The sequence below is a fragment of the Rhinopithecus roxellana genome, chromosome 3 (genome assembly GCF_007565055.1).
Source record: "Rhinopithecus roxellana isolate Shanxi Qingling chromosome 3, ASM756505v1, whole genome shotgun sequence".
NCBI lineage: Eukaryota > Metazoa > Chordata > Mammalia > Primates > Cercopithecidae > Rhinopithecus > Rhinopithecus roxellana.
This window is the reverse complement of record NC_044551.1, coordinates 16,707,382-16,840,427: the sequence shown is the minus strand read 5'-3', so window position 1 is coordinate 16,840,427 and position 133,046 is coordinate 16,707,382. Positions and strand designations below refer to the sequence as shown.

The window sequence follows — 133,046 nt, the reverse complement described above, 5'->3', positions numbered from 1 at the left end:
AGATTACACATGAAGTCATTAAAATTTTACAAAACAAAAATCAAACAATGATGAATATGAAATTCAGAATGATGGTTATCTCACATAAGGGAAGCTTGGGGATGTGATGGGATTGAGGAGGAGATCATGGATATCCTACAATGTAGGAGTTGGGCTTATCAGGGCTACTCTATTATTAAAGGTAAATAGCTAATGTGTAAATAAAAGCAGAACATGCATGAACCAATGCTATTAGGAACCAAGTATAATGAGTAATCCAATTCTGGTATCTCCAAGGTTAAAAAAGTATTTTAAAATCCTGGCTGGACGAGGTGGCTCATGCCTGTAATCCCAGCACTTTGGGAGTCTGAGGAAGATCACTTGAGACCAGGAGTTTGAGACCAACCTGAGCAACACAGCAAGACCCTATCTCTACAAAAAATGTAAAAATTATCTGGTCGTGGTTGTGTACATCTGTAGTCCCAGCTGCTCGGGATGGGAGGCTGAGGCAGGACAGCTGCTTTGGCTCAGAAGTTTGAGGTTGTAGTAAGTAACTCTAGCCTAGACTCTTTAAAAAAAAAATCCTCATATGATATTAAAAATTAATATTAGGTAAGAGTTTTATAAAATTGAAGAGTTTTAAAATTTTTATTTATTTTGACCAATTATAATCGTATATAATTATGGGATATTCAGTAATTTTATATGTACGCAGTGTGGAATGATTCACTGATATTAACATATACATCACCTTCAATACTTATAATTTATTCCTTCTGTCTGTGACTTTGTATCCTTTGACCAGCACCCTTCCCTTCCCCGCAACTCCTAGCCTCTCTCTGGTAACCACCATCATATTCTAGGTAAGAGTTCTTAAATATGTATTTCAAAAGTATGGCTTTCAAGTGATGCATCCCACCTCAGGCCCACAATTTGATTGACACTGTCATAAAGATTGCCAGTTTTTTGTTGTTGTTGTTCAACTTGATCAGGAAGGTACTTTAATAACAGGTCTCTCAAACCACCAATCTCCTCTCCAATGCTCCACCTTAAGTATGCTCCTTTCTCACAATAACCTTTCTGAGATTTCAAAGCCAATGGGAAAAAAGTGTTCACTTGAAGTGGAAAACTTAGCATTGAAATTTAAACTTCCTTCTAGAAGTTTTTGTTTTGTTTTGTTTTGAAACAGAGTCTCACTCTGTTGCCCTGACTGGAGTGCAATGGTGCAATCATAGCTCACAGCAGCCTCAAACTCCTGGACTCAAGCAATCCTCCCACCTGTCTCCTGGGTAGCTGGGAATACAGGCCTGTGCCAATCTGTTCAGCTCTTTAAAAAAAAATTTTTTTTGTAGAGACAGGGTTTCACTACATTGTCCAGGCTGGTCTCGAACTCCTGGGTTTAAGCAATCTTCCCATCTTAGCCTCCCAAAGTGCTAGGATTACAGGCATGAACCATATTTTTTTTTTATTATTTGTAGAGATGGGGTCTCCCTAAGTTGCCCAGGCTGTCCTGGGCTCAAGTGATCCTCCCACCTTGGCCTCCAAGAGTGCTGGGATTACAAGTGTGAGCCACCAGTGCCAAGCTGTCTAGTTTAAATTGTTTCCTGATGACCCGGTATGGTGGCTCATGCCTGTAATCCCGGCACTTTGGGAGGCCGAGGCAGGTGGATCACCTGAGGTACGGAGTTCAAGACCAGCCTGACCAACATAGAGAAACTCCATCTCTAATAAAAATACAAAATTAGCCAGGCATTGTGGCACATGCCTGTAATCCCAGCTACTTGGGAGGCTGAGGCAGGAGAATCGCTTGAACCCGGGAGGTGGAGGTTGTAGTGAGCCAAGATCGCACCATTGCACTCCAGCCTGGGCAACAAGAGCAAAAAAAAAATTGTTTCTTGATAACAGAAATGTACATAGTACAGCCTTAGAATGCAAAGGAAGTGAGCTGGGGGAAGGGTGAGTGTAACCAGGATGTTCATTATTATATAAAATATAGCCAGGAAGTACAAAATTGAAAGTATAGACCTCAAATCAGAATGAATAACACAGGACTAGAAGTCTTAAATGTGCTCTATTTTATTATTGTTGTTTTGTTTTTTGTTTTTTTGTTAGGCTAGTCTCGAACTCCCGACTTCAGGTGATCTGCCTGCCTCGGCCTCCCAAAGTGCTGGGATTACAGGCATGAGCCACTGCAACTGGCCTTATTAGTTGCTAATCTTACTGTGCTAATTCATAAATTAAACTTTATCATAGATATGAATGTATAGAAAATTCTCCCTTGAATTGCTGCTAACGAATATATGTGATGTTTTCAAGACAAAAGTCAACAGTAGTTTCGTGTATTGTAGAAATAAAAAGATGCAGGTCTCAGTGCTGAGTCCTGGTGGTCAAGAGACTTGATTGTATCAGAACCATGGATGCAGGACTTAATATAGTTTCTGTCACTGCCAAAAAGCAAAATGTCAGGGGGCGAATGCCTAGGCTAACAGTCTTAGATCAACCATTTCAGACATTGATCTAGTCCTGGCTGGGCGTGGTGGCTCACACCTGTCATCCCAGAACTTTGGAGGCTGAGTGGCGGCTGATCACTGGAGGTCAGGAGTTTGAGACCAGCCTGGCCAACATGGTGAAACCCCGTCTCTACTAAAAATACAAAATATTAGCCCGGTGTGGTGGCATGTGCCTGTAGTCCCAGCTACTTGGGAGGCTGAGGCACAAGAATTGTTTGAACCTGGGAGGGTAGAGGTTGCAGTGAGTCGAGATGGCACCACTGCACTTCAGCCCCAGCCCCAGTGACAGAGTGAGATCCTGTCACAAAAAAATAAAAAATAAAAATAAAAATAAAAATAAAAATGTTGATATAGTCTCTAGTCCTGACCTAAACCTAGCAATTGCATAGAAACTTGGAGGGTCTGACCAGCCTTCATAGACCTCTAGAAAGCCAAGAGTTTGCTTAACCAGGGCAAAATTTACATGGTTTGACATACACCAGAAAGAACCACCTCACACTAGAGAGGAGGAAAAATAATTCTCTCTCCTGTCTTCAATTCTGGGAATGTCTGGAGTAAAGAGACTGACATAATGCCTGTCACACTGCTTGGTTCCTTAATGGTTGACACCTCTCCTACCCTTTCTACACTGACCTCATTTCTCACAGCCCCTGTGGTAGGCAGAAAAATGGCTGCCTCCAAAGATAACAAGGTACTAATCCCCTCAACCTGTGAATAAATTAGATTATGTGGCAAAGGACAATTACAATTGCAGAGGGAATTAAGGTTGCTAATTAGCCAAACTGGAGATAAGGAAGTTATCTGGGTGGAGTCAATGTAATCACAAGGGTCCTTAAAAGTAGGAGAGGGGTGGCAGGGCACCCGAGCCCTTTGGGAGACCAAGACAGGAAGTTTCAGGAGTTCAAGACCAGCCTGGACAACATAGTGAGATCTTGTCTCTACTACAAATAAAAATAAAAGGAAAAGAAAAAGAATAAGAGGGATGCAGAATAAACAGTAATGCAATGTGAGAAAGCCTACAGTAGTCTCCACTTATCCAAGGTTTCCCTTTGCAGGATCTCAGGGTTTGTTACCCCATGGTCAACCATGGCTTAAAAATAGGTGAGTACAGGACAATAAGGTATTTCCAGAAAAAGAGACCGACCACACTCACATAAATACTGTTATGATTGCTCTATTAGTTGTTGTTAAATCTTTTATAGTGCCTAATTCATAAATCTAACTTCATCACAGGTACACATGTACCGAAAAAACAGTATATATAGGGTTTGGTATTGTGGTTTCAGGCATCCACTGAGGGTGGTGGAACTTAAACTCCACAGAAACAGGGGGGAAACTACAGTATCACAGGTTTTGAAGATGCGAGGGAGCAATAAACCAGAGTTTGGGCAGTCTCTAGAAGCTGAGAAAGGAAACAGATTCTCCCTCCTAGAACCTCCAAGAAAGAAAAGTAGCTCCGGCAACATTTTATTTTTAGTTTTCTTTCTTTTTTTTTTTTTTTTTTTGAGACAGTCTCACTCAGTCACCTAAGCTGGAGTGCAATGGCGCCATCTCGGCTCACTGCGACCTCCACCTCCACCCTCTGAGTAGCTGGGATGGCAGGCGCACGCCACCACGCCTGGCTAATTTTTTGTATTTTTTTTTTTTTTTTTTTTTTGTAGAGACAGGGTCTCCCTATGTCGCCCAGGCTGGTCTCCAACGCCTGGGCTCACGAGATCCGCCCGCCTCAGCCTCCCCAAGTGCTGGGACTACAGGCGTTAAGCCACGGGGCCAGGCCCCTGGAAACTATTTAACAAGTTCCATGTGTGATTCCTTGGCACAATGAAATATGGGATCAGATAACTTGCCTCTGATTTACTACAGTAACGACAACAATAACAAAAATAACTATTTGCCTTTCCCTTTACATTCTAAGCTCCAGCTCCAGGTCTCCATACTCCTCAAGACCTCTCACAGGGAGAGTCAGCGTCGGCCAAAAGCTTCCGGGATCGGAATGAGGAGGCGGCTGGAGAAGTTGCTTTCTCCTGAATAGGGATGATCCCAGACGCACACGGTCATTACACGCCGGGGACGCTCAGTCGGTGCGTGTACCCCCAGGCAGGGCCAGCCCCGCATTCCAGGTTCTCCATGTGCCCAGACGACAGTAATCCACGGTATGGCAACAGATCTGCCTGCTAACGCGCGAAACCGATCAGCATTAATAGTAGCACCAGCAACAGCGGCACGAAAAGCAGCTCACGGTCCAAGCGGGTCGGGCGAAGACTCGGCCAGCGGGTCGCCAGCCAACTGAGAGTCCCGCCCACCTTTCCGGCACTGAAGATGCGATTGGCCGCGCCTGGTACCGCATCCTCCTCTTGACCCCACCGACACTACGGCGACGGACGCTTGGGAACGCTGCACAGCGCTCCGCAGGAAGTACTTCCCTGGGCGGAAGCTTCTGAGCGTGATATAGCGGAAGTGCCTTCTCTTCCGGTCTCTCTGGTCTCGGCTGCAGAAGCGAGATGGTGAGTTGTGAGCAGGGTCTGTGTGAATCGCGTTCCATCCTCGTTCTTTGTGCCTCCCTGCCTGCTGTCCTTGGGTGGCTGTCAAGATTCCGGATAAGGGGAACTGGTGGGCAGAAAAGAGGCATGCGGTGGCCCTCAAGAGCCAGAAGAAGGGCTGCTAATTGGTGCTTGGGGGACCGATCCCGCCGTAATTGTGGAGCTAGAGCCGCATTGTGTCCCTTGCTTCGGTACAACCTTTGGAGACCTTTCACAGCTCTAGCCTTGTTTGGGAGCTGAAGGAAGGAGTTTGGGAATGTTTGACTGTGTGTAACAAATAATTCATTGGTGATTCTGTCTGGCCGGAGTCTATAAAGATAAGGTATATTTCAGAACGTTGCAACTCTTGTGGAGGGCTTTGGGTAACGTGAAATGCTGGTATTTGGAGTCTTCTCCCACAGTTCCGACCTTTATGATTGCCTTTAGATTTTATCAGTACTTGGTTTCCCGGAGAACTCGAGTAAATCTAGAAATTGCCACGTTTCATAATTATCTGTTCCTTTAATGTGCAGACGAAGGGAACGTCATCGTTTGGAAAGCGTCGCAATAAGACGCACACATTGTGCCGCCGCTGTGGCTCTAAGGCCTACCACCTTCAGAAGTCGACCTGTGGCAAATGTGGCTACCCTGCCAAGCGCAAGAGAAAGTGTAAGTAACATTTTTCAGACCAACTGTGTTAGCTTTTGTTTGTATTGCACTTAAGTGGGGACATAGATTTGAACTTTATTTGGTGCCTATCTTAAAACTTGTACATCTGTATGCCGATGAGGTGGCATAAAACTCGTGTGTTAACAATACCTACAAGGTGTGTGGGGGAAAATCGTTTGAAATCTTTTCTGAACTTTGTTTTAGATAACTGGAGTGCCAAGGCTAAAAGACGAAATACCACCGGAACTGGTCGAATGAGGCACCTAAAAATTGTATACCGCAGATTCAGGTACAGTTTGTATGTTCGATCATAATTGGTCCTATGGGCTTGAATGAAACCTTCGTGTTTACTTATAAAAAGAACACTATGATGGTTACTGGGGATGAGTTGTTGGAAGCATTTTTATTTTTGGTGGTTCTTGAGACAGGGCTTCACTATGTTGCCCAAGCTTGAGTGCAGTGGCACGATCACGGTTCACTGCAGCCTCAGTCTCCCCAGCCTCAGGTGATCTCACCTCAGCCGCCCAGTACCGGGGACTTCAGGTGTGCGCTGCCACATGCCCAGCTAATTTTTAATTAGTATTTATTGTAGAGAATGGGATTTTGCCATGACCTAGGCTGATCTCAGAACTCCTGGGCTGAAGCCATTGGCCTACCCAAAGTGCTGAGATTACAGGCGTGAGCTACCGCCCCAGGCCAGATGTTGAAAACTTTTATTTTCTGCCACTGTAACCTTGAGGTCAGTTACTTTGGATTTTATTAGTTTTTTCACTAAACAATAGTATAAATTAAATGTCAGGAGCATTGTTTGAGCCAGGGTCCCAAAGAGTTGATATTTATTAGGTTTATCTTTAATTGTTATCAAAATTTGTCGAGACAGGAGTGAATAAGATCTGGGAGTCAGGCTTTGTTCAATCTTCAGTATAGTGGCTGTGGGCAAGAGTGCTATAGAAAACAGCCCTGGTTGCTGCTATTGCCTTAAGCTCTTGTTACCCAAGAGTCCTGGCCTTAGAGTTATAAATGCAGAATCTCAGCTCCGCCCTAGACTTAGCTGAGAGAACCTGCGTTTTAAACAGTAGTTTCTAAGAGATTAACCCATCTAAGATCTCAGCTAAGATTCAGAATGATGCAGATTAACTTTAAAGCTGGTGCTCCTTCCCTTACTATGTTCTATTTCAGCAGTTCTCAGCTGTTGATATTTTGGGCTGGATAATTCTTCGTAGTGGGATTGTCCAGTGCAAAATTGAATATTTTGCAGAATCCCTAGCCTCTACCCACTCAGTTCTCCAGAGTGTCCAGTTTTAAAGATAACAAGGCAGTTCAGGGCTTTGTAGACACCCATAGATGTGTTCATGTGCTGAAGCAACTTTCTTTGCACTCGGTCATACGTTTTTGTGGGCTTAATGTTGAATGGTCTGTTAGTACGATATAGGAGTTAAGAGCTTGAACTGAAGCCAGGCTTTTAAAAGTAGGATAGTTGACCTCTCTAAGAGTAGATATGGATGTTAAGTAAGTTAAAATGCAAAACTCTTGGTTTAGAAAATGTCTGCCATTAAACATGGTCATTGTTTTTTCCTTGCTTAGTCAAAGCAGTTGTGATCTATTCTCAGCATAGGGAACCATTTTCACAAATAATCTTTGATCTCTTGCCAAGTAGGAACAAACATACTGGCCCTTGACTAGTATAGCCAAATAAGTTTTTGAGCCTTAATTGCAATTGCGATTAACTATATCCGAAAATGGGTATCTTTAAGCAAAGTGAAGTAAAGAATTGCAGCTTATCAGTGATGTTGTAAAAATAAATGTCTGAACATATGAATGCAGTACTGATTTTAGCATTTAACTGAGATAAGCGCATTGAAATCTGTTTAACAAAAATTAAAATTGATTCATCGATGTTGCTAAAGTAACTTGTTCTTGTTTTTGACATCGTGCAGGCATGGATTCCGTGAAGGAACAACACCTAAACCCAAGAGGGCAGCTGTTGCAGCATCCAGTTCATCTTAAGAATGTCAGCGATTAGTCATGCAATAAATGTTCTGGTTTTAAAAAATACATATCTGGTGTGTGCTGAGGTATTTTTAATCAGTTAGGCTTGTAGTATCAGTGAAATAATGTAGGTTTAAGGACTGGGCTAGCTTAATATCAGATTTACTTGTTAAGTGACTGTTTTAGAATGTTTCCCTTGGACTGGGGTTATAACGCGGTTTAAGGCAATGACTAACAAGCAGAATTCCAGGAGTCCTTGAAGCAGAGGGCACTGGAAGACAATACAGCAGATTAAAATAGCACAGCTCATGTGGCATAGATGGGCATTTAAGACGTTCGAGTAAATTTGAAAGAGCATGATGTTTAAATTACCTTTAGTAGCATGTTCGTTTGCTATACTGTCATGACTTTAGGAGGATGATTATTAGTCACATAGAGCCTCGGAGTACCACTGGGAACATACGGGTAGAGGTTTAGGTGGCTTCTGTTTTTCAAAAGATGATCTTATCCTAGTATCTGTAATGCTCACTTGGCACACCTGGCTTGTGGGCAGTCTGTAAGGTGACTAGCTAAGTGAAAAAAGCCTGCTAGGTATGACTCAGGAATAAGTAGGTTTGAGAAAAGGTAGGGCTGGGTACAAGTAAAGTTTGAGCAGGAAATAAAGGAAAATCAAGTAAAAACCCTGAGATTTGTAGACTGAAGGCAATGATATGGGACTACTTGGTCGAATTTTTTTAGCCCTCAACTAAATCAACTTGTTGTGTGTTTCTGTGCTGAAGCAAGCACTGAAACTTGCTGTCATGCCTTCCCAGTTTTGGTGGATTATTGACAGGGTTGGGGTTTTTTTAAGAAATGAAGGGACAAAGTCAACCAACTGCTGAGTGAGAGGGCAGGGGCAATTGACGGGAACATGAATGCTAGAACAGCTACATAAAATAGTGATGTAGCCAAGTCATGCTGTTTAAATTACAATTCACTGTGTTCAGAATAACATCTGAGGTTCTTAACCTGGCCTTGGAAGGGTATCCCTTTTACATGTAACCTGGAATGGTTTTATAATGTGCTACCCAATTGCTACTCTCATCCTGTATTTTAACTCCTAATTTACCCTTCAGGTCTCAGCTTCTGAACATTCACTGGTAAAGAAACCCTGCTGATTAAATCTCTCTTGAGCTTCTTCCCGTAATGTGAGACTATACTTTAAAGATGCATGGTCAGGACTGGGCACAGTGGCCCACGCCTGTAATCCCAGCACTTTGGGAGGCCTAGGTGGGTGGATCACGAGGTCAGGAGATCGAGACCATCCTTGCTAACACGGTGAAACCCTGTGTCTACTAAAAATAACAAAAAATTAGCTGGGCGTGGTGGCAGGCGCTTGTAGTCCCAGCTACTCAGGAGGCTGAGGCAGGAGAATGGTGTGAACCCTGGAGGCGGAGCTTGCAGTGAGCCGAGATTCCGAGATTGTGCCACTGCACTCCAGCCTGGGCAACAGACCAAGACTGTCTCGAAAAAAAAAAAAAAAGATGTATGGTTAGAGTCCAGTTGCCATTGCTTTTCTTATTTACAGATAGTGCAATGGCACAATCCCAGCTCACTGCAGCTGCTTAATTCCTGGGCTCAAGTCAAGTGGTTCTCCTGCCTCAGCCTTCTGAGTAGCTGGGACTACAGGTGCACACCACCATACCTGGCTAATTTTTGTGTTTTTTGTAGAGATGGAGTTTCACTCGGCTAATTCTTTTTGTATTCTTAGTTGAGAGTGGGTTTCAACATGTTGACCAGGCTGGTCTCGAACTCGACATCGTGATCCACATGCCTTGGCCTCCCGAAGCCCTGGGATTACAGGCGTGAGCCACTGCGCCTGGCTGTCGTCACCAAACTTGAAAGTGAAGATAGACTAGACTTTCAGTCTAGTGAAAGTACCTTCCCTCTTGTTGCCCAGGCTGTGAAAGTACCCTGGACCTCCATGTAAATGACCCTTGAGGCTGGGTGTGGTGGCTCACAGCTGTAATCCTGGCACTTTGGGAGGCCGAGGTGGGCGGGTCACGAGGTCAAGAGATCAAGACCACCCTGGCCCACATGGTGAGACCCCGTCTCTACTAAAAATACAAAATTTAGCTGGGTGTGGTGGTATGTGCCTTTAGTCTCAGCTACTTGGGAGGCTGAGGCAGGAGAATCGCTTGAACCTGGGAGGCGGAGGTTGTGATGAGCCAAGATTGCACCACTGCACTCCAGCCTGATAACAGAGCCAGACTCTGCCAAATTTTCAAATGAAACTAAGCAGTGGATTTTGCATTGGAGATGGAGTTAAACTGTGTTGCCCAGGCTGATCTTGGACTCCTGGGTTCAAGTGATCCTTTCATCTTGGCCTCCCAAAGTGCTGGGATTACTGGGACGAGCCACCACATCCCACCTGTTGTCACTATTTCTGTCTTTAACAGCACTTAGTCCTGCCTTAAGTTATGTATAAATAACCATTATACTTTAAATTTTTCAGCAGAAATTATGCTTTTTTCTGCAGTGTTACGTTTAGGTGTGCAAAAATTAAATTTAATGTTAAATTTAAATAAATGTTAAATTTATTTTTCCTAAGTACCCCATGTGCTTTTCAACTCTGTCCTCTGCCTGAAAAGCCTCCCTCCAGCCCCTACTTCCTTCCCATCTCTGTTCACAAAGTCAGGTTGATTTGCCCCCAACTGTCAAATAAAGCAGACTACCTGTTTACACATGTAACTGGTTATGTTCTGTAAAGTTACAAAATTAGAAAAGCTAATAGGTTGAATCTGTGGTGGCCGGGTGCGGGGGTTCACGCCTGTAATCCCAGCACTTTGGGAGGCCGAGGTGGGCGGATCACCTGAGGTCAGGAGTTGGAGACCAGCCTGACCAACATGGAGAAACCCGTCTCTACTAAAAATACAAAAAATTAGCTGGGCGTGGTCGTGCATGCCGTAATCCCAGCTGCTCAGGAGGCTGAGGCAGGAGAATGGCTTGAACCTGGGAGGCAGAGTTTGCGGTGAGCGAAGATCACGCCATTGCACTTAAGCCTGGGCAACAAAAGCGAAACTCTGCCTCAAAAAAATAAATAAATAGAAAGGTTGAGTCTATGGCATTGAAAACCTTTGGGAACCATACCTTAATTGTAACTCCCATAGTAACTGCCCTACACTTAATAAAAAGTAGTAACAGGCAGATTCATTCAGTAAACTATTGAGCCAAAGTTGAAAGTACAATTTCTTCAGAGGCCTCACCTCTAATTGAGACACAGATAATTACATATTGTTCATATATATATATATGCACACACACACACACACACACACACTATGATGGATAAATGCACCAGTTGCTGTGAGAGCATTGGAAAGGAGTTTGTCATTTAATAGGTGAAGCCAGGCTAAGATTTAAGCTGAACCAGGGAAGACTTGAAGCAATCATGATGAGAGAGGAGGTAAGTGGCTTTGCCAGCAATGAAACAGCTGACATAAGGGTAACCAGTCAGAGGGGGACATAGCTATGAAACTGCAGACACCCTGCTTGTCAGATTAGAAGAAGGTGGATGTAGGGTTGGTAAGAAAAGAATTGAGGGAAAAGCAGCGATCAGATTATGAAGAATTTGTCTTGACAAATTATGGAGGATTTAAAGCAGAATGTTAGGAATAGTTGTTTAGCAAGATGAATGTGGAAAGTGTTAGTGTGCATGTGATGAGTCTTGAAGCTGCAAACTAGGTAACAGGTTCTTATAGTTCATGTGAAAATCATGACTCAGACCAAGGCAGTGGCTGTGGGGCTGCTGGGGAGTTCTCTCATCTAAAACTTGAATGTGCAAGTGAGTAGCTAACTTCCAAGCTCCTCTTACTGTATGATTTTCTGCATCTCATAAGGTGTGTGGGGATTACATGAGATCATATATGTAACAATAGCATTGTGTCTAATACAGCAAGCCTCAAAAATAACAGGGAGACAGGTGTTTTGGGATGCCTTAGGTTTCTGGACAAAAGCAAGGGAGGAGGTGGTTGCTCCATTGAGATATAGAACGATAAGGAATATAGAAAAGAGGTAATAAGGGGAAAATAGTAAAGTTGGGTTTTATTGACATACCTGTGGGGACACCAGGAGGGAGGGAAGTGTTTAGGAAGCAGTTGAGTTGGAAAGTCAGGACTGGATATCTACATGTGGAAGTAACAATTGTGAATGGAAACTGATTTTAAGAGTTAGAATGGTGAAGATAATATAAGCGTGGAAATGAGGTAATAATGAGATTTGATAGGCATTTAGAAGTCAGTAAGCAAGAGGACTTGAGTTCATCGATGAACTTCAGTAACTATCCTTGATTTAATATTGATGGAAACCATTTGTGAATTTACAGACTCCAAAAACAAAAGATAATTTAGAGGCTCAAAGTAAGATGTGGGGAGTTGTCCACTGGAGACAAGTAGAGAGAGGGAGAAGTTCATTTGTTCACATATGTATGTGTGGTGCACCTACTGTGTGCCAAGCCATGTTAGAGATACAGTGGGAGCAAAACCAGATGTTGTTCCTGCCCTCTTAAAGTTGACAGTTGACTTCAGTGGTTGCAGAATTAGCTCAGGGAACTAGAATTGGACGTAGTCACACAAACCAAGAAAGGGGATTGTTTGAGAGGGGCAATCAGTCACATGTGGCTGAAGCCAAAGAGAATGAAGATATATTTTAAAATTCTGGATTTGGCAAAATTTAGGCTAGTGTTTACTTTTCATAAACCTCTCTCATGTTAGAGCATCAAAGAAAAACCAGTTTGCCAAGAGGTCAGGAGACTGGGCAGTGAGGAATGGGGAGCTTAAAGACAACACTAGACACTTTCGGAAGTTTACCTATTCTGTGGTTTCCTTTTATTTTTACTGACTAAATGGTGCCCTTCATTCACGAAGCAAATACCTATTTAGTGACCACTATGTGTCAAAAGCTATTCTATGCCCAGGAACTTTTAAGTGGAAAACAAGACAAAAGACCCTGCTCTGACATTTCAATCATGTATGCATGTACTGTATGTATGTGTGTGGAAGGTGACATAATAGGCAGTTACAGATAGTGGTAAGTGTGTCAAGACAAGGATAACATGAGCATAATAGACAGTGGGGATGGAGGAAACTTTAGAAAGGTGGTTAAGAAAGCTGAGTGATAAGGAGCCATTCTTTTGTCTTTACCTGATTGACTTATTCAGTCCTTTTTGAGTTTTGGGTTGCTTGCAGAGTTTAACCTTGCCTGTAATTGAAACTTTCCTTTATAATGGCATAACTTCATGTAACAAAAGCAAACTAATATATTATAGAATTATTTTACTGAAGAATTTGTTTTGGAGAAAGAGGCTATTTCACATATGGATTATATTTAGGTGTTTTTCTGTTTTTTTTTTTTTTTTTTTTTTTTTAACGAAGGAGTTGGATCATAATACAAGAGAAGCACAGGGCGAAGACTATGAATAACCTCAGGAACTAAGAATGGAAGGACTGGCCAGGCGTGGTGGTGCATGCCTATAATCCCAGCTACTCAGGAGGCTGAGGCAAGAGAATCGCTTGAGCCTAGAGGGGCAGAGGTTGCAGTGAGCTGAGATAACGCCGTTGCACTCCAGCCTGGGCGACAGAGCGAGACTCCGTCTCAAAAAAAAAAAAAAAAAGAAAGGACTTAAGCAAAATCTTCCTTGTAAGCAGAAGGATGTTTTGACAAGAAAAGTTGCAATGAAAAAATGGTTCTCATGTACATGAGTATATAGAATAAGCATCATGTGTGGATTGGATTGAAATTAAAACATTGCTTTTACTTTTGTGTCTTTATATGGTGGGAGTATACCCTGGTGCCCTAGGATAAAGACTTGACCTGACCCATATATTTTTAGATTACTCATAGATAACAGAAAATATCTTCATCATGATTGGTTGCAAAAACAGTTTTATTTCAATAAATAATATGTGCAGTCCTATGTAATCATCAGAATATAATCTTAACTCACTTATTCCAGCTCAGGCCTGCTTTAAACTGCAAGCTGGCAGTGGAGAGGGCACAATGCCTCTGATTTCAGCTTTCTCTTTATACTTTTCTGGAACTGTGAACTGCAAGTTAACTCCTCAGTGGGATTAAAGTGTAGACTGGAGGTACGAAAGGTGAGGAGTGAGGAGATGGGGTGGTTCTTCCTTGGCTGGCTGGCTTCATAATCCCTGGACCCTGCAGATAATTAAACTGACTTTTTCTCTCTCAGGCATTTATATGACCTCTTTGGAGGTTCTCTGCTGGGTTACCTCTCCTGTAGTTCCCTGGTATCTGATGGATCCATCTCAATTTAAAACAGTCTTCTGCCAGGTTTGGAGGCTCCTACCTGTCATCTCAGCACTTGGGGAGGCTCAGAGGTGCCATTCGCTTGAGCCCAAGAGTTTGAGACCAGCCTGGGCAACCTGGTGAAACCTCTATTAAAAATACAGAAAAGTTAGCCGGGCATGGTGATGTGTGCCTGTAGTCCCAGCTACTCAGGGTGCTGAGGTGGAAGGATCACTTGAGTCTGGGAGGTCCAGGCTACAGTGAGCCTTGATTGTGCCACTACACTCCAGCCTGGGTGACAAAGAGAGTCCCTGTCTCAAAAAAAAAAAAAAAAAAAAAAAAGTCTGTAATTATTTCCTAGCCCCTAGTATCCAGCCTCTGTCCTGAGGTTTTCTTTACTTCTGGAGGCTATTTAATGCTGACTCTGTCCTGAATGTCACACATCTGATCCTCAGGAAACATTCCCACATCCCTGGCCTGAAAAAATAAACAAGTTCAGGGAGATCGCATGGCAGCAGCCCTCTCCGGGCTCCCCAAGTAAATGGTTGTAGAAAACACATTTCAAAGTTCTCTGGGTTTCAAAGTAGAAGGTAGTAACTCCTTTGTCCAAGAAGGCTGAATTGAGCACTTATAATTCTCTTCAAAGAAATTTCTTCATTGGTCTCTATCCTGGACCCCTTCTATATCCTTGATATGGCTGAGGATTCTAAAAACTGACCAGTCTTACATGTGAGGGCTGGGATATAATTTTGTAAAATGATAAAAACTGAAAACTGTGACCACGTTCTTGGATGTATTTTCTTTGGGGTGTATGTGTGTGAGAGTGTATGTGACTATTTTGGTAGTTTCCCAAAGTAGGAAGAATCCCATTCTAACAGTGTTACATTTATGTAGCTCTGCAAATAAACATCTAGCAAATGTAAAAAGTATTTTCTTTGCCTTAAACAATGATTAAAATTATTTGAGCTCCTGAGGAGTGCTATATGAATAAAATTAGTCAGTTATTTGGAGGAAAGTTACTTTTTAAAAAGACAACTGGTAAAACAGGGTACAGGAGAAAGGCCAGCTTCCTCAAGTGAGGACAGTTGTTAGAAGTGACCGAGGAGCGTTCTGGGCACAGTGGCTCACACCTGTAATCCCACACACTGTGGGAGTCTGAGGCGGGTAGATCACCTGAGGTCAGGAGTTTGAGACCAGCCTGGACAACATGCGAAACCCCATCTCTACTAAAAATATAAAAATTAGCTAGGTGCAGTGGCACACATCTGTAATCCCAGCTACTTGGGAGGCTGAGGCAGGAGAATTGCTTGAGTCCAGGAGGCAGAGGTTGCAGTGAGCTGAGATCCTGTCACTGCACTCCAGCCTGGGTGACAGAGCAAGACTCTGTCTCTCAAAAAACAAAACAAAACAAAACAAAACAAAAAAAACCAAAGTGACTGAGGAGGAAGAGGCCAGGTGGCAAATGGAAAAGAATCACCATGGGTGAACAGGGCTAAGGCAATGTAGTATATGGTTCAGCTACCTCAGAGTGGAAAAGGTGTAATTAGGCAGAAACTATGGTCCCTGTGTCACAGGGAAGCAAACTACAGAGAAGCAGCAGTTCCCCAAGGGAGGAGAGATGGGAAGCAAGAAGCCTCAGAGAGAACAATTGTCCTATTAGGGATTGCTCTAGAGAGAAACCTCTGGGAACATACCCCTGTGAGGCAGCACAGCACAATGCTTTTAGAATTGTACGAGAGTTGATATACACCATTTATTTTGGAAAGGAAAAACCTAAGATACAGATTATTTGTTAAAGGGATGTATTTCTTTGGTGATAAAGATGGTGACAGTGTTGCTGGAATGCATTCCTTTAATAAAGATATTGTACAATGAAATATTATTTTGCAGCAAATTTGTCTTAAATAGAATCCATACTAGGATATGGCCTAGATGTGGAATCACAATGCTAATTATAAGCCATAAAGTACAGAGCTCTAAGACACCATTAATACACATAATAATTTTAGCATTGGGCCAGGCGCGGTGGCTCACACCTGTAATCCCAGCACTTTGGGAGGCTGAGGTGGGCAGATCATGAGGTCAGGAGTTCGAGACCACCCTGGTCAATATGTTGAAACCCCGTCTCTACTAAAAAATACAAAAATTAGCTGGGCTTGGTGGCGCGCCCCATAGTCCCAGCTATTCAGGAGGCTGAGGCAGGAGAACTGCTTGAACCTGGGAGGCGGAGGTTGCAGTGAGCCGAGATCTTGCCACTGCACTCCAGCCTGGGCAACAGAGTGAGATTCTGTCTCAATAATAATAATTTTAGCATTGGGTTAGCTCATCTAAAAGGTAATAGCAAGCCATTTTCTAATAACTGTGATTAGATCAAATCTGCCCTTTTCTGATCCCCCCCACTACCACAAGAAAGGTTCTAGAAGAGCACATATTGTGGAGTAAAATCCTCAAGTTTTAAAATTTTTGAACAGTTAAATTTTGAATAGATTTCATATTTGTCAGAGAGACAACTCTTGAGGTCCGAATAGATGAACTACCTGGAGATTTAAGGATAGTATCACATTCTGCCTTCTGGCATTTTTCAATGTCTTGAGTGCAGACAAATGTTGAAAATCTGTAGACAGGCACTAGATGTATGTAGTGAACTACCATGCTTTAGTCCAATAACCAAGATTTTCTTATTTCCTTGCAATAAGTAAACCTTGGGCCAACCATGGTAGCTCACGCCTGTAGTCCCAGCACCTTCAGAGGCCAAGGCAGGCAGATTGCCTGAGCTCAGGAGTTTGAGACCAGCCAGGACAACATGCTGAAACCCTGTCTCTACTAAAAATACAAAAAATTAGCTGGGTGTGGAGGCAAGCAGCTGTAATCCCAGCTACTCGGGAGACTGAGGCATGAGAATTGCTTGAACCCAGGAGGCAGAGGTTGCAGTGAAATGAGATCGCGCCACTGCACTCCAGCCTGCGTGACAGAGCAAAACTCTGTCTCAAAAAACAAACAAACACACAAAAAAAACCAACAACAAAAACACCTTGGTTATTGGACTAAAACACGGTAATTCACTACATACATATAAATAATATGTAGTGTATAAAAATTTAAACATTTCTCTGGTCAGCAGCAGAATGTAAAATAAAAAACATTTAAACATCTAATAAAAACAGCGTATCAGAGTTCAGTGAAGAGAAAAAAACAACACAGTAACTTGAACACGAAAAGTTTAAGGGATTCAGGTAATGAGGGACTGGGTATTAAAAGTTAAAGAGAACTCTACAGAATAAAGAGAAAGCAGAAATGGAGTAGCCACTGCCCCTTGAGCTGAGATAGAGCACCCAAAGAAGAGTCTTCCTCATCCCCAGAGCTGAGATCTAGATGTCAGAAAAAGTGCAACATAGCTCACTAGATGATGTGTCTTGCCCCTGGGACATCCTGGAAAACTACCAGAAGGAGCACCAGTGGCACTAAGGAGCTGCCTTGTCAACAGCATTCTGCTGTGAAGCTGCTCAAAAAGGTTCTTTGGGAAGCTTGTAGTCATGAGGTGCCTCTGGTCAGTGCACATGGCAGGAGCCTAATGCCGGAGAAGCCACCCACATTGTAGAAACCTAGCCCTGGAGGAATGACAGGCCCCTTTCTGACATTTACCAATTATCTTTTTTTTTTTTTTTTGAGATGGAGTTTCGCTCTTGTTGCCCAGGCAAGAGTGCAATGGCGTGATCTCGGCTCACCCTGCAACCTCTGCCTCCCAGGTTCAAGCGATTCTCCTGCCTCAGCCTCCCGAGTAGCTAGAATTACAGGCATACACCATCACGCCCAGCTAATTTTGTATTTTTAGTAGAGATGGGGTTTCTCCATGTTGGTCAGGCTGGTCTCGAACTCCCGACTTCAGGTGATCCACCCGCCTCAGCCTCCCAAAGTGCTGAGATTACAGGTGTGAGTCATTGCGCCCGGTCCCAAATATCATTTTAATACAGCTTAGAACTTGCTATGGTTTGTATGTTTGTGTTCCTTTATCTTAGTCTGTTTTTTGCTGCTATAACACAATACCTGAGACTGGGTACTTTACAAAGAACAGGAATTTATACTGTTACAGTTTTAGAGACTGGAAGTCTAAGATCAAGGTGCAGGCAGCTGGTGTGGACCTTCTTACTGCATCTTCATATGGCAGAAGAAAGAAGGGCAAGAGAGACAAAAAGAGGCTGAATTCACCCTTATTAATTCCACTCATGAGGGCAGGATCACCTCTTCTTTTTTGGTTTGTTTTTGAGACGGAGTCTCACTCTGTCACCGAGGCTGGAGTGCAGTGGTGTCATCTCGGCTCACTGCAATCTCTACCTCCCTAGTTCAAGCAATTCTCCTGGCTCAGCCTCCCAAGTAGCTGGTACTACAGCACATGCCACCACACCCAACTAATTTTTTTTTTTTTTTTTTTTTTTTTTTGCAGAGATGGGGTTTCACCGTGTTGGTCAGGCTAGTCTCGAACTCCTGACCTCAAGTGATCCACCCACCTTAGTCTCCCAAAGTGCTGGGATTCCAAGTGTGAGCCACCTTGCCCAGCCAGGATCACCTCTTAAAGGTCCCACTTAACACCATTATAATGACAATTAAATTTCAACTTACATTTTGATGGGGTTAAATATTCTAACAATAGCTCACTCCAAAATTCAAGTGGAAACTTAATGTCCCATTATTCTAGCATTGAGGGGTGGGGCCTTTAGGAGGTAGTGAGGTCATGAGGGCTGTCCCCATGAATGCAAACAAGGACTTTATAAAACAGGCTTCACACCCAGTGTGGCCCTGTTTGCCCTAAGCTTTCCATCACATAAGGAAATAGCATTTGTCCCCTTTTGTCTTTCTATCGCTTCCACCATGTGAAGACACAGCATTTGTAAGGATGAAGAATTTTTTTTTTTTTTTGAGACGAGTCTCGCTCTGCCGCCCAGGCTGGAGTGCAGTGGCCGGATCTCAGCTCACTGCAAGCTCCGCCTCCTGGGTTTACGCTATTCTCCTGCCTCAGCCTCCCGAGTAGCTGGGACTACAGGCGCTCGCCACCTCGCCCGGCTAGTTTTTTGTATTTTTTAGTAGAGACGGGGTTTCACCGTGTTAGCCAGGATGGTCTCCATCTCCTGACCTCGTGATCCACCCGTCTCGGCCTCCCAAAGTGCTGGGATTACAGGCTTGAGCCACCGCGCCCGGCCAAGGATGAAGAATTGAAGGCACCATCCTAGAAGCAGAAATGGCCCTCACTAGACACGGAATCTGCCTATGCCTTGATCTTGGACTTCCCAGCCTCCAGAACTGTGAGAAATACATTTCTTTTGTATATAATTGAAATAGCTTGAATATATATATGAATATATAGTATCATTTGAATATATGTCTCCACCAAATTTCATGTTGAACAGTAATCCCCAATGGTGGAAGTGGGGCCGGGTGGGAGGTATTTGGGTCATGAGGGGTAGACCCCTCATGGCTTGGTACCATCCTCTATATAGTGAATTCTCATGAGATCTGGTCGTTTGAAAGCGTGTGGCACCTCCACCACTCTCGCGTGCTCCTGTCCTACCATGTAAGATGCCTGCTCCCGCTTTGGTTTCCACCATGAGTAAAAGTTCCTTGAGGCCTCCCCAGAAGCCAAGCAGATGTCATTGCCATGTTTCCTGTACAGCCTGCAGAATTATGAGCTAATGAAGCCTCTTTTCTTTATAAATTACCCAATCTCAGGTATTTATTTATAGAAATGCAAGCATAGCCTAACAGAACAATCTACCCAGTTTACGGTATTTCGTTACAGCAGCCCAAACAGACTGAGAATAGTTTTACAACTTGCCTCAGTGGTTAATCAGCAAAGTGATTAATTCACTCCCAATCAAAACTTATTTGAACATTGGTTTGCTAATGATCAAAAATAATTGTCAAACAGGCAGACTATCCTGATGACGTGACACACACTTTCTCAACTCTAAAAGGGCATCTTATATTTGTTTTGTTAAGGAAGTACCTTTCTATAGCTTGCATGAACTGACCAAAGAGGCAAGAAAGTAGGGAATCTTTAACATAGAGCTAGCAGCTAAGGCATACTGTTTAAGATCAGACATGGTGCCTTAGAACACAGCCACACACAACTTGGTTGATTACATGATACAGGTGATGCAAGTGGGCCTGGACCTAAAACTAGACCTAATAACTAGGAGGAAATTTTGGGAAACATTGGACCAGCATTCCCAACTCTAAACATGTGCACTATCACAAAGACACAATGTTTTACCCATGGAAATGTGTTACTGTATTTATTTATAATACAAGAAAGTAGAGCAACTGTGCTGGGATTACAGGATGTGGTGGCTCATGCCTGTAATCCCAGCACTGTGGGAGGCCAAGGTGGACAGATTGCTTGAACCCAGAAGTTCAAGACCAGCCTGAACAACATGACGAAACCCCATCTCCACAAAAAATACAAAATTTAGTCAGGCATCATAGCACATACCTGCCTATAGTCCCAGCTACTCGGGAAGCTGAGGCATGAGAATCTCTTGAACCTGGGAAGTGGAAGTTGCAGTGAGCCGAGATCATGCCACTGCACTCCAGCCTGACGACAGAGCAAGACTCTGTCTCAAAAAAAAAGAAATATACATTTAATGTAATATTTGACAAAACTACACTATTGTAAGATTCCTTTAAAAAGTATAAACTAGGCCGGGCGCGGTGGCTCACGCCTGTAATCTCTGCACTTTGGGAGGCCGAGATGGGTGGATCACGAGGTCAGGAGATCGAGACCATCCTGGCTAACATGGTGAAATCCTGTCTCTACTAAAAATACAAAAAAAAAAAAAATTAGCCGGGCGCAGTGGCGGGCGCCTATAGTCCCAGCTACTTGGGAGGCTGAGGCAGGAGAATGGCATGAACCCAGGAGGCGGAGCTTGCAGTGAGCCGAGATTGCGCCACTGCACTCCAGCCCGGGTGACAGAGTGAGACTCCGCCTCAAAAAAAAAAAAAAAAAAAAAAAAAAAAAAAAAAAAAAAAGAAGTATAAACTATTTTCAAGTGTTTGAAAAAATATATTCAAGTGGAGACCAATCTTGCTTAAATGTTTTTATATCTTATATTTTGCTTATTGCAAAAGCATCTGAGGCTGTCAGAAAAGATATGGATGATCCTTAAATGCACATTGCTAAGGGAAATAAGCCAGTCTGAAAAGACTATATACTGTATGAGTCCGATTATATGACATTCTGAAAAAGGCAAACTATAGAGATAGTAAAAAGAGGTGAAGGGTTAAATAGGTGAAGCATAGGGGATTATTATTTTAGGGTGATGAAACTATTCTATATGATACTGTAATAGTGGATAGATGACGCTATACAGTTGTCAAAACCTACAGAACTTTATAGCACAAAGTGAACCTTAAAGTATGCAAATCCTTTAAAAAAATCATTTTGGGCTGGGCGTGGTGGCTCATGCCTGTAATCTCAGCACTTTGGGAGACTGAAGTGGGCAAATCACTTGAGCCCAGGAGTTCAAGACCAGCCTGGGCAAAATGGTGAAACCCTGTCTCTACAAAACGTACAACAAACGAGCCGGGCATGGTGGTGTGTTCCTGTAGTACCAGCTACTCAGGAGGCTAAGCTGGGAGGATCAGATGAGCCCGAGAGATTGAGACTGTAGTGAGCCATGATCATGTCACTACACTCTAGTCAGGGCTACACAGTGAGACCCTGTCTCAAAAAACAAAACAAAACACCCCATAAAACATTTTGGAGGTTGTGGTTGTGGTGTAAGGCCTAAAATTAAGGCTCAATATTACGTGTTGTCTTGACATCTGGTAAAACTGGGAGGGCCTTGAATTGCCTAGTGTTAAGTTCTCCTCCCCACACTGCTCCCATGTGTAAGCTCCCCCAGCCAAACAACCCTCTTTGTCAAATGGACCAGGCAAAGTTCCTGCTAATCCCTGAGTAGTGGGTTTCAGTTTCCTGCCAGCTCTTGGAATTACTCAAACAACCAATTACATCTTCCACAGGAACCAGGAGCACCACATCCTCTTGATACCACAGAGCCTGCCTCCCACAGCTTGATTGTTCATTCTGCTACTGAATGCAGAGTGTGGCCCTGAGTGGTATGCAGTGTTCTTTTCCAGGCTGTGAGTATATGTAACTAATAGACTGCTGTTCACATCATCTGTTCTGTGTTGGGTGTTATGTGTTTGGTCATCCCCATTACCCTAGGGCACAAATCTCTCCCTCACCAACAGGGAGAATAGCAAGTGATTAAAACAGAGATTGGGGGAAATCCCAGATGGAATGCAGATTGTGACAACATAACCTATCTGGTATGATACAGGTATGAAACAACCTCACTGAAAAGAGTGGAGGATGGGTCAGGCACAGTGGCTCACACCTGTAATCCCAGCACTTTGAGAGGCCGAGGCAGGCGGATCACCTGAGGTCGGGAGTTCGAGACCAGTCTGACCAACATGGAGAAACCCTGTCTCTACTAAAAATACAGAATTAGCTGGGGGTGATGGTGCATGCCTGTAATCCCAGCTACTCGGGAGGCTGAGGCAGGAGAATTGCTTGAACCCTGGAGGTGGAGTTTGCAGGGTGAGCCGAGATTGTGCCATTGCACTCCTGACTGGGTAACAAGAGCAAAACTCTGTCTCAAAAAAAAAAAAAAAAAAAAAAAAAAAGGTGGAGGATGGCCAGGCATGGTGGCTCACGCCTGAAATCCCAGCACTTTGGGAGGCTGAGGTGGTTGGATCACTTGAACCTAGGAGTTTGAGACCAGCCTGGGGAACACAGTGAAACCTCATCTCTACAAAAAATACAAAAAAATAGCCAGGTGTGGTGGCATGTGCCTGTAGCCCCAGCTACTCTAGAGGCTGAGATGGGAAGGTGGCTTGAACCCAAGAGGTGGAGGTTGCAGTGAGCCAACATTGTGTCACTGCACTCCAGCTGCGGGGACATAGTGAGACCCAGTCTTTCCAAAAAAAAAAAAACAAAACAAACAAAAAACAAAAAGAAAGAAAGAAAAAGAAAACAACGAAAGAACGAAAGAAAGAAAGAGGAAAGAAAGAAAAAGAAAGAAAGAAAAAAGAAAGAAAGAGAGAAAGGAAGAAAAGAAAAGAGTGGAGGAAATACGTGCTTATCTAGGGAAATGGTAGAGTCTAAAATTACCCTTGGAAATGAGTGGAGTTTGTAAGATTAAAGGCAAAAGGAATTGCACAAAAGCACTGGACTTAAGATGATTAAAAAAATTGATATTGACAAGGATAAGGGTTAAAATTTGCATATTTGTATAAATGTACACTTGAACAATTAAGTAAATGGATAGTAGATTATGGAAGTTAGCTTCCTCACTGTTGGAGTGCGAGTTTATAGATAAGCAAAGGTAGGAGGCTAGAACAATCCATGGGGTAGTGGATTAGAATTGCTTGTATGGATCAGTATGAAGTCATGTTTAGCTTAACATATATAAGGATATGCTATGGTCTGAATGTTTGTGTCCCCCCAAACCTTATATGTTGAAACCTAATCACCAATGTGATAGTATTAGGAAGTGGGTCCCTGAGAGGTGATTAGTTTATAAGGTTAAAGCCTTCATGAGTGGGATCAGTGTCCTTATAGCCAGAGAGCTGCCTTACCCCTTCTACCATGTGAGGACAAAGCAAGAATGCACAATCTGTGAACCAGGAAACAGGACCCCACTAGACACCAAATCTGTCAGCACCTTTATCTGGGACTTCCAGCCTTCAGAAATGTGAGAAATAAATTTCTGTTGTTTATAAGCTACCCAGTTTATAGTGTTTTGTTGTAGCAGCTCAATCATATTAAGACAGGATGGTTCCACATGTGGAAATATTTAGAAATATGGATATTTTTATTGGTTAATACACACACATCTATTTCTTTGCTCCATCAGCAGATAGGATCTAGATGCCACAGCACTCCAGAAACAATGAGCAAACCTAGTACTGAATCTTGGTTTCTATTACCATTCTCCAATAAAAGTAATCAGGACTTCTTGGAGAAATGGCTGATTCTAAAACTAGAGCAGGGGATATACAAAAGGGTCTGAAGCATCTTGTAGTGGCAGAAAGTAAGAAAGTGCTAAACAAAGAAACAATACAAACTATGTTGATGGAGGTATATCAAAGGGATACAGGAGCCAACTGAAAGAGCACCCAAGGACTAAAGCTGGAATAACTTGAGCAATAAGATAAATTGACATTAGTTTATAATCCAGTGCATAAAATAAGCCCATGGGTCCACACTGCTATAAATAAATGATTGATTGAATACCTAAATTGAAAAGAAGAGACAAATCTTCCACAAAGAATCCCAGATAATTAATTTGTAAAGCACTCACAGAACCCAGAGAAACAGTTTACTTATGTTTACCGGTATATATATATATACACACACACATATATGTATATATGTATGTATATATACATACATGTGTATATATGTGTATATATGTATGTATATATATGTGTGTGTGTATATATATATTTGGTCTCTACTGCTGGTTCCTAAAGCACTCATAAACAGGGGCACCAGGAAAATCTTTTCTTCTAATATTTGGTCTTTGTCTTCATTTCCTGACACGGAGCTCCTAAATCTCTTGGAATTTCCTGGGTGATAGGAACATTTTTTGTTCTGATAAGGCAACTTGCGATGGGCTCATGGACAGCCTTCAGGATGGAGGCTGGGTACCAAGGGAGCCAACTATGTAATTAGAGGATTGAAACTTTTCTGTCCTACCTCCCAATCTCTGGAGAGGGGAGAGGGGCTAAAGGTTGAGTTTATTACCAATGGCCAATGATGTAATCACTCATGCCTATTTAATGGATCTTCCATAAAAATCCAGAAGGACAGCGTTTGGAGAACTTCTGGATTGCTGGATATGTGGAGGTTCCTGGGGGGTGGTGTGCCTTGAGAAGGCATGGAAATTCCATGCCCCTTCCCAGATGCTTTGCCCTATGAATCGCTTCCATCCAGCTGTTCATCTGTATCCTTTGTAATGATACCCTTTATAATAAACCGGTAAACATAAGTAAACTGTTTCTCTGGGTTCTGTGAGTGCTTTACAAATTAAAAGAACCCGAGGAGGGGGTTGTGGGAACCTCTGATTTATACCCAGTTGGACAGAAACATACACAAGTCACAACCTGGAGTTGTGGGGGTGGAGAGTCCTTCAAGACTGAACCCTTAACCTATGGGATCTGGCATTACCTCTAAGTAGACAGAGATAGAAATAAGTCGAACGGAATTATAGGACATGTAGTTGGTGTCTGCTGGAGAATCTGGTGTCAAAAGTGTTGTATTGAGTGCTGTTTGAAACTATAAAAAAGTGGTTTTTTTGGTCTGTTTTTTGTTTTTTTCCCCTATCTCATTCAGTTGCTGTAACAGAATACCATAGACTGGGTGGCTTTATAAACAACAGGAATTTCTCACAGTAATGGAGGCTGGAAGCTTGAGATCAGGTTGGGTTCTGATGCAGGCCTCCTTTGGGTTTGCAGACTGCTGACTTCTTGTCATACCCTCAGGTGGTGGAAGGAAACAGTCAGAGAGTTCTCTGGAGTCGCTTTCATTAATGAGGGCTCTACCTTCATGACCTAATTACCTCCCAAAGGCATGTCTCCTAATAATATAATCACATGGAGAATTAGAATTTCAATACATGAATTTTGGGAGGGACACAAACATTCAATCCATAACATCTTAATATAAGACAAGGCTCAGAGCAGTGGCTCATGTCTGTAATCCCAGCACTTTGGGAGGCCAAGGCATGTGGATCACAAGGTCAGGAGTTCGAGACTAGCCTGGCCAACATCGCGAAACCCCGTCTCTATTAGAAATATAAAAATTAGCACTGCTACAGGTGGCACATGCCTGTAGTCCCAGCTACTCGGGAGGCTGAGTCACAAGAATCGCTTGAACCCAGGAGGCGGAAGTGGCAGTGAGCCGAGATCCCAGCACTGCACTCCAACCTGGGCAATAGAGCGAGACTCCATTCTAAAAAATAAATAAATAAATACATAAAGTATCCTGGATGGGATCCTAGAACAAAAAAGGGACCTTAGGTAAAAACTAAGGAAGTTGGAATAAAGTGAAGACTTTAGTTACTCATAATATATCAATATTGATTGGTTCATAAATCATAACAAATGTACCACGCAATGTAAGGTGTTGACAATAGGGAAAACTGCGTGTAGGGTATATGATAACTCTGTATTAGTTTAACAATTTTTCTGTAAATCGAAAGCTGTTCTGAAAAATAAAGTCTATTTTAAAAAAGCATTTGGGAATGCCTGGAGCGGTGGCTCACACCTGTAATCCCAGTACTTTGGGTAGCCGAAGCGGACGGATCACCTGAGGTCAGGAGTTCAAGACCAGTCTGGTCAACGGGGTGAAACCCCATCTCTACCAAAGATCATAGCCAGTCATGGTGGCATGGATCTGTGGTCCCAGCTACTTGGGAGGCTGAGGTGGAAGGATCACTCGAGCCTGGGAGGCAGAGATTGGAGTGAGCTGGAATCGTGCCATTGCACTCCAGCCTGGGTGACAGAGTGAGACTCCATCCCCAAAAAACAAAACAAAACAAACCAAAAAGCATTTGGGAAGCTTAGAGAATAATATCCAGCAAAGTAAGTAATAAATAAACAAGGAAATAAGGATCTTAGGAGAAGGAAAGTAAGATAAATCAAGGTATGAGGTTAGAAGACTAAAATGCATGCCTTTAAGCGACTACAACTTTGTTAGAGTTAGCTGTCAATGTGAGTCAGCTGAATTGAAAAAGCTTTGCAGATTTGTTTCTTAGAGCATCCCCCAGGGCCTGAGGCTAGAGGGCAGCAGCTCAAGGTTGGAGGGAGCTGAGCTGGGCCGGCTGCACAGGAGGTAATCTATAAGTGATATTATACACCCCCCCCCGTGCCCCCCAACCCCGAGGGTTGAAAGCATCACTAGAATTTCTATTTACCTGAGCTTCGTAATTACCTGAGCTCTTCCAAGAGGGATGTGGCTAAACAGAACAACTTTGACAATCCACTTGGTCCGGGCGGATAAAACTCCCCGACCCACAAACACTCTTAGATGGCCTGTTAACTGCTGTCTAAGAAGTCAGGGTCTGGTTACCACAAGGTCTTCGTTCGCTGGGGCACTGATCCAGCAGTCCTCTTTCTCTGTCTTTCCACTTAAATAAATGTTGGATAGAATTTTTTTTTTTTTTTGAGACAGAGTCTCACTGTGTAGCCCAGGCTGGAGTGCAATGGCATGATCTCGGCTCACTGCAATCTCTGCCTCCTGGGTTTAAGCGATTCTCCTGCCTCAGCCTCCCGAGTAGCTGGGACTACAGGCGGCCACCACCACGCCTAGCTAATTTTTTGTATTTTTAGTAGAGACGGGGTTTCACCGTGTTAGCCAGGATGGTCTTGATCTCCTGACCTGGTGATCCGCCTGCCTGGGCCTCCCAAAGTGCTGGGATTACAGGTGTGAGCCACCGTGCCCGGTTAATGTTGGATAGATTTTAAATAATTTTGTTTTGAAGGAGAACAAATTCCTGGTTTGAATGGAGAGTCGAATAATTAGCTTACTGAAGGCATCTACATGTTTATCAGCTCTTTGTACTACCAAAGTATAATTCAGTAAAAGCAATTTTAACAATGACCAAAAAACAGGACAAATTACTCTCCCTTGCTGATGGTCTCAAATGATCCAAGGGTACAGTTTAGACTACGAACATATTCTTCAGGTGCCCATCCAAGGATATACCTTCTCTTAGCTGATAAGAATAGGACACCAAGGAATTTAGAGTTACATCTTTTGGCAAATGTATATACTTTGTACTGCTGATTATGTATAGATCCATACATCTGATAATCAGCAGTCAACTGAGGGGTGGACAGGGTTGATATCTTCTTTTTAACACTAAGGAATCCAACTGGGACTAACCAACCACATCCACATGGAGATGGGCCAACAGAGTCCTTGTGAACAGTGCAAAGATTTTCCCTATAAGACAGTTCTGGGAAAACTGTGTGGCTCATGCCTGTAATTCCAGCACTTTGGGAGGCCAAGACAGGTGGATCATGAGGTCAGGAGTTCAAGACCAGCCTGACCAACATAGTGAAACCCCGTCTCTACTAAAAATACAAAAATTAGCCAGGCATGGTGGTGCCCGCCTGTAGTCCCAGCTACTTGGGAGGCTGAGGCAGGAGAATCGCTTGAAACCGGGAGATGGAGGTCACAGCTAGCCAAGATCATGTCACTGCACTCCAGCCTGGGCGACTGAGCAAAACTCCGTCTCAAAAAAAGCACACAAAAAACAAAAAACAGGTCTGGGCCTGTTCTACAAGGGCAACTGAGCTTAAAATTCATCACTATGAAGGGATTGCAAATAGCCTAAAATAATTTCAAGACCCAGTGTGGTGGCTCATACCTGTACCTAGCACTTTAAGAGGCTGAGGCAGAATTCCTTTAGCCCATGAGTTGAAGACCAGCCTGGGAGAACATAGCGAGACCCCATCTCTACAAAAAATTTAAGAAATAAGGTGGGCGTGGTGGCACATGCCTGTGGTCCCAGCTACTCAGAAGGCTGACGTGAGAGGATCCCTTGAGTCCCGAGGCTGAGACCGCAGTGAGCCATGATCACACCACTGCACTGCAGCCTGGGCGACAAAGCAAAACCTGTCTCTTTCTAAACCAGGGTCTAGAAATCATCTATCATAGCTAAGGGGAGACAATTTTCTACAAGCTAATTTTAATCACTGTAACTTCTTGGGGAGCTTCTAATATAAATGGACTGCTGTTCTGTCTCTTCCACAGGTTTGTATTGCTTCTGGATCCTTTAATTATCCATGTTTTCTAAGTAAGTGCTTTGTCCTTGGATCCCTTTATAAACTGGAGAGATTGCATCCATATTCACTGCTCTACTTCATCTCCCATCTGTTCGGTGATGACAAACGATCTATAACACTTGACTGACTTTTAAAAGAAATTAATAAGTATTTTATTGATATATAATATTTCTACATATTTATGGGATACATATGATATTTTGTTGCATGCATAGAATATGTAACGATCAACTCAGGGTATTTAGGATAGCTAGCATTTTGAGTATTTATTATTTCTATGTGTTGTAAACATTTCAGATGATCTCTTTAAGCTATTTTGAAATATATAACACATTGTTAACCATTAGACTGCCTTATCTTTGGACCTGTAGACCTGCATGACCAGTATCATCATGGATATTTTTACCTCTTTACCTGAATGTCTCTTTGATGTCTTTTTTTTTTTTTTTTGGAGATGGAGTGTTGCTCTGTCACCTAGGCTGGAGTGCAGTGGCACGATCTCGGCTCACTGCAACCTCCACTTTCTGGGTTCAAGCAATTCTCCTACCTCAGTCTCCCAAGTAGCTGGGACTACAGGTGTGTGCCATGATGCCTGGATAATTTTTTGTATTTTTTTAGAGACAAGGTTTCACCATGTTAGCCAGGATGGTCTTGATCTCCTGACCTCATGATCCGCCTGCCTTCGCCTCCCAAAGTGCTGGGATTACAGGTGTGAGCCACCAAACCCGGCCTCTCTGATGTCTTAATGTTACAAATATTCATAATTTCAGTTGAACACCCATTCCTCTAAAATCCTACCAGAATCCTGGGAGGTAATTAAGATTCCTTCCTGGATGGGCACAGTGGCTTACGCCTGTAATCCTAGTACTTTGGGAGGCGGAGGCAGGTGGACCACGAGTTCAGTAGTTTGAGACCATCCTGACTAAGATAGTGAAGCCCTGTCTCTACTAAAAATACAAAAAATTAGCCGGGTGTGGTGGCGGGCGCCTGTAATCCCAGCTACTCGGGAGGTTGAGGCAGGAGAATCTCGTGTATCTGGGAGGCGGAGTTTGCAGTGAGCGGAGATCGTGCCACTGCACTCCATCCTGGGCAACAGAGTGAGACTTCGTCTCAAAAAAAAAAAAAAAAAAAAAAAGATTCCTTCCTTTCCCTCTCTCTGCACATCACTCAATTCCTTCCTTTCTAATTCCACTTTATGAAAAGGTCTTGAGTTTTTCCTTTTCATACGTGGTGACTGCCTCATTTCTTCGTTAGATGATTGCATGCAAGTTTCCTGATTTACCACTTTGGTGTTGCCCTTCTTTTTTTTTTTTTTTTTTTTTTTTGAGACGAAGTCTCACTCTGTCGCCCAGGCTGGAGTGCAGTGGCCGGATCTCAGCTCACTGCAAGCTCCGCCTCCTGGGTTTACGCCATTCTCCTGTCTCAGCCTCCCGAGTAGCTGGGACTACAGGCGCCCGCCACCTCGCCCGGCTAGTTTTTTGTATTTTTTTTTAGTAGAGACGGGGTTTCACCATGTTAGCCAGGCTGGTCTCGATCTCCTGACCTCGTGATCCGCCCATCTCGGCCTCCCAAAGTGCTGGGATTACAGGCCTGAGCCACCGCGCCTGGCCGGTGTTGCCCTTCTTTAAATGTATATCCTCCAAAATAAAGTCAGAGTTTTTAGAAATTTTTCTAGAAGTTTTGCTTCTATTATATATGCATAAGGCTCTAAATCAAAATTTACAAAGGCTATATAGAGAAAAGTCTGCCTCTTGCCCCTGACTCTTAGTCACCTCATTTCTCTTCCCAAATGTACCCACAGCTACCAATTTTGGAGAAAATAATTCATTTCTAAACAGCATCTACTTCACATCTTTCCAAAGCTTATCACTCTACAAGATAATGTCCAAACTGAGAAGCACATGAGGCATTTCAGGATTTGGTCTGTTTAACTTTAGTGGGTTTACCTCTCATTTGTTCTAACAAGTCCCTCTGTACATCAGATTCCAGCCCCTGTAACAATTAGCTCTTCCCTAAACAGCCTACTTCCTTCTGTGAATTTTTTTTTCTGTGAATTTTTTTTTTTTTTTTTTTTTTTTTTTTTTTTTAAGATGGAGTCTCACTCTGTCCCCTAGGCTGAAGTGCAGTGGTGCAATCTCGGCTCACTGCAACCTCCGCCTCCCAGGTTCAAGCGATTCTCCTGTCTCTGCCTCCCGAGCAGCTGGTGTTGCAGGCGCTCGCCGCCACGCCCAGCTAATTTTTGTATTTTTAGTAGAGATGAGGTTTCATCATGTTGGCTAGGCCGGTCTCGAACTCCTGACCTTTGGTAATCCGCCCACCCCAGCCTCCCAAAGTGCTGGGATTACAGGCATGAGCCACCGTGCCCAGCCCCCTCTGTGATTTTATATTTGCTCTTTTTCCTACCTGGAATGCCTTCCCCAAGTTCCCTCCATCCCCCATGGCACCTGTTTCTTTCTTTTTTTTTTTTTTTTTTTTTTTTTTTTGAGACGGAGTCTTGCTCTGTCGCCTGGGCTGGAGTGCAGTGGCCGGATCTCAGCTCACTGCAAGCTCCGCCTCCCGGGTTTATGCCATTCTCCTGCCTCAGCCTCCAGAGTAGCTGGGACTACAGGCGCCCGCCACCTCCCCCGGCTATTTTTTTTTTTTGTATTTTTAGTAGAGATGAGGTTTCACAGTGTTAGCCAGGATGGTCTCGATCTCCTGACCTCGTGATCCGCCCATCTCGGCCTCCCAAAGTGCTGGGATTACAGGCTTGAGCCACCGCGCCCGGCTGTTTCTTTCTTTTCTTTACTTTTTTTTTTTTTTTTTTTTGAGATGGAGTCTTGCTCTCTCACCCAGGCTGGAGTGCGGTGGCACGATCTCGGCTCACTGCAACCTTTGCCTCCCAGGTTCAAGCGATTCTCCTGTCTCAGCCTCCCGAGTAGCAGGATTACAGGTGCACACCGCCATGCCTGGCTAATTTTTTGTATTTTAGTAAAGACAGGGTTTTACCATGTTGCCCAGGCTGCTCCAACTCCTGAGCTCAGGCAATCCACCTGCCTCGGCCACCCAAAGTGTTAGGATTACAGGTGTGAGCCACTGCACCTGGCCTTCTTTACTTTTTTATTTTTATATTTTTGAGACAGGGTCTCACTTCGTCACTCAGACTGGAGTGCAGTGGCATAAACACGACACACTGCAGCCTTGACCTCCTGGGCTCAGATGATTTTCTTACCTCAGCCTCCTGAGTAGCTGGGACTACAGGCATGCACCCCCACGCCTGGCTGATTTTTTTTAGAGATGAGGTCTCATAATGTTGCCCAGGCTGGTCTCAAACTCCTGAGCTCAAGTGATCCTCCTGCCTCGGCCTCCCAAAGTGTTGGGATTACAGGGGTGAAACACTGTGCCTGGGTGGCCTCCCTTTTGTGTGTGGAAAACATCATCTCTTAATACTTCTCCATAAACTTATTCAAGTTAAAGCTTTGGCAGACCTCCACAGATAAAGGTTATACTGACCTCTCATGATGGCCTTTAGCACCATATATGTGTTTTATTTTGTTTATTTTTTAAGAGATAGGGTTTTGCTCTGTCACCCAGGCTGGAGTACAGTGGCATAATCATAGCTCACTGCAGCCTGTACCTCCTGAGCTCAATTGATCCTCACACCTCAGCCTCCAAAGGATCTAGGACTATAGGTAAGAACCACCAGATCCAGCTAATTTTGAATTTATTTTTATTTTTTTTGTAAAGGCAGAATCTCACTATATTGCCTAGACTTGTGTTTTTATTATAGCACCTATAACATTGCTTTGTCTCCTATTAGAAGGCAGAACCATGTTCCTTTGTTTTTTTAAGTCCCTAGGATCTAGCAAACAGCCCAGTACATAGTGTTTGTTTAATAAAAAGAAAATATTAGTTACAATGTAGCTACAAGTAAGCTAAGGAAATATTAGCCTGCATTAATAGCAGTGTAGTACTCAGAAGTTTTAGTTCCGGCCACCATATTTAGAGATAGTCCTTGGAGAAGTGTAGTATCTACCTGGCAGTATAGAGTCCAGTAATGCTGTAATAACCTTGAGAAGAAGACTCCGAGGAGGCACCTGCTCCCTTACAATGTCTAAAGGGCTAGAAAGGAAGCAGCTAACTATTAACCACACAGCTCCTCCATCAGGCTGGACATTCTCCACCACAGTGTTGGTATGTCTTCATCAGTGCTGAGATGTACTGTAATTTATTTGTACTAATAAAAGCGACAGTACTTAAGTTTGCAAACAATTTACTTTTTCCCTACCTTTTTTTTTTTTTTGAGACGGAGTTTTACTCTTGCTGCCCAGGCTGGAGTGCAATGGCACAATCTCAGCTCACTGCAACCTCTGCCTCCGGGGTTCAAGTGATTCTCCTGTCTCAGCCTCCTGAGTAGCTGGGAGTACAGGCACACGCCACCATACCCAGCTAATTTTGTATTTTTAGTAGAGATGGGGTTTCTCCATGTTGGTCAGGCTGGTCTTGAACTCCTGACCTCAGGTGGTCCACCTGCCTCGGCCTCCCAAAGTGCTGAGATTACAAGTGTGAGCCACTGCACGTGGTCTGCTTCCCCCCCCCACTTAAATTAGAAAGGAGTCCAGTTACTTCTATAGGCCAGGCGTGGTGGCTTATGCCTGCAGTCCTAGCACTTTGGGAGTCTGAGGTGGGAGGATCGCTTGAGGCCAGGGGTTCTAGACTGGGCTCGTTAATATAGGGAGATCCCCATCTCTACAACAAATGAAATGAAATAAAAATAGTTGGGCGTGGTGGTGCGCACCGTTAGTCCTAGCCAGTCTCGAGGCTAAAGTAGGAGGAACGCTTGAGTCCAACAGTTTGAGGTTACAGTGAGCTGTGATCTAACCACTGCACTCTAGCCTGGGCAACAGAGCAAGTGCCTCTTTAAAAAAAAAAAAAAAAAAAAAAAAGTTACTTCTCTAATGTAACTCCTGCCCACTTATATTCCAATACATTTTACTGAGATGGTGTACAGTTACAACAGATAGGTCAGGAAACTGGGTGTAAGTCACAGTCTACCTTATCTTTGCTTCCCCCTGGTAGAATGTTGAGTATGTAAATATTATCTCTCCTGGATGGGTGGGGGGATGGTGGAATATAGAGGACTGCTACTGTAGACCATGAGCTCTTTCAAGGTAGGGACCATGACTTTTCATTTTTCAGAAAAATGAAATTTTCTATAGTGTCTGGCAGTTACCAAAGTTTGAAGAATGAAGTGAACATTTGGGGATAGATCAATGGGAGAATGAAAGGAAGACAGGATGGAAGAAAATGTGACAAAAATTTAAAAAGGTAATTAAGAGAAAAAGCAAAGGCATACAGGAGGCTTCTTAAGACTGTAGTCTTACAAACAGTGAATTGGATTCAATTTTTAACTCAACATGAATGGAAAAGAAACAAAACCAAAATTAAAAACACTGAGCGATTAAAGCTGCTTTAAACAGAGACTATGGGAAACTGGATAAGATGTTGTCTAAGTTTCTATCCAATTTTTTGATCTATAATTCTAGGTTTTATCTCCCCAAAAATGCTTTTAAGTGTAAATGCCATTTAATGACTATTTATTAAATAGAATTATAATCTACAATAGCACAAAGCAGAAACCAACCCATGTTTCTACTAAAAAAAAGGTTATGTTACTTTCTTGAGTTTTCATAGTTTAATGAAGAGATTGGCAAATGGATTTGCAAAACTCAGCTTCAGTTTGTTCCCTTCCAACATGCTCAGTGAGTGGTACACAGCTGAGGTACTTTGCTATCTTTTCCTTTTGTTTTTTATCCCTAGGGTACTCTCTCTCCCACCCTTGGGCCTGAGGAGAGATGTTGACAGATCTTTTTCTTTCAGGTTAGAAGAAATGGCAGAACTTTCCTGGGTTAAATTCTAGACATAATAAAAACTTAAAGTAATTTAAGATGCTATTTGGGGAGGGGAGAGAGTTTAAGGTTCCATGCCGCACACGGAAATCCAGAGAGCTATTTCTGCTTTACAGAGATCCAAAATCCAAAAATTCTGCTTTACAGAGATGCCTTGTGTAGAAATTCACAAGGTGAACAGATAAAAGTGAAAAAGTGAGACACCAAAAGTTACAACAGTAACCACCACACCACCTGCCCCCCAAATACACCAGTAATCAAAGATTTCTTAACTTTTTGCTCTTCAAACAATGTGCAGTCCTCAATACAGTAGGAACTTGGTTAAGGCTAGCTGAAACTGTTCCCTGCTTATCTGGTGTAATTCTAAGCTCAAAGGCAGAAACTTTTGCTTCCCCTGCAATATCTTCCTTGGAAGAAAACAGTGCCTAATGCATGTTACTTTGATTTCAGAAACAGAGAGGAGAAAATCAGGAGAGTTGGGTAATTGATTTTTGTTGGGATTACAAATTACATTATTATTTTCTTTTTTATACCCTTTTCATGAAGGTGCAATTTTTTGCGGGGGAGGGGCATTGACACTGGCCTAGTGCTATGACATTCCAAAACTGAGAGAATATAAACTTTTTAAAACAGAACACTTGATTTTGACTACTAATTAGAGGAGTGGAATTGAGTAACAAACTCAAACATTTTATTAAAAATAAGCAGACTTTATGCTATGGTATGGTTCCATTTATGTTTATATAATAGATTAAGTATTACTCATTGTAAGTACAATAAATATTTGTTGATCCGGTTGATGTAACCGTAAGCCTTGTTCTCAGTCCAGTGAACGTATACATTTTACTGATAATCTAAAAGTATTAATTCCTATACACCAAAAGATTTGCGTATCATCCCCCTCTTGGAATACACATTCACTTGTACATATCCCCAGCCTGCTCCTCGCAACAGAGTTTGCTTTGGGGAGGAAATTTCAGGATCACCTCCAGAAGAAAACACCGACAGCGCTCCTAGAGCCATCGTGGTGCCCAGTAGCAATTTACGGGCTCCAAGCGAAAAAAGAGCGCGGGTTGGCGGTGGTGGTGGTGCCGGCGCGGGCGGGGAGGGGGGAGCGGGAAACTCCATCATAGACGCAAGTGAAAACTCCTGAGGCTTCTAGATTCTATCCAAGAAGCAAAGATCAGAATCAAGATTAGAAAGCAGTGGCAGGGCGGTGCCCCCTGCCTTGCTTTAATTCACGCGCCCCTTGTAACCAGCCACAGATCTGCATCACTCAAGCGGGCTTCCCAGTCCTCATCTCCCCTCTGGAATCACCCGCAGAAGGGTCTTCTCCGACCCCAGAGTGGTAATTAGGGAAGATCACAGCCGGCAGAAACTCCGCCAGAGGAGAAAGGAGCCGGGGAGGGGGGGGCGACGGTTCGCCTAATAGTTCCAGGAAGCCCCCCCGCGTGCCCGTGGGCTGGCGCCCAGGCCCGAGGATGCGGGGCGAGGAGGCGGGTACCGGTGCTTCTCCCGGCAGCCCCCACCCGGCCCGCCAGGGGGAGCGTCTGCGCTCGACGGCGGCTGCAGGGCCTGGGCTGGCGGCGCAGGGCGGTGGCTCAGCTCGGCGGCTGCCCTCCCGCGTCCCCACCCCCTCCCCGCCCGCCCCCGGCGCGGCCCTGCCCGCCCCCTCCGCCCCCTCCCGCAGCGCCATGCGCAGACTCAGTTCCTGGAGAAAGATGGCGACAGCCGAGAAGCAGAAACACGACGGGCGGGTGAAGATCGGCCACTACATCCTGGGTGACACGCTGGGGGTCGGCACCTTCGGCAAAGTGAAGGGTGAGAACCCCCGGGGCTAGGCTCGGCCCCAGCTGGGGAGCCGCACGACTTCCGCTTTCCGCACCTCTTCATCCTCCCCCGTCCGCTGCGTCCCTTCTTTCCAGGGCTGGGCAGCCCCTGTCCCGGATCCTGCGGGAGCTCTCCCCAGCCACCGCGGGGCTGCGGCGCGGCCAGCACAGCCGGGTGGGGGTGGGGTGGTGACCAGTCGCCATGGCGACGGCGCCGCGGCCGGAGGGGCTGGTAGGTGCGAGGGGCGGGGATGAGGAGGTGCAAACTTTCCCAGGTAGGGCAGGCGGGCGGCGCGGTGCGCTCTGGGTGCTGAGAGGGGGCGCCGGGCGCGATCCCCGGGGAGACGGCCTCTTGTGCGCCCGGGTTGTGCTCCCTTGGCTCAGGGCCAGCCCATCGCTTCCTTGGCGGTCCTCGGCGTCGTCCGTATTTCCGTCCTCTGGAGGAGGCCGTCGATTTACCGGCCCCTGCTGTTTCCAGAGTGCGACATGTGTTTCTGCAGAAGTAAGGTTTCTTTGTGGGTAGCCAACATCATCTTTCTAAAAAGGCCATCTCCTCGGAAAGGATCACTGGTTTCCTTCGGAGCAGTTAATGAATATAAACTGGTTCAGTATTTGCGATGCATGCTTTACGTTCTGAATGAGACTGTGCCTTTAGTGTTTGCGAATTAACAGGAGTTTCTCCGTGCGAAACTTGGTTGTTAGTTCAGATGTTACCTCCAGATAGTATTTATTACTTTATTAATACAGTTCGTTTGCACTTATTTTCAAAGGCTATTTGTATTCTAATAAACGATTTAAGTGCACATCATTTGAACTTTTGTTTTAAGAAAGGCGTATGGGTGCATTGTACACCATTCGAGTGACGGGTACACTAAAATCCCAGACTTCACCACTATGCAGTTCATCTATGTAACCTAAAGCCACTTGTACCCCTAAAGCTATTGAAATTAAAAGAAAGAAAAGTGTGGACTCTTTCAAAACAATATTCTGGAAATAAGCTTGCTCTACAGTCCACCAATTCTGGCAAAAAAACGTTTAATTGCAAGTTTTGTGAGGTGTGATTTTTTTTTTTCTTTAAAATATTTGACTTTGCTATAAGGGATGCAGAGAAAGGAAGTTTGGAACTGATGAAAATAATTCATGCATTGGCTTTGGATAAATAATAGACTGACTTGCATATACTAAGTTCTTGGTAAATATTTGACTTGAAAGAAAAAGTTTGTGAAAGTCTGTACGGTAGCTCAACTGAGCCTTACTCTCCCAGAGCTAAATAAACATTTTCTGATTTTGTCTAGGGTTAGAAGAACCCTTCCTTCTCTTGCCATTTTCTGAGTCATAGAATTGGAAAATTGTTGTATATCCCACAGGGAAGCAACTGCCTGAACCTTCTTATGAAAATCGGCAAGGCTGACAAATGTCAGGAGGAAGTAAGAAGCAAATTAAGAAGCAAATGCAAGAATTGGGCAATAACAGCCATTGGGACAGGTCCATATAAGGCCAATAAGATGTTTCTGTGCCCTGGAAGTTTTAACTTTATCTTTGGCTATGATATTTCTTGTTAGCAATTACAGACTGCTTTTTCGTTTACAAGTGTTTGTAAAAAAAAAAAAAAAAAAAAGTGTTCATTTTTGCCCCCACTCTTTCCCAGAGTTCTGCTTGGATTAGGGTGTTCATCATTCCCCTAATATAGACTTAAATGCTTGAATAAAGTCAGGTCTATTTTTTTTTTTCTTTTTTCTTTTTTTCTTTTTCCCGAGACGGAGTCTTGCTCTGTTGCCCAGACTGGAGTGCCGGGTGCGATCTTGGCTCACTGCAACCTCCGCCTCCTGGGTTCAAGCAATTCTCCTGCCCCAGCCTCCCGAGTAGCTGGGATTACAGGTGCCCACTACCACACCCAGCTAATTTCGTATTTTAGAGATGGGGTTTCACTATGTTGGCCACGAACTCCTGACCTCAGGTGATCTACCCACCTCAGCCTCCTAAAGTGCTGGGATTACAGGCGTGAGCCACTGCGCCTGGCCGATCAGAATCTTTAACCTGTTCATTTCTTAAGTTAACAGTTAGGATGCTTTTTGCCACAAGTAATAGAAAATCCAGCTTCACCTAGTGAAGAACTTGTCTGTGGTTCTCCAGAGCAGGGAAAGCCAGCATACCTCTTACGAGTCTCATTGGCTCATCCAGTCCCTCTGGCTAGGAATGCCATGGGCCAATTGGCTTATGCTTGTATTCCTAAGCAGGCATTAGCAAGGTGTGTGTGCAAAGGAGGTGGGTGGGTGGGAGACATATTCTTTTGTTTAAAAATTTGTTTTATTTTTTAAATTTTTTTTTAAGTTTTTGGAGTACAGATGGTATTTGGTTACATAAGTTCTTTAGTGGTGATTTGTGAGATTTTGCTGCACCTATCACCTGAGTAGTATATACTGCACCATATTTGTAGTCTTTTATCCCTCCCCCCCTCCCCCTCTTCCCCCCAAGTCCCCAAAGTCCACTGTATCATTCTTATGCCTTTGCGTCCTCATAGCTTAGCTCCCACATATCAGTGATGAGAACATACTATGTTGGTTTTCCATTCCTGAGTTACTTCACTTAGAATAATAGTCTCCACTCTTATCCAGGTCACTGCAAATGATGTTAATTCATTCCTTTTTATGGCTGCGTAGTATTCTGTCATGTATATATATACCACAGTTTCTTTATCCATACATTGATTAATGGGCATTTGGATTGGTTCCATGATTTTGCAATTGTGAATTGTGCTGCTGTAAACATGCATATGCAAGTATCTTTTTAGAATAATGACTTCTTTTCAGAAGGGATTGCTGGATCAAATGGTAGTTCTACTTTTAGTTCTTTAAGGAATATCCACACTGTTTTCCATAGCAGCTGTACTAGTTTACATTCCCACCAGCAGTGTAGAAATGTTCCCTGTTTACCCTTTTCAACAAATGGTGCTGGGATAATTGGCCAGCCACATGTAGGAGAATGAAACTGGATTCTCACCTCTCAACCTCATACAAAAATCAACTCAAGATGGATTAAGGACTTAAACCTAAGACCTGAAACTATAAAAATTCTGGAAGATAACATTGGAAAAACCCTTCTAGACATTGGCTTAGGCAAGGATTTAATGACCAAGAACCCAAAAGCAAATGCAATAAAAACAAAGAAAAATAGCTGGGACCTAATAAAACTGAAGAGCTTTTGCACAGGAAAAGGAACAGTCAGCAGAGTAAACAGACAACCCACACAGTGGGAGAAAATCTTCCTAATCAATACATCTGAAAAAGGACTAATATCCAGAATCTACAATGAACTCAAACAAATATGTAAGAAAAAAAACAAACAGTCCCATCAAAAAGTGGGCTAAAGACGTGAGTAGATAATTCTCAAAAGAAGATACACAAATGGCCAAGAAACATGAAAAAATGCTCAACATCACTAATGATCAGGGAAATGCAAATCAAAACCACAGTTGATACCACCTCACTCCTGCAAGAATGGCCATAATAAAAAAATCAAAAAAGCAGTAAATGTTAGTGTGGATGTGGTGAACAGGGAACACTTTTTTTTTTTTTGGAGACAGAGTTTCACTCTTGTCACCCATGCTGGAGTGCATTGGCGTGATCTCAGCTCATTGCAACCTCTGCCTCCTGGGTTCAAGTGATTCTTCTGCCCCAGCCTCCCTAGTAGCTGGGATTACAGATGTGTGCCAACACGTCCTGCTAATTTTTGTATTTTTAGTAGAGATGGAGTTTCACCATGTTGGCCAGACTCTGGAACCTCTGACCTCAGGTGATCCTACCCGCCTCGGCCTCCTGAAGTGCTGGGATTACAGGCCTGAACCACCGTGTTGGGCCAGGAGACATCTTCTAAGTACTTGGATAGTGTAGGGGGACAGGGTAAACACCTACACATAAATGGGTGTTGTTAGGAGAGAGAAAGGGGGACATACTCACTCAGTGAACAGGCAGAAATGGCCACTATCGTGGTGATGTTGGTAATTAACACCAACAGCCTTAATTATGCTAGACTTCTTGCAAATAATAGGGTTAGCCATATATTTAGACAATTTGGAGTAAAGAAAGCTTTAAAAATTAGTTATACATATTGGTAAATTTAACATGAAGAGGGATCTAATAAAATATATGATGTTGATATGCAGAAAAAGTCCCAGTATGATAGTCCATGCTTATAGGAAATTTAATTTTGCGGGGAGAGTAGGCTGGAAGTTCGGAGTGATTGTTTTCTCTTATAGGCCAAAAAATTTGTTTGGTTACTTAGTGGTAGCATTTAGAGAGGAAAGTTTACAGAAAACTAGGGTTATTTTGTGATTATGCTTGAATTGTCTTTATTGTTTCCAGCGCATCTTTTTTTTTAACTTCTAGTTATCAAGGTGTTAGGTTCCATGCCCTTGTGGGCCTTCCCTCTGCCCAAAAAAAGCATGGATGAGCAGAGTCATATCATTAAAATGGCAGTCTTTGTTAATTTTTCTAGAGAAGATGATCTCTTTGGTAGGCTGGGTGTGTCTTCGGCAAATGAGTTATTTATACATATAAACTATTAAGTTGGTAAGTATTTCTCTTTTTTTTTTTGAGATGGAGTTTCACTCTTGTCTCCCAGGCTGGATTGCAATGGTGCAATCTCAGCTCACTGCAACCTCCACCTCCTGGGTTCAAGCGATTCTTCAGCCTCAGCCTCCCAAGTAGTTGGGATTATAGGCACCCACCACTATGCCTGGTTAATTTTTTTTTGTATTTTTAGTAGAGACGGGGTTTCACCACATTGGCCAGGCTAGTCTCGAACTCCTGACCTCAGGTGATCCACCCATCTCGGCCTCCCAAAGTGCTGGGATTACAGGTGTGAGCCACCAAGCTTGGTCTAAGTTCGTATTTCTGTGTGAAACTGCAATTTCAACTGCGTAGGTAACTGTACTCTTTGTGAATGAATCATCAAAGTTATTTAAAAATTCCTATAAGTAAAAAATATAAACATGAACTAGAGGTATATATATCATTGTGAACGAATCTTAAAAGTATAAGGTTAGACCTCAAAGGCAAGTTATATAAGAATATGTATAGTCTGCTGTTATTTATATAAATTTTAAAAACCTACAGAACCACTCATACTATGCTGGTGGAGTATAAATTGGTATCCTACCTCTACATGAGTGTGACAGCATTTATTAAAATTAACCTAACAATTCAACTTCTAGGAATTATTCTATAGATGTACTCATGTGTATGAAATAATGGGTTATTCACTGCCATATTGTTGTAAATATTAATACAAAACTTTGGAAGTAACCTTTCTAATAGTGTAATAGTAATGGTTTATCCATGTAGTGAAATACCTTGCAAACATTAAGGAAGAAAAAGGGAAGAACTTTGTATATTTTAGAGAACAATTTCCAGGGTGTATTTTTAAGAGGAAAAAGTAGAACAATGTGTTTAATATGCCTACCACTTATGTATAAAAGGCAGGGGCAAATCTGTATCTTAAGTGTGACTGCTTTTATATATAGAGTGTGTCTCTTTAAAGATACACACAAGCTTCCTTACGTTAGTTGCTCAATATAGGGGACCAGGTACAGGAGGACACTGTGTTGCACTGTAGATACTTTTGTACTTTTGAATTGTGTGTATAGTGCAGGTATTGTGTTACCAAAATATATACAATTATATTTATAAAAATAAACATGAAAAATAATGTTACTATATTTTTTATGGATTCATAACCATGTAAAAATATATAAACGTGGGAAACACAAACATCAAATTCAGGATAGTGGTTACTTCTGAGGACAGATGAAGGATAAGGGAATCTGGGAGGAGTCATGCAGGGCTTGAGTTGTATCTGTAATGTTTTATTGCTGATGGTGGCTCATGGGTATGTGGAATGCCCTTGGTGTGCTTGAAATGTTTTGTTTGCTTTCTTAAATTACCATCCATAGCTTTTAAAGCCCACCCTTCCCCAGGATTAAGCTATTTCCTTAACACGTTTTTATTCTTTCAATTTTAAAGTGGGAATGAAATGGTTAGGTGTCTAGAATATCTTTAGTAGATATTTCTATCTTTGCTGCTTCTCTGTCCTATTAAAATCCTCTGTTTCAAAGTATGATCTTGTTTCCCTTCAGGATTATATATCCAATTAGAAGAGCATTTGTTACAATGTTATGCAGTTAGACAAAGTTCCCTTAGATAGCACTAGCATGGTTGTTAGCTAATATTTAGTTGACTAATCTGCTATTCTTGTGAGGAGTGCATTGTGAATGCTGGTAACCTTTGCTCTGAGTAACGTGCAAGTCTTCCATGGCCAAAATATTTATCTTCCATTTCATTTAAAAGCAAAACCTTAGCACTATTCTAAAAACTAACAGTCTGAAGAATAAAGTTTGAATTTTGTAAAAGGGGGGAATCCCTTAAGTAATGCATATGCCTGACAGAAGTCCATTTACTACATTCATTGATTGACTATGGAACAGCATTTAGTTTGGCTACAGCTGAGTTTACTCACTGGGGAGAATATTTAGCCTGGTTTTGAGAAAACAGTTTAGTTTCTGATACCATGCCAAGCCTTTTGTCCCTCTCACTGCACAGTGATGATGGGGAGAGTGGATAGGTCGAAAGACTTGGAGTCAGAAGACCTGTCCCAACTTGATCACAATAGCTTTACTTCCACAACTTATAGAATCTCTTAGGACCTCAGTTTCTTTATCTGTAAAGGACAATACCTCCATCATAGGTTTATGCTCAAATGTGATAATGTGAGTGTCTCCTAAGCTGTTAGATGCCATGTTTTAAAAAGTATTATGCTACTGAAGGCCGGGCGCAGTGGCTTATGCCTGTAATCCCAGCACTTTGGGAGGCCGAGGCGGGTGGATCACGAGGTCAAGATATTGAGATCATCGTGGCCAACATGGTGAAACCCAATCTCTACTAAAAATACAAAAATAGCTGGGCGTGGTGGCATGTGCCTGTTGTCCCAGCTACTTGGCAGGATGAGGCAGGAAAATCACTTGAACCTGGGAGGTGGAGGTTGCAGTGAGCCGAGATTGTGCTACTGCGCTCCAGCCTGGCGATAGAGTGAGACTCCATCTCAAAAAAAAAAAAAAAAGTATTATGCTACTTAAATTTTAATATTGAGGTATGTTGGTAACTGGATTCAGGGAAATGTTTCTGTTGCTTCGAGTAAGGGAAATGTAACAGATTATAATATGATGGCCTTCAATTACCAAGATTTTGCTGAGATGAAAGAGGGAGGGGAAGAATGTGTAACGTGGAGGGGATATTGCCCACCCTAAATGAGAACATTTTAGAGTCATCAGTGTTGGGATATTATTTCAGACTCTTAGAGGAAAAAATTTGTATCAAATTAAAATCGGGAATAATCATGTTATACAAAATTTACGAGGTTTCTTTAGGACTTCTCAGAGCTTTAACGTGTTAATAAGCATAGTGAGTCTACGAAAGGGACTCACTGTGCTTATTATTAACACATTAAATAATAAATGTGACTGGGCGTGGTGGGTCATGCCTATAATCCCAGCACTTTGGGAGGCCGAGGCGGGCGGAGAACAAGGTCAGGAGTTCAAGACTAGTCTGGGCAATATGGTGAAACCCTGTCTCTATTAAAAATACAAAAATTAGCCGGGCATGGTGGCGGGCCCCTTTAGCCGTAGCTACTCTGGAGCCTGAGGTAGGAGAATCACTTGAACTTGGGAGGCGGAGGTTGCAGTGAGCCGAGATCGCGCCACTGCACTCCAGCCTGGGCGATAGAGCGAGACTCCATCTTAAAAAAAAAGTTATTTCCTACCAAATGGAAATGTAGGAAATATACATCCTTTCCCAGACATAGTTGATTATGCAATCTTTTTCCCTGGAGAGTCTTCAGTTCTAGTGTTTTGTAGAGCATGCTTTAGAAAATTTATTCTAATAGTTTTCGTTTTATTATTTTTCTAGCCCATAGAAAATTAGAATCCCCACGCAGAACATTGGAGAGGGGATTTAAGAGTAGAATCCTGGGCTGGGCACAGTGGGAGGTGGGTGGATCACGAGGTCAGGAGATGGAGACCTCCCTGGCCCACATGGTGAGAACCCCATCTCTAGTAAAAATACAAAATTAGCTGGGCGTGGCACATTCCCGTAGTCTCAGCTACTCAGGAGGCTGAGGCAGGAGAATCACTTGAACCTGGGAGGTGCAGGTTGCAGTGAGCCGAGATTGCACCACTGCACTCCAGCCTAGTGATAGAGTGAGACTCCATCTCAACAAAAAGAAAAAGAAAAAGAAAAAGAGTTGATTCCTGATAGGCTATAAAGGCTGGGATACAAATTCAAAAAGCAGAAAACTACAGGAGCTGGAACTTTCTAGGCTGGGAGCAAAAAACCCTATCCCACTAAATAACTCCCACTGTTGTCACTGTGTGAGGGTATAAGGAGCAGTTGATACTCATAAGTTAACATTTGCTTGGTTCCCAGTCTTCATGTACAGTGTGTTCTATTTAAGAAGTCGTGACCATGTGTAGTACAATTAGAAAAGCTGTTTTCAAAAAATACTACTTTTGTTAACTTGTTAATTTTAATGGTGAATATCATACTTCAGAAAATCCACCCTCCTTTTCTTGTCAGGGACTGACTGTGTGGTCCTGCTCCCTGTTATGTATGGAAGCAGAGGGAAAGGGGCTCTGACCCCCTCAAATCATGTCTTTGGTACCAGCCAGTTCTGTCCTCAGTTGCCTGGATACTGAACTTCTCTGAGCAGGGCAGAACTGAGATCCAGTGGGCTGCTCCTGAGGATGCTTATGCTTTCTCATTTGATTTCAGGTCTCCTCTTTTGCTTCCCATTGCATCCAATAAAGGCCATTCCTACCATAAAGAAATAAAAAAGAAAATCTATCTTTAATGAATAAATAACAATTGTATATATTTGTGGGGCACAATGTGATGTTTTGATACATGTATACATTCTACACTGATCAAATCAGGCCAAGTAGTATATCTATCTCCTCAAATATTTATCATTACTTTGTGGTGAGAACATTTAAAGTTCCCTTTTTTAACCCTTTTGAAAAATTAATATATTAACTGTAATCATGATGCTATGCAGTACAACACCAGGATCGTGTTCCCTAAATTTTTTGTAGCCATTGACCAATATCTTCCTTTTCCCCTCCAGCCCCACTTACCCGAGCTACTGGTAATCACCATTCTACTCTCTACTTCTGTGAGTTTGCCTTTTTTAGATTCCAAATATAAGTGAGTCTTAGACACCTCTGACATACTGATTTCAATTCCTTTGGATTTATACTCAGTAATGGGATTGCTGGATCATATAGTAATTCTATTTTTAGTTTTGTGAGGAACCTCTATACTGTTTTACAAAATGGCTGTATTTATAGTTCCACCAACGGTGCGTTAAATGTGTTCCATTTCTCTGTGTCCTTGCGAATACTTATCTTTCACCTTTTTGATAATAGCCAGTCTAACAGGTGTGAGGAGATACCTTATTGTGGCTTTAATTTGCATTTCTCTTATGATTAGAGATGTTCAGCATTTTTTTTTTTTTTTTGGGGTTCCCGCCATTCTCCCGCCTCAGCCTCCGAGTAGCTGGGACTACAGGCGCCCGCCACCGCGCCCGGCTAGTGTTTTGTATTTTTAGTAGAGACGGGGTTTCACCGTGTTAGCCAGGAGGGTCTCGATCTCCTGACCTCGTGATCCACCCGCCTTGGCCTCCCAAAGTGCTGGGATTACAGGCTTGAGCCACCGCGCCCAGCCTGTTCAGCATTTTTTAATCTATCTGTTGGCCATTTGTTTGTCTTTTTTATTTTTTATTTTTATTTTTGAGACAGTGTCTCACTCTGTCGCCCAGGCTGGAGTGCAGTTGGCTCACAGCAACCTCTGCCTCCCTGGTTCAAGTGATTCTCCTGCCTCAGCCTCATGAGTAGCTGGGACTATAGGTGTGCACCACTATGCTCAGCTAATTTTGTATTTTTAGTAGAGACAGGGCTTCACCATGTTGGTCAGGCTGCTCTCGAACTCCTGACCTTCTGATCCGCCTGCCGCAGCCTGCCAAAGTGTTGGGATTACAGGCGTAAGCCACTGTGCCCGGCCTGTTTGTTTTTTGCTGTACAGAAGCTTTTTAGTTTGATGTCATCCCATTTGTTTATTATTGCTTTTGTTGCCTGTGCATTCGGGGGTCATATCCAAGAAATAATTGTCCACCCCTGTGTCATGGAGCTTCTCATCTAAGTTTTCTTCTAGTAGATTTATAATTTCAGGTCTTAAATTTAATCCATTTTAAGTTGATGCTTGTTAAGGGGTGAGATAAGGGTCCATTTCCATTCTTCTGTATGTGGCTATCCAGTTTTTCAAATAACATTATTGAAGAGACTGTCCTTTCCCCATTGTGTAGTCTTGGCACCTTTGTCAAAAATCCATTGACTGTAGATATATGCATTTATTCTGGGCTCTTCATCCTATTCCATTGGTTGACATGTCTTTTTATGTCAGTGCCATGATGTTTTAATTACTGTAGGTTTGTAATATATTTTCAAACATGGTAGTGTGATGCCTCCAGCTTTGTTCTCTTTGGACCTAAAGTCTATTTTGTCTGAAATAAGTATAGCTACCTCTCTTCTCTTTCTGTTTGCATTTGTATGGAATATCTTTTTTCAGTCCCTTCATTTTCAGTCTATGAGGTCTGTGAGTGTCCTTTATAGTGAAGTGAGTCTCTGTTATAGGCAGCGTAGAGTTGGGTCTTGTTTTTTATCCATTTAGCCACTCTATGCCTATTGTTTGGATAATTTAATCTATTTAAAATCAAAGTAATTATTGATAGGTAAGGACTTAGTAGTGCCATTTTGTTAATTGTTTTCTAGTTTTTCTGTAGAACCTTTGTTCCTTTCACTATTACTTTTCCCCTTTGTGGCTCAATAGCTTTCTGTAGTGGTTCGCTTTGGAGTTTTTCTTTTTATCTTTTGCAAAAGCAAAGGCTTTTGCTTTGTAGTTACCCTGTGGCTTACATAAAACATCTTATAACTGGTATATAAGCTGGTAACAAGTTAACTTTGATCACATACACAAATTCTATGTTTTTACTCCCCCTCCTCCATGTTTTATGTTCATGATGTCACAATATACATTTTAAAAATAATTTGTATCTTTAACAGATTATTGTAGCTTTATTATTATTATTTTTTTGAGACGGAGTTTCACTCTTGTTGCCTAGGCTGGAGTGCAACAGCGCGATCTTGGCTCACCCCAGCCTCCGCCTCCCAGGGGTTCAAGCTATTCTCCTGCCTCAGCCTTGTGAGTAGCTGGGATTACAGTCATGTGTCACCACCCCCGGCTAATTTTGTATTTTTAGTAGAGATGGGGTTTCTCCATGTTGGTCAGGCTGGTCTCAAACTCCCAGCCTCAGGTGATCCACTTGCTTCGGCCTCTCAAAGTGCTGGGATTATAGGTGTGAGCCACCGTGCCTGGCTAGCTTTAACTATTCTTAGTAGTTTTCTCTTTTAACCTTTATATTAGATATATAATTGATTTACTCACCACCATTACAGTATTAGTGTGTTTTGGGTTTGACAATATACTTACTTTTTCCATTGAGTTTTATACTTTTCATGTGTTTTCTTGTTACTCATTAGTGTCCTCTTTCTTCAGCTTGAAGAACTTCCTTTACCATTTCTTTTTCTGTTTCTTTTTGTTTGTTTGTTTGAGACGAAGTCTCACTTTGTTGCCTAGGCCAGAGTGCAGTGGCAAGATCTCGGCTTACTGCAGCCTCTGCCTGCTCTTTTCAAGCGATCCTCCCACCTCAGCCTCCCAAGTAGCTAGGATTACAGGCGTACACCATGACTCACAACTAATTTTTTTTGTGTGTGTGTTTTTAGTAGAGACAGGGTTTCACTATGTTGGCCAGGCCGGTTTTGAACTCCTAACCTCAAGTGCTCCGCCTGCCTTGGCCTCCCAAGGTGCTGGGATTACAGGCGGGAGCCACCATGCCTGACCACTGTTTTTCATTCTTTATCCTTTTCTTCCTCAAGTCGTGTGATTTCCAGTGGCCTGTCTTCTAATTACTAATCGTTTCTTCTGGTTGATGTAGCCTGCAGTTGAACCCCTTTATTGAATTTTTCAGTTCAGTTACACTATTCCTCAGCTCTGTGATTATGTACTTCTTCAGAAAATCTACTTTTCAACTGATAAACTAACTATATCCATTTCTAGGGTTGCAGTAACAATGCCACAGACTCAATGACTTACAGCAACAGAAAATTATTCTTTGCCAGTGCTGGAGGTCAGAAATTTGAAATCAAATGGCCATCAGGGCCATGTTTCTTCTGAAGGCTCTAGTAGAGAATCTGTTCCTTGCCTCTTCCTGCTGCTGCTGCTTTTTTTTTTTTTTCCTTGAGACAGAGTCTCATTCTGTCACCCAGAATAGAGTGCAGTGGCGTGATCTCATTTCACTGCAACCTCCTCCTCCTGGATTCAACAAGTGATTCTCTTGCCTCAGTCTCCCAAGTAGCTGGGACTACAGGTGCGTTCTGCCACGCCTGGGTAATTTTTGTATTTTTAGTAGAGATGGGGTTTCGCCATGTTGGCCAGGCTGGTCTCGAACTCCTGACCTCAGGTGATCCGCCTGCCTCGGCCTCCCAAAGTGCTGGGATTACAGGCGTGAACCACCGTGCCCGGCCCTCTTCCAGCTTCTTGTGGCTCCTGACGTTCCTTGGTTTGTAATAGCATAACTCCAGTCTCTGCCTCTGTCTTCACATGGCTGCGCTCTCTTGCTTGCTAGCTCTCTGTGTGTGTGTGTTCTCTCCTCTTCTTGTAAGGATACCAGGCATTAGATATAGGGCTCACTCTAAATCCAGTAAGATTTCATCTTCAAATCCTTCACTAACCACATCTGTAAAGATCCTATTTCCAAATAATATAACAATCAGAGATTCTGGGTTGACATGGATTTTGTGGGGACGTTATTCACTTCACTACACTTGTTTTTATATTTTGTATGCTTTTAGTTTTATGCTTTCTTTCTTAGTTTTTGAGTAACTTTTAAATTTGTTTGATAGAATTTATTAATAAAATGTCTGTGGGCTGGGCGCGGTGGCTTATGCCTGTAATCCCAGCACTTTGGGAGGCTGAGGGGGCGCAGATCACCCGAGGTCAGGAGTTCAAGACCAGCCTGACCAACAGGGTGAAACCCCGTCTCTACTAAACATACAAAAATTAGCCAGGCGAGGTGGTAGGTGCCTGTAATCCCAGCTACTTGGGAGGCTGAGGTAGGAGAATCGCTTGAACCCAAGAGGCGGAGGTTGTAGTGAGCCGAGATCACGCCATAGCACTCCAGCCTGGGCAGTAAGAGCTAAACTCCATCTTAAAAAATAAATGAATAAAATAAAATAATAAAATAAAATAAAGAGCTAAACTCCATCTTAAACAATAAATGAATAAAATAAAATAATGAAATGAAATGAAATAAAATAATAAAATAAAATAAAATCTGTGGAATCCTAAGACATTGAAATTGATATGAGACAGGTTTTCAGTACACTGGATTCATGTTCTGATACAGGAAGGAGGTCATAGTAGCAGTGCCTGGAACACAGTGGGAGTACCAACTGGTACTCAAATATTTCTTGAATGAGTGAATTTGTATGATTGAATGCATTTTTGGGTAATTCTTAGTAGTATGGGGAATTCAGTCTGTTCTTTTCAAAACTGTGTATACATTAAGAATTTCTCTGATATGTTTAACTTCCATTTATGTTTTATAAAAAGGATGTGTATGTTTACATGTCTTTCTGAGGATTATCTTTTTAAAAAATTATCAAATTTCACTTACCATGTTTGGAAAAAGCATAACTTTTCAAGTTTGACCTGGGTTGAAGTTTTGGCTTTTCCATTCATTAGCTGTGTAACTTTGGGCAAGTTATTTCATCTTTCTGTGCCTCAGTTTCCTGTAAAATGTTGCTACTGCCAGATCTTCCAGTTTGGTAAGAGTGTGTCAGTATGTTTGGGTACAAAGTGAGTATGCTACAAATATTAACTAGTAAGTTGTATACCTTAATTATGTATTGTAATGGAACTAGATTTATGTTGTAGAAAATTGTTTTTGTTAAAAAAAAAAACAAACCCTTGTTTATTAAAACTCACATCAAATTAAGTTGCTTTTTTCCTCTGTGTTCTTCTGTGACCAAACAAGTGTTCCTGTAGTAGGTGAAATCACTGTCAAGGATTGGTGTTATGTGTATGTCTGATAGTAATCTGTTGAACATTAACCAAAGTCAGGAAATGAGTTGACCTTTGGAAGGCAGAAATCTGAGGATTGATGGTAGTGGTGGTGGGGTAGGAGTGGTGGAACGGGTTGGAGGGATTGAAGTATATGGCAATGGGAGCTAGATACATTAAAATGACAGCTATTATTTATTTAGCACTTATGTACCTGGATAAAGAAATGCTATTGCATCTACATGGATAGGGAGCACCAGTCAGAGCTGAGATAAAACTGGCTATTCAGAGATTAAAACAAATAATTCAGGGCTGATTAGATAAAGATGGGGGAACAGGTCTGGGAGCAGTGGAAAATAAATAACCCTAAATAATAATAGCTACCATTTATCAATCACTTCCTATGTGCCAGGCATTGTGGAAAGTGCTTTACAAACACTATTTCATGTATTTATTATAGTCACCCTTATGGAGTATGCGGTATTCTTATTTTACAGATGAGTAAATAGAAGGTTGACTTTTTTTAACTTGCCCAAGTCAAACATCTAGTAAGTACCTTCAAATAGGAATAAAACCGAGGTCTGTGTGACTATACAATCTATGCTTTGTATACATAATGCTTTCACATTGTGCAACTGGAATTAGGGGTTCAACCCTATTCAACTCTACTCCCAAAAAAGGTGAATCTGCTAATACTACTTGTAATTGTTTTTTCCCCTATTTGGAAAATATTTTTATTTATTTATTTTTTTGAGATGGAATCTTGCTCTTTTGCCCAGGCTGGAGTGCAGTGGCAAGATCTCCGCTCACTGCAACCTCTGCCTCTCGGGTTCAAGTGATTCTCCTGCCTCAGCCTCCTAAGTAGCTGGGATTACAGGTACATGCCAATACACCTGGCTAATTTTTTTTTTATTTTTAGTAGAGATGGGGTTTCACCATGTTGGCCAAACTGGTCTCAAATTCCTGACCTTGTGATCCGCCCACCTCGTCCTCCCAAAGTGCTCAGATTACAGGCTTGAGCCACCGCGCCCAGCCTTGGAAATTTTTTTTCTAACTGGTAAGAATACAAAATCAATCCCTCCCTCCTCCCCCCTCCCCATGATAGGCCCCAGTGTGTGATGTTCCCCTTCCCGGGTCCAAGTGATCTCATTGTTCAGTTCCCACCTATGAGTGAGAACATGCGGTATTTGGTTTTCTGTTCTTGTGATAGTTTGCTAAGAATGATGGTTTCCAGCTGCATCCATGTCCCTACAAAGGGCGCAAACTCATCCTTTTTTATGGCTGCATAGTATTCCATGGTGTATATGTGCCACATTTTCTTAATCCAGTCTGTCACAGATGGACATTTGGGTTGATTCCAAGTCTTTGCTATTGTGAATAGTGCCGCAATAAACATACGTGTGCATGTGTCTTTGTAGTAGAATAATTTATAATCCTTTGGGTATATACCCAGTAGTGGGATGGCTGGGTCATATGGTACATTTAGTTCTAGATCCTTGAGGAATTGCCATACTGTTTTCCATAATGGTTGAACTAGTTTACAATCCCACCAACAGTGTAAAAGTGTTCCTATTTCTCCACATCCTCTCCAACACCTGTTGTTTCCTGACTTCTTAATGATTGCCATTCTAACTGGTGTGAGATGGTATCTCATTGTGGTTTTGATTTGCATTTCTCTGATGGCGAGTGATGATGAGCATTTTTTCATGTGTCTGTTGGCTGTATGAATGTCTTCTTTTGAGAAATGTCTGTTCATATCCTTTCCCCACTTTTTGATGGGGTTGTTTTTTTCTTGTCTATTTGTTTGAGTTCTTTGTAGATTCTGGATATTAGCCCTTTGTCAGATGAGTAGGTTGCAAAAATGTTCTCCCATTCTGTAGGTTGCCTGTTCACTCTGATGGTAGTTTCTTGAATTGATGGGTGCTGACGAGTTGATAGGTGCAGCACACCAACATGGCATAAGTATACATATGTAACAAACCTGCACGTTATGCACATGTACCCTAGAACTTAAAGTATTAAAAAAAAAAAAAAAAGGATCACAGTGGAATAACTATTTTCATTTTAGCGTATTACCATTTTTATATAAATTTTTTTGTGTAGCTAAAAAATGTAAAGTGCATATATAACTTGTTTTTCATGTTTATAAGAACATTTTCTATTGTTTTCCTAGGAGAGTCTGTTAGGTTGGAATAACCATGTATTAAACTGTTCTCTGAAATTGGTCAGCCATTTTTTCTTACATAATACACTGTAATGAACATATTTATGCACATTTTTTCATCGACTTTTAAATCAAATTCTTGGAAAACTACAGATTAAAAACAAATATCCTGATCATGTAATTTATGTGTGTTTATGAGTTTGAATGGTCTCTTGACATTGCTGTCAGGGCATTGCCCTTCTTCCTGCCACTGTGATACAATCATACTTTTGTTATTTATTACTTCAAAAGGGAAGAAGTTATACCACCATACTTTAAAACAATTAATTTATAATTTGATGAAATGCTCAAGTATTAGAAAAAAGTTTTATGGTATATCTTGATTGGTTATGGATTTTGTTCTGTTTATTATGCCTTTTGGGTGGTTGGGGGGCTTCTGTTATTCACAGGTGGGTTAATATTCTGCTCCTTATTACTCGTGAGTTAAATTATACTCAATTCCCTATTCCATAGTTACCACATTCCCTCCCATTTTTGCTAATTTCCTCCTCATTTTTTGTTAGGTGTTCTATAAAATTTCCCATCACATTATTATTGCTACAACCTACTGTTTTCTACATGATTTTAATTGTATTGTTGTAAAATTCTTGCTCTGCTCTGATTTCTTACCTCCTCTATTTTCTTATCACTCTGAAAATAGTTAATACATTTTGCTAATACAATCAATGCATTTCATAGGTGAGTTTAATGTCTATTCTTTTTTTGTTTTATTCTTTTGTATTACAAGACTTTTTGCTTTTTCGTACTTTAGTGTTATTTTTGTCATCATTACAGGTTGGGAAGGTCCCATAGCCCAGGTTGCTTTTGGTCAATACTGTTTTCTCCAGCAGCATTAACTGGCATGTAGGAGATGCTCAGTATATAATGCCAAAATAATGAATTTAAGAGAATGCTTTGAATTCTGATTCCAGTTCCTTATTAAATGACAGAATATATGTCCAGAGTTTTGGATAAGCTCCAATTGTTTCTTAAAGTTAATTGAGGTTGAAATTCAGTTGAGCAGGGTATCATAGGAGTTTGGTTGGTTTGTGGTGGTTTGGAAGTTCAGGCCCAAATGGATTCTGTCTTAGTATTCTTTCCAAGTCTGAGTCCACCAGTATTATCCAGTATCCTGGCTGTTTCCCAGTCCTATTTCAGCTGAGCAGCTATCAAGAGAAAGTCTGTGCCAAGCCAGAGCTTGGAGATTCTTGGAGGATGTGTTTAGTACCATGCTTAGGTTTCAGCCTACTTGTTCTAAGAAAGAAGGTACTTCCTGAAGCAAGCTTTAACAGTCAAGTTGGCTGCTTTTAATCACATCTAATTAGTACTGGAGATTGGAGAACGCCTTACTAGAAAGCAAAATGTGCTTCATCTTCACAGTTGATTTCAGCTGTGATTATAGGGTTGCCCTCCTTCTTTCTCTTGTACATTTCATACTAGATCCCCATCCTTCTAATATAGTTATATCATACTTTTAAAAAACCTATATTTGTTTTTTCATAATTGTGGCTGTGTAAATACTATTTGCTAAGTCAGTATCTATGACTATGTTTTATTTCTTACAGAACTTTAAGTTTTACTGGCATTCATGAATTATCTCATGTTTTTTCATTTGTTTAATTTTTTTAACCTAAGGCTTAATTTCTCACATCTTCCAGTGCCTTTGTAAAATTTCTCAATATGATATTCCATATTTCTAAACTTGTTAGATTATCTGTCCTCCTACCCCCAGAATAACTATTTTGCATTCTTTGTCACATTCCTATCTGGATTTGTTGCCTTCTAGGCCTTCTCCATATCTGTTACTGTGACTTTGCTTCACCATTTTGAGATTCTCTTAGTTTTTCTACTGTATTGGATCCCTTCTTTACTGGATTCCATGCCATCTTTCTTGGGTTTCTTCCTGATTTTGATGGAATATATATTCTCCAGTAGGTTCCTGAGAAAGGGTGCACAAAGGTGAAATTTTTGGAGACTTAGCCTCATGACTGTCTAAATTCTACTGATGCTGATCATAACACCAAAAGACACAATCCCTAATGCCATAATCCCAAATGTTGAAATACTGAAAGATCAAAATCTCTAAAAATCAGAATCCCTAAATTCTAAAAATCTCACACATCTAAAATCCTGAAAATCATAATTGTGAAATATTAAAATCCCAAATGTTGAAATGCTGCAAGCCAACACCTGGGGTAGAAATTAGTGCATATTCGGTTGTATGAAAGATGGTTGCATCACTTCACTTGCATCATGTTAGGTGGAACGGATTGCCTTTTTATTATATTTATTTGGAAATTAAGTATGGCTTAAGGAGATGGTTTATGGGTGCCAAATTTAGGGGTGGATTCATGAATTTATTTTTAGGTATCAGCTTGACTGGATTAAGGAATACCTAGAAACCTGTTAAAGCATTACTTTGGGTTTGTCTGTGAGATTAGCATGTGAGTCTGAGTGGACTAGGTGGGGAAGATCTGCCCTCAATGTTGGTAGCCACCATTAAATCTGCTGGAGACCCAGAGAGAACAAATTGTTGCCTTTCTGAGAGCTGGAACAGACTTTTCTTCTGCTGAATTGGACATCAGAACTCCAGGCTTGTTGGTCTTTGGACTCTAGGACATAACAGCAGCAGCCCCTTGGGTCCTGGTCTTTCAGCCTCAGACTGAGACCTGGTTTGGCTTGGTTCTGAGGTCTTTAGACTGAGCCAAGCTACCAGCATGCCAGGGTCTCTCCAGCTTGAAAATGGCCTGTCGTGGAACTTATCAGCCACTATAATCACATGAGCCAATTCCCCTAATAAATCATCTCTCATATATCTATGTATATATACATCTTATTGGTTATGTCTCTCTGGAGAATGCTGACTAATACAGATTTGGTATTGAGAAAGCCAAATATCATTTCTTCTTACTGTATTCCTTACAGCACAATGGAAGAGACCCGTGAAATTGTTCCCTTTCAAAAAGTCTGTGATAAATTAAGTATACTAGGCTACTTAATGGTGAAAGAGAAAAGTTTAAAAGCTAATTATTATTGGTGTTGTGAAAACAGAAAATCACTTAATTGTAATGACCAAGCAATAATTTCTAAATGGTCAGCATATACTTACAAAATATTTAGGCCACAACCGCTCTAGTCTAAACACAAGTGAATGTTTTGAAGATCACAGAAGTGAATATGCAGGTGAAAAATATAAGAAAGCTCCCCTGCCAAATTATTCAATCAGGTATGACTTCTGCCCTTTCACACATAGTGCCAATTTGCTATGCTATGTATTTTATCTTTGCCTCATGTCTAATACTGCAGGTATAAATTTTGTAAAGGCTTTTAGAGAATTCTAACTCATTTTATGCACTTTTTCTTTGCATATTTGACTCCATGAAAGTGCATTATCACGATGTGATTCAATGTGTAAGCATTGTGCATGTATATAAAAATGTTGAAACTTGCTCAGTAAATGATGTCCATTTTGTTCATTTGTATTTGTGAAAGGTAAAATTTCTCAAGATCTTGGCTCTTTGGGTGACTCTATTGCGGTTTTTGTGCAAGTGGTAGTGACCCATTGCAGTTTTTGATTGATCTTGTCAGAAGATTCAGGTTGTCTCGTATTTCAGATGACCGCAGTTATGAATCTGGGTGCACCTGATTACCAACCATAGTGATATGTTTATTCATTTTGCTTTTAATCTGTTTTTTCATGAATACAGTTTATCTGTTCCTATTATTCCCATGCAGTGGTTGTTAGTATACCTGAGTGTTTATGCTTGCAAAAATAGGTTATTAGTGCTTCTTTTATTGTGTAAAGGGGCCTATGAACTATTCCATTGTGTTTTCATGTTTCTCAAATACATCTTTTAAAAATGGAAATAAGTGTCTTTAGATAACTTTCTACAAATTATTTTTCCAGAATTCTGTTTTTAGGATTTTGTTCTTTTGGGATTGTGATTTTTGGAATTTTAGATTTTAGGGATTTTGATCTTTTGGGATTTCAACATTTGGGATTATGGCATTTGGGATTGTGTCTTTTGGGATTATGTCCTAAACCCAAATTCTGTCACCACTGACCGTCTAGTGATAGCATTTAAAATGGAAAGACAAAATGACTTGATTTTTTTTCCCTTGATTTTTAACTGCATTTTAAAAAATAGAGACTGGGCATGGTGGCTCACACGTGTAAACCTAGCACTTTGGGAAGTTGAGGCTGGTGGATTGCTTGAACCCAGGAGTTTGAGACCATCCTGGTCAATATGGTGAAACCTGATTTCTACAGAAAAATACAAAAAAATTAGCTGGGTGTGTGTGGGGTCTGCCTGTAGTCCCAGCTACTTGGGAGGCTGAGATGGGAGGATCACCTGAGCCTGGGGAGGTTAAGGCTGCATTGAGCTGTGATTGTGACACTGCACTCCACCCTGGGTGATAGAGTGATACCCTGTCTCAAAAAAATAAAAAAAAATAAAAAAATAAAAAAAATTAAAAAACAGAAAAAAAATTAAAAATAGAGAAACCAAAAAAACTAGAAACCACATGCACATGAACCAGAATTTCAAAGGTATAAGAGGTTATGGATGGGGAAATGTATCTATGGCATGAGAGTCTTTTGGGATGATGGAACTGTTCTGTATCTGACTATATAATGTTGGTTACACCAATTTCTATGTTTTAATATCCATATAAATGATACTAAAAGAAAAATTTCAGTCTATATGTATGATAGGTTAAAAGGTGAAAAATTAAAAGAATTTAAAAATACAAAAATACAAAAAGGTATACTTCCTCTCGTCCTTTAGTCTTCTAGCTTTATTTTCTGGAAGAAACCACTGTTACCAATTTCTTACGTATTCTCCTACGTAATCACTCTTAAACATCTGAACATTTGGGATGAATCTGGCAAAAGAGAAAAGAACTTACATTTGCTTAGCTATTTTCTGAGAATGCTAGATAACTACTCTTATAATATGTCTAAATATATTATGACTTTTGTTTTGTTGAGGCAGCATCTCAATCATCACCCCAGGCTGGAGTGCAGTGGTGCAATCTGGGCTCACTGCAACCTCTGCCTCCCGGGTTCAAGTGATTCTCCTGTTTCACCTCCCAAGTAGCTGGGATTACAGGCATGCACCACCACACCCAGCTGATTTTTGTTATTTTTTTGTTTGTTTGAGACAGAGTTTTGCTCTTGTTACCCAAGCTGGAGTGCAATGGAATAATCTCGGCTCACTGCAACCTCTGTCTCCCAGGTTCAAGCGATTCTCCTGCCTCAGCCTCCTGAGTAGCTGGGATTACAGCCACGTGCCAGCACGCCCCTCCAAATTTTTGTGGTTTTAGTAGAAACGAGGTTTCACCATGTTAGCCAGGCTGGTCTCGAACTCCTGATCTCAGGTGATCTGCCCGCCTTGGCCTCCCAAAGTGCTGGGATTACAGGCATAAGCCACCATGCCTGGCCATTAATTTTTGTATTTTTTAGTAGAGATGGGGTTTTGCCATGTTGGCCAGACTGGTTTCGAACTCGTGACCTCAAGTCATCTACCTGCCTTGGCCTCCCAAAGTGCTGGGATTACAGGTGTAAACCACCGCACCCGGCCAGAATATGTGTAAATATATTATTAATCATACTTAGTACTAATTTATTAAAACTACTTCTTTTACAGTTGGCAAACATGAATTGACTGGGCATAAAGTTGCTGTGAAGATACTCAATCGACAGAAGATTCGGAGCCTTGATGTGGTAGGAAAAATCCGCAGAGAAATTCAGAACCTCAAGCTTTTCAGGCATCCTCATATAATTAAACTGTAAGCTCTGTTTATATTAAATACAGTCCAGTTATCTTTTCATCTTTTTTGTTAACCTACTTAATGTGACAAGCGAGAAAAATGACTGACACTTCTTTTTGTTTCCTGAGGGTTTTGAAAAGTTTCTCCCTCGGCCGTGTGCAGTGGCTTACACCTGTAATTCCAGCACTTTGGAATTACAAAGTGGAGGCTGAGGCAGGCGGATCACCTGAGGTCAGGAGTACGAGACCAGCCTGGCCAACATGGTGAAACCCTGTCTCCACTAAAAATACAAAAATTAGCTGCTCATGGTGCTGGGTGCCTGTAATCCCAGCTACTCGGGAGGCTGAGGCTGGAGAATGGCTTGAACGTGGGAGGTGGAGGTTGCAGTGAGCTGAGATCATGCCATTGCACTCCAGCTTGGGCAACAAAAGCGAAACTCTGTCTCAAACAAACAAACAAACAAAGTTTCTTCCCGTTCATGTATTTTTCTAACCCCACTGGTGGTCATTTAAGCCTATGTTCATGTTTTGCCCTTGTGCTTATCAGCTGTTACCTTCTCATTCTTTCCTCTCTTCTGGAAAGATGCCCTTCTGATAATGTTTGGTGCCCCACTGCTTGCAGTAAAACCAGCAATGATCTGCTAGTGAAAACTCTTGACCTCCAAATGCCCACATGATGTCAGTTAGCCTCACTAGCGAGAATGCGATAGTAGAAAGGGTTTTTCCCCATCCTGCTTACACCTGACCATACAGATAACAAAATTTCAGGAATCCAGTATTTCAAAAGGGCAGTAATCTTACTGTTGTTTTACAGTTGCCAGTTGTAGAGTCTACAAATAACATATTTCCTGCTCAGCTTCTGCTTTGTTACGCAGGCAATAACTTAAAGCTGCTTAGGTTTTTCTCCTGAACTGGCTGACTCAAATTTGTTTCACTCTCACCTCTTCTCATTTGTTGAGTGCTATGGTTTTAAATACCATCCATATGCTGACCACCCCTAAATGTACATCTCTTGCTTTAAGATCTCTTCTTACACCAGACTCATGCTCACTGCTGACTTTACATTTCCATTTGTATATTCGCAAGGCATTTAAAACTCAACCCGGCCCAAAATGAACTCTTTATTACTCTCCCAAACCTGCTCTTCCCACAGTTTGTACCATCTTGGCTAATAGCCAGTTACCCAGGGCTAAAACTTAGGAACCATTTTTAACTTCCCTGTTTCTTTCACTTTCTACCACCCATTTCATTTCTTCCTTCACAATCAAGCTAGGATGTGACTGCTTCCCAGTTCCTTTATCACTGTCAACCTGGTCTCAGCCACCTTCATCTGTCTCACGAAATCCTGAAGTAACCTCCTGTGTCTACCTTTACTGTTGACAATTAATTCTTCACACTGCTGCCATAGTTTTCCTTTTCATATGCCAGATCACATGACTGGTTAAAACATATAATAGCTTTTCATCTTCCTTGGAGTAAAAGCCAAAGCCTTATCATGGCTTGTAAAATTCTGTGTCCTCTGGCCTGCAGTTAACACCTTTGACTCTACATCCGATTTCTCTCTTAATATTCCTTGAACATGCCAAGCAGGCTTCTACTTGGGGACTTTTGCAGTTGCTATTCCCTCTCCTGGGTTCACTTTCCTCCTAATTACATAATTTGTTCCCATTCTTCTTTTAGGCTCAGCTCAAATGTTACTTTATTAGAGGCCTTCCTTGAACACTCTGTATACAAAGATTCCCCTTAATTTGCTTTATTTTTCTTCATAGCATGTTCCACCGCCTGAGATATTGCTTAATTTATTTAGTGTCTGTTTCCTGGTTCCTGGAACATGAACTCCATGAGAGCAGAGAATTTTTGTTTCCTGCAGTCTTCCCAGCTCCTAGCATAGTACCTGGTATACTATAGGTGCTTAGTAAATATTTATTGAATGAATGAATATACATGTTTTAATATTCGTAGACAATGTTTTCTCTCACCAGGTACCAGGTCATCAGTACACCATCTGATATTTTCATGGTGATGGAATATGTCTCAGGAGGAGAGCTATTTGATTATATCTGTAAGAATGGAAGGGTAAGCTGTTCTGATTTAATTCTTTATGTATTTTGTAACTCTCCTTTATCCTTTACTAGCATCAAAATGTCAGCAAGCAATTTTAAGAGGTCTATTTAATAACCAGTTCCCTTAGTTATATGTTTGTTTAGAATCATAAACTGTTTACAACTAGAAAGGATCCTCAAGATTATCTCCTTAGCCTGTTTATACAGATGTGGATACTGAGCCTCATGGCTTATATGTTTGCTTACAGTAACGTGATTTATTAATAACAGAATTGGCTTGAGCCCCAGAACTCATAATCCTCAGACTTATGCTTCCAGGGTATACAAACACTTTGTATATGTATTTTAATGTAATTAATCCTTACAAAATATATTATTACTTAAAGATCTAGGCCTTGCCAGTCAATTCTAGCCACATTTAAATTGCATTCATGTTATGGTTTCAGAAATCTCATGTACCTGGAGTAGTAAAAACAGGCTCCATGAAGGAGGTAGGAATTAGATACAAAGAATTTAGAGCTGGCAGGAATTTTACAGGACATTTTGAACACTACCTTAAGTTACAGCTACAAAAACTCAACACTGCCCTATGCCCATACTTTTTCTCATACCCAGGTTATGTGGTATGCAAAAGCCCCTTTGTGGGAGAGCTGTATCTAGCCCTGAAAAGAAAGCTTGTCTCACTCCCAATCTTAAGTTATTTACATTACTCATTAATTTGTTCTATATAGCATGTCTGCTTTCAACAAAATCAAACTTATTAACCAAGTTAATTTTGATTTTACTATTTCTTAATATGATTCATTTCTATTTCAGATACTACCCTTCTTTACTCCTGCTTCTCCTTACCAAAACAAACAAACAAAAAAAAGTTCTGCCTGGAGAAATGGGAAACAGGCACAATTGATATATTTTTTTCTTATCTTTTCTGTTGTTTATTTCTTGGTTTTACCTTGTGGGTATTTCTTCAGTTTTACCAGTTGAATATTAAAATTTCAGCACCCATATTTTCTATTTCAAAAGTTTCTTATTTTCTGAAATTTTCATTTATTTAGTCTGCTGTTATTTGCCTCACAGATGTAATAACCTAGTCTGAGGATGGCATTTTAAAACAAGTTTTCCTCCGTTCCATCTTGTTCTGTACCTTCTGTGCTCTCTGCTCCCCATTTTTTTCTGTTCATTTTATTCATTTTTGTCTTTGATGCATGGCCCTTTTTCAGATATTTGGTGATTCTTGGTTGTCCACTAAATATTTAAGAATAAGGTACTAAATGCCAGGCTTATATAGGTGGAACTTATTGATTGCTGGCTTTTCCCATAGCTTGAATACGTAGGGATTTGTCTATTTTATTACTGTACACCAAATGTTAATAATAACAAATACGTTTTCTTGGATCAGATATTTGCTCCAGAAGAAACCTTCCCATTTCCTTAAAGGCCTTAGCTTAACTGCCAGTGCTGCAGGAGCTGAGTGGGGAAAAGAGATGCAAGTCTCACTAGTTAGTATGTTGACTTTCTCTTAGCCCCCATGTTTTCCTTAGGATGCCTTATCCCTGCCTTGGTGTCCTTGAGAACAGAGCTGGTTCAGCCTTATTAGAGTAAATTATACGTCTTATTCCCCAATATGGGTGAGTTTAAAAGCTTCCTAACTTCAAGCTCTTGTCCTGTTTTCAGCTCATCTCTCACTTCTACCTTGAGCAGTTCCCTATGTTTCCAGTTTCTAAGGCTTCCCAGGGCTTTGTGTGCAGACATTTATTTTTTTCTGGTTTCTACCCCTGTAGGCTTAGTCTTTATTACTGTTCATCTATTGTCCTCCTTGGTGACTTGACTCCTCTTGATTACTGCTGTCTCTTTTGTTCTTTTTGTCTTTATATGCCTCTTTTATTGCTGATGTCATTTTAGTGATGTTTCAAGAGTTGGAGACAAAAGATTTAATCTGCTATGTTTAATTGGAAATGTATTTTGACTTTTCTAATCTTTCTTTATAGACATCCCTTTCTCCATCCTTTGTAATTGTACTTGTTATGAATACAGTATAATTTTCATTTTCGTAGCCTGCCTAGTTATTTTACTTTTTATATTTTGTTTAATCAAGTTTTCTCCTACTTTTTCATATTTGAACAGATACTCTTTTTTTTCTCCATGAACCTACAAATCTTCTAGAAATAAAAGTATTAGATTGCTAAAGGATTAATATTTTTCTAGAGGAGCAGTGTCTTATAATACTTTCTTTTTTCAAAATAAATTACTGATTTGTCTTTTCTCCCAGATTATCCATGCCCTTTAAGTTGTAAGTCTGGTTTTAGAATGCTAATTTGTGACCTGTGTTAGCGAATTGCATATTGGAGTCCTTGGCTTAGAGGATTTATAGCTTATTTATTAAATATGACTTCTTGGGAGCAGGCACATCCAAGTAATGGTTGTCACTTATGTTGAAAAAAGTGATAATATATGGATACATAGAGAAGTTTAAAAAAAATAACTTCAGGCTGCATGCAGTGGCACATGCCTGTAATCCTCAGCACTTGGGGATGTTGAGGCGGTAGATGGCCTCAGGAGTTCGAGACCAGCTTGGGCAACGTGGCAAAGTCTTGTCTCTATCAGAAATACAAAAATTAGTGGGCTTGGTGGCATGCATCTGTGGTCCCAACTACTTAGGAGGCTGGGGTGGGAGGATTGCTGGAGCCCAGGGAAGCGGAGGTTGCAGTGAGCCGTGATGGCACTACTGAATTCCAGCCTTGATAACAGAATGAGACTGGGTCTCAAAATATAGATAAATTTAAAAACCAAAAACAAAAAAAAACAAAAACAAAAACAAAAAGGTAGTTGCTACATAAGATTTTTTTTCCAGCAAGCATATTAAAGATAAAATGCTATGATATTTTATTAAATGAATTAAGGTATTTCTTGTTAAAATATCTTATGTTTTGGGACATATAGCAACATAGTTGCTTGCTGGTTTATGAATAGTGCTTAAATATTACTTCCTCATGGTCTAAAATAGTATCTCCCACCCCATTGTCACTCACTGTACCCATATTTTGCTTTGTTTTTCTTCAAAACAGTATCACTCCTTCAGACTATATTTATTAGTCTATTTTCATCAACTAGATTAGGGCCTTTGTTTTATTCATTGCTGTGTAATGAATGTCTAAAACAATGTATAGTACATTGAAGGTATTCAGTAAATATTTGTTACAAGAATGAAAAATTAAACATTTCCAGCTTATAAAAGAAAATATGCCACATTTCAAGTAGATATTGAAATTATTTGAAATAACTCATGAGATACAGAGGAAGGCAAGCTGTTACAATGTAGTCATATGCAAATGATAATATTAGAAACTTGAGTTACTGATTTGGGTTCCAGGACCATCTTAGCATTTCTGTTTTGTGCTACAGGTATCTCCTCCTCATGTCAAAAGTATCTCATAAGTTCATTTGGAAGATTTTTATTTTGACAATTTTATAGGTTGGAGAATTATATATAGGACAATTTACTTTGAAAGACACATCTTTAAAATGCCTCTCTACTTTTCTTAGCTGGATGAAAAAGAAAGTCGACGTCTGTTCCAACAGATCCTTTCTGGTGTGGATTATTGTCACAGGCATATGGTAGTCCATAGAGATTTGAAACCTGAAAATGTCCTGCTTGATGCACACATGAATGCAAAGATAGCCGATTTTGGTAAGGATAATTTTATAGTTTCTTACGTTCATTTCTAATGTTCTTATAGTTTCAATGAACCTATATAGAATTCTTCAGATAATTGTAAAAGATTACATAAAGTAATAGACTGAGTATGTCAAAGTATTCTGTCTATGAACATACAAAAATAAGAAAAGCTAAGAAATCATCTTTTCTTAGGTTTAAATGCCTTTATTACTATTACTATTATTTTATAGAGACAGAGTTTTGCTTTGTTGCTCAGGCCGAAGGGCAGTGATGTGATCATAGCTCAATGCAGCCCCAAACTGCTGGGCCAGGCAGCCCTCCTGCCTCAGCCTCCTGAGTAGCTGGGACTGCAGGTGTGCACTACCATGCCAGGCTAACTTTTGTATTTTTGTAGAGACGGGTTCTCACTATGTTGTCCAGGCTGCTCTCGAACTCCTGGCCTCAAGTGATCCTCCTGCCACAGCTTCCCAAAGTATGGAGATTACAGGCATGCACCACTGCACCTGGCTCTTTAAATATCTTTAAAATTAAATTTTAAACAACTTAAATTGGTAGCATTAGAGAGACTATTTAAAAAGGGAGTATTATTTGTGAAAGAGAAGGTAGCAGCTTTATTTCCAATATGTTCAAAAGAATCAAGTATGGAGAAGAAGGAAAGTGAGTGGGATGAAATTATTTAAAACTTTGAAAGCCAGAAGTGAACTATGTGAATTATAATTATTTAAAATTATTTAAAACAATTTTTTAATTAAAAAAATTTTATTTAAAAATTATTTTAAAATGTTTTAAATGATAATAAATTATAATTTGTTTAAAGAACATTTTGATTGTTAAAAATGAATTATTTTGACTGGGTGTGATGGCTCACGCTTGTAATCCCAGCATTTTGGGAGGCCGAGGCGGGCGGATCATCTGAGGTCAGGAGTTTGAGACCAGCCTGGCCAACATGGTGAAACCCCGTTTCTACTAAAAATACAAAATTACCCAGGCATGGTGGTATGCGCCTATAGTCCCAGCTACCTGGGAGGCTGAGGCAGAAGAACTGCTGGAACCCAGGAGGTGGAAGAGTCGAGATTGTGCCACTGTACTCCAGCCTGGGCAACAGAGTGTGACATGTTCTCAAAAAAAAAAAAAGAATTTGGTTTTTCTGTATTTCCTGTATAAATTGCCATTGACCTTACTAAACCTAAGTGAAAAAGGAATCTCTGCACTTCTTTTCTTTAGGTTGGTTTTAGTTCAAATCAGATAAATTTTTTTTGTTTGTTTTTTGTTTTGAGACAGAGTCTCACTCTGTCACCTAGGCTGGAGTGCAGTGGTGTGATCTCTGCTCACTTCAGCCTCTGCCTTCCAGGCTCAAGTGATTCTCCCACCTTAGCCTCCCAAGTAGCTGGGACCACAGATGCGTGCCACCACACCCAGCTACAATTTTTTTTTTTTTTGTATTTTTGGTAGAGATGGGGCTTCATTATGTTGGCCAGGTGGACTCGAACTCCTGAGCCCAAGTGATCTGCCTGTCTTGGTCTCCCAAAGTGCTGGGATTACAGGTGTGAGCCACCATGTCTGGCCCAGAGAATATTCTTATAAATATTTTCCTTAGTTTTGACTACATCTATATATCGATATTTATAACTATATCTACTTAAATGTTTAGATATTAACTGAAAAATGCCAACCAAACCTGAGCTGGTTGTTTTGGTGTTTCTTTCTTTTTTTTTTTAATAGTAATTGGCTAAATTATTTGAATTTCTTATTCCTCAGTTGATTATTTTTATAGGGTGCATTTTTGAGGGAGCAATGGTTTCTTTTTGGAGTAAAACTATGAGGGAACTTTGAAATTCAAAATTACTAGTTTTTATTTTTTTAAAAAATCAGAACAGGATTAATAGGAACTTTGAATTTTAATCCTTCTATTCATCTGTTATAGATTATTTTCCCTAGTAATTTCTGTATTAATAAAACTTAAACATGCCAAGTTTTTTCTAATAAGCAAAATAACCAACAGCTTAATATTTGCATTAAACTCTAACAGTGCACTAACTTTAAATGTTGAAATAGATTACACATTTTAGGGCATAATGGCAGAATATTTGGCTACAATAGACCATAGGATTTTGTTGAAGCAAATAACAGAATGATGATTTATCATTTTTAAAGCAAACTCAATTTTACTGTTTAATGGGGTTTTAATTTTTGTCTTTGGGAAATCTTTTGAGTAGCTGATTTTGTGCACTTTCAGGTCTTTCAAACATGATGTCAGATGGTGAATTTTTAAGAACAAGTTGTGGCTCACCCAACTATGCTGCACCAGAAGTAATTTCAGGAAGGTAGTATTTGATACCCCACCACCCTCAATACATTTGAAATTGTCTTTTTCTCCTAGATTCTGTCAGTCTATAGTGTCATAATTAATTCTAATGAAAATAAAGAAAAATAAGGCTTATTCTTAACCACATTTATACGTGAATGAGGCTTAAGGACTACAAGTCAACATTATATTAAAGTTGTTAGAAGAGAGTACATTAATTTTTTTCCCAGGTGGAAGAAATGGAAAGTTTAAAACCTAGGGTGTTTAAAAAGTAGGTAAGACACTGGAAACTTGAATAATACAGACATATCTAGTAGTTAGAAAAGGATTACTATTTACTTAGAGGAAAAATTAAACATGTAATGTGTAGCTTTCATTTTTTACATAGATGGCATTTTGTAGTACCTTTATGTTTCATGATAAAATGTCTTGGGGAATTGGGCTGAAGTAATCTTTAAACTTCATTTATGTTGAATCTTTGTTCTTTAAACCTTTTAGAGACTGCAATATTATAAGAATTTTAACCTCTCAATTTACTAATTACCAGCATTGAGAACATGAAGATATTTGTACAGTGTCGCTTGTTGAATAGTTTGGAAAACAGAAGAATTTAATATTTTTAAGAGTAACTCTTTGTCCTTCACTATACTACTGAAATTGAAAACAGAAGCTGAAGTTTGCTAGTTTTTATAATGAACTTTTAATAACTTTTCATCCAATCCATGCTTACTTGTGTGAATGTTTCCCATCTTGATTAACTCAGAATGCAGAAATACTGTAGTATTTTCTTTGTGTTTTCATAAGCTTGTTGGCCTAGACTGCTCAAAGAAATGAGATCTGTGTAAAAACATGGCTATGAGTAAGGCAGGAGTACCTAATTTTAGATTTGTCAAGTTTCATCTTTTTTTAATATTAATGTCAAAAATTCTTTTAAACATTTTTAAAAAATTGTGTTGTCTGTCTTAATTCTTTTAGGAATAAAACAATTCAGGACATGGAGACTGTGAAAAGTGTTATTTAAATAATAAAAAGTGTTATAACTGTGCATATATGCAATGGGCTGTTACTGAAATTTAATTTTTCTAGTTTGGATAAGGTCTTTCTTCAAGCTCTTGGTGTATGAGAACTTTTAATTTCAAAATAATATTTATCGATCAGTTCAGCAATACATAACTTTAAAGAAATCCTTTTCCTGAATCCAGACTTTGAATGGGTGATCTAACTAGTCTGCAGTTAACTATAGTGCACTGCAAATGAGATTTAAAAAATCTGTGAACCAATTTGCCTGGTTTTCTTTCATAGCCTCAGGATCCTTTCACCTTGGTGTAAGAAGTCTTGCGTTATTGGGATTGTGGGTTCAGAGTCCATTACTAAAGAACATTCTCAGTTGATGAAATATCACTTAATCTCTCCTCTGTAACAAAAACCAATGGTTTTAAATTGAATAGTGATATGTTTGTTTGTAAATTGAATAGTGATATGTTTGTTCAAGGTTTGGCCCTATTGTTAGATCCCATCAGGGCCATAGTAAACAGTAGAACAGAATTTTAGCCATGTTGTGTAATTTACAAAACTTCTTGACTTTTGTTTTCAAAGATAATACTAATGGAATTAACTTTATGTGTAACATGTAGTAGTGGCTATAAAAACCATATTCTGCTTATGAATTCTTTATGAAATATCCATATTTGAAATTTTTGATTAACTGATCCTTAGGTTAAAATGATTCCTTAATCCAATTGTTATTTCCTGTTACAGATTGTATGCAGGCCCAGAGGTAGATATATGGAGCAGTGGGGTTATTCTCTATGCTTTATTATGTGGAACCCTTCCATTTGATGATGACCATGTGCCAACTCTTTTTAAGAAGATATGTGATGGGATCTTCTATACCCCTCAATATTTAAATCCTTCTGTGATTAGCCTTTTGAAACATATGCTGCAGGTGGATCCCATGAAGAGGGCCACAATCAAAGATATCAGGTAATAAAGCAATTTGGAAGTTATCAGATCTAATAGTATCCATGATAAAAGTTACGTGAAAAAAAAGTTGCAGAACAGAATATACAGTATAATCCTGTTTTTCTGTGAAAAAATAGAGTGTAGAGACACATTTATTTTATTTTGTTATTAAAAATACATAGTAAACTGATTACCTTAGGGAAGTAAGATTAGTAAGAGGGAGGGCTTTCACTTTTTACTTACACATCTTTGTTTTGAAATATTTACAGTGAACATTATATTACTTTTTAAATTAATAAAAAAGCTAATGAAAGGCTGGTGCGGTGGCTCACACCTGTACTTCCAGCACTTAGGGAGGCTGAGGGAAGATCATGTGAGCTCAAGAGTTTGAGACGAGCCTGGGTGACAGAGAGAGACTCCATATATATGTATATCTTTTATTTTTATTTATTTATTTATTTTTGAGACAAGGTCTTGCTCTGTCACCCAGGCTGGAGTGCAGTGGTATGATCATAGCTCAATGTAGCCTGTAACTCCGGGGTCAAGTGATCCTCCCACTTTAGCCTCTCTAGTAGCTGAGACTATAGGCATCCACCATCATGCCTGGCTGTTTTTTTGTTGTTGTTTTGTTTTGTTTTTTTGTTTTTGTTTTTGTTTGGAGTGACAGGGTCTCGCTATTTTTGCCCAGGCTGGTTTTGAACTCCTGGCCTCAAGTGATCCTTGTGCCTTTCCCTCACAGTGTTGGGATTACAGGTGTGAGCCAGTATGCCTGGCATTAGGATTAATACTTTTCAGTAGTAAATTTGTGGGTTGCTATTTGATTTCTTATCTCATGAATTATTGTATTTTTTTTTAATCCCAAGGAATAAGAAAATTTTAATTTAATTGACTTATTTTTCCTGGTAGTATACATTGAATTACATGCAAAATTCCTGTTTTGTAGGTAAAAGTCAGTATTACCAGTTTCATCTGGTTCAACCTAATAGTTTAAATTAGACAAAAATGATGATGACAAATTTTCTTCTCAAATTTGGGTGAGCCATTTCTGATGAAGACTTAAACAATTTTACTGCAAGCTTTGTTTCTCCTTTTTTTTTTTTTTTTTTTTTTAAACCCCCTATGGAAATTTTGGTCTCTTTTGGTCTTCTAATGGCTAGACTGCACATTTATCTGAGAGGGAAGAAATAAATCAGATGTGGATCTAGGAATAGTGAATACGAAAGCATTAATGTAATGAAGAAGAAGGAAAGATTATATGTGGAACTTGCAGCTTGATTACTTTCCACTTACTACACATGTTTTAGACTAGCTAAAAAAGAGACCATCAATGGCAGGGCATGATTTTATCACCAAAGGGAAGGGACAAATCATTCTCTAAAATTTATATTTTAAGATATCCAGGTAAGAAATGTTTTTGCTTGTGTTTTACCTATTTTTTTCCAATTAAAATGTAATACATGACAATTAAAGACTTAGCAAAACACCAACAAAAATAGAGAAGAGAATAAAAATTATCTTTAATCCCATGACCCAGAAGATAACCATTGTTCTTTTTTTTTTTTTTTTTTTTCCTCTCTGGATTTTAGTTTTAGCAAAGTGTTTGACATAGTTCATGTCAAACATATTCTTAAATATATGAAGTTAGGGAATTAGAATAGGAAATCATTCAGGGTATGGCCTTTCCAGTCACATAGAACTGCGTTGTAATCCTGGTTCTGTCACTTACTATCTTTGTGACCTTGAGCATGTTCATAGATTTTTTTTTTTTAACCTCAGTTCCTTCATTTAAAACAAAGAGATATTATCTTCATATAATTGTTTCGATGATGAGGGGAGATAATGTATATGAAGTGTTTAGCATAAAACTTAACATATAGTAAGTACTCAATAGTTGTCTACTATTTTTGTTGTTATATTATTTTCACTTAACATATCAAAAGAGTATTATAATGAAGCTACCTAATATGTTCCTTTCTAAGCTGGAAATAAGCTGTTCTTTGTCATTGTCATTTGTCCCATGACATTTTCCCCCCATTGCTACATCAGTGCATTCTCTCTCTTAAAACTGGAGGGAGATTGGAGCATTTCCCTCAACATCCACAATGAAGTGCGAGCTAGAAGAGGAAAATTTCAGTGCAAAAAGTGACAATAATATAGTATGAGTATAAATATAAATTAGGTCATATTCTAAATTCCCCAAACTTACTTTCAGTCTCAGCTCTATTCAAAATCCTTCTCCTGATCCTGCCTTTTTCTCTCAGGGAACATGAATGGTTTAAACAGGACCTTCCGAAGTATCTCTTTCCTGAGGATCCATCATATAGTTCAACCATGATTGACGATGAAGCCTTAAAAGAAGTATGTGAAAAGTTTGAGTGTTCAGAAGAGGAAGTTCTCAGCTGTCTTTATAACAGAAATCACCAGGATCCTTTGGCAGTTGCATACCATCTCATAATAGATAACAGGAGAATAATGAATGAAGCCAAAGATTTCTATTTGGCGACAAGCCCACCTGATTCTTTTCTTGATGATCATCACCTGTCTCGGCCCCATCCTGAAAGAGTACCATTCTTGGTTGCTGAAACACCAAGGGCACGCCATACCCTTGATGAATTAAATCCACAGAAATCCAAACACCAAGGTGTAAGGAAAGCAAAATGGCATTTAGGAATTAGAAGTCAAAGTCGACCAAATGATATTATGGCAGAAGTATGTAGAGCAATTAAACAATTGGATTATGAATGGAAGGTAAGAAAGAGATAACATTTTGATTATTAGCATATTTGGCAAACCCACAGTCCATAAAATGTTTTATAGAAGAATTACTTTTGACTTGGTTTTTGTTATACCATGTGCTAGGTTGTAAACCCATATTATTTGCGTGTACGAAGGAAGAATCCTGTGACAAGCACTTACTCCAAAATGAGTCTACAGTTATACCAAGTGGATAGTAGAACTTATCTACTGGATTTCCGTAGTATTGATGGTATGTACGTCACACAAAACAACATAGATTAGACATTGTTACTAACTTGGTATTTTACTCTTTGATTCTTTTGAGGCTTCTTGACTTGTTCCTAGTAATTCAACTGCAAAGGAATAGAAAATGTGACTTCTTGTGCCCTTGCAATGTTAACATTTATGAATCTTATTATTATTGTAATCTTATAGCATATTGTCCTTTTAAGATTATCATCTTGTAAAATCCTTAAAGCCAGGTGTAGTCTGATCCTAAGGTGATAGTTTTCTGCTGCATTTGTTTTCTTGGTGTAGTTCATTTTGGTAAGATAAATGTTTTATTTAGAAATAAATATTGACTCTTTTGTAAGCTTTTATTTATTATTAAATAAATTTTCAGTTAAGAATGAAGTTACGGCAATTCTTCATTGGCCAATTCAGTTGCATTAAGCTACAGTGTTGAGCATAGGTGTGGTGGCTCGTGCCTGTAAACAGCCCAGCACTTTGGGAGGCTGAAGTGGGAGGATCGCTTGAGCCCAGGAATTTGAGACCAGCCTTAGCAACATAGTGACACTCTGTCTTTACAAAATATTAAAAAATATATATATATAGTATCACGTTTGCTTATGGAAGGTTGCATAGAATTATTAGATGAGGTTCACCTATGAATTTTTTTCTTCTTTATATACTAAAAGATAGTACACACATAGTAGCAGAAAGACACAGGTTTGAGGCATGATATGTTGGCCAAACCAGTTTGTCTGGTTATCTTGAGGTCCATATAGTATGTATCTGCTAACATATACTAATGCAGTCTGAAATCTGAAATACGGAATGTGTTTTATTTTTCTTGTATTTGGATCAAATTTGCAACCTTAGTTTTACCTGTACTGGGGTATACCAGTTGAATGCCCATTTTTGTTTTTGTATTGTGTTTCCAACCTTAGTTTTTCTTTGATTTTTATTCATTGGAATTGTTGCTCTTCTATGAAATACTAAATGAAATATGAAGGGAAAGTGGAAAGTAAAAAGCACTGAGCTGAGCACTGGGAGAGTTGGGTTCTAGACTTAACCTTTTTGTTCATTTGTTACCTTGGGCAAGTCACTTCTCTGGTTTTCTTATCAATAAAGTGAGGGGTTGGATGAGATGGTTTCGAGTATACCTTCCAAATTTGAAGTGCATTGATTCTATGATTTTAGTATAGAGCGATTACATTTTATTGCTATAGAATAATATTTATTAATCCCTAGATTGTTGGTTTACTGGGCTCTTAACCTTGGATTGCAGCTGATCAGTAGCTATAGTGTACCCAACTTTGATTAGCCATCTTGAGAATACATACTGTATGTAAAAAAGGTGAATAGTTTAATACAGGCTCATTGACTCTATTTTAGAAGGTATTTAGAATAAACGTGCTCTTGATAGCTGGCCAGCAGCCCCACTTAAAGAAGCAAATTCAATACTGTTACAAAAATTTTGGGGAGAAGGTCATAGACTATAATAAATTGAAATTCTTTTTGCCCAGATGAAATTACAGAAGCCAAATCAGGGACTGCTACTCCACAGAGATCGGGATCAGTTAGCAACTATCGATCTTGCCAAAGGAGTGATTCAGATGCTGAGGCTCAAGGAAAATCCTCAGAAGTTTCTCTTACCTCATCTGTGACCTCACTTGACTCTTCTCCTGTTGACCTAACTCCAAGACCTGGAAGTCACACAATAGAATTTTTTGAGATGTGTGCAAATCTAATTAAAATTCTTGCACAATAAACAGAAAACTTTGCTTATTTCTTTTGTAGCAATAAGCATGCATAGCCAAATGCTTCCATTTGTAATCAAGTTATACATAATTATAACTGAGGGCTGGCGTTTTGGAATGCAATTTGCACAGGGATTGGAACATGATTTATAGTTAAAAGCTAATATGCAGAAATGAATTAAGATCATTTTGTTGCTCGTTGTGCAGTACATACATAGCATAATATACACAGTGAATTATAGGTCTCTCAGGCTCACCTGATTTTTGGCTATTTTATATTTAGTGTACACAGGACTTTGAAAATATTAATTTACATAAAGGCCTTCATATATTATTACATGTTATATATTTGCTTCATAAATTTATTCAATAAATATTTGCCTAGAATTCTCAAGACCTTTATAGGTGATTTTGTTTTCTGGGCTCCTTAACTTCTTAAATAGCTAGTATCTTCCAGCAGTACTAACAGTCTGGATAACTTCTTCCATATCCCTCCCTCTTTGTTTTTTTGAGACAGAGTCTCACTCTGTCACCCAGGCTGGAGTCTCCGCCCCCTGGGTTCAAGTGATTCTCCCGCCTCAGCTTCCTGAGTAGCTGGAACTACAGGCGCATGCCACCACACCCGGCTAATTTTTTGTATTTTCAGTAGAGACGGGGTTTCACTGTGTTGGCCAGGCTGGTCTCGAACTCCTGACCGCGTGATCCACCACCTTGGCCTCCCAAAGAGGTGGGATTACAGGCGTGAGCCATGGTGCCTGGCCTCCATATCCCCCTTTAAAAATTCTGTAGTGTATGGTAAGTCATATCAGATATCAGACCTAATTTAAATTTTATTTTAGCTTTACAAGTCCAAAAACACAGAATTTATATATTCAGATACTCTAGCACTAATTTTAATCTTAAAATATTCCCACTATATTCTGTACACAAAATGTTCTTTTTGTGTACAAGAGCTGAGTTGCATATACTGTAAATCATATTATTTTTGCCAATTTCACAAATTCCTCTGGCTCATCATGTCAGTCATTATTGAGTATATGCAAACATTGCTAGTTATTTGATTATGTATCTTTTAAGTTGATTCAGTGCATAGAAAGACTATCTCTTACAAACTTTAAGTGCTCTGATATGACTTCCCCCCAAATTTTATTATGAACATTTTTAAAAACAGAAAAATCGAAAAACTGTTCAGTAAGCACATGTATATCTACCACTTAGATTCAGCAGTTGTTAATGTTTTGTCATTTGTTTTCTCTATACCTGTGTATAGATACAGCTAGTTATGCATATACATGCATATATGTGTGTGTGTATATGTATATGTGCTTTTTTTCCCTGAACCCCTTGGATGTTACTGACACGATGTTATCACCATGAAAATACTTCAGGTATCTCCTACAGATAATGACATTCTCCTAAAAATCCATAATATCATTGTAAAATTAATAATTCCCCAATATCATCTAATCAAGCCATATTTAAATTTCTGAAGTTACCTCCAAATTTCTTTATAGCTGATTATTTCAAACCAGGATCCAATTAAAGTTTACATATGACACTTGGTGATAACTCTTTAGTTGGATATAACATTATTATTATTTTGATAAAATGTGGAACAAATCAATTCTATTAATAAGTGGTCACATTTGCTATGGGCTTGAAGAACTTTATAAAGATACTGGATTTTCCTAAGATTTCTGATTTACATTGATATTTTCTTTTTCTCATTCTTAATAATGGCATCACACAATAAATGTAAATGAAGATTTAGTCACCTCAGATAAAATTGGTATCATGTGTATGATAATATTGTATCATTTATATTTGCCTTATGTTAACTTTAAGAAATTGATTTTTTTGTATTAATCATTTTCCCATTGCAACAGAGCTATATTTTTTTTATTTTAAGAATCATATTTTAGGATTATTTTTGGCAAATACAGTGAGCACTTATGTAACCAGATGATAATGAACTAAAATGTCATGATAGCTTGCATAAATGGTGACTCTAGTAGATTTGACTTAAGCACTTCTAGAATTATGCACTGAATTCAAAAGAAAAATCTTGCTGCTTTTTGTCCGGGGCTTGTTCTATTCAACTTCTAATTTGAAAGCTGTACAGAGTAATAGAAGTTCCATTTAAATATGAGTTCAAAACTGTATTTATAACTTGTTATGTGGCCCTCTCTGTAGGGGATTCTAATTTTACTTAGGGTCTCTAAATGCAGCATAATGTTCCTGATGTTAACAGAAGACTGTATTTTTAAAGTTACAAATTTGTATATAGAATTAAGTAATGGCGCTATATAAGCTGTTGTGGGGAGGAGGGAAGAAAAGGAGGAACGAATTAAATAGGACCTTCTAAAAATTGTTAATTTTGTAAACTTTGCTTCTTTTATAAGTTATTGTGATTCATTTTAGTTACTGCGTTTTATTTTGAAAATATTTAAATATTGCACTTCTATAAATAGTATGATAAATGCACAGACAATTGCAGTAAATTCTTTTTTAAGCTAGGATATTTGAAATGACCACCTTTGGTTAAGTGTGTCAGGGTTGCACAGAATTTTCACAATTTTTTTGTTGTTTGCAAATTGTTACTAATATTGAAGAGGGAGGTAAGGGAGGCAATGCAAATGATTTTTAATTTTTTTATTATCTTTTCAGCAATTTATATTTTTTGTGACTTTATGCAACCATATTTTTACTTTGTCTTGACAACCGAAAGATGTATAAGGTTTTTTTTTTTTTTGCCAGAAATGTACTGTATACATAGTTTTAAATATAACAGATTTTACTGATGTGTAAAAATTTTGCCATTAAAATAATTGATTTCTCACTGAGAGGAACTTTTCTACCAGGTTGGGGCATATGGGAGCTTAATATATCATATCTAATTTAAAATAATTTCAGTGAAATAAACTCCATTGCTTTTACTTAACTTTTTCTTGAGATGCTTTTGTAGTTTTTCAGAGTTTTAGATGATTTTATACAAAATCCTCTGCCCAACACTGCTCTTTTTGATGTTGTAGTGACACCATTCACATTGAATTACTGCTTGGTAGCCTGTGGCTATATGTGGGAACTCCATGCATCTATGTTCTGACTGGCACCTTTGGAATGAAAGAAAAGTTTGTGCTGTCCAAATCTTTTTTCCCTTAATTCCTTCCCTCATCTTCCTACTCATAATAGAAATTTTATTTCCACTGTGAGTTCTGACAAGAATGAAATTCCACATACAACGTAACTGTAAATTGTTGGTAGGTAGAAGTTAGTATTTGTGGTTCATGTATATTTGACCAGAGTATATTTAAGTATACAATTTCAACTTCCTTGATTTAGAAATATGATATAATAAAGAAAAACTTCATTTATAATCTGTTACAATGTACTTATGTTTTTTAACCTCTGGGAAGACTCAGTGGGGAAAAAAAAGGCTAAGTATCTGTGCACCTTTCTTTTTAACAATGTATCAGCCAGGTGCGGTGGCTCACACTTGTAATCCTAGCCCTCTGGGAGGCCGAGGTGGGTGGATCACCTGAGGTCAGGAGTTCAAGACCAGCCTGGTCAACATGGTGAAACCCTGTCTCTACTAAAAACACAAAAATTAGCCAGTGTGGTGGCGGGCGTCTGTAGTCCCACCTACTTGGGAGGCTGAGGCACGAGAATCACTTGAACCTGGGAGGTAGAGGTTGCAATGAGCTGAGATCGTGCCACTGCACTACCAGTCTTGGCGACAGAGTGAGACTCTGTCTCAAAAAAACCCCACCAAAACAACAACAACAACAAAATGTACCTAGAAATATAAAATATAGTGCCTGACCACATTTAAGTGCTCAAACATTGTGATTTTTGTCTCAACTACATGAGTCTTGATTTCATCTAAAAACCAACCACTTGAACAAAACATTATGATAGATACAATAAAAGCCAAAGCAACTACCATTTACCAGTTGCTAACACTTGATTTGGTTATAGTCCTACTACTGTTAGAATTCAATTAGTATTAAATATTGTATCCACATGGCATTGTTAGGCAGGGGCTTGTGCTAGATTGTTGACACTCTGTTATCTTTAAAACAACAAAAGAAAACTGCTAAAGAGTGTTATGAATGTATATAAGATTTTTTTAGGGAATGTATAAATTGCTATAGGTATTTACCTTGGCTGTACAAGAATTGTCCAAGAAATTCTTGTTTGAAAAATCAGAATTTTTGAACTCTTAATGTAAATAAACTTCAATTTACTGTAAATGCCAATAAATTATGACTAAAGGATTTTGGAAAGTGATCATGTCTTAAAAAGACAGCATAAGACATATATTAAATATGTTAGGTGAATCAAGATCATAGACCAGCCAGAGTTAGTAGAGAAGTGGTGAGTGAAGCATAAAAACTTAGTGGGAGCTACCCTGAAACATAGTAGTGGAGATCAGGGTTAGGTTACTTGAGAAATTTAGCAAAGACCGCTAGGTAGGGCGCACAGCTTCAAGCACCACTTAACTCGCTCTGCAAACTCTATTCCCTCTAATGGTTACTATGAACTAATGACCACTATGAATGTGACCATAAGATAAATCCTCCTCTGGATGTCTTGTTAGAGAGGTACATGTTTTCTTATTTAAGACTTTCATAGACATATATACAGAAAAGTGCACAAATAAGTATTTGGCTTAATGAATTTTCAGTGTTTCAGGTATACAGGAAACATGACCATGTAAACCTCTAGGCAGATTAAGAAACATTGCCACCACCTTAGTGTTTTTCATAATTAATATCAGAAGTAAACCGTCACTTATGCCTTTTGTAAGTAACACAGACCAACCGTGGTATAACATAGGAAGGCAGTGCATAAGGATGTGAATGCCAGGACTGAATGCCATCTTGGAGCCTGGCTACTGCAGTCATGCATTGATCGTTTTCAAATATTACTGGTTCACTTATGCAGCCTGCACAAATATTGACGTATTTAAGCAAACAATGTAAATAAAAGTCACAACTAATAATGACTGATATCACAAAATTCTGGAGATACTGGGAAGCTGCCAAGATCATTATGGTGAATACCGTTTTTCCAAAATCATATTTTTTTGCCTAAAGTCTTGAATTTTGTCATTGGCAACAAACTCAATTTTTTTTCTCTTTCTTCCCTGCCTCCTTCTCTCTCTTTTTTCCTTTCTTCTTCCCCTTTCCCTTTCCTTGTTTTTGAAGTTACGGATTCCCTTCGTTCATTTTTCAAGAAAGGTTTGTCAAATACCCAAGTCTGAATAACCGGTTTGTCACTCATCTTAGTAAAATTTGTGTTCCAGGAAAAAAAAGTAGTTAATAATGCCATCTCACAATAGCTCTTCTTTGATACATCATACTTCAATATGCAGCAGAAGTACTTTATGAGGACTTCCAAGTTTTTACAAAGAATATTAAGTGTCAGGGTGGTTATAATAAAGTTAACTTATTATAAAGTAACAAAGTAACTTTTTATGCTGGAGACAGCGTTCTTTTTTTTTTTTTTTTTTTTTTGCGACTGGGCCTCGCTCTGTCGTCCAGGCTGGAGTGCAGTGGCGTGACCTCGGCTCACTGCAGCCTCGACCTCCAAGGCTCAAGGGATCCTCCCACGCCAGCCTCTGAGTAGTTGGGATTCAGGTGCGCCCCGCCAAGCCTGGCTAATTTTTGTATTTTTGGTAGAGACAGGGTTTCGCCATGTTAGCCAGGCTAGTCTCGAACTCCTGACCTCCCAAAGTGCTAAGATTACAGGTGTGAACCACCGTGCCCGGCCCATTTTTCTTACTGTGAGGGTGTGGTGGTGAAGAAGAGCTCCCAGTACGGTTTGGTGTCATTACTGTAATTCCTGCGGAGGCGCCAGCACCTTGACCTACCATTGCTTTTCCACGTGCAAACGTCAGCATTGTGCAAAGGGCAAATCACGTCTTCATATTAGTATGAAAATAATTTTGGCTTTGAAAGGGTGTCGGTGACCCTCAGGACAATGTTGGTCGACATCAATGGTTCTCAACGGGACAGGGTGGGAGGGGTGGTTTTTCTTCCAGGGGAAATTTCACTGTCTGGGGAAACCATTGGCTGTCACAACTGACTAGTGGTGGCATCCCGTGGACAGAGACCAGAGATGCTGCTAAGTACCCTACAATGCACAGGACATCCCGTCCCCCAACAAAGCATTATCCAGTTTGAAATGTTAATGGCGCTGAGGCTGAGAAAGCATGATTTCCAAAAACGAGTGTTTTGGGCAGGAGAGTTGGATAAATTAACAATCTTGATTACCTTTGTTACATGTGCTCGTTTATTTCCAAGACATGACGCACAGCTACGTTCAGGCCGTAATTCTGCCTTCCGGGTCCAACTCACTTGTAACTTTCACGTGAAGGCTGCAGTTCAGCCTCGAGCCTCCCTGACTAGCTTCCCCGCCCCGCCGCCTCGAGCCCTTTATAACCGAGTTTTGCCTCGCTGTTCTCTGCGTCTGGCCGACCTCATCAGCTAGGCTATAAACCCCTTTGGGGCAGGAGCATATCCTAATCCTTTGAATCCCGTAAAATCGTTTTCCCCTCACCTTGTTCCCCACTGACTGGACGCGACGCCGCGCGGTACCGCGAGGGCGGCTCCTCTTTGTGCGCTCCTCAGCCCGCGCAGCCTTATTTTCCCGCGCTCCTGCGCTGCGGTCACTCAGCGCTGCTGTTAGAGGGCGCGCTCAGCCGCGTGGCCCTGATTACTACAAATCCCAGAAGGTCATGCGGTGGGGGCGGCCGCGGTGACTTCTGGGATTTGTGGTCCCGGAGAAGGGATTGGCGGAGGAGAAAGACAGTCGTCTTTCCTTTGCCTGCTTCTGTGGACTGTTCGAACGCCCCGGGGTGGGCCAAACCCGTTTCTTAGGAAACCAGGGATCCAGGGCAGGCAGGTAGGAATTTGGGCGTGACAATTTCTGCTTCCAGTGGGCAAGAATGTAAACACGGGGCCTTGGGAGGCGTTATCAGGTAACTGGGCTGCCCGGTCGGCGGTGGAAGCTGAGAAAGAGGAGGAAAACGAGGCGAGTGGGTGCTGTGATTAGGGCTGAAAGGACCTTCTGAATAGGAGTAGAAACCCGACGGGATCCGGTAGAGTCTGTTCGCTAAGGTTGGTCTCCAGGGACAAGCGAGTCTGGGGGTCGGGCCCGCAGTGGCACCTTCGCCAGGCTGCGAGGTGGGAGGGGCGGGTCGAGCCGGCCGCTCCCCGCTGGAGAGGTGTCTGCGGCCCGGGGCGGTCCGTGCACGCGCAGGTGACGTCCGGGACAGCCTTTCTGAGCATTTTTATTATTGTTGACCAATGAAGGGAAAGTCGCTAATACTGGTTTTTCTCTTGCGGTGGCATTTTTGGGTAAATCGTTTCTTGGATTCCTCACCTCCGAATACCTCGTTCTACCCAGAAGGATGCTGTTGTGATTTCCTGATCTTGTTCATGTAGTGGTTTTTCCCTTTGGGTACTGCATCCTCAGACACAGTCAAGACAAGCCCTCTCTGGCAGCTGGGTAAATGTCAAGCCGTCAACAGTTATTCAGCGCCTACTATAGGGATCATTGTAACAGTACAGGAATTTAGAATACAGCGTCGTTGTTTAGAATTGTTATGCCATTCCTGAAATATAATCCTGTATAAAAGGTTGAATTTGTCTGGTTTCATGAGTTTAACATGAACATGAAACCGGTGTGATTGTGATTTACCCACATGGTTTCTTATTCTGGTAAAAACATGTTAAGTCTAGGATGTTGGCGCCTCGTGCTTCTAACTAGACTTAGGAAACCCTCCTTCATAAGAAGTTTTAATTTCATGTTCAGATAGTCACAGAGGAACACTAAACTCGTACGGCTTAACATATCTGAAACAACGGGGAGTGTTAAATTTTCCAATGCAGAAAGTGCTTTGCATGTTCTAGGATTCACACACCTTTTTAAGCCTGGCTAAGTTTTCTTCAAAGCTTAAGTCCTCCAGAAAGCCTCAAGTGTCCCTTCTCTGATGTCATGGCATCCTTTGTTTACTCTCTTGTAGCACTTATCGTGTATTGAAATTGACTGTACTCTGTGGTTTCCAGACACTTTTGAAGAAAATATAAAACTTCGCTAATGGCCTTGATAACAGATTCATGCTTTTACACCGTAGTGGGCCCTTGATACTACTGTTTGGTATCTCTATTTATCCTTTGTTGCTTTTCCTTATCTCCACAGTGACTATTTTAGATCTTTTCCGTTTTTCTCAAGAACTCAGATATGTTATTTACCTTTTTCTTTGAGCAGGTGACTAGCCGCTGTTTGCTGGAGAAATGTGAAGCTTAGGGCATGAAATTCCTCATTTTCCTTTCCCTCCATCCCTGAACTTGCCTGTATGTTTCACTCAGTATTAACACTTCTTTTTGTCTGAGAGGGATGTATTTTTGTCTCCCTCTTTCAGGTTAAACTTGTCGATTGCTAGTGGCATCAGGCCTCCCACACCCTCATTACCTCATTCTGTCCTGGCCTCTGCAGCCTCTGATCTCTAGAAGGTCTCAAGGGATCTGTGGAGGAGAGTGACTCAAACACCTGAGGCAACAGTGTGCATGGTTTTTTCACATATGGTTGAGAACCACCACCTTGGGCCTTAACCTGTACTTGTCCCCAGCATTTATAACAGTGGTTTGGGTTGGAAGATGGGGAGGGTAATCGGAGTCTGAATGACCTATGAATTTAAAAAAATCTGTGGGTCTGTTTCTCACTTTTTCCTTTCCTTCCCACCCTATCGCAGCCCCTTATATAATCTACAGATCTGATCAATGATTTTTTTTTATTTTTTTTCCTTTGATCAATGATTTTTATTGTAATTTGCCTCCAGTAAACACACTAGGTTTCCTTTAGTATTAGTAGGGTTCCCACAGTGCCTGGTGCCTCACATTATGAATAAAGAAAGTTTCATTTGGAAACCTGAAACCGGAAAACGTGGTCATCATTCTTGTTACCATTAGGGATAATCATAAATACAAGACTTTTTTAAAAATCTTGTCTTACACTGATATCTTGTGAGTCTTTCCTAATGATCTGTATTTTCTCAGGTTGTCCTCACTGTGTGCCTTTTAACTTCTGTTCCATAATATCCACACTTCCTGTTTTCAGCCATCTTCCCCTATGATACTTATAATCATCTTCAAACATGGGAAACTCATTCTCCTATATTATGATCAGTCTGGGGAGAGAGTTCGCATTGTCCTTATTCCCCAGCATAATTTATAATCCATTAGTCCTCCATGTTTAAAAAAAAAATCTCAGTTCCTGTGGAAAGCTTGTGGTTCACCTATATCAGCCTGTGTATTTCTTTCTTTCTTTTTTTTGAAATGGAGTTTTGCTCGTGTCGCCCAGGCTGGCGTGCAATGGCACAATCTTGGCTCACTGCAACTTCTGCCTCCCAAGTTCAAGTGATTCTCCTGCCTCAGCCTCCCAAGTAGCTGGGATTACAGGCATGCGCCACCATGCCCGGCTACTTTTTGTATTTTTAGTAGAGACGGGGTTTCACCATGTTAGCCAGGCTTGTCTTGAACTCCTCACCTCAGGTGATCCACCTGCCTCTGCCTCCCAAAGTGTTGGAATTACAGGCGTGAGCCACCGTGCCCAGCCCAGCCTGTATATTTCTTGATTGCTGTGATTTATTGGCTCTCTCTCATATTCATTAAGAACTCAGACATATGACTCACAATTTTCCTACCCCTCCAAATTCTGCCATTATCGTAGATCTTTCCATGTGAATGACCTCACAGCCACCCTCACTTTTTTTCCTCACCTTCCTTCTAGTGATTACAGGGATCATTTTATTGTGCTTCACTTGATCACACTTCATAGAGACTGTGTTTTTGCACATAGCAACTGTACGGTAACCCTGTGTCGAGCAAATCTTTTCGTGCTATTTGTCCAATAGCATGTGTGCACTTAGTGTCTCTGTGCTACATTTTGGTAATTCTTGAAATATTTCAGACTTTTAAATTATTACTATATCTGTTATGGTGATCTGTAATCGATGATCTTTGGTGTTAACAGTCGTAATCATTTTGGGCTGCCATGAACCATGCCCATATGAGATGGTGAACTTAATAAATGTGTGTTTTTTTTCTTTTTCTTTTTTTTTTTTTTGAGACGGAGTCTCGCTGTGTCGCCCGGGCTGGAGTGCAGTGGCCGGTTCTCAGCTCACTGCAAGCTCTGCCTCCCGGGTTTATGCCATTCTCCTGCCTCAGCCTCCGAGTAGCTGGGACTACAGGCGCCCGCCACCTCGCCCGGCTAGTTTTTTGTATTTTTTAGTAGAGACGGGGTTTCACCGTGTTAGCCAGGATGGTCTCGATCTCCTGACCTCGTGATCCGCCCGTCTCGGCCTCCCAAAGTGCTGGGATTACAGGCTTGAGCCACCGCGCCCGGCCATAAATGTGTGTTTTAAATGCTGTACCACCAACTGGCTATTCCCATCTCTCTTCTTCTCCTTGCGTCTCCCTGTTTCCTGAGACACAACAATATTGAAATTAGGCCAGTTAATCCTACAATGCCCTCTAAGTGTTCAAGTGAAAGGAAGACATCTCTCATTTTAAATCAAAAGCTAGAAATGATTTTAAGAAGACATGTTGAAAGCCAATGCAGGATGAAAGCTAGGCCTGTTGCACCGAACAGCCAAGTGGTGAATGCAAAGGACAAGTTCTTCAATGAAATTGAAAGTGCTACTTCAGTAAACACACAAATGATAAGAAGCAAAAACAGCTTTATTGCTAATATGGAGAAGCTCTGAGTGGTCTAGATAGATCAAACCAGCCACAGTATTCCCTTAAGCAGGAGCCTAATTTAGAGGAAGTTTCTAACTCTTTTCAATTCTGTGAATGCTGAGGGAGGTGAAGAAGCTGCCAGAGTAAAGTTTGAAACTGTTAGAGGTTCGTTTATGAGGTTTAAGAAGCCATTTTCATAACATGAAAGTGCAAAGTAAAGCAGCACATGCTGATGTCATCCAGAAAAGATCTAGCTAAGATAATTGATGAAGTTGGCTACACTAAATGAGATTTTCTTTTTTCTTTTGAGACGGAGTCTTGCTCTGTTGCCCAGGCTGGAGTGCAATGGCATGATCTTGGCTCACTGCAACCTCCACCTCCTGGGTTCAGGCGATTCTCCTGCCTTAGCCTCCCGAGTAGCTGGGGCTACAGGTGAGCGCCACCCACGCCCAGCTAATTTTTGTATTTTTAGTAGAGACAGGGCTACACCATGTTGGCCAGGATGATCTTGATCTCTTGACCTTGTGATCCTCCCACTTTGGCCCCCCAAGTGCTGAGATTACAGGTGTGAGCCACTGCGCCCGGCCACAAGATTTTCATTGTAGATGACACAGCTTTCTATTGGAAGAAGATACTCTCCAGGGCTTTCATAGCTGCAGAGAAGTCAATGTTTGGCTTTAAAGCATCAGAAGACAGGCTGACTCCTTAAATTGAAGTCAGTGTCTATTAACCATTCTCAAAATCCTATTGTCCTTGAGAATTATGCTAAATGTACTTTGCCTGTGTTCTATAAATGGAACAACAAAGCCTGGATGATGGCACATCTGTTTACAGCATGGTTTACTGAATATTTTAAGCCCACTGTTGAGACCTGCTCGTGAAGAAAAGATTCCTTTCAAAATATTACTCATTGACAGTGCACCCTGTCATCTGAGAGTTCTAATGGAGATGTACAAGATTAATGTTGTTTTCATGCCTGTTAACACAGCATCTTTTCTGCAGCCCATGGATCAAGGACTAATTTTCACTTTCAAGTGTTACTATTTAAGAAATACATTTTGTAAGGCTGTAGCTACCATAGATAGTGATTCTTCTGCTTCATTTGGGCAAAGTCAATTGAAAACTTTCTGGAAAAGATTCTAATTCTAGATAACCATTAATAATATTTGTGATTCATGGGAGGTGGTCAAAATATCAACATTAACAGGAATTTGGAAGAAGTTGATTACAACCTTCATGGATAACTTTGGGGGTTCAAGACTTCAGTGCAGGAAATAACTGCAGATGTGGTGGAAATAGTAAGAGAACTCAAATTGGAAGTGGAGCCTGAAGATGTGACTGAATTCCTGCAATCTCATGATAAAATTTGAAAGGATGAGGAGTTGCTTCTTGGAGGTGAGCAAAAAAAGTGGTTTCTTGAGATGGAATCTACTCCTGGTGAAGATACTGTTAACATTGTTGAAATGACAACAAAGGATTTAGAGTACATTATATAAACTTAGTTGATAAAGCAGTGGCAGGGTTTGACAGTATCAAGTCCAATTTTGAAAGAAGTTCTACTGTGGGTAAAATGCTACCAAATAGGATTGCATGCTACAGAAAAAATTTTTATGAAAGGGAGATTCAGTCAATGCAGCAAACTTCATTGTTGTCTTTTTTTTTTTTTTTTTGAGATAAAGTCTTACCCTTGATTTGCTTTCTAGGAAACTGATTTGCTTTCTAGGAAACTGATTTGCTTTCTAGGAAGCTGATTTGCTTTCTAGGCTCACCAGGGCGAGTATTAAAGGACCAGCGAGTAGGCAAGGCTAGGAGCAAAACTGCAAATTTATTTTTTGGTCAGCCAGCTTTGTGGGGGAGGGGTGAGGTCCGTGGGTCTCCAGCAGGGGAGGCCAAGGGAGTCGCCCGGTAGAGCTCTTGGGCGAGGTTCCTAATGCAGTCCAGATAGACGTGGGGGCTGAGGAAGTTCGCCCTCCATGCCAGCCGGGAGTGGCTTTTATGTCCTGGGCCTGGGAGTGGGCGGGCAGTGGGCGGGACATAGGCGGGTCCGGGCGGGCGGTAGGCGTGGCTAGGCGGGTTCCGGTTTTTTTCCGTCGGAGGTCGGGTTGCGCCTGCGCAGTCGACCTGTGTCTTTCCCGGGCACGGGAAAGTTGATGGTGAAGAACCCGGAACTGTGCCATCTTGCCTCCGTTTGTCCAAACAACCCTGTCGCCCAGTGTGCCAGGGTGGAGTCCAGTGGCATGATCATGGCTCACTGCAGCCTTAACCTCCTGGGTTCAGGTGATCCTCCCGCCTCAATCTCCTGAGTAGGTGGGACTACAGATGTGTACCACCACGCCTGACTAATTTTTACAAATTTTTTGTAGAGATGAGGTTTTGCTGGTCTCAAGCTCCTGGGCTCAAGACCTCTACCTGCCTTAGCCTCCCAGAGTGCGAGGATTACAGGCGTGAGCCAACATGCCTGACCACTGTTGTCTTATTTTAAGAAATTGTCACAGCTACCCCAGCCTTCAGTAGCCACCACCCTGATCAGTTAGCAGCCATCAACATTGAGGAAAAACTCTCCACCAGTAAAAAGATTAGGACTTGCTGAAGGTTCAGATGATCATTGGCATTTCTCAGCAATAAAGTGTTTTTAAATGAAGGCATATACTTTTTTTTTTTTTTTTTGAGACAGAGTTTTGCTCTGTCGCTCAGGCTGGAATGCAGTGGTGTGATCTTGGCTCACTGCAACCTCTGACTCCTGAGTTCAAGTGATTCTCCTGCCTCAGCCTCCTGAGTAGCTGGGATTACAGGCACATGCCACCATGCCCGGATAATTTTTGTATTTTTAGTAGAGACGGGGTTTCACCATGTTGGTCAGGCTGGTCTCGAACTCCTGACCTTGTGATCTGCCCGCCTCAGCCTCCCAAAGTGCTGGGATTGCAGGTGTGAGCCACTGTGCCTAGCAAGACGTACATTTTTAAAGATGATACTATAACACTTAATGGACTATGGTATAGTGTAAATGTAACTTTTATATGCATAGGGAGACCAAAGCATTTGTGTGACCCACTTTTTGATATTATTCACTTTATTGCGGTGGGCTGGAACTGACCGTGCAACAACTCTGAGATAGGCCTGTGCTTATATATCACTTCAGCCATGTGCATCAGTAATGAGGACCTTGAAACCTGCTCGAACTTAATGCACTATTTCAATTCTCTCCCTCCCATACTCCCACAATGCCCATTCTTTGGTAGTTTCATAAAGCCCTCTGATTCGTTGCTTTTCTTTACGTTTTTTGGTTCATTGCTTTTTTTCTTTATTTCTCTAGTTGATCATTTGATCCAAATCTCCTTGTGGTTATAGACTCTTTTAAGAATGGAATGAAACCTTAAACACTATTCTCCAAAATGTACACAGATATAAAGAATTTTATACAATTAATATACAGTTCCCGGTGTTTCTCAGTATCCTGAAGACCATGTATACAACTAGTAAATTTTTGGATCCCTCAGTTAATCTCTTCTCTCAATAAATATTTGTTGAATTATTTCAGGATTTCCATTAATTTTGTTTTATCATTTATCCTGTCTTTATTTCTTACATTTGTATATCGTTGCAGATTTACTGAGAAGTTCAGCATCTGTTATTTATTTATTTATTTTTTTGAGATGCAGTTTTGCTCTGTTGCCCAGGCTCACTGCAACCTCTGCCTCCCGGGTTCAAGCAATTCTCCTGCCTCAGCCTCCCAAGTAGCTGGGATTATAGGCATGTACCACCATGCCTGGCTAATTTTTGTAGTAGAGATGGCGTTTCATCATGTTGTCCAGGCTGGTCTCAAACTCCTGACCTCAAATGATCCATTGGCCTTGGCCTCCCAAAGTGCTGGGATTACAGACGTGAGCCACCATACCCAGTCAGCATCTGTTATTTTAAAATTTACCCAATAATTTTGTGAGTTAAGTCATTTACCAGGTTTGAATCTTTTAAAACCTTTTTATTTTGAAAAGTTTTAACACATATGAAAGGAAAAAGTACAATGACCACTATGTACTCATCACTCAACTTCATTAGTTATCAATTAAAAGCAATCTAACTTCATCTATATTTTCTCTTCTATTGTACTCCCAACCTCCACTGATGACTTTGAAACAATTTCTAGATGTCTTATAATTTCATATGAAATATTTCAGTTTGTATTTCTAAAAGCTAAGGGTTCTTTTTATAAGCATAATTACAATACTATTATCACACCAAAGAAATAATAGCCGTAATTTGCCAGGTGCAGTGGCTCACACCTGTAATCCCAGCAATTTGGGAGGCTGAGGTGGGTGGATCACCTGAGGTCAGGAGTTCAAGACCAGCCTCACCAACATAGTGAAACCCCATCTCTACTAAAAATATAAAATTAGCCGGGCGTGGTGGCGCATGCCTGTAATCTCAGCTGCTCTGGAGGCTGAGGCAGGAGAATCGCTTGAACCTGGAAGGCAGAGGTTGCAATGAGCTGAGGTTGCACCATTGCACTCCAGCTGGGGGAATGAGCGAAACTCCATCTCAAAAACAAACAAACAAAAAAAAGCAGTAATTCCTTAATATCATCAAATATCAAATCAGTGTTCCCATTCCTCCTTTTTCATAAATGTTTCCTTCTGGCTGGGCGTGGTGGCTCACGCCTGTAATCCCAGCACTTTGGGAGGCCGACGCGGGTGGATCTCCTAAGGTCAGGAGTTTGAGACCAGCTTGGCTAACATGGTGAAATCCTGTTTCTACTAAAAATACAAAAAATTACCCGGGCATGGTGGCACGTGCCTATAATCCCAGCTACTTGGGAGGCCGAGGCAGGAGAATTGCTTGAACCTGGGAGGCGGAGGTTGCAGTGAGCAGAGATCATGCCATTGCACTCCAGCTTGGGCAACAAGAGGGAAACTTTGTTTAAAAAAAAAAAAGTTTTCTTCTCATTGGGTTTTTTGAATCAAGAGTGAAACAAGATCCACAGGTTATGTTGGTTAGTATGTCTCTTAAGTCTCTCTTAATCTAGGGGTTACTTCCCTTCTTTCTCTTCTTTCTTTTCTGGCGGTTTATTTCTTGAAGAAACCAGCTTTATTTTCTTTTAGTTTCTGTTTTTTGCTATCTGCATCTCTGATGTGTTATTGAACATGCTTCACTTTATCCCGTATTTCTTATAAAATGGTAGAGGCCTGATCTGACTCAGTGTTAATTTTTGTAGGAGTACTTACTTCATGAGTGGCATGCTGCCTCCATCAGGAGGTGTGTGATGTCCAGTTGTCTTTCTTATTGATGTTAGTGGCCATTGATGATTATTGCCTACAGCCACTAATTAGGGTTGAAAAATGGTGATAGTCTAATCCTGTTATTTCCTCTTTACCTATTGGTTGGAATACTTCCATAAAAGACCAAATTTTGGGCTGGGCGTGGTGGCTCACACTTGTAACCCCAGCACTTTGGGAGGCCGAAGTGGGTAGATTACCCGAGGTCGGGAGTTCAAGACCAGCCTGGTCAACATGGAGAAACCCTGTCTCTAGTAAAAATACAAAAATTAGCCAGCATGGGTGGTGTATGTGTGTAATCCCAGCTACTCGGGAGGCTGAGGCAGAAGAGTTGCTTGAACCCGGGAGGCGGAGGTTGTGGTGAGCTGAGATCGTGCTACTGCACTCCAGCCTGGGCCACAAGAGTGAAACTCCATCTAAAAAAAAAAAAAGAACCAAGTTTGAATTTTAAAGCTGTTTCTTTTTAATTTTCCAGAATGGCTTCCTTTGGGTGGAAGAGGAAAATTGGTGAGAAGGTCTCAAAGGTCACTTCCCAGCAGTTTGAAGCTGAAGCTGCTGATGAGAAGGATGTAGTTGACAACGATGAAGGGAACTGGCTTCATGCCATTAAACGTAGGAAAGAAATTCTTCTTGAAGGCTGTGCTGAGAAAAGTAAACAGCTGAAGGACGAAGGAGCCAGTTTGGCTGAAAATAAAAGGTATGTATGTAAAGTTTTTTTTTTTTTTTTTTTTTTTTAATGGAGAACAGCTTACATTTTCTAGCTCAGTGTCAGTAATGGGATGAAGAGTTATGACTTTGATAAATTCATGTTTTTAAAATCTATTTTAGGTGCTAAATTAATCAAAGAAATAAGGTGTTTCAAAGTCATCTGAAAAATGAGAGTTTGTAAAATAGTTTTCAGGATGCAATGAAAGTTTGTAAAATAGTTTTCAGGATGCTAATTATGTCCCTGCTTTGCTGTCATTTTTGTTGTGCCTAAAGAAGAGTAAATGCTAAGTAAAATGTAATTCAAGTGATTGGTCAGTAAAAGGTGGTCTTATCACTGGAAACTTTCTGCTTATGACATTATGTATCAGGTAAATTAGGCATTTCCTGAATAGCTTTGAGGGCATGTACATTAAAAAAACAGGGATTTAGTTATTCTTTGCCATTTACTTATTATATACTTGAATAAATATGACTTGCTGTACAGGAATTTGATAATAACTTCATTTATTTTTAGCCCTTCCTTACCTAAGTTGTTCCTATATGCACCCATTTCTTTTTTCCTTTCCTCTTTTTCTTAATTTTTTTTTTTTTTTTTTTTTTTTTTTTTTTTGAGACAGAGTCTCGCTCTGTCGCCCGGGCTGGAGTGCAGTGGCCGGATCTCAGCTCACTGCAAGCTCCGCCTCCCGGGTTCACGCCATTCTCCTGCCTCAGCCTCCCGAGTACCTGGGACTACAGGCGCCCGCCACCTCGCCCGGCTAGTTTTTTGTATTTTTTAGTAGAGACGGGGTTTCACCATGTTAGCCAGGATAGTCTCCATCTCCTGACCTCGTGATCCGCCCGTCTCGGCCTCCCAAAGTGCTGGGATTACAGGCTTGAGCCACCGCACCCGGCCTTTTCTTACTTTTTATTCCTTTTCTCCTTTTTCTGCTTAGATTTTTAAGAGGGACCAAAAATCATTTTTCGTTAGTCAGTGCGGAAAAGACAAATATTTTCGTAGATTCTGTTGAGAAAACTGGATTACTACATAGAGGAAAATAAAACTGGATCTGTATCTAATACCATGTACAAAGATGGACCCTGGAGGGATTAAAAATTTGTGAAAGGTAAAAGTATGTAGTTAATAGAAGAAAATATAGAATGGTGTCTCTATAATCTATGGTGGAAAAGGCCTTTTTTATTTTGAAAAAATTTCAAATCTATGTTAAAGAATAGTACAATTGGCTGGGTGTGGTGGCTTATACTAGTAATCCCAGCACTTTGGGAGGCCAAGGTGGGAGATTTGCTTGAGCCCAGGAGTTCGAGGATGTGGTGAGGTATGATCTTGCCACTGCACTCCACCCTGTGCAACAGAGTGAGAGCCTGTCAAATAAATAAATAAATAGTATATCTAGTAAGATTCCAGTTCCAGTTTTAAAAAATTCTGGCTGTGTGTGGTGGCTTGTGTCTGTAATTTTTGTGCTTTGAGAGGCCGAGGCAGGAAGATTGCTTGAGCCCAGGGATTGAGCCTACGGTGAGTTGTGACTCTGCTGTTGTGCTCCAGCTTGGGTGACAGAGTGAGACACTGTCTCCAAAACAAAACAAAAGAATAAGACAATCCTATATTTCTTCTATCTAGACTCAACAATTCTTAATATTTCCTTTATCCTTGTCTTTCTACACATGCATACACACACACACATATACACAGGCATACATAATTGCATATTTACAAGGTTTTTTTTGCTGCTCCATTTGAAAGTAAGTTCCAGACATTATGACACCTACTCCTAATTCCTCACGTTTCTTCTAAGAATAAGGGTGTTATCTTACCTAACATATTTTTACCTAACCTAAGAAAATTAACAATTTTATATCTAATATTAGTTCCTGTTTAGGTTTTTCCAGTTTTCCCCCAAATGTCTTTTACAGTATATGTTTTTAAAATCAGGATCTAAGGAGTTCACACATTATATTTGGTTATTATGTCTCTTTAGTGTCTTTTGGCATCCTTGGGTTTTCTACTTTTATTTCCCATGACACTGACTGATGGAAGAGTCCAGACCAATTTTCTATTTGATTGTTTCTTTGTGTGTATCATTTAATTTGTTCCTCTATCTCATGTGTTTCTTGTAAACGAAAGTTAGGTGTAGAGATTAAATTTAGAGTCTAAATATTTTTGGCAAGTATATGTCATAGGTAACATTTGTGCTTTATACTGCATCATATTGGGAGAAAAATAACATTATATTGCCCTCTCTATTAGTGCAGCCATTGGAAAGACATTGTGCCTATGTCTGTCTCTTTGCTCTGTTTGGTATCTGTTGAGAGCCATATTTTTATAAAAATCTTAAAGCATTGTCCTCTGCGGAGAAAATATATTAGAAAAATTACACTTGACAGTATGAGAATTGTTGATTTGAATAAATACATGATTTTTAGAAGACGTATGTATGACCAGCAGGAATAGTAGCCTAATAGGCCTTTGGTTGGGACAGAATACACTTCAGATCATCCAGAAATCTAAAATCAGGCCTGTGTGCCTTTGACTGGTATCTTCCATGTGGTGTTGAAGAGTTTGAGAATTTAAAAGAAAATGAAGTAATACTAAGCAAGAAGCACTTTTTTCTTTGTTCCTTAAAAACAAAACAAAACTGGTAAGAGTGGTGATAAGATTTCTTGTTAATAATTTTTGTAAAAATGAATCAAAGTTGAGGAACCATCGTATTAGCTTTTAGGTCTGTTTTTATTTTTGATTCTGGTGTAATCTTCTATTATATTTTATTTTATTTTATTTTATTTTATTTTATTTTTTTTTTTGAGACGGAGTCTCGCTCTGTCTCCCAGGGTCGGAGTGCAGTGGCCGGATCTCAGCTCACTGCAAGCTCCGCCTCCCAGGTTCACGCCATTCTCCTGCCTCAGCCTCCCGAGTACCTGGGACTACAGGCACCCGCCACCTCACCCAGCTAGTTTTTTGTATTTTTTAGTAGAGACGGGGGTTTCACCGTGTTAGCCAGGATGGTCTTGATCTCCTGACCTCGTGATCCACCCGTCTCAGCCTCCCAAAGTGCTGGGATTACAGGCTTGAGCCACCGTGCCCGGCCTTTTATTATATTTTAATATAAAACTTAAAATGGTGCTTAAGGTATGAAATACTAGCATCTCAAATTGGGAATAAAGGGTGGAAAATAAATAACAATCAAGATCAATTAACTTAACTACCTAATGTTAGGTTGTGAATTCTCATTTGTGGTATTTTAGGCATAAAGATTTTTATCTTATAGAACTCTGTAAGATTGACTAGTGTGTCTTAGAAGAAAACCAAATGTAATTCCTTAATTATGAATACTTTGAGTACATCCATAAAACATCTTTAGAAACTCCTGTAAATGCCTGTTAAAAGTTCATTAACTTTGCTGTTTTCCTGGACCACACTAATGTGTGGAAGGAAAAGCTGTTCTGTTATTGCCATTGGATTCCCTCTGAATTTCCTGTAACAGAGAAGAGAGATCAGCATCGTAGACAAACACAGTAACTTTTGTTTTCTGCCTGTATGTCGAAAGATTGAGTCATTTCACTAAAACCAGTGGGATTGGATGCTTTGTTTTGGATGGAGAACACTATAACATGATTAAGTTTTTTGCTCTTTAGCATTTATTTTTGAGTAATGTATATACTGCTTTAGAAAATAACTAAAAAGATATATTTTTTTTGAGGTGGAGTCTTGCTCTGTCGCCCAGGCTGGAGTGCAGTGGCGTGATCTTGGCTCATTGCAACCTCCTCCTCCTAGGTTTAAGTAATTCTTCCTGCCTCAGCCTCCCAAGTAGCTGGGATTACAAGTGTGTGCCACCACACCCAGCTAATTTTTGTATTCTTAATACAGATGGGATCTCGCCATGTTGGCCAGGCTGGTCTCGAACTCCTGACTTCAAGTGATCTTCCTGCCTCGGCCTCCCAAAGTGCTGACATTACAGGTGTGAGCCACCATGCCCAGCCAAAAAATATTTAACAGGCCATTAAACTTGATTGAAAGTAATATAAGGAAGAATAATTAAATTAGATTTAAAAAAGATTGAGTCCCTGCCTACCAAATCAACTTCATCTTAAACTGCGCTTGTTTTCACTATATTTTAGCCAGATGGGCCTTCTTCATTTTTTTGAACATAGTTATTGTACAACTTTGTGTTATGACTGTCTGAAAACCTTTTTTCTCTGGTTTTCTGATGCCTGTCTTCCTGTCCTTTGGATTTCTGCTCATTTGTCATTTTCTCAGCAGTTCCCTCTCTGATTACCAAGTCTGAAGTAACATCCCTTACTCACCCTTCTTCTCTTACATCAGCCCATTTTGTTTTTTAGCAGTTCTCCCTTTTTGAAGTTACTGTATACACTTATTTAATGTGTTTAGTGTATTTTGTTTATATGTTATTTTTCTTCTGTAGGAATGTAAGCTCCAGGATAGTAAGGAATTTATCTAACTTGTATAGTGTCTTCAGCTCTTAGAATAATTTGTAGTACTTACTAGGCCCTCAGTAAATATTTATAAAGCTGTGACGTTTTTGGCTATATTATGGCTAAAAAGGTTGGTGTAAGCTAGCTACCATTTACTGCATGATATCTATAGAATATACATTTAAGAACTCCAAATTAGAATATAGTATTCTGAAAATATATTTTATTTCATACCCAAACCACAAAGGGCCTTTGGGAGTAAAATTTTCTCACCCTCCTCCCGAATGAGAATATGGCACTTGATAATAATTGCTCTATTCTGGGTCTTATTCTTTTTCTCTTTTTTTTTAATTTCACAAGGATGGCAGAATTCTTTTTCTCATAACTCTTACTCTTCCCATTCCCCTGTTGTTCTGTGTACAGAAGGCTTTGTTTATACAATAGGAAAATAACAGATTTTACAATGTAGTAATTATGGTCTGGGCATTAGTGCCAGATGGCCTTGTTTCTTATACTAGTTCTGCTGTTGACTAGCTCTGCAATATTAGGCAAGTTATTCAGCCTCTCTGTGTTTAAGTGTCCTTTTCTGCAAAAAATATCTACCTCATAACGCTGTTGTGATGATGACATGAATTTACATATGTAATGTACTTAATATATTGCCTGCCACATAGTAAATACTCAGTAAATATTAGTTATTATTATTATTACTATTATAATGGTCCTAATATTCTGTGTCTTTGATTGGCTATTTATTTCTTCACTTGCAGTTGCCTCATGGGGTTCTTTTTTTTTTTTTTTTTTTTTTTTTTGAGACGGAGTCTCGCTCTGTCGCCCAGGCTGGAGTGCAGTGGCCGGATCTCAGCTCACTGCAAGCTCCGCCTCCTGGGTTTACGCCATTCTCCTGCCTCAGCCTCCGGAGTAGGTGGGACTACAGGCACCCGCCACCTCGCCCGGCTAGTTTTTTGTATTTTTTAGTAGAGACGGGGTTTCACCGTGTTAGCCAGGATGGTCTTGATCTCCTGACCTCGTGATCTGCCCATCTCGGCCTCCCAAAGTGCTGGGATTACAGGCTTGAGCCACCACGCCCGGTCTGTCATGGGGTTCTTATAAGGCTGAAATCCAATAATGGATACAAAAATACTTTAAAAATTAGGCATGGATTTCTACAGCCATGAGAGAGTTTCTAGAACTAGACCTGGATGGCCCCAAACAACTAGAAAATTGGACAAAAGATATAAAAAATCTGTTTTCAACCATTGGACGATAGTCAGCATAGGACTCTTATCTTTGAGAGAAGGGGCAAAAACAAGATGATCCCTATGAGCTTCCTTAATTTCTTTTTTTTCTTTTTTTTTTTGAAACAGAGTCTCGCTCTGTTGGCCAGGCTGGAGTGCAGTGGCACAATCTCGGCTCACTGCAACCTCTGTCTTCCAGGCTCAAGTGGTTCTCCTGCCTCAGTCTCCTGAGTAGCTGGGATTACAGGTGTGTGCCACCACACCTGGCTCATTTTTGTATTTTTAGTAGAGATGGGGTTTTACCATATTGGCCAGGCTGGTCTTGAACTCCTGACCTCAGATAATCCGCTGTCCTTGGCCTCGCAGAGTGCTGGGATTACAGGCATGAGCCACCGCGCATGGCTGAGCTCCCTTAATTTCTACCTGAAGGTAGTCTCCAGGGAATGGGCACATGGAAGAGGAAACCAGATAGACCACAGTGGTCTTACTGAGTGAGGAGATGGAGCTTGGGCTTTGGAGAGGCTGACACAGCCAGAAGTTGCAGAGTAGAGTACCAGAGAAGAGGAAGCTACTCAGAGAAAAAGCTCCAGAAGTCTATGAGGTCCCTTTGAGTCTTTGTTGAACATTAGGCCATGCAACTATGGGGGAATTTCTGTAAATCCAGAGAAAATGACTGAGAAGTTGTAAGCTGAACCATTCCCAGCATTCATGCAGAGCAGAGAGCTATTCAAGCTTCAGCCATTCAGAATGGAGTGTCTTTGATGGTCACCAGAAATATTTACTGGAGTCACAGGGGGTTATTTCTTAGTAGAATGACTACACTATCCCTGGAGGGAAGGCTACTCCAGAACTTCCCTAGAAAAGCTTTAAAAATAGGTTTTGAAGGGTTCAAACTGATACTTTCAAACTTGACTGCCTGCCAGAATAGAGCCCAGTATTTTTAGTCAACAGTGTAATGTTTAAAATATTCAGCATCTAATAAAAAATTACTGGACATACCAAAGAGTCGTAAACTGTGACCCATAAATAGGAGACAAATCAGTCAATAGAAACAGATTCAGAAATAACATAGATGATGGAAGTAGTGTACAAAGAGGTTAAAATGGTAATATAACTATATTCAGATAATTAAAGGGAAACAAACATAATGAGGAGTGAAATGGAAGATATATTAAAAAAGGAACATCTAGAAATGAAAAATACGATATCTAAAATAACAGTTATGGTAGTCTGGGTCCTTCTAGAAGCACATGCCAAGACTGGCTTAAACATGCAAAGATTTCATTAGGGGAATCACTGTATGAGAGGACATGGGGTGGGAACTGAGTAAATCTGGGAGAGCTATGCTTGTCTGACCCCCAGTGAAGGGGAGAGGGAGGGAAGGTTGGATGGAAATGTCTTAGGCTGTCATATAATCTAAAGAAAGTTGGACAATACCTTGGATAGTCCTAAAGTCAGAGTTGTCCCTCATTGGAGTCCCATGCCCCTCAGAAGTGAACTGGTCTTCTTATTTCTGCTACTTCCAGTTAATGTGGAGAAAAGCCATGAGATATTTATCCTTGCTGCAAATGTGGCCATGGATTTCAGAGTGTAGCAGCTGAGGTCAGCTGGAGGTCTATGCAAGATAATCGAATGACATCATTAAAGTTTTGAAGGAAAGTAAAACTGCCAACTTAGAATTCTTTGTACCACAAAAATATCTTTCAAAAATGAAGGCAAAATAACTTTATTGGACAAACAAAAGCTAAGATAACCCATTACCGGTAGGCCTGGACTTCAAGAAATATTAAAAGAGGCCGGGCACGGTGGCTCAAGCCTGTAATCCCAGCACTTTGGGAGGCCGAGACGGGCGGATCACGAGGTCAGAAGATCGAGACCATCCTGGCTAACATGATGAAACCCCGTCTCTACTAAAAAAAATACAAAAAACTAGCCGGGCATGGTGGCGGGCACCTGTAGTCCCAGCTACTCGGGAGGCTGAGGCAGGAGAACGGCGTAAACCCAGGAGGCGGAGCTTGCAGTGAGCTGAGATCCGGCCACTGCCCTCCAGCCTGGGCGACAGAGCGAGACTCCGTCTCAAAAGAAAAAAAAAAAAGAAATATTAAAAGAAATTATTTAGGTAGAAGGAAAATCATACCAGATAGAAATTTGTATCTAAGTAAAGAATGAAAGGGTTCTGGAAGTGGTAAACATGGGTAAGTATGAAGACTGATTTAAAAAACAATTAAATTCTTTAAAAAGATGATTGATATTAAATAACGGCAACATTTTGCAAAATTATATAGAAGTAAATATATAACAATTGTAATAGAAAGCATGAAGGGATAAATGGAATTATATTGCTCTTAGGCTGTTATGTTGTATTCAAACTTAGACCCTAGAGAAACCATTAAAAAATAGTAAAAGACTTATAAGCCAATAATGGGGTTAAATAAAACAATTAGAAGCTGAATACTTTTTTTGTTTTTTAAAAAAGCATCATTTGGCCTGTAATCCCAGCACTTTGGGAGGCCGAGACGGGCGGATCACGAGGTCAGGAGATCGACACCATCCTGGCTAACACGGTGAAACCCTGTCTCTACTAAAAAATACAAAAAACTAGTCGGGCGAGGTGGCAGGTGCCTGTAGTCCCAGCTACTCAGGAGGCCAAGGCAGGAGAATGGCGTAAACCCGGGAGGCAGAGCTTGCAGTGAGCTGAGATCCGGCCACTGCACTCCAGCCCGGGCGACAGAGCGAGACTCCATCTCAAAAAAAAAAAAAAAAAAAAAAAAGCACCGTTTGTAATATTATTCCCAAATCTAAAATTGTTAGGAAAAAAATTCAGCAAAACATGTATAATAACTACATGAAAACTACAAAATGTTGCTGAAATGTTAAAAGACCTAAATAAATCAATAAATATACACTATACTTGTATTAGTTTGTCCCCACACTGCTATAAACAAATACCTGAGACTGGATAATTTATGAAGAAAACAGGTTTAATTGGCTCACGGTTCTGAGGGCTGCATAGGAAGCATAATGTTGGCATCTACTCAACTTCTGGAGAGGCCTCATGAAAGCTATAATCATAGCAGAAGGCAAAGGTAGGAGCCAGCACTTCACATGGCTGGAGCAGGAGGAAGAGAGAGTGAGGGGAGTGGGAGTGCGACACACTTTTAAGCAACCAGATCTTGCAAGAATTCACTATCGTGAGAACAGTACCAAGAGGGAAATCTGCCCCCATGATCCAATTACCTCCTACCAGGCCCCACCTTTAACACTGGGGATTACAATTTGACATGAGATTTGGGTGGGGATACAGATCCAAACCATATCAATGCTTATAGATTGGAAGACTGTATTTTGTTAATACATCAGTTCTCCCGAAATTGATCTGTAAACTCAGTGCAGTTCCAATCAAAATCCCAGCAAACTTGCGTTTGAGATAATTGACAAACTTATTCTAAAATTTATGTGGAAATGCAAAGAATCTAGACTAGCCAAAAGAATTTTATGAAGTAAAACATACTTAGGGAACTTACATTACTTAATTTCAACCCTTACTGTGTTTTTGAATGTTATACCTTCATAGTACTAAAGATAGACATATGTGGATCAATGAAAATAATCTGTGATACAGAAATGACTCACATGTATGTGGTCAGTTGATACAAATGAAAACTTCTGGTTTTTAAAAGGCTTGATTGAAAACATGAAAAGTCAGGCCACAGACTGGGAGGAAATATTTCCAGTACCTATATCTGACATAGGACTTGTTTCCAGAAGATAGAAGAACTTTTTTTTTTTTTGAGACGGAGTCTCGCTCTGTCACCCAGGCTGGAGTGCAGTGGGACGATCTCGGCTCACTGCAAGCTCTGTCTCCCGGGTTCACACCATTCTCCTGCCTCAGCCTCCCGAGTAGCTGGGACTACAGGAGCCTGCCACCACGTCAGGCTAATTTTTTGTATTTTTAGTAGAGACGGAGTTTCACCGTGTTAGCCAGGATGGTCTCGATCTCCTGACCTCGTGATCTGCCCACCTTGGCCTCCCAAAGTGCTGGGATTACAGGCGTGAGCCACTGCACCCGGCCTATAGAAGAACTCTTACAACTCAGTAGGAAGAAGACAAGGTATTCATGTAAAGAATAGGTAAAAAGTTGGAGCAGATACTTCACAAAAGAAAATATATGAATGGCTAAGAAGCATACGAAAAGTTGCTCAACATTATTAGTCATCAAGAACTTTCAAATTAAAACCACAATGAGATCCTATTACCTAGTTACTAGAATGCTAACATTGAAATGATTGACAGTATCAAGTGTTGGCAAAGATATGGAGCAAGTTAAACTTTATACATTGCTCTTGAAAATGTAAAATAGCTTTACCTCTTTGGCAAACTGTCTGGTTGTTTCACTTATTTCATTTTATTTTATTTTTGAGATGGAATCTTGCTCTGTTGCCCAGGCTGGACTGCAGTGGCATGATCTCGGCTCACTGCAACCTCCACCTCCCGGGTTCAAGCAATTCTCCTGCCTCAGCACCCCTGACTAGCTCGGATTACAGGTGTGCACCACTACACCTGGCTAATTTTTGAATTTTTAGTAGAGATGGGGTTTCACTGTGTTGGCCAGCCTGATCTCGAACTCCTGACCTCAGGTGATCTGCCTGCCTTGGCCTCCCAAAGTGCTGGGATTACAGGCGTGAGCCACTATGCTTGGCCTGTTTCACATAAAGTTAAATATATACTTTACTGTACAATCTCACAGTTTTATTCCTAGATACTAACTCAGAAGAAGTGAAAACATGTATCCACACAAAGACTGTTCTAACAATGTTTCTAGCAGCTTTATTAATAGTATCCATGAACTGGGACAACCTAAATGTCCATCAGCAGGTGAATGAATGAATAAATTGTGGTATTTCCATACAATAGTATTTTTTTTTTTTTTTTTTTTTTTTTTTTTTTTTTTTTTTTTTTTGAAGACGGGTTTGCTCTGCACAGGCAGTGCAGTGGAAGGAAGCCAATGCAAGCTTCCGACGCATTCTCCTGCCTCACATCCGGATTGTGGACTACAGCGAAGGGTTTTTGTATTTTAAGAGAGACAGGGTTCACGTATAGCAGAGGTATCATCTCCGACTCGTGACGCCGTTCCCCCAAAGTGCTGGATTACGGCTTGCGCACGGTCCGGCCTTTGTCATAAATAGTATCTACTGCGTAAAAAGAAATGATTGACCTCAAAACTTATGATATCGAAAGAGTACATACAATGATCCATTTTAAATCGTCTACCAATATCCCGACAAAAATCAGTAGTTGCCTGGGGTCAGCAGTTGGGGTAGGTTTCCCGAGAAAGGGGCACAGAGAACTTTTTGGATTGACAAAAATGTTCTTTGTTGTGATGGTTGTGGTTGTATTTACATGAGTGTATACATTTCTCAAAACTCATCAAAAAGTATGCTTAAAGTGGACACATTTTTTGATACATAAATTACACATCAGTATATTTGATTAGAAAAACAGTTTTGAGTGCTTGTCAAATGTAAAATAATTCTATATTTGTTTCATATATCTTTATATGTGTTCACGATGTATTTGTGTTCTGAATTTGCTGTTATATTGCAAGTTAATTGATAGAAGAGACAATTTAGATTTCAGTAAAATTTCAAATCTGAATGTTACGTATTTTGGGGTCTTAGTTATTTTATCACTCTGTCAGCCTTCTTTAGTAACTCTTGTGCATCACTTGTAGGATAGTAGCAGAAGTCCCCAGTCTTTTTTTTGTTTTTGTTTTTTGTTTTTGAGATGGAGCCTCGCTCTGTTGCCCAGGTGGCTGGAGTGCAGTAGCACGATCTTGTCTCATTGCAATCCACCTTCCAGGTTCAAGCGATTCTTGTCCATCAGCCTCCTGAGGAGCTGGGACTACAGATGTGTGCCACTATGCCCGGCTAATTTTTTGTATGTTTAGTAGAGATAGGGTTTTGTCATGTTGCCCAGGCTGGTCTTGAACTCCTGGACTCAGGTGATCCTCCCGCCTCAGCCTCCCAAAGTGCTGGGATTACAGGCGTGAGCCACCATGATCAACCTTGAGTGGTTTTTAAATTCAGAAGTCTTACCTTAGAGTATTCATGATTCTTTTTACAAAAATCTGATTTCTACCCAACCCCCAAGTAATTTTAGTGCTTAATAGATATATAGTGAGTATAGTGGTTAAGAATGTAGATTTTGAAGTCAGATTACCTCCATTCAAATCCCAGCTTTATCATTTCTATCTACATAAACTTTGGGCAGTTATTCTTTGTCAATTTCTACCTCATTGGTCAAATGGTGATACATATCTTATAGAATTTTGGAGGATTAAAGAGCAAAGTCCATGTAAAAGCATGTTACCTAGCACCTAATAAGCACCAAGTGAATGTACTTTAGATATAACAATTTAGGATTTTATATGTTCTTGGTATATTTCCTGCAGTGGTAATATATATATTTTTGTAAATTATTTTGTTCAAATGTCTTTTTCTAGAATTATTACAAACTAGGTTATACCCTCACGGTGTTAGTCCCAACTTTGACATGTTGGCTTTTAAAGTTTCAGCCACTAGATGGTGATATTTGACTGTCTAGCTAACTGGTCTAATTTTTCTCTTAGAATCAGTTGTATGTGTATGAAGCAGGAATATAAATTAGAATTTACCATGCATTTTGTTCTTGTGTACCTACTAATGTAAATTTGAGGGTGATGTTGCTGTGTGACCTACATTCTACAGATTACTCACATCAATATATTTAATGACAGTGGTTTTGCCTCATGTTCTGTGGAAAAAAACGGATACAATTCTTGTAGAATGACTTTATTTTCTCACCAGCACATCTTCCAACCTTATTATATTTGTGCCTATATGATCTGTCATCATTCCATTGTAATGAAGTGCCCTGCTCTTATCAAAGGCCCACCACTCCACTTGTACTCTAGACCCCATCCCTTTGTGCCTTCTCAGGAACGTTGTTCTAAAATAGTCCTCTCATTTTTATATCATCTGTTTCTCCTTTTCTCTTGGCTCCTTCTCACTGGCATGCAAACATACCCTGATAACATCCATTTAAAAAGCTTCTCTCCAAATGCTCTGCCGTTTCTCTGCTCCCCCTGGACTACAAACTCCATTTCTTGGTGAACCATCCAGTCATATTTCTGTTCCTGTGAATCCACTGAAACTGCTTTTGTAAAGGTTACCAATGACCTCCGTGTTGTCAAATCCAGTCATCACTTCTCTGTTCTCATTTATTGTGCTTCTCGTCATTCATCATAGGTGACCACGCTCTTCCTAAATGCACTGCTGTCTCCTCTTCCACACCACCATGCTGTCATGCTTGTCCTTGTCTCCATGTCTTCTCTTTTTTAATCTTTGCTTGCTCCTTTCCTTTTGCTCTCCAGATCAACAGTCATCTGTGTTTGTGGAGCTATTGCCAGCTTAACATAGACCTTGTATTTATCCTTCTTTCTTCAGGCCTTACTTCTGTTTTTCCCTCACTCTTGATTGCCTAGGATCCTACCCACTCAATAAAGATTTATCCAGTAAGCTTTGGCATCAGGCTCTGTTTTCCAGGTAACCCAGATTATCCTGGATTTCTTTCTTTTTTTCACTCATACCAAGTCCAAGTTGAGCCAACTTTACATTTTCAGTGTATTGTAAATCTTTTTCCCCTTTCTGTTTTCACTGCTGCTATCCTTATCTATGGTTATCTCATACCTAAATTACTTTGGTTGTCTCGTATCTAGCCTCCCTGTGTACATTTTTGTACCCTTACTGTCTGTTCTTCTCCCCTGGCTCTGACTGATCTTTTAAAAATGTAAATCGATAATTCATGTCTCACTGGTGTATAAAAACTGTGGATTCTTCATCACACATACAGTTAAATCCACATGCGTAACTATGGCTTATTGTATTCTCTGTGATCATGGCTTTGGCCCACCTCCCTGAACTCTGACTTCCGTTCCTCTGGTTTTATTTCCTTTCCACAAAACATGGTTTGGTCCTTCCCCAGGTTCTTCCCTTTGCCTGGAATGAACTTTCTCTAGATTTTCAGTTGTCTGACCCCGTTTTGTCACTCAGGTCTCAGCTTCAATGCGTTCCTAGGAAGACCTTTCTTGACCGCCCATTCCGAGTAGCCACTAGGTCACTCCCTATCACGTTCCTCCATTTGTCTTTTATCATGGCACTTATATTTTAACTTAGTTTGTTGTCTTTCTTTCTCTTTCCCCTTCTAACATGCATACACTTTAGAAAGTAAAATCTAGAAGAATAGTAGGGACCTATTATATCTTGTTGGGTGCTGCATGCTTAGTACTTATTACTAGAATTCTACCTGTCCCAGAGTAGGTGCCCAGTAAATATTTATAAAGTGAATAAGCTGTTAACTATATAGCTCATTAAATTTAAAGCCACAGTAAATTAGAAACCTAATTGGGAGTAAAGTAGCTAAACACGTTGACATTTCTATCTGGTAAATGAGTGTGCTATCTAACTTATTTAGCTTGATCACCAGCTGTTCTTTACCTCAGTATAGGGCATTATCTCATCCGGCCCTATTGTAGTCCATGGAACTATTCCCTTTGCTTCCTTCCTTGTGCTAGTTCAGTTGCATACTGTTAAGATTGTCCTTAAACTGGCAGAATCAGACTTTGGTCATTTATTAACCACAGTGACTTTAAACCAAGTTTTTATCATTTAATGCTTCCTATCCAACAGCTGCAGTAGGGCCGTGTCTGTTCAGTCTGTTCCAAACTGAAGTTGAATTAAGAGATATGCTGCAGAAGTTACCAGAGACTATTGATTTGTTCAGTGCCAAGTTTCCTGTGATCTAAAAATGGAGGAACTAAGTGGTGCCACCCTTTGTTTGCAGGCTAAGAGAAGTAAACCAAAGAGAGATGAGAAGGGGGAATAATTGAATAAGCTGATGATAGTGAAGTAAATGTCCACCATTTCTTGCTTTGTTTAGTGTGGAAAAGAGCTCACTTGTTCCTTTAAACCTTTATAGGCCTGGTTGGCAACAAAGCACATCTCATTGAGTGATGCCTCTGCTGGCAGCAATGGTTATGTTTTCAAAATAAAAGGCAGTGCAGTCGAGAAGACAGGACATTTTTCTTTTTTCTCAAATCTGTGAGCCTGTGTTTACATGTGTGTGTGTGTGTATGTGTGTTTGTATGTATATGTATATGCACACATGCATACCTGCTTAATATAAAGAAAAAACTAGTGATGGTCATTGTCACCTTGAACCTCTTAGTTTATTTTGTACTTCGGACAACTTAAGCTTAGGAACATAAGCAGCTTTGTGGGGTTGGAGATGGGATAAGCCATCCTGTTCTCAGCAGTAGTGCTAGTGGTATTTTGGGCAAGACAGATCTTTATTGTGCAGGCTTGCTCTTTACCTTGAAGACTGTTAACATCCCTGACCCTCTGCCACTAGTGCCTCCAAGTCACAGTGATGACCACAAATGCCTTCTGTGGGACGATAACTTCCTCTGGTTGAGTTGGGCAGAAAATAGGACTGGAAGTAAAAAGTGAATTTGACAAATATGATAAGCTTTTAACAGTGGTTGGGACAAGTAGATCTAGGGTTGGCAAACTTTATTGTGAAAACAGCCTGTTTTTATAAATAAAGTTTTATTGGGACACAGCAATGCCCATTTTTTGAATACGTTGTTTATGGCTGATTTTGGGATACAGTAATAGAGTAGAATAGTTGTGATAGACTGTACGGTTCACAAAGCCTAAAGTATTTACTATATGGACCTTTACTATGTCACTCCTTGCTCTAGAGACCAAAGATGTTCAGCTCCTTCCTCACAAGCTGTCAAAGACTCCTGAAACCTCAAATATCCAAGGTCATAAGGTCCCTCTGCTAAACCTAGAATTCTAATGTTTTTGTTTTTTTCTACCCATATTCACATTCCCCTAGTCTTGGGATTTCTTATAATTTCTGTACATGAGATAATGAATAGAACAAAGTAAGAATTAACATTTTTACCACTTTTGTCTTAGGATAGAATTTGTTTTTATTACCATTTTTTTTTCCTGTTAAGAGCATGCTACATCTGTCCCCTCTTTGCATGCTTTATATGCTTCTCTCTGCTGCCTTCAGGAGTTGGAGAAGGTAGGACAAATGAGGCAGATAGAATCTGTTATATTAGGCCGGGCACAGTGGCTCATGCCTGTAATCCCAGCACTTTGGGAGGCTGAGACGGGCAGATCAGTTGAGGTAAAGAGTTTGAGACCAGCCTGGTCAACATGGCAAAGCCCTATCTCTATGAAAATACAAAAATTAGCCAGGTGTGGTGGCGTGTGCCTGTAGTCCCAGCCACTCGGGACTGAGGCAGGAGAATCACTTGAACCCGGGAGGCGGAGGTTGCAGTGAGCCAAGATCATGCCACTGTACTCCATGTACTCCAGCCTGGGTGACAGAGCGAGACTGTCTCAAAAAACAAACAAAAAAATCTGTTATATTATTACCTTCTACATTCCCAGAAATGTTCTGGTTACTGTAGAGCATATAAGCAAATCTACCCTTTGGTTCCTGAACTCATTAGAGAAGAGAAGACAAAAATACAAGGAGGAATTAGAGCAGAACTAAATGGGGGACATACTTGATATAGTTACAGAAAGTATTGGTCTTGTATTTTTAAGAGCTAGCTTTAAATCCTGTCTTTTGTAGGACTCGGACAGTCCTTTAGCTGCTCTCAACCATTGGTTCCTCATTAATAAAGTGAGAACAAGTAATGCCAAACTTGAGGCCAGGCATGGTGGTTCACCCCTATAATCTCAGCACTTGTGGAGGCCAAGACAGGAGAATTGCTTGAGGCCAGGAGTTTGAGACCAGCCTGGGCAACATAGTGAGACCCTGTCTCTACAAAAATAAAAAAATAAAAAAATTAGCTGGGGATAGTGGCATGTGCCTATAATCCTAGCTACTTGTGAGGCTGAGGTGGGAGGCCCTTGAGCTCAAGAGTTCAAGGCTGCAATGAGCTGTGATCATGCCAGTGCAATGGAGCAAGACTATGTCTCTCAAAATAAGTTTTTAAAAAGCAAATAATATTAACTTTTTGGGAAAATAATTGTATGTTAAATAATTGTATTGAAAGTGCTTTGTAAAACATAAAATGCTTTGGAAATACAAGTGTTGCTATGTGGTCTGAAGTGGTACTCATAGTTAGTGGGCTAGATCCACTGGAGGAGGTCTTCATGAAGAATGGAACATTTTAACTTGGTATTAGAGGAGGAGCCCTTGAATAGATGAAGAGGAGTAGGAAGGCAATCTTAGATATGTGATATGGTTTGGCTCTGTGTCCCCACCCAAATCTCACCTTGAATTGTAATAACCCCATGTGTCAAGGATGGGACCAGGTGGAGATAATTGAGTTATGGGAGCAGTTTCTGCCATGCTGTTCTCATGACACTGAGTTCTCATGAGATCTACAGTTTTATAAGGGGCTTCCCTGTTTGCTCAGCACTCATTTCTCTCTCCTGCCTCCATGTGAAGAAGGATGTGTTTGCTTCCCCTTCTGCCATGACTGTAAGTTTCCTGAGGGCTCCCCAGCCCTGCGGTACGCGTCAATTAAACCTCTTTCCTTTATAAATTTCCTAGTCTTGGGCAGTTCTTTATTGCAGCGTGAGAATGGACTAATACAGATGTGTGTGTGTATGTGTAGCAGGGGATCCATACTAACAAAGGCATGATATGTGGGTAGGGGCTATAAAAACCCTGCCGAGTGGAGCACAGGTATGTGTAGGGAGTGGTGGAAAAAAGATTGGACAAACAGTCCAACCTTTTCCTCCTAATGCTGGAGGAAAGACATTTGCTGCTATTAAGTCTTGCAGAATTTATTACTGCTATATTTGTTAGAAAATTGTGAGTGGAAGGATTGTTATGAAGGAATACATCGATAAATTAGTTTCCAAAGTTTTTCCTGTTGCATTTATAATAACATTTGGAAATATTATTTAGAGAGGCTTGAAATCACCCACAATATATGTAAAAAAGCACAAGCACTTTCTTTTTAGGTGATATAGTTACTACTTTTAGAGGTTGTATCATTAAAGCTTAGTAGATAATGGCACCACGGTACTGAATTTCTTTAATGTTGTATATACTTTTATTATTACAAATAATCAGAAATGGTTGTTAAATTATACTAAGTATTGTTTAGTGGCATGCACTTTTTTTTCTCCCTTATCTGTTACATATGAACCCATTTCTAAGTTTTTCTGAGCATACACTACATGATCATGTGGATTTTGTACTTTAATAAGTTGCTGGACTTAATTTGCTAATCCTTTATTTTGGATTTTTACATGTATTTCATGTACTAGAAAGTAGTCCAAAAAACTGTTGAAAGTACATGACTACTCCTCCTGAAAGTAGTCTAAGAGTAGAATGGTGTTTGCCTGGAGGTGGAGGAGGGGGCAATGAGGAGTTATTGTTTAATGGGTATGGAGTTTCAGTTTGGGAAGATGAAAAAGTTCTGGAGATGAATGGTGGTGGTGGTTGCACAAAAAGGTGAATGAACTATATGTACTTAATGCTACTTAATGCCTCTAAACTGTACACTTAAATGGTTAAGATGGTAAATTTTATATTTTACTACAATAAAAAATTATTTTGAAAGTCTAAAAAAAGACATATTGAAAATATGGCATTCATATAACTTTAACAACCACAGATATCGGGAAGCAATTCAGAAGTGGGATGAAGCACTACAGTTAACTCCAAATGATGCTACCCTATATGAGATGAAATCACAGGTAATAATTATGACGAATTTCACTTTCCTTATGAAATTGTGCTATGTTTGTTCGGTGAGTGAGCAATGATGAAGCAAAATAGCATTTTCTCCCATTTTCTTTTTCAAATACCATTTCTTTGGGAAAAAATATTTCACCATTATTTATGGCTCTGTCATGCATAAAATTGAAATTCATTTGCCTTCACAATGAAGTTAACTGTTATTTTAGCCTAACTGTTGTAAGATAGGAATAGATGGCTATCTTCTAAAGTCACTGGTGGGCAGGTGCCATGGCTCACGTGTGTAATCCCAGTAACTTGAGAGCCTGAGGTGGGTGGATCACTTGAGGTCAGAAGTTCGAGATCACCCTGGCCAACATGGTGAAACCTTGCCTCTACTAAAAATACAAATATTAGCTGGGAGTGGTGACACACGCCTGTAGTCCCAGCTACTTCAGAGGCAGGAGGATCACTTGAATGTGTGAGGCAGAGGTTGCAGTGAGCCGAGATGGTGCCACTGCACTCCATCTTGGGTGACACAGTGAGACTCCATCTCAAAAAAAGATAAATAAATAAAAAATAAAAAGTCACTGGTGATCTCTTAGATGAAAAACATATGCTTTCCTTGTGAATTAAATGTAGTAGACTTAGCAAAATAGTTCAGTTTTCTTAAAAATGAGGATGGATTGGGTTCTAGATGAGATATTTCTAAAAATGGCTTATTTCTTAGCAAAAGGTCAGCATAGATGCAATTTTATTAATAGTTTAAAAATAACATTTTACTTTAAAAATATGTTTCTAATATTTTGTAGGAAAGTCTGTAAAGAAAACCTCTGAGCACTTGAATAGGTTATCCAAGTGATTTTAAAAGTCTCACACAGAGCATTAAACATATTTTTGGCAGGGAATTGTTGCAATTCAGCCTTAATCTGCACACCTAACAAATATTTTTCAAATGATGATCTCAAATATAGGACACACCATTTGTCACCTTTGACTTTAGTTTATCCAGGAAAAACCCAAATAAATTATGTCATCTGAATCCAGTGATATGAGGACCTTCATTTGGATGCCTTTAATTTTCAATCTTAGATATGTGTATATGAATGACAGGTTTGTGGCAAACTTTATGAAGACTTGTTTTTTTTTTTTTTTTTTTTTTGAGATGAAGTCTCCCTCTGTCGCCCAGGCTGGAGTGCAGTGGCTGGATCTCAGCTCACTGCAAGCTTCGCCTCCCAGGGTTTACACCATTCTCCTGCCTCAGCCTCCTGAGTAGCTGGGACTACAGGCGCCCGCCACCACGCCCGGCTAGTTTTTGTTTTTTTGTATTTTTTTTAGTAGAGACAGGGTTTCACCATGTTAGCCAGGATGGTCTCGATCTCCCGACCTCATGATCCGCCCGTCTTGGCCTCCCAAAGTGCCGGGATTACAGGCTTGAGCCACTGCGCCCGGCCGAAGACTTGTTTAATTTGGAATCTGATAATAATGTTTCTGTCACAAATCTTTTAAAGTGTTAATGGTCCTAAAGATTATAGATAAAATCCAGCCCTTTCCCACAGACCACAGTGGAGGGTGCTAGAACTCTCTGGTAACCCTAACTCTCCCTAACCCTAATCCTAACTTTCTGGTATGTATAATTTGAAAAGCCCAGTAGCGAGAAGGCCTAGGCAATGTTTAAAATAATTTTTATAACAGAAAGATGTTCATTAGGGATAGGATGGCTGGTTGAACAAATTTATTCCCCTAGTTTAATGGCAGTACCTGGGTTTCCCTGAAAACCACATTGTAAATAGAATAAATAGAAGTGGAACTGGAAGTTCAGAATACCTCTGAGCCACCATGATTAGGATATGAACACTTGGTTTTGACCAGATGGACATAAGATTCAATAACTGGAAAGAGAAAGGTTTATATTTTCATAGTTACATCAGGGGTGAAAAGAGAACTATAATTTCTTACCCTGAATGGCAGAGTAAGGGGTAAGAATCACCAAAATGCTATTTTTACTGGACTAAAAATATATCTTAAAAAATGAAAAGGGTTTTTAATGTAGTTGCTAGTTTATGAATATTACTGACAGATTTTTTGGTCTTTTTTTGCCTATAGGTGCTAATGTCTCTTCATGAAATGTTCCCAGCAGTACATGCAGCAGAAATGGCCGTCCAGCGAAATCCACATTCATGGGAGTCTTGGCAAACTTTGGGACGTGCTCAACTTGGTTTAGGAGAGATAATCCTGGTGAGGAAGTCAGATTATTATAATGCAGCAATTTTAAGTATATTTTGACATTTTTTTTTTTTTGAGATGGAGTCTTGATGTCACCCAGGGTAGAGTGCAGTGGTGCAATCTCATCTCATGGCAGCCTCTACCTCCTGGGTTCAAGCTATTCTCCTGCCTCAGCCTCCCGAGTAACTGGTACTATAGGCATGCACCACCATGCCTGGCTAATGTTTTTGTATTTTTAGTAGGGACGGGTGTCACCATGTTGGTCAGACTGGTCTTGAACTCCTGACCTCAAATGATCTTCCAGTCTCGGCCTCCCAAAGTGCTGGGATTACAGGCATGAGCCAATGTGCCCAGCCTATTTTGACATATGTTTGATTAACTGAACCCAAAAGTGAATAGCCATTTATCAAATCTATACAAAAAGTAATTAGCAAATTACTTCTTAAAGGTGTTAATTCATAAACACAGTTCAGAGGTATTACTGAACATCTTTTTTATTATAGACACTAATTATATCATGATCAGAATATTTTTCAGTTATGTGACATCATAGAAATTAAAAAAAATTTAACATAAAACATTGGCATTTGGTAAACCTTATTTGAATAGACAATGGGCAACTTTTTGGCTTAGTTCTTTGGATCATTAAATTTACCACATTGTAAAGTGGTATTAGTATCACTGTGGAGACAAAACTGCTAATAGATTATATAGGGGAAGGAAGACAGTAGAATATGGGAGAGTAATGGTCATGAACATTTAGACTGAAAAGTTGCTAGGCTTACTGAGGGGATAAAGAGGAAAAGTAGAAATGTGTGCAAATGAAATACTCATTGTGTAATGTTTACCATAAGCTGGTACCTAATGCATCTCTCAACTTGTCTGGACTATACCTTGTTAGTGGCAGAGGCTATCCAGGTAAGAATTAGCTGTGACAGCTGTCCTGTTGTTTTTCTTTTGGCAGGGCTATATACACCTGATAGCTAACGAAATTTAACTTCCTAACAAGTGTTTGCAAATCTGATATACAGTGCCAAATTTCCTCCTTGTTATTAAGTAAATTAAGAGTTTAAAAATGGTTTTCTTAGTTTTTTACAGTTCAAAATAAAACAAATCTAAAAGTTTCTTGCAAGACTAAAATTACTGATAAATTCAAAATTTAAATTTACTAACAATGGTTTCAGTAAGTTGTGGATGACTTAGATTTTTTTCTGGCATTCTTATAAATGTATCATTATTTCTACTTCCCAAAAAAGGTGTTTGTCAAATTCTCAGATATAGTAAGGAATTTCTGTGAGAAAATAATTGATTTGACTAAAGTAAGTTAATGATAATCTAAATAAGATTCACCGTGATAGAAACCATTTTAACCAAGTACTGTTTTTTTCTTGCCATTTAGTGTTGTCAGCTTCTCTCTTTTTATATGAAGACTTAAATCATACCAGAGTTGGGAAAAAGACTTCAAAGAATTTAGTTTTCTAACAGATTAACAGGGGAAGAAAACCCTATCATATAATACTTTTTCCTTGCCTCCCTTATTAAAAATATATAAATCATTATCTCTTTTGCTTATAGAGTCTATGGTAATGGAACAAATCTCTAGGACATAATATTTAGTAAAGATTTTCCTTTATAAAGAAAGAAAATACACTGCAGGTGAGACAGAGATACTTTGAATCATCCAATAAAAATAATTTAATATTAAAATTTTTTTGAATAACAGTACCAGTTCAACTTTTTTTTTCCTGTTGATATGGCTCTATCCATTAATACTGTGAAATTCTTAGTAGAATTTAATGTATTTTTTTTGCCATTTAAATGTAATTTTTAGGAAGCTTCTCTGTTTTTATGTAGATTTAAGCTGTTCTCTTAAAAGACTAGAATGGTAAAAAGACGACTCAAAATGTCATAATGAAGGGATGCTATGTAAAAATCTATTGAAAGCAAGCTAGAATCTCTAACATCTAACAATTCTTACTATATATACACATACGGACTAAAACCATAGGAAATTGCGTATGTAAATAGCACAGGCAGTAAATTAAAAGTCAGTAGTTGGGTATATCGCCATGAATAATTATTTAAACTTTATAAGAGTTGGATGTGAACACTGGAAAATGTTTATAGGAGAGAGATATATATATGTATATGGCATACATTTTATATATATGTATATGGTATACATTTTATATATATACGTGTGCGTGTGTGTGTGTATGTGTGTGTATATATATATGTGACCTTATGAGAATGGATTTTAAGAAGTGGAAGGATGAGAGAATAAGAAAGCTGAAGAGAATGGTTCTGGGAGTTAAAAATTCTGTATGAGGGAATAGGGATGGTGAGAAAGGAATATATAAGGGATTTATCCTGAAGAAGAAGGTGGAAAGGAAAAGAGATTGGGAAAGGTAATGAATACCAGGAGGTAATAGTATCAGGAAGGATTCTTCTATTGGCTTTCCAGGGTTTTTAGCCTTCAGTGCTGGAACTAGCTTTGTGGCTTCCCTCATTCAGGCTCTGTGTAATTCATTGCCAGCTTTTGCTTTTCTTCATGCCAATGTGTAATAAATACTAATTTTGTTTACTGATGTTTTGTCTGTTTTCCAAGTCTCATTTTAGCCATTGGTTTTAATATTTTGCATGAGCAAATCTTTAATTAGAAATTTCAGTTGCATCATTTGATTCTTAGTAATGGGATGGACAAGTGATAATTTCCAGACAAAAGGAAGATGATTGAGAGTTTTTAAAATTTCACTTGAGGGGCTGGGCATCCTGGCTCACATGTATAATCTCAGCACTTTGGGAGGCTGAGGCAGAAGGATTGGTTGAAGCCAGGAGTTTGGCCCAACCTGGGTAACATAGGGAGACCCCATATTAAAAAAAAAAAAAAAAAAAAAAAAATTGGCTGGGCGTGGTGGCTCATGCCTGTAATCCCAGCATGCTGGGAGGCTGAGGTGGGTTGATCACCTGAGGTCAGGAGTTTGAGACCAGCCTGGCAAACATGGGGAAACCTCATCTCTACTAAAACTACAAAAATTAGCCAGGCGTGGTGGCATGCACCTGTAGTTCCAGCTACTCAGGAGGCAGGAGAATATCTTGAACCTGGGAGGTGGAGGTTGCAGTGAGCTGAGATTGCATCACTTCACTCCAGCCTGGGTGACAGAATGAGACTCCACCTCAAAAAAAAAAAAAAAAAAAAAAAAATTCACTTGTAAATTTTTAGTTTAGTTAATTATTGTAGATATTGTTTGAGTCAAGCCACGTTATCTTTTCTATAATTAGTACAAATTCTTGAATTATAGCCTTTATAAATGTTGTATGTTGACACTTAAGAATTGAGGAGTTTTTTTCTTGAAAAATAAAGTTTGATTATGAGCTTTATTATTGTTCTGTTTTTTTTTTTTTTGAGACTTTTAGTCTCGCTCTGTTTCCCATGCTGGAGTGCAGTGATGTGATCTCGGCTCACTCCAGCCTCCACCTCCTGGGTTCAAGCAATTCGTCTGCCTCAGCCTCCCAAGTAGCTGGGACTATAGGCATGTGCCACTGTGTCTGGCTAATTTTTGTATTTTTAGTAGAGGCAGTTTCACTGTGTTGGCCAGGCTGGTCTCGAACTCCTGACCTCATGATCCACCTGCCTCAGCCTCCCAAAGTTCCAGGATTACAGGCATGAGGCACTGTGCCTTGCCTCACAATTTCACTTTTTGAGTCTATGAATTTGCCTATTTTAGAGATATAAGTGGAATTATGCAGAATTTGCCTTCTGTGACTGACTTCTTTCACTTAGCATAATGTCCTCAAGGTCCCATTCATGTTAGATATTGTAGAATTTGCTTCTTTTTATTTTGGGAATGAGTGTAGCGCTGTCGCCCAGGCTAGAGTGCAGTGGTGCGATGTTGGCTCACTGCAAGCTCTGCCTCCCAGGTTCATGCCATTCTCTTGCCTCAGCCTCCCGAGTAGCTGGTACTACAGGCGCCTGTCAGCACGTCCGGCTAATTTTTTGTATTTTTAGTAGAGACGGGGTTTCACCGTGTTAGCCAGGATGGTCTCGATCTCCTGACCTAGTGATCTGCCCGCCTCGGCCTCCCAAAGTGCTGGGATTACAGGGGTGAGCCACCATGCCCGGCCTGCTTCTTTTTTGAAGCTGAATAATATTTCATTTTATGTGTATACCATTTGCTTTATCCATTCTTCCTTTGATGGACATTTAGGTTGTTTCTACATATTGGCTACTGTGAATACTGCTGCAATGAACATGGGAGGGCTAATATGTCTTTGAGATCTTGATTCTTTTGGATAAATATCCAGAAATGAAATAGCTTGATTGCATGGTAGTTCTAATTTTAAGTGTTTGAAGAAACTCCATAATGGCTACACCATTTTGCATTTTTAACAACAATGTACAAAAGGGTTCCAGTTTCTCCATAACCTCACTGACCCATCTTGCCTTTTTGTTTGTTTTTTTTGAGATGGAATCTTGCTCTGTTGCCCAGGCTGGAGTGCAGTGGTGTGATCTCAGCTCACTGTAACCTCTGCCTCCTGGTTCAAGTGATTCTCCTGCCTCAGCCTCCTGAGTAGCTGGGATTACAGGCACCCACCACCACGCCTGGCTAATTTTTGTATTTTTAATAGAGAGAGCGTTTCGCCATGTTGACCAGGCTGGTCTTGGACTCCTGACCTCAGGTAATCTGCCTGCCATGGCCTCCCACAGTGCTGGGATTACAGGTGTGAGCCACTGCGCCTGGCCACTTTTTTTTTTTTTTTTTTTTTTTGTGTGATAATACCCATTTTAACAGATGTGAGGTTATATTTCATGGTGGTTTTGATTTTCATTTCCCTGATTAGTGATATTGAGCATCTTTTCATATACCTGTTAGCCATTTATAGAAATGTCTATTCAAGTATATTCAAGTGTTTAGCCCATTTTAAGATCAGGTTACTAGGGTTTTTGGCTATTGAGTTATTTCTTGTATATTTGAAAGTTAAACCCTTAGATATGATTTGCAAATATTTTCTCCCATTACGTAGGTTTCCTTTCACTCTGGTGGTTGTTTCCTTTACTATGCAGAAGCATTTTAGTTTGATGTAATCTCAGTTGCCTATTTTTGGTTTTGTTACCTATGTTTTTGGTGTTTTATTCATGAAATAATGACCAATGTCATGAAGGTTTTCCCTGTTTTTTGTTTGTTTTGTTTTTTTCTGTAGGAGTCTATAGTTTCAGGGCTTACATTTAAGTCTTTAATGCATTTGGAGTTGACTTTTGTTTATGGTGTAAGATGAGGATCCATTTTCATTCTTTTGCACATGGATATCCAATTTTCCCAGCATCATTTGTTGAAGAAACTAGAATTTCTTCATTATGTATACTTGGTACCCTTGTTGAAGATCAGCTGACCATGTTATGTGTGAATTTATTTGTAGACTGTCTATTCTGTTTCATTGGTCTATGTATCTGACTTTATGCCAGAATCATATTGTTTTGTTTGCTATCACTTTGTAATATATTTTGAAATTAAGTGTGATGCCCCTAGTTTTGTTCTTACTTCTAAAATTGATTTTGTCCACTTAAACTTTGTGCCCAGCTCGGGGAAGGGGTAATAGCAACTTCTAGCCCAAATATCCTTCTCTGTTCTTGTTAGCCCCCAGGCAGCTGGATTTTGCCAAATCCTATCAGTACTCCACTACAGGTAAGACAGAAGCCAGTCCTTTTGGTAGTCCCCATAAAAACTGGGGCATTGGACACAGTGTGGACCAGTTCTTTTCCTCCGTAGGCAAAATCTGGGGGCTGGGAATTTTCTTCACTCACTCTATGCTGAGCTAGGGGAACAGATAGGGCCAACTGCTCTTCCCAAGCCTCCATTATCTCTGGTCTCCTGTAGGTGGTTAGATTACGTAAGACTTGTTTTACCAGTGGTCAAAAAAACAGGCAAGACAGAAACCAGTCTTTTTGGTAGCCACTGTAGAAGTTGGGGCATTGGACACTTATACCAACTCATTCTTTCCCTTGAGGGTAGCTGGGAGCTGCAGGATTCTTCCCAATCCTATGGGGCTCTGCTGGGAGTAGGATTCTGGTGAGAGGGTGTCCTGAATCTCCCTTCTGGCTTTGATGAGTCTGGATTCTTATTCATCCAGGGTTCAGGAGCCTTTCAGTTAGTTTCTGGATTTCTCACAAAGGAATTTTGTTGGTGAATTGTTGCTCAATTGGTGTATTTGTTGAATGAAAGAGGGTCCAGGGCTTCCCACTCTGCCATCTTGCTGATGTTACTCCTCTGCCATTTTGTTTGTGGGAGATTTTAAACTATATTAAATTTAAAAATGTAATTGCAGCTCTTTGGATTTACTCTAAATATATATATATATATTTCAATTTAGTAAATATGAAAACATTAGTAATCAAGACAATATAGTACTTAGATAGGCATAATGTAGACATATAGATCAGTGGGATAGAACTGAAAGTATAGAAATAAACCTACATTTTTACAGTTAATTGGACAAGGGTGTCAAGACAATTTAATGGGGGAAAGAATAGTCTTCGGGGGAAAGAATAGTCTTCAACAAATGGTGCTGAGACAGTTGGATATCCATATACAAATAAATGACGTTGGACTCTTACTTCACATTGTATATAAAAATTAACTGAAAAACAAACAAAGACCTAAAGATAAGAACTAAAAGTATTATAAAACTCTTAGGAGAAAACATGGTGTAAATCTTTGTAATCTTGGACTCAGCAATATATTAATATTTTTTAGATATGACATTGGAAGCACAAGTAACAAAAGAAAAAAATAGATAAAAATTGGACTTCAAATTAAATACTTTCGTGCTTCAAAAGTTACTGTTAAGAAAGTGAAAAGGCAATTCACAGAAAGGAAGAAAATATCATATATCTGATAAAGGTCTAGTATGTAGATTATATAAAAAACTCTTACAACTCAATAACAAAAAGACAAATAATGTAATTTAAAAACAGGCAAAGGATTTGAAAAGATCTTTTTCCAAAGAAGATACACACACAGCTAATGAGCACGTGAAAGATGCTCAACATTGTTACTTGTCAAGGAAATGAAAATCAAAACCATAGTGAGATACTGCTTCACATTCACTATCATAAAAAAATGGACAATATGAAGTATTGCTGAGGTGTGGAGAAATTGGAGCCCTTGTACATTACTGATGGGAATGTAAATGTTATAGCCATTTTGGAAAACAGTCTGGCAGTTCCTGAAAAAAACGAAACATGTAGTTACCATATGACAAAACAGTTCCACTCTTTATACCCAAGAGAAATGAAGAACGCATGTCCACACAAAAACATTTACACAGACGTTCATAGCAGCAGCATTTAAAATGGCCAAGAAGTGGAAACAACTCAAATGCCATCAACTGACGAATAGATAAGCAAAATGTGGTATATCCATACAATGAAATATTATTCAGCATTAAAAAGAAATGATGCCTGTTACAAGATGGATGAACTTTAAAAACAATATGCTAAGTGAAAGAAACCAAACATAAAAGGCTGTATGATTTCGTTTATATGAAATATGCAGAATACACAGATACATAGAGATAGCAAGTAAATTAATGCTTGCGTAGACCTGGGGTTTTGGGAAGAAATGAGGAGTAATGCCAGTAGGTATAGAATTTTCTTTGGGGGTGATAAAAATGTTCTAGAATTGATTATGGGTAATGGCTTTGTAACGGAATATTGAATTGTATGTTTTAAATGGGTGAGCTTTATTGCTGTTTTAAAATTTTAGTAAATATGAATAAAATACCTTTTAATGTTTCCTAAGGCATTAGCTTTATGCCATGAAGAGCTATTTATTTTTTAATACTTCTATATAGGAGGATTTTTATTAGAATATTAAGAACATGTAAAGCACAGTTCCCATGGTTCCTTAATTTTTAATTTTTATTTATTATTTGTTTTTGAGACAGTCTCGCTTTGTTGCTCAGGCTGGAGTGCAGTGGTACCATCTCGGCTCACTGCAACCTGTGCTTCCTGGGTTCAAGTGATTCTCCTGCCTCAGCCTCCAGATTAGCTGGGATTACAGGCATACACCACCATACCCAGCTAATTTTTTTTTTTTTTTTTCTTTTTGAGACCGAGTCTTGCTCTGTCACCCAGGCTGAAGTGCAGTGGTGCAACCTCAGCTCACTGCAACCTCTGCCTCCTGGTTCAGGCTATTCTCCTGCCTCAGCCCTCCAAGTAGCTGGTATTACAGGTGCTCACCACCACGCCTAGCTAATTTTTGTATTTTTAGTAGAGATGAGGTTTCACCATTTTGGCCAGGCTGGTCTTGAACTCCTGACCTCGTGATCTGCCCACCTCGGCCTCCCAAAGTGCTAGGGATTACAGGCATGAGCCACGGCGCCCAGCCGAATACTGCTATATATACGTATCTCTATTTTTTTTTTTTTTTTTTTGAGACAGTCTTGCTGTGTCACCCAGGCTGGAGTGAGTGGCACGATCTTGGCTCACTGTAACCTCTGCCTCCAGAGTTCAAGCAATTTTCCTGCCTCAGCCTCCTAAGTAGCTGGGATTACAGGCACCACCACCATGCCCAGCTGATTTTTTTGAATCTTTAGTAGAGATGGGGTTTTGTCATTGAATTCCTGGTCAGTGATTCATGCATTTGCGTCAGCCTCCCAAAGAGTTAGATTTACAGACATGAGCCATCATGTATCTGTCTTCTTTATGACTTCTCTAAAGGGCCGATTAGATTGTAAATCTGTAGATTACGTGCAAATTTTTTTTTGTTTGTGTGTTTTTTTTGAGACGGAGTTTTGCTCTTGTTGCTCAGACTGGAGCATAATGGCGCGATCTCTGCTCACTGCAACCTCCGCCTCCTGGGTTCGAGCAATTCTCCTGCCTCAGCCTCCTGAGTAGCTGGGATTACAGGCATGCACCACCACGCCCGGCTAATTTTTTGTATTTTTAGTAGAGATGGGGTTTCACCATGGCCAGGCTGGTCTTGAACTTCTGATCTCAGGTTATCCACCTGCCTCTGTCTCCCAGAGTGCTGGGATTACAGGTGTGAGCCACTGTGCCTGGTCGATTACATGCAATCTTAAAACTAAGCTGTTTGCATGAATCTTCTATCCAGAGACTAAGTATACTGAGAGAAAACAACATATAATAGGTTTAGACCAATGGTTCTCACCTGGAGGGCAGTTTTGCCCCCAGGGAACATTTGCCATATCTAGAGACATTTTTGTTTATCACAGCTAGGAAAGGAAACTGTTGGATTTAGTGAGTGTAGGTCAGGGATGTTGCTGAATATTCTACATTATAGAGGACAGCCCTTCCAAAATAAAGACTTATTCAGCCAAATATGTCGGTAGTGCTGAGGTTGACCTTTATCCACACTGTGGTGGAGTTCTTGTGACTAAGCAGTATAATATAATGAATAAGAGAATGAACTCTGAAGCCAGATTGCCTGAATTTGCATCCCAGCTCTGCCAATTCCTAGCTGATACTTTTGGTTACTACTCTTTTTGTGCTTCTCTAAAATAGTACTGAAAACAATAACCATACCTACTTTGTATGATTATTGTGAGGCTAGATGAGTTAATACATGTAAATCTTTTTTTGTTTGTTTGTTTGTTTTTGAGATGGAGTTTTGCTCTTTTTGCCCAGGCTGGAGTGCAGTGGCGTGATCTCAACTCACTGCAACCTCCACCTCCCCGGGTTCAAGCAATACTCCTGCCTCAGCCTCCTGAGTAGCTGGGATTACAGGCACCCACCATCATGCCTGACTAATTTTTGTATTTGTAGTAGAGACGGGGTTTCACCGTCTTTACCAGGCTGGTCTTGACTCCTGACCTCAGGTGATCCGCCCACCTTGGCCTCCCAAAATGCTGGGATTGCAGGTGTGAGCCACCGTGCCTGGCCCAATACATGTAAATCTTTAGTGCCTAGAATGTAGTAAACACTCAGTAAATGTTAGCATTGTTAGGATCTAAACTGTTAACTTCAAAGATATCTACTCCTGGTACCTTTGTGATTGTGGGTTAGCCCAGGAAATCCCCAAATGTACATACTTACTGGTCTACAGAAGCTGACAATATATTTGCTTTATCTTTAGCCCTATTATGAGTACTCCCATTTTAATGGCTTTTAGTCCATAAGCATATTGTCAGTCACTTTCTTTCAGTCTTCTATAATTTTTTTTCCCCAGTGCTTAGGGCAACACCGTAGCTTCCATCTTTTGTGTTCTAGTACATTAAAATAATGCATTAGGATGTGTATGTGTACAGTATATACGTACACAAACACAGGATTATATTAAACATACTAATTTTTAAAAACAAAACAAAAAACTCTGACCTTATTTTCTAGGCAATTCGAAGTTTTCAAGTAGCCCTTCACATCTATCCAATGAACCCTGAAATATGGAAAGAAGACCTCTCTTGGGCAAGAACGCTCCAGGAGCAGCAGAAGGTAGCACAGAGGATTAAAAAAAGTGAAGCACCAGCTGAAGTAACACACTTTTCACCAAAGTCAATTCCAGACTATGACTTTGAAAGTGATGAGATTGTTGCTGTTTGTGCGGCTATTGCTGAGAAAGAGAAGACAGTTTCAGCAAATAAAACAATGGTTATTGTATCCGCTTCTGGGGCTGTAGAGACTGTAACTGAAAAGGAGGATGGTGCTACACCACCAGATGGCTCAGTTTTTATCAAAGCCCGATGAAGCAGTATGCATAGGATTATTTGAATCTTTGATTGCCTCTTGAAGTTTTGACATAGAGACATTTACTCTGGAGATAGATAGGAGAACTCCTGGTTGTAAAATAACGTTTTTCAGATGAGGCATATAAAAACTAAAATGGCAGGAATATTGTATAGTGTTTGGAATATGCTTTAATAAGTTATGATTTATATTTCGCAAGGTTAAAATTCTGAGTAAAATGATTTTTGATTAATAAACTTAGTTTAATCTGAATATGTAAATGAATACATTTTAAAGACAAAACTTGAAAAATGTATTCTTGAATAGTGAATAACTTGATCAATGTTACTGAAATGCTGTTTCAACTTTTGTTGTATGATAAAGGAAGTATGTGATTTCCCTCCCTCTGAGAAATATACTGCTCTTACTATTTGCTGTCTTTTTCTTGCTTCATTAGAGTAAGTCTGTCAGAAAGCTTGAATATTTTTGACATTCATTTTGATTCAAAGTTGTCATTTGGTCATATGTGGAATCTTTTGAAAGTTTGGCTGAAAATGCACGCAAATGTGTACATTCTGAACAGTTTTCTGAAGTTTCTTTTCATTTTGATTTGTGTTTCTGTTTTGACTTTGAAGTTATAACAATGATAGTTGTCTCCTTCAGTATTTGGTAAAAGTGTGAAGTATTGATAAATATGAGAATGATGGTTTTATTTTTTAATTGTTACAGTAAGTAATCCTTACCACAAATGAGTCATTTTAAAATATGCATTTTTAAATGAATGGCTTTTACAGATAGGTTAATGACAATTGTACCGCTATATTATCCTAGTCAAAACCAATACTTTCTCTTTTTTATTTTATAAAGCTTTAAAAACCCTGGAAACAACTTACTTCTTGCTTGTATCTTTCCATTTGATGACTGGGAATTACTTTTCTAGATAACTTTTTTTGAAACTACTCAGTGAAATGAAAAAAATTACAATTTTAAATAGCTAATTATATCTTTCTAAAAATAAAAAAGTAGGGCTGTTATTAGAGTGCCAGTGAATAAATAACTTAAGCACAAAAGACAGAAAATGGAATGTGATTTATAGTACAATCTCATGAGTTTGAGAAGGCTATATTAAAAAAATATTTTATTGAAAGGCCACAATCACATTCACAAACCAATACGGTCACTGCTAATCTGAACTATTATTTTTATGCTATATACTGTAGTACAATAATATAGACCTGTTGGGTTCTGTTACTTCTGACACTCAGGAAGATACTATAGGTGTATTAATTTTATCTTTGTTAGAGACGAAAGTAGCCCACTTTATGTTAAAGATCTTACTACTGTTGGAGCATATAAGTAATGATCTGCATTTTTTATGAAGATGGTTTTTAAAACTTTTGTTTTATTGGAATGCATATCTCTTTTCAGAGTTGGAGAAATTAGCACTTGCCTTGAAAAGAATATTCTTTCCTTAAGTTATATCATCAGAAAATTAGCTCTGGTTAGAGAGGTTAGTTTCAGAATGCTCCAAAAAATATGTTAATTATTTTATTTTGTTTAATAAAGAACATTCTCAAAACGTAAATAGGTATCTAGAGAAGTGAGTACTCAGCATTTGGTATATTGTTTTGCATAATGGATGTTTGTTTATTGTGTAATTTGTGAATAAATAGTTTTTTCTGCATTTTGAAGATTTTCCTATTATTTTATATTGTTAGCTTTTGAAAAATTAGATTAATATCTTTCTTGTATGAACATAATATATTTAAAGTACCTTGCATGGTGCCTCACACATGAAGAAATGCTAGCTATTTCAGTAAATGCTAGCTATTTCCATGAAGAACTTGAATTAGTTTGGAGATATTTAACTTCAATTTCCTCTGATTTTAAAAAAGGAGAACTTTTTTTGTATTCCTTTCCTTATCTGAAAGTAAGAAGTCTCTGCTTCCAGTATTATAGGAGAGATAGTGGGATTTTTCTTGACAGGGTCTATACCTCAAGCCCCAAAGAGGCAAGGCTCAGGATGGAATGCATGTGGCCACTAGGCCCTGTTATAAGAACCTAGTTTTTCCTCTGTATTGGCGTGGTAAGCCAAGTTAGTCTCTTTCTTACCCAGATATAAGACATAAATTAGTTTAGACATAAGATAGAGGAGAAAAAGAAACAGCAAGTTATGAAGAAAGAAGGCAGCTCATTTCTGCAGGCCCCCAAGAATGCTTATTTTAGCTCATACTCTTCCATGCATGAAGAGAAAAATGTACCCATTATTTTATACAAGGATGTGAATACTGGTATATAAACATTGACTAAGCTTGTTAATTTTAATGACAAATCTTTATGAATCTGAAGAGAAATAATTGATGTTCATGATATTGATATAGAAATTTAATATACTTTCTGAAATAACACTGTTTAGTGTTCAAGTTAAATTGACTGTAATTTACATTATTCTTGTTTGAGAATTGTGTGGCATAAACAGTCATTGTGTGGTATAAACAGTCGTTAGTCAGAGTGTCTAGACATCCAGACCATGCCTGATAACACAAGAATCATATGTCATTCTCTAGAAAACAGGCTGTTTGGTTATAGAGTATTTATCTTAAATTTATTAACAGATACTACATAAACATTGAAAAGCCGTGCAAGTTATAGATCACAGGAACCAGATCTACTGCAGCTGGGGCCTACATACAAAATTTTATGGCAGTGGTTTCAGTATGACAATCTTTTGAATTGATGCTGCATGGTAAAACTATAAAGATTTTTTAAAAGCTCTGTCTCAGCTAGAATTTTGATGATTATAACTGAACAGTATAGCCCTTTTAGTTGTTTGAAAATTACATAATGATTCAAAAGCTTGTTTCACTGCCGTTCCCAGCACTAAGAAAATTAACAGTCATTTCTTTTAATTTCCTTGAGTCAGAAGCCCTTCTAAAGTGACTCTGGACCAGCCATTCTGAGCTATGATTTCATGATACATATATCAATATCTAAATGAGTTTTGAGTTGACATAAGAACCATAGTTCCATAATAATTATCTTCAAATCAATGGATATCTTAAATGTGTTTTCTTTTTCCTTAGAGATTATTATTAAACTGATGTATTTGATAAAGAATTTTGGGACTGAGAAAGTAAGTTTTTCAAACCAATAATAAGATATTGAAATATATAATTATAAAAAGTAATAAAATGAAATAAAGGAGGTTATCCCTAAAGTCATTTACCTTAGTCACTTGCAATTAAATACAGTTACTTTGGAAGAAGAAGTGTGGCCCTAAAGCTAGTGTAACATGAATCATGCCCTAATATGCATTATACATGAACTACTTTGGTAAGAAGGTAGCGGCGGGTGAGGATGGCTTCCTCTCACAGTGCTTCTTAGGCTATCCATTTACCAAGGAACTCTAATCTCTTCCTCTCACTTCACCAGGAAAGGAAGCAGTTTAAGATATAGAACTGGGCATGCTAGCCTCTTTTTCCCCTTTTGTGGATTTGTCATAACTGCAGAGAGCCTATGGTGTGGTCTCTTGCCAGCCACCTTGTGAACCTTGCAGTGAAAGTTCTTTGCCTCTGCAAAGGGGGATCTGTGCTTGTGCAGAACTGCCCATGCCTTAGTGAGCAGGTCTGTCTAATTCTGAGTTCAATATCTGGTGGCTATTGTTGGCATAAACTTAAAGTACATCCTCTAACCTAGCCTTTTTCAGCAATAAACTTAATATATTGAATCTCCATCTGTCTGTCTCTCAAGTGGTTCAGATGTCAGGAGAGGACAGGGACATTATTTTATGACTCCCTCAAACCTTAACAAAGACTAGTGCAGATTATATTTCAAGGTAAGCATGAGATGTATTAAAAACCAAATGTGGGAATTCTTTCCTAATTTTAGATTTTCTTTTTTTTTAATAATGGAAATTCTATTGAAATTGAGTGGTGATAATTACAAGGCAACAAGTAAATATTTGTTCAGGATATTTAAAAGGTCTGCTGACTTGGAATTGTGACAGACCACATTGTTGACTCTAGATTGAATTGGAAGGGAAGAATGTGAAATGAATTAGGATATCCTCTGTTCACCTCTATTAACTTTCGTAAATGAGTATAACTTAGAAATAATAAAATGCAAGTATTTTAACGTTATAGTTGGGAGAATTTTGACAAATGTAAACACACTTCACCACCACTACCATCCTGATATAGTGTATGTCCATCACCCAAAAAGTTCTCTAAAGCCCTTTTGCAGTTGGTTCCCCTCCATCCCAACAGCCATCCCTAGTCAACTACTTGTTTGCTTTCTGTGGCTATACATTAGATTTAACTTATGAATTCTAGAGTTTGAAATAAATAGGCCATATAATATGCACTCTTTTTGTGTCTTTTTTTTTTGCCTAGCATAATGCTTTTGAAACTCATCCATGTTGAGATTCATCCATGTTGTTGTGCATATCAGTAATAAGTTCGTCTTTATTGCTGAATAGTATTCTATTATATGGATATACCACAATTTGTTTAGCTATTCACTTATTGATGGACATTTAGGTTGTTTCAAGTTTTGATCTATTATGAATAAAGCTGCTATGTATATAAATCACAAATCTGTGTGTGGACATATGTGTTCATTTCTCCTATGTAAATACCTAGGGATGGAATTGCTAAGTCTTATGACCAGATTATACATAACTTTAAAGGAAACTGCCATATTGTTTTCCAAAGTATCTGTACCATATGGGATTTCTACTAGCAATGTATTAAATTAATTTCAGTTTTTCCATATTCTTGTCAATGATTCATGTTGTCAGTCCTTTAAATTTTAGCCACTTTCATGGATATGTAGTAGTATTTCATTGTGGTTTTAATATGCGTTTCCCTAATGATGTTGAGCATCTTTTCATAGGCTTATCTGACATTTCTCTATCTTTTTTGGAAAGTACCTGTTCAAATATTTTGCCCATTTTTAATTTAAGTTATCTTATTATTGAGTTGTAAGAATTTTCCTTTCTACTGGGTAGAAGTCCTTCATGAGCTGTAAGTATTGTGTATATTATCTTCCCATCTGCAGTTTGCTTGTTTATTTTCTTAGTGATACCTTTTAAAGAACGGAAGTTTTTAATTTTGATGATGTCTAATTTATAAGTTTTTTTTTTTTTTCCTTTATGGTTGTGCTTTTTGTGTGCTAAGAAACCTGTCCTTACTCCCAAATCACAAAGATTTTCTGTTTTGTGCTAGAAGTTTTATAGGCTTAACTTTTATGATTAGGTCCATGATTCATTTCATGTTAATTTTGTTGTTGTTATTCATATTTTCACCTAGTCCCCTAACTTTTTGTTTTAAGCTTATTTTACTTTTTAACTTGTATTTTAGGTTTGGGGTACATTTGAAGCTTTTTTTTTTTTTTTTTTTTTCCAAGTATCACAATGTTTATTGATAGATATAAGTATATAAAATCAGGGCATGAACATGACTTGATAAATTAAGTAGACTTAATTTCAATACTATAATAGGAGGGACCAATTCAAATTCTCACCATTTGTTTCACACCCACAAAAACCACTTCAAGGGCATTAACGATCTCTCAAAACTGATCAGTTTTGTGCAAGTAAACCATGTTTCTTTTAAAAAGACTTGTGCACTTGCCCAGGCTCAAGGATATTAAAATCTAGCACATAAAGCCCATTACTAGAGGTAGAAATACAGGCAATATACTATTACGGCAACAACCATCAATTACAGTTAAGAATTTTTCTGTAACAACCAAATGGCACAGGTGGACATTTGGGTTGATTCCAAGTCTTTGCTATTGTGAATAGTGCCGCAATAAACATACGTGTGCATGTGCCTTGTAGTAGAATAATTTATAATCCTTTGGGTATATACCCAGTAGTGGGATGGCTGGGTCATATGGTACATCTAGTTCTAGATCCTTGAGGAATTGCCATACTGTTTTCCATAATGGTTGAACTAGTTTACAATCCCACCAACAGTGTAAAAGTGTTCCTATTTCTCCACATCCTCTCCAACAACTGTTGTTTCCTGATTTTTTAATGATTGCCATTCTAACTGGTGTGAGATGGTATCTCATTGTGGTTTTGATTTGCATTTCTCTGATGGCGAGTGATGATGAGCATTTTTTCATGTGTCTGTTGGCTGTATGAATGTCTTCTTTTGAGAAATGTCTGTTCATATCCTTTGCCCACTTTTTGATGGGGTTGTTTGTTTTTTTCTTGTCTATTTGTTTGAGTTCTTTGTAGATTCTGGATATTAGCCCTTTGTCAGATGAGTAGATTGCAAAAATGTTCTCCCATTCTGTAGGTTGCCTGTTCACTCTGATGTTAGTTTCTTTTGCTGTGCAGAAGCTCTTTGGTTTAATTAGATCCCATTTGTCAATTTTGGCTTTTGCTGCCGTTGCTTTTGGTGTTTTAGACATGAAGTCCTTGCCCATGCCTATGTCCTGAATGGTACTACCTAGATTTTCTTCTAGGGTTTTTATGGTATTAGGTCTAACATTTAAGTCTCTAATCCATCTTGAATTAATCTTCGTATAAGGAGTAAGGAAAGGATCCAGTTTCAGCTTTCTACTTATGGCTAGCCAATTTTCCCAGCACCATTTATTAAATAGGGAATCCTTTCCCCATTTCTTGTTTCTCTCAGGTTTGTCAAAGATCAGATGGCTGTAGATGTGTGGTATTATTTCTGAGGACTCTGTTCTGTTCCATTGGTCTATATCTCTGTTTTGGTACCAGTACCATGCTGTTTTGGTTACTGTAGCCTTGTAGTATAGTTTGAAGTCAGGTAGCGTGACGCCTCCAGCTTTGTCCTTTTGACTTAGGATTGTCTTGGCAATGCGGGCTCTTTTTTGGTTCCATATGAACTTTAAAGCAGTTTTTTCCAATTCTGTGAAGAAACTCATTGGTAGCTTGATGGGGATGGCATTGAATCTATAAATAACCTTGGGCAGTATGGCCATTTTCACGATATTGATTCTTCCTATCCATGAGCATGGTATGTTCTTCCATTTGTTTGTGTCCTCTTTGATTTCACTGAGCAGTGGTTTGTAGTTCTCCTTGAAGAGGTCCTTTACATCCCTTGTAAGCTGGATTCCTAGGTATTTTATTCTCTTTGAAGCAATTGTGAATGGAAGTTCATTCCTGACTTGGCTCTCTGCTTGTCTGTTACTGGTGTATAAGAATGCTTGTGATTTTTGCACATTGATTTTGTATCCTGAGACTTTGCTGAAGTTGCTTATCAGCTTAAGGAGATTTTGGGCTGAGACAATGGGGTTTTCTTTTTTTTTTTTTTTTTTTTTTTTCAACCTTGTTATTCATAGGTACTTCTTTTTTTTTTTTTTTTTTTTTTTTTTTTTTTTTTTTTTATTATACTTTAAGTTCTAGGGTACATGTGCATAACGTGCAGGTTTGTTACATATGTATACTTATGCCATGTTGGTGTGCTGCACCCATCAACTCGTCAGCACCCATCAATTCATCATTTATATCTTGTATAACTCCCCAATGCAAGCCCTCCCTCCTCCCCCCTCCCCCCTCCCCATGATAGGCCCCAGTGCGTGATGTTCCCCTTCCCGAGTCCAAGTGATCTCATTGTTCAGTTCCCACCTATGAGTGAGAACATGCGGTGTTTGGTTTTCTGTTCTTGTGATAGTTTGCTAAGAATGATGGTTTCCAGCTGCATCCATGTCCCTACAAAGGACGCAAACTCATCCTTTTTTATGGCTGCATAGTATTCCATGGTGTATATGTGCCACATTTTCTTAATCCAGTCTGTCACAGATGGACATTTGGGTTGATTCCAAGTCTTTGCTATTGTGAATAGTGCCGCAATAAACATACGTGTACATGTGTCTTTGTAGTAGAATAATTTATAATCCTTTGGGTATATACCCAGTACTGGGATGGCTGGGTCATATGGTACATCTAGTTCTAGATCCTTGAGGAATTGCCATACTGTTTTCCATAATGGTTGAACTAGTTTACAATCCCACCAACAGTGTAAAAGTGTTCCTGTTTCTCCACATCCTCTCCAACACCTGTTGTTTCCTGACTTCTTAATGATTGCCATTCTAACTGGTGTGAGATGGTATCTCATTGTGGTTTTGATTTGCATTTCTCTGATGGCGAGTGATGATGAGCATTTTTTCATGTGTCTGTTGGCTGTATGAATATCTTCTTTTGAGAAATGTCTGTTCATATCCTTTCCCCACTTTTTGATGGGGTTGTTTGTTTTTTTCTCGTATATTTGTTTGAGTTCTTTGTAGATTCTGGATATTAGCCCTTTGTCAGATGAGTAGGTTGCAAAAATTTTCTCCCATTCTGTAGGTTGCCTGTTCACTCTGATGGTAGTTTCTTTTGCTGTGCAAAAGCTCTTTAGTTTAATTAGATCCCATTTGTCAATTTTTGCTTTTGCTGCCATTGCTTTTGGTGTTTTAGACATGAAGTCCTTGCCCATGCCTATGTCCTGAATGGTACTACCTAGATTTTCTTCTAGGGTTTTTATGGTATTAGGTCTAACATTTAAGTCTCTAATCCATCTTGAATTAATCTTCGTATAAGGGGTAAGGAAAGGATCCAGTTTCAGCTTTCTACTTATGGCTAGCCAATTTTCCCAGCACCATTTATTAAATAGGGAATCCTTTCCCCATTTCTTGTTTCTCTCAGGTTTGTCAAAGATCAGATGGCTGTAGATGTGTGGTATTATTTCTGAGGACTCTGTTCTGTTCCATTGATCTATATCTCTGTTTTGGTACCAGTACCATGCTGTTTTGGTTACTGTAGCCTTGTAGTATAGTTTGAAGTCAGGTAGCGTGACGCCTCCAGCTTTGTCCTTTTGACTTAGGATTGTCTTGGCAATGCGGGCCCTTTTTTGGTTCCATATGAACTTTAAAGCAGTTTTTTCCAATTCTGTGAAGAAACTCATTGGTAGCTTGATGGGGATGGCATTGAATCTATAAATAACCTTGGGGAGTATGGCCATTTTCACGATATTGATTCTTCCTATCCATGAGCATGGTATGTTCTTCCATTTGTTTGTGTCCTCTTTTATTTCGCTGAGCAGTGGTTTGTAGTTCTCCTTGAAGAGGTCCTTTACATCCCTTGTAAGCTGGATTCCTAGGTATTTTATTCTCTTTGAAGCAATTGTGAATGGAAGTTCATTCCTGATTTGGCTCTCTGCTTGTCTGTTACTGGTGTATAAGAATGCTTGTGATTTTTGCACATTAATTTTGTATCCTGAGACTTTGCTGAAGTTGCTTATCAGCTTAAGGAGATTTTGGGCTGAGACGATGGGGTTTTCTAAATATACAATCATGTCATCTGCAAACAGGGACAATTTGACTTCTTCTTTTCCTAACTGGATACCCTTGATTTCTTTCTCTTGCCTGATTGCCCTAGCCAGAACTTCCAAGACTATGTTGAATAGGAGTGGTGAGAGAGGGCATCCCTGTCTTTTACCAGTTTTCAAAGGGAATTTTTCCAGTTTTTGCCCATTCAGTATGATATTAGCTGTGGGTTTGTCATAAATAGCTCTTATTATTTTGAGGTACGTTCCATCAATACCGAATTTATTGAGCGTTTTTAGCATGAAGGGCTGTTGAATTTTGTCAAAAGCCTTTTCTGCATCTATTGAGATAATCATGTGGTTCTTGACTTTGGTTCTGTTTATATGCTGGATTACATTTATTGATTTGCGAATGTTGAACCAGCCTTGCATCCCAGGGATGAAGCCCACTTGATCATGGTGGATAAGCTTTTTGATGTGCTGCTGAATCTGGTTTGCCAGTATTTTATTGAGGATTTTTGCATTGATGTTCATCAGGGATATTGGTCTGAAATTCACTTTTTTTGTTGTGTCTCTGCCAGGCTTTGGTATCAGGATGATGTTGGCCTCATCAAATGAGTTAGGGAGGATTCCCTCTTTTTCTATTGATTGGAATAGTTTCAGAAGGAATGGTACCAGCTCCTCCTTGTACCTCTGGTAGAATTCAGCTGTGAATCCATCTGGTCCTGGACTTTTTTTGGTGGGTAGGCTATTAATTATTGCCTCAATTTCAGAGCCTACTGTTGGTCTATTCAGGGATTCAACTCCTTCCTGGTTTAGTCTTGGAAGAGTGTAAGTGTCCAGGAAATTATCCATTTCTTCTAGATTTTCTAGTTGATTTGCGTAGAGGTGTTTATAGTATTCTCTGATGGTAGTTTGTATTTCTGTGGGGTCGGTGGTGATATCCCCTTTATCATTTTTTATTGTGTCTATTTGATTCCTCTCTCTTTTCTTCTTTATTCATCTTGCTAGCAGTCTGTCAATTTTGTTGATCTTTTCAAAAAACCAACTCCTGGATTCATTGATTTTTTGGAGGGTTTTTTGTGTCTCTATCTCCTTCAGTTCTGCTCTGATCTTAGTTATTTCCTGCCTTCTGCTAGCTTTTGAATGTGTTTGCTCTTGCCTCTCTAGTTCTTTTAATTGTGATGTTAGAATGTCAATTTTAGATCTTTCCTGCTTTCTCTTGTGGGCATTTAGTGCTATAAATTTCCCTCTACACACTGCTTTAAATGTGTCCCAGAGATTCTGGTATGTTGTATCTTTGTTCTCATTGGTTTCAAAGAACATCTTTATTTCTGCCTTCATTTCGATATGTACCCAGTAGTCATTCAGGAGCAGGTTGTTCAGTTTCCATGTAGTTGAGTGGTTTTGATTGAGTTTCTTAGTCCTGAGTTCTAGTTTGATTGCACTGTGGTCTGAGAGACAGTTTGTTATAATTTCTGTTCTTGTACATTTGCTGAGGAGTGCTTTACTTCCAATTATGTGGTCAATTTTGGAATAAGTGTGATGTTTTGCTGAGAAGAATGTATATTCTGTTGAATTGGGGTGGAGAGTTCTATAGATGTCTATTAGGTCCGCTTGGTGCAGAGATGAGTTCAATTCCTGGATATCCTTGTTAACTTTCTGTCTCATTGATCTGTCTAATGTTGACAGTGGAGTGTTGAAGTCTCCCATTATTATTGTATGGGAGTCTAAGTCTCTTTGTAAGTCTCTAAGGACTTGCTTTATGAATCTGGGTGCTCCTGTATTGGGTGCATATATATTTAGGAGAGTTAGCTCTTCCTGTTGAATTGATCCCTTTACCATTATGTAATGGCCTTCTTTGTCTCTTTTGATCTTTGATGGTTTAAAGTCTGTTTTATCAGAGACTAGGATTGCAACCCCTGCTTTTTTTTGTTCTCCATTTGCTTGGTAGATCTTCCTCCATCCCTTTATTTTGAGCCTATGTATGTCTCTGCATGTGAGATGAGTCTCCTGAATACAGCAGACTGATGGGTCTTGACTCTTTATCCAGTTTGCCAGTCTGTGTCTTTTAATTGGAGCATTTAGTCCATTTACATTTAAGGTTAATATTGTTATGTGTGAACTTGATCCTGCCATTATGATATTAACAGGTTATTTTGCTGGTTAGTTGATGCAGTTTCTTCCTTTCCTCGATGGTCTTTACATTTTGGCATGTTTTTGCAATGGCTGGTACCGGTTGTTCCTTTCCATGTTTAGGGCTTCC

The 133,046-nt window shown here is 39.8% G+C and overlaps 3 protein-coding genes and 2 non-coding genes across 7 annotated transcripts; all 5 read left to right on the top strand.

The window, feature by feature from the left end:
• Nucleotides 1-4,841: 4,841 nt before the first annotated feature.
• RPL37 (ribosomal protein L37) lies at nt 4,842-7,734 on the top strand. The gene is made up of 4 exons (XM_010381792.2): nt 4,842-4,993; nt 5,542-5,677; nt 5,882-5,966; nt 7,615-7,734. The coding sequence occupies exons 1-4, from the start codon at nt 4,991-4,993 to the stop codon at nt 7,682-7,684; spliced, it is 294 nt and encodes a 97-aa protein (XP_010380094.1). The 5' UTR covers nt 4,842-4,990; the 3' UTR covers nt 7,685-7,734.
• On the top strand, nt 7,453-7,532 carry LOC115896700. The gene has a single exon (XR_004056602.1). It is a non-coding gene; the product is annotated as a small nucleolar RNA SNORD72 (small nucleolar RNA).
• A 28,634-nt stretch (nt 7,735-36,368) lies between the features above and the next one.
• Nucleotides 36,369-76,812, top strand: PRKAA1 (protein kinase AMP-activated catalytic subunit alpha 1). 2 transcript variants are annotated; one of them, XM_030926786.1, is made up of 9 exons: nt 36,369-36,510; nt 58,592-58,733; nt 60,697-60,790; nt 64,321-64,465; nt 66,690-66,777; nt 68,517-68,741; nt 70,982-71,468; nt 71,580-71,706; nt 73,205-76,812. In XM_030926786.1, exons 1-9 carry the CDS (start codon nt 36,384-36,386, stop codon nt 73,447-73,449), a joined length of 1,680 nt encoding a protein of 559 aa, XP_030782646.1. In that variant the 5' UTR covers nt 36,369-36,383; the 3' UTR covers nt 73,450-76,812. The 2 variants fall into 2 exon arrangements, with proteins under 2 accessions (XP_030782646.1, XP_030782647.1); XM_030926787.1 differs by lacking the exons at nt 68,517-68,741; nt 70,982-71,468; nt 71,580-71,706; nt 73,205-76,812 and adding an exon at nt 67,257-67,326.
• On the top strand, nt 45,126-45,260 carry LOC115896686. Its single transcript, XR_004056590.1, has one exon. It is a non-coding gene; the product is annotated as a small nucleolar RNA SNORA57 (small nucleolar RNA).
• A 3,385-nt stretch (nt 76,813-80,197) lies between the features above and the next one.
• TTC33 (tetratricopeptide repeat domain 33) lies at nt 80,198-126,087 on the top strand. 2 transcript variants are annotated; one of them, XM_010381797.2, is made up of 5 exons: nt 80,198-80,347; nt 89,932-90,153; nt 108,525-108,606; nt 110,693-110,824; nt 121,161-126,087. In XM_010381797.2, exons 2-5 carry the CDS (start codon nt 89,933-89,935, stop codon nt 121,512-121,514), a joined length of 789 nt encoding a protein of 262 aa, XP_010380099.1. In that variant the 5' UTR covers nt 80,198-80,347; nt 89,932; the 3' UTR covers nt 121,515-126,087. The 2 variants fall into 2 exon arrangements, with proteins under 2 accessions (XP_010380099.1, XP_030782645.1); XM_030926785.1 differs by lacking the exon at nt 80,198-80,347 and adding an exon at nt 80,371-80,562 and having other exon boundaries at nt 121,161-123,177.
• Nucleotides 126,088-133,046: the final 6,959 nt, after the last annotated feature.

Bases quoted from the DNA above. Each gene is read 5' to 3' on its own strand.
- PRKAA1 (XM_030926786.1), top strand. From the start codon at position 36,384: ATGCGCAGACTCAGTTCCTGGAGAAAGATGGCGACAGCCGAGAAGCAG. The intron at 36,511-58,591 runs GTGAGAACCCCC...CTTCTTTTACAG, and splicing joins CACCTTCGGCAAAGTGAAGG to TTGGCAAACATGAATTGACT. The intron at 66,778-68,516 runs GTAGTATTTGAT...TTCCTGTTACAG, and splicing joins CCAGAAGTAATTTCAGGAAG to ATTGTATGCAGGCCCAGAGG.
- RPL37 (XM_010381792.2), top strand. The intron at 5,678-5,881 runs GTAAGTAACATT...ACTTTGTTTTAG, and splicing joins TGCCAAGCGCAAGAGAAAGT to ATAACTGGAGTGCCAAGGCT. The intron at 5,967-7,614 runs GTACAGTTTGTA...GACATCGTGCAG, and splicing joins ATTGTATACCGCAGATTCAG to GCATGGATTCCGTGAAGGAA.
- TTC33 (XM_010381797.2), top strand. From the start codon at position 89,933: ATGGCTTCCTTTGGGTGGAAGAGGAAAATTGGTGAGAAGGTCTCAAAG. The intron at 108,607-110,692 runs GTAATAATTATG...TTTTGCCTATAG, and splicing joins TATATGAGATGAAATCACAG to GTGCTAATGTCTCTTCATGA. The intron at 110,825-121,160 runs GTGAGGAAGTCA...CTTATTTTCTAG, and splicing joins GTTTAGGAGAGATAATCCTG to GCAATTCGAAGTTTTCAAGT.